General features: G+C 40.0%; 3 protein-coding genes and 2 pseudogenes across 10 annotated transcripts; 2 read left to right on the forward strand and 3 right to left on the reverse strand.

Annotated features, from left to right (window-relative positions):
• Positions 1–6,966: 6,966 nt before the first annotated feature.
• Positions 6,967–17,784, forward strand: CCNE2 (cyclin E2). Of its 3 annotated transcripts, none has more exons than XM_059672199.1 (11): positions 6,967–7,005; positions 7,104–7,200; positions 7,278–7,334; positions 8,238–8,389; positions 9,183–9,318; positions 11,143–11,289; positions 12,680–12,775; positions 14,018–14,152; positions 15,018–15,129; positions 15,638–15,795; positions 16,479–17,784. In XM_059672199.1, exons 1-11 carry the CDS (start codon positions 6,992–6,994, stop codon positions 16,590–16,592), a joined length of 1,218 nt encoding a protein of 405 aa, XP_059528182.1. In that variant the 5' UTR covers positions 6,967–6,991; the 3' UTR covers positions 16,593–17,784. The 3 variants fall into 3 exon arrangements, with proteins under 3 accessions (XP_059528182.1, XP_059528183.1, XP_059528184.1); XM_059672200.1 differs by having other exon boundaries at positions 7,107–7,200; XM_059672201.1 differs by lacking the exon at positions 11,143–11,289.
• A 124-nt stretch (positions 17,785–17,908) lies between these two features.
• INTS8 (integrator complex subunit 8) lies at positions 17,909–62,582 on the reverse strand. 3 transcript variants are annotated; one of them, XM_059672191.1, is made up of 27 exons: positions 62,282–62,581; positions 60,431–60,605; positions 57,532–57,672; positions 56,793–56,864; positions 55,361–55,412; positions 54,583–54,765; positions 52,968–53,075; positions 51,139–51,294; positions 47,646–47,746; positions 47,076–47,217; positions 41,870–41,940; positions 41,324–41,499; positions 39,994–40,127; positions 36,163–36,273; positions 33,593–33,794; positions 29,684–29,805; positions 25,347–25,531; positions 24,962–24,995; positions 24,267–24,323; positions 24,123–24,184; positions 22,549–22,667; positions 21,229–21,332; positions 20,512–20,562; positions 18,821–18,894; positions 18,678–18,742; positions 18,475–18,518; positions 17,909–18,111 (listed from the first exon to the last, which is right to left on the reverse strand). In XM_059672191.1, the coding sequence occupies exons 1-27, from the start codon at positions 62,409–62,411 to the stop codon at positions 17,995–17,997; spliced, it is 2,988 nt and encodes a 995-aa protein (XP_059528174.1). In that variant the 5' UTR covers positions 62,412–62,581; the 3' UTR covers positions 17,909–17,994. The 3 variants fall into 3 exon arrangements, with proteins under 3 accessions (XP_059528174.1, XP_059528175.1, XP_059528177.1); XM_059672192.1 differs by lacking the exons at positions 41,870–41,940; positions 47,076–47,217 and having other exon boundaries at positions 62,282–62,582; XM_059672194.1 differs by lacking the exons at positions 17,909–18,111; positions 18,475–18,518; positions 18,678–18,742; ... (1 more) ...; positions 20,512–20,562; positions 21,229–21,332 and adding an exon at positions 21,963–22,155 and having other exon boundaries at positions 62,282–62,582.
• LOC132219713 (histone-binding protein RBBP4-like) lies at positions 36,289–39,335 on the reverse strand (annotated as a pseudogene).
• A 1,397-nt stretch (positions 62,583–63,979) lies between the features above and the next one.
• LOC132219716 (small ribosomal subunit protein eS1-like) lies at positions 63,980–64,211 on the forward strand (annotated as a pseudogene).
• DPY19L4 (dpy-19 like 4) lies at positions 64,174–109,206 on the reverse strand. Of its 4 annotated transcripts, none has more exons than XM_059672197.1 (19): positions 109,055–109,206; positions 103,312–103,422; positions 99,900–100,024; positions 98,132–98,222; positions 97,484–97,605; positions 97,227–97,372; positions 90,255–90,378; positions 86,836–86,970; positions 84,544–84,675; positions 84,342–84,440; positions 83,719–83,792; positions 79,613–79,771; positions 78,774–78,893; positions 76,571–76,691; positions 74,466–74,522; positions 73,758–73,840; positions 71,994–72,126; positions 69,566–69,724; positions 64,174–68,307 (listed from the first exon to the last, which is right to left on the reverse strand). In XM_059672197.1, the coding sequence occupies exons 1-19, from the start codon at positions 109,068–109,070 to the stop codon at positions 68,143–68,145; spliced, it is 2,172 nt and encodes a 723-aa protein (XP_059528180.1). In that variant the 5' UTR covers positions 109,071–109,206; the 3' UTR covers positions 64,174–68,142. The 4 variants fall into 4 exon arrangements, with proteins under 4 accessions (XP_059528180.1, XP_059528181.1, XP_059528179.1 ...); XM_059672198.1 differs by having other exon boundaries at positions 103,312–103,410; positions 109,055–109,194; XM_059672196.1 differs by having other exon boundaries at positions 103,312–103,410; positions 109,016–109,169.
• Positions 109,207–111,923: the final 2,717 nt, after the last annotated feature.

Below are 111,923 nucleotides of genomic sequence, written 5' to 3' on the forward strand. Positions count from 1 at the left end.
TGTAACCTCGACATGAAGTGATAAAAACGGCGCTTTACTTCTGTAAAACCACGAGAAAAACATCAAAGTCCAATAGAAAGGCACCCTACAAAATCCTTGACCAGCCCCCTCAAAACTGTCACGGACATCAGAAACAAGGAAAAGCCCGAGAAACTTCCACCCAAGAGGAACCTTAAGGAGACATGGTTTCTAAGGGTGGTGGTGTTTGGGTCCTGTAGCAGTAAAAAGACGAGAGGAAAACTGAGGACGTCTGAACAAAGTAATAATGAATCACCCTTGGTCCACCTGGCAGTCAATGCAGCCCCTTAAGGTGAGATGTCAATAATGGGGGAAACTGGGAAGGGGCAGCGGCGGGTAGAGGGGTGTATGGGAGCTCTGTTCTGCATGCTCCATTTCTCTGAAACTCTAAAACTTTTCTAAAAAAAACCCCTCCCGTTTATTCATTAAAAAACCCCAACATTAACTGGGAATAATTCTACCATCCATCACGCTAACCATAGACAACGAAAAGTTTCATAATGGGATATGCCATGCGTCATTTAGTTCAGCAGCTACCGAGGTCTGACTGTGCCTGCCTCTGAACGGCTGGGCCCTGGCTATAGAAAGATGACCAAGGCCTCGCTGGAAATAGACATTTTACAAGGTCATTCTTGTCCTGGTGAGGTGAGCGTAACTGCAGAGGAGGGCACCTGGGAAGGCTTCGCAGGGGAGGTGAAAATGCAGGGAAGCAAGAAATAAGTGGGTTGGCCCTCATTTTAAAAAAACAAAGCCTGTGCCTCTCAGAATGTTCCGGGTTCCCTCCCCCTTTTCTTCTGAAAGCGAAAGCACCGTGGAGACCAATAGCTGCTTCACCATGTGTGTTGACTTTGCATGTACAGTAGGGAAGTATAGAAAATGCCCAAGTGTCTAAAATGATTACAAGTACTATATAGGAATCTCATACATTTCAAAGTGAATTTTTAAAGTGGGGTGATTGGTAAAAGAAGGAGCTAAACATGAACATATAAAAACATGAAACACTGAATGATGATGCCTAAAATAGAGACCCAGAAGGACGACTACATGAACACAACCCTGAGAAACTGCAGTTTTATCACTCACCTTCCTGTTTTATCCAGGACCCTTCAAATTACTTCTTAATTTCTATGAGTATCAATGAGGAACGGGAAGGGCAGGAGAGCCAGGAGCTAACCCTGAGCATGCTCTGTGGCAGCTATGTCTGCAAGACAGGCTCTATGGACATTATGAAATGCCAACTTTGAAACAACCCTTGAAACAAGCTGTTTTATCTCTTCTAGGGGAAACCCTCGCTCAGAGAAATCCGGTGCCTTGCAGCGGAGCAGGATTGTAACCTCAGGCAACTGACAGGTAAGCCCATGACCTGTTCAGACTCGCTTGACCCCTGGCCAGGTACATGCAAATGGCAGAAGTCACTGTGTTTTGTGGGTCTTTCTTGCTGGGGTCCAACCCCAGTAAGTCCAGGGGTCCCCAAAGGTATAGGCGGAGTTGGCAAAGAAGGAATGTGCATGTTTGTATTGATACCTTTTCTCATGTTATCCTTGCTTCTGCACGTACAGGAGAAGCCTTTAAAGATGTAAGTCAACATCTATTCCAATGCTTTTCCTACCTAGGAATACCAAGGGCACTTAAAACAGACAATGGGCCTGCCTATACCTCTAGAGCTTTTAAAAACTTATGCTCTACATTCGGCATCACACATACTACAGGAATACCCTACAATCCTCAAGGCCAAGCAATAGTAGAAAGGGCTCACCAAACTTTAAAAACACAAATTAAAAAATTACAAGAAAATGAGTTTAAATATTCCTCTCCTCATCATGTTCTACAACATACTCTATTTGTAATTAATATACTAAATGTAGATTCTGAGGGAAATTCCCCGATGTACAGACATTGGAACCCTGATCTAACTAAACCTAAAGCCCTCGTCAAATGGAGAGACTTGCTTACAGGAGCCTGGAAGGGGCCTGATGTAATTGTAACCTGGGGGAGAGGATATGCTTGTATATTTCCACAGGACGCAGACTCACCTGTGTGGATTCCAGACCGTCTAGTCCGACCTTATGTCTCAGCGCCTGCCATCTCTGCCTCATCATAGCACACCTGACCAGTGCCCGTCTGCAGCAGATGTGCAGCCCTGAGCTGGAACAATCTGTCCATTGGGAGGATCACATGTGCCTCCTTTTTGTCTGTCCATATGTCCCAGCTTTGCCCTACATCTCCTTTCCTTTTTTTTTTAATGTGACTACTTATTTGCTGGTTCTTTGGCCTTTCTCCTTCTCTCCTGAACACAGCCTTTTCTAGAAACTCCTTACCCTACTGTTCCAGGAAGGGCACCTCCCTTTTATGTCGTGACTAGGGGTGTTTGGTATATGCCCCATACGTGGAGTTGTCTTGTGCCAAGAGCCTGACATCCTGGGCTGAGAAAGCCCTGTTCCGGGACTCTCCTTTGTCCTGTATTGGCCCCTCTTACCCTTGTGTCAAGAGGGACCCTCTTCTTACAATCCACTTGCCCACAGCTGTTGCCTGAGCTCTCTGTTCATGCTGAGGTTGAAGCCTCATGGTGGCTGGTACCAAGGATCTGTCTCTCACCCAATGGCGTGAGCTGGGCCCTCCCTGGAGAAGAAACCTGGGTTCCCCAAGATATGTGATCAATGCCAGGGCCTCGCCAGCAGGCGAGGGGATCCCAAGGCAATTGCTGGGCGTGGAGGCCACAGGGGCATAGGCTACCAAGGAGACAGAACTGAACCTCACATCACCCTGCTTGGTCCTGGAGGATGGCTGGTTAGTCAAAGACGGGTAAGATTCCTCAGGGAGGAACGACCTAAGACAGGCACAGTCACAGAGGGGCTGGCAGGAGAGAACTTGGGGGTCAACAGAGGTGGGGAACAGATCCTCACCCCCCCCAACCATGCAGGGGCTTGAACACTCACCCCTTCTGAGGGAGGTCTCCTGCCCCCATGGCTGCTTCCTGCTTCCCATGCCCAGCTCAGATCCGGACCCAGATAACAGAAAGAGACTTGGCCCAGCTCAGATCAGGACCCAGGTAAAGACAGAGACTGGCTGACAGCAGCTGCCCTCTCACTGAAACAGGACTTGTTTCCCATTTCTACCTTGGATCACAGGGAAAGGGGCAGCTGAAGGAAAGGGCTGTGTCAGGATGCTGCCTTCTTCCCTTTCTTCTCCATCTTTTTTCTAAACACTCCCATGCCTTGTAGTTCTTTTGCTTTCTCTTCTTTTTCTCTCTACTACCCTCCATCTTCCATATCAGCTGACCCAGAGGGCACAGCTTACTCCTCCTCGGACACCGACACCACCATCAAGCACAGCCCTGATGGACCCTTTGATGCAGCCATTCAACTCGCTGACGCTTCGGGAAGCCCATCGCCAGTGACGCCGCCCACTAGCCAGACCAACAAAGACAATCAAACCAACAACTTGAGGACAGCTGAAATCCCTTGACTGAAGAGGCCGGCAACCTTCTACAGGAACGGGGCTCCTTGTGCGCTCCATCCACTATGTTTATAGCTATGCTTATTGTCATTGCTTGCCAGTCTTCTTCCGAGTTTTAAACAGCCCAATCTGAGAGGTGGCCACTGATTTGCATGCGCTATCATTTAAAAAATAAAAAAGGGGGAATTTGCCGGAAGCCGATCCATCCTTGCTGCTTGATACAGTCGCTGCAGGAAAGAAACATCTGCACAGCATATGTTTCAAGGGACCTGGCGTATATAGCATACTGTTCTTAATATGTTTGCTCCCCTTAGCGCTATGTGTTTTAACCAAGGTCACCTCTCCGAGAAAGGTTGTTTCCCCAGGTAGGGATTTTTCCCTGAAGTTAGGGTGGGAATAAAAGCCCTTAACTAAGTGCCAGGTGGGTAGTTAATCACTAACTACAAACAATCACGCTTAAGTTACATAATCTTTACTCCCTGGAATGGAGATAAGAAACGCCCTAACCTTTGCAATAGAAATTGACAGGATTAAAATCAACTGGTATAAATATAGATGTAACAAGACAATAAAAACCAGAACTTGGCTGGAGATCCTGAACAGAACTTGGCTGGAGATCCTGGCTAGAGATCCTGGCTAGGCTGCTGATCAAATGAACGCTGTCTCCGTGTCATTCCTTCTTCCCCGACTCTGTCTACACCTTTGGGAACCCCTGGACCTGCTGGGGTTGGACCCCAGCAGTTTCTACCTTCTCCTTTTCTAAAGGTGCGCCCTCTTCACTTCATAGTCAAGGGCATGGACCAAAGTACATCTCTAATGCCTGTTTTCAAGTAATTGACTAGTGAGCCCGGGGCCGGCCATCCAGTACTCCAAGGTTAACCCTACAAATGTGAATCGCCATCGCTGGTGTTCGGTGCACTGGGATGGTCGAATCCACGCCCCCAGGTTACTGGTTCTGCTCACGTTCGGGTGGAGACCCCCCCCCCCCTTTTCTTGGTAAAGTCAGGCTGCGAGATGTCTTTACAGGTTTACACCGCGATCGCGACCGCGCATGGAGGCACCTCCTCCCCGGGCGGGAGAGCCATCGCAAGCATTACAACCGCTAGGACGTTTCTTGGGACCGACGAGATCCTGGGTCCCTTCTGGTTCTGCCTGGGCAAGACTCTTCCTCCTTCCTCGGGGAGAAGAAGGGGGTGGAGTCCCGGCCGCCGCCTCCCGGTGCATCTCCGGAAGGGCCCGGGTCTCGGCCTCCCGCGCTCACACGCCGCCGGGGCCGGGAGACCAGCCCGACCGCCCGCCCGCGGCCAGGCGCCGCTGCCGGGGTTCAAAGGAGCCTGCGCGCGGCCCTCGCACCCGGAGCCTTTGTTCCCGCGGGCAGCCCCTTCCCCACCGATCCCGCCACAAAACCAATTCGCGAATCATCGCCGGCACGTCCTCCTCGGAGGTGTCCGGACTTAGGGCGCGCTGGGGCGGGAACATGAACAGGCAGCGAGGGGACCCCAGGTTTAGATATGGGGGCCCAGGGGAGGGAACGCATTGGACCGGCCTCCTCCCGAGATGGCTCGGAGGCGGGCCGCTGCCTCCCGCGCGGGCAGCTCGCGCGGGCTCCGCAGGGCGCGCTGGCGGCGGCAGGCGGGGCGGGGCGCCGCGGGCGGGCCCGGGACTTGCACGTGGCGGGACAGCTCTCCCCGCCGCCCCGCCCCGCCCCGGGAGAGGCACCGCGCTGGTGGGGACAGGAGAAGCCAGCGGCCCCGCTCCGGAGGGGCTTCTGCCCTGGGGAGCCCTGGAACTGGAGGCGGGGAGGAGAGGGAGGGAGGATGCGACGCGGCGCGAAAGTCCCGAGCGCGGGGACTCCAGCGTGGGAAGCCGCCGTGGGAGGGAGAGCCAGCCGGCTGCCGGGGGGGCGGGGAGACAGGGCGGATCGGTACCTCAGTCGGCGGGCTGGAGCCAAGGGCAAGGTCGGCGTCCCTGAGCTTGGTTCCCCGAGGGGCTCCCGCCAGCCCCGGGGCAGACGCGCGGCGCGGGACCCACGTGGCCGCCGCGCGCCGGGCTGTGTTTACATCTGCAGCTGCTCCACGTTGTGCGCCGTCCTCGCCTCCCATTGGCCCGCGCGCCGGCGGGGGCGGGCCGCTCGCTCCCCGCGCCTCGGAGGCAAGAGCCCGGGGCCTGAGGGCCTGGGCGGGACGGCGAGGGTGCGCGGCGGGGTGGCCCCATCTCGGCCGCTTTACGCTCCCTGGAGTCGCTGCCGCGGGTCGCACGCTGGGCTGGCCTGACACCCCAGAATCCGGGATTCGGGCGGGAGGGAACGGAACCGATTGGCGGGAGGTGCGGAAGCCGAGCGGGGAGCCGGGTCCGGGGAGGAGCTTCTGAGAGAGCCCTCCCGCCGGCGGGCCGCGCAGGCAGGTGGAGGGGGCGCGGGGGGCCGCAGGCGGGGGGTTGGGAGACGTCCCGCTGCCCCTCCGGGTGGGCCGCCGCGGACCGAGGCCGGGCGCGTGGGCTGCGGGGCGCCGCGCGGGGGCGGGGAGCGCGCGGGGTGGAGGTGTCAGTCCGAGGCGCATGCGTGCGGGGCGGGCCTATATATTGGGTTGGCGCCGGCGCCAGCTGAGAGCCCAGCGGCGGGTCCGGCGGTGAGGAGGTGCGGGGTGCGGGGGGAAGAAAGCCCCCTCCTTCGGCGGCTTCGTTCCCGGCGGGAGCCCGAGGGGGGCAAGGGGCGCGCTGAGAATGGGCGGCTGGTGGGGCTGGCTCCCCGCGTCCGGTGCCTGTCGGGGCCTCTGGCAGGGGGTCGGGGGGCGACGGGGGTGGAGGGCTCCCCTGAGTGCCCAGCCCCGGGAAACTCCCCTCGGCTACGGGCTTCTCTCCCACCCCCATTTGGGGAGCCATCCCGCGGGAGAGGATGGGTGTCTGGATCCCCTTCACGGGGAGAGAAGTCCCGAACAGCAGTTCCCGGACTTTAATTAACAACCTCTTTCTTTCACTGTCACCCCCACCTGGAGCTGGGGTCCCGGCGCCCCTCTAAGCGACGGGCAGGCCCGGGTGGGGGTAGGAGGGGAAGGGCGCGACCAGCCCGCTCCCGCCGCCCCGCCACCCCGCTCTCCAAATTGGCGCGGAACCGGCTTCTCCACAGCCTCTCGCGGCGCAGCGGGGACGGAGGGAGTGGGGGCGCTGTCTCACCCCACTCGCGGGGGAGGGGAGGGTGCAGAGAAGACCCATTTGGGGAGACCTTCCTCGCTGCGCTTTGGGGTGCTGGGGTGTGCTTTGTAAATATTTGAAGACTCCACTTGCATCCTGGCTATACAGTCGGTGGGGGAAATGCAGGTTGTGTCCCAAATTGACGCCATTGAGAGAGCGAATGTGGTGCCGGACAGTAGAGGGGGGGGGGGGGGGGGTGTCGGACCACCGCCGGGGGCTTAGCTGCAGCCCCCGGGTCGGCGTCCACTGGGCGCTCGGAGGAAGGGATGGCGATGTGTTTGACTCGTTCTCTCTCCCCTCCAGAGGTTTCCTACACCTGGAGAGAAGGATGTCAAGACGCAGGTAACATCATTTGTCTTGGAGATGTGTTTCCGTGTTAGCTGCGGTCTTTGAGACGCATGATCTACTAATTAAGCGTTCTTTTTAAAAACCCACCACAGCAGCCGTTTACAAGCTAAGCAGCAGCCCCAGCCCAACCAGACTGATTCCCCCCAAGAAGCCCAGATAATTCAGGCCAAGAGGAGAAAAACAGCCCAGGTGAGTTAAGGGGAGAGGAGAGGAGAGGAGCCTGCTTGCTGGGACCTAGTGTAACAGCCGCCTTTTCTGTTTTTCAGGATGTCAGAAAGAGGAGAGAGGAGAAGGTCGCCCAGAAACACCAGTATGAGATTAGGGTAATGCAGAACCGGGCGGGCTGGGCTTGGCTTTGCAGTAGGTTGGCCTGACACTGTTACCTGCTGCCCCTAGAGGTCAGCAGGGAGGCGCTTCTCTTAGGGGCGGTTTGTATGTGCCTGAATCCTGCTCAAGTTTGCCTTGAAGCAGCTGGTTCCTCTTTGTGAATTCCTCCTCGGAGCTGAGCTGCCCAGTGCACCGGGGCCCGCCTAATCTGCCCCATGTACTGCTCTTTGTTCCCCTGTGGCTAGAATGGAGGGTCCTCATAGCTGCTCCTTGAGGCGCAAATAGGATGCGAGGTCACTGACAACTGGCACCCAGCCCTCTGCTACCCAAGTCCTCCTGTGTGTTGTAAAGGAAACTTTAGAGACAGTGGCTCTCTTTGAAACCAGCATTGATTGGGGGAAAGGGGCCTTTAAGTTGGACTTAAGTAATTGATTCCACTTGCCTCCATTTTTAAGGTTTTGCCTGAAAGTAATCTAAGGTATCAGAGCAAGATTAACTAGGGGGGGGAGGCACGTGGGGAAGCTTTTTATAAAACAAGGTGCCCTTGCCACTATTGATAAATAACGGAGCAGTTTTATAAATCTGTAAGTTATTAGTATCTGACTACAGATGCAGTTAATCCTCCATTCTCCCAATACGTAATGTCTTGTATTTCCAGAATTGTATTTTGTTGTCTAAAACAGCCTATCAGTTACTCTTTATGAAAATTGATGAGCTATACGACTTATTTATAAAATATAAGTAGAACTGCCAACTTACTACATTGTCAACATGTTAGCTAGCAGTGGTTTGGGGAAAACTGTACACTGTTTAGAAATACTAGCTTCCATTTATGAAAGATCTCAGATAAAAGCTGGTTTCCTATTGCACAGATATTTTTTTTTTCTTTTAAATGACAGAACTGTTGGCCACCTGCATTATCTGGGGGGATCAGTCCTTGCATTATCATTGAAACACCCCACAAAGAAATAGAAACAAGTGACTTCTCCAGATTTACAAATTATAGATTTAAAAATCTTTTTATTAATCCTTCACCTTTGCCAGATTTAAGGTAAGAAAACTTTCAGTAATTTAATATCAGATTAAAATTGTTCTGATTTCATAAATTGCATTGCTTTATTTTTTGCTTTCATTATAAGATAGAAAAACTTGTAAAAAATTGCTTTCTTTACTGATACTTACGCATATATAATCTGACTAGTGCTATTTGCAAATGATAGAGGAATTTTAAACATTGATTCTATAGTTATTTTCATTTGCTTGCTGAGTACTGTAAGCCTTATCAGAATTGAATCACCTTCTTAATGGAGTTTAAAGAATTTATCTAAATTGTTAAGATGGAAACATTTTAACATGTATCATTTGATATATCAATCCCATCTATTTGTTACCAAGCTTAGTAAGGTCTATACTTTTTTCTAGTTAATGAACAGGACTAGGAAGTACAGCTTATACAAAACCTCTAGTAATTTAGAGTCACTGTAGGTGACTATTATTGGTGAACTAGTTGGAGGTGGTTGACACTTGTCTCTACTGGGATCATAAGCTTTAAATATTTGCCTTTTTAGTATTGCTCTTGAGAAAACATGGTTATCTTAAACAGGATTATTATAATAGATTTCAAAAGAATGTTTTTTTTGTTCCCATCAACTTAGATTATCATAATCCAGGTTTTTGCTGTATAATTTCAGGTTTCTACTTTTTCATGCTAAAAGGTAGATAAAACTACCTTAAGAGTGTCTCCTATCAAGTTCTAAATTGAAAGTTGAATTTTTTCCAATGTAAAACATAGCTTGTATATTATGTAAACCACACAATTATTTCTTTTTACCCTTTTTCCATAGCTGGGGATGTTCGAATGATGTTTGGCTAAACATGTTAAAGAAAGAGACCCGATATGTTCATGACAAACATTTTGAAGTTCTGCATTCTGACTTGGAACCACAAATGAGGTCAATACTTCTAGACTGGCTTTTAGAGGTATGTTCCAGCAATACAAATTTCCCTTCTCTGTATGATGGAAAGTAGATGTAAATGTGCTTTTCATGTGCCCTCATGGTGTATTATCCATTGCCAGCAGCCACCTTGTTTGGGGGTACTTACTGTAGTTGACAGTACCGAAATGGAAAATGTCTGTAAGAGTAAGATCATGTGGACACAGCCACTACATCTCACACAACCCAAACCCAACTCAGAATTCTTGATATTAGGGTATTGCTGTGTGCCGGACGCTGTTCAAGGTGTTGAGGGTATTCAAGATGAATAGAATATATAGTTGACAAGGTTTTGAATTCTGCTGTGCAGTGTTGTGCCTTTAATCTAAAGGAATAAGAGTGGTCCTGAGTCCCTACAGATGTGTGCCGGAACTGTTTAAGCCCACTCGCTACTACTGAGAAAGTGATTACTTACATTGAAGACAAACTGATTATTGCTCTGTAGCTTCCCTATTAAAGAAGATAGAAATGATATATTCTAAGGGAGAAAATTATAGCCTTTTTGGTGGATTAGCACTTGGCAGAGTAGATCTGCCAGAAGCTATTCAGAAAAGTCTTTAAGACTACAAAATGTTCGAGTCAGGTTATCTTAATTCCTTATTCTGACTAGAAAGGTAGATTGTTTTTCAATCATGTGGTTGTAAGGTGATTGGGTTTTTATTTTTTCTAAGTGTCTTGTGATCATGAAAGCAATTTAAGCACAATTATGTTGGTTTTGCTTTATTTTCTTTTCTACATTTCATTGATTTTTATCTAGTGATTGTCTATCAAATGTATTCCTGTTTTCCCTTAAATATATGATTATGTATGCAAAACTGTACAGAATATATTAAGACAAATTCAACAGTGTTAAATTCTACTTTGTCTTAGTATACAGGGTGGGGCAAAAGTAGGTTTAGAGTTGTTCATATGGAAAATAATAAACTATCGAGTAGTTGGGTAAACCTACTTTTGCCCAACCCTATATCCTTTCATTATTTGAAAGATGTTTCAGCATTTAAAAAGCTATTTATTACCTTAACCTATTTATTACCTAGTTTAAATCATAAGATCTCACTATATGTGGAAGATATTTTTTGAAATTCAGTATCCATATCTGATTTTAAGACATGAAGTAAACCAGTAATAAATTTCCTTAACACAGTTTATCAGAACCTCTATACTTCTGTTTTCTTATCTTCAAAATGGGGGTAACGGCCCCTACATCATGGAATTTTGGGAATTAAAAGCTTCTCCTCTGATAAATGTGGAAATGACAGATACTATTATTAATAATGAAATGGGGGAATTCCCATTACAGTCCTAAACAAGATATATGATAAAAGAGTTTATCACCAATGGTATTCATTGTTTTCTTCTACAATTTTAGCCAGTACAGTAAAACATGAAAAATAAATGACATAAAAACATTGAAAGGAACAACATTGTCATTTAATCTAAAGTGAGAAGAGAATCAGTTGGAACTATTAGAATAAGAATATAAACTAAGCATGAAAATTTACCTATCTGTCAGCAATAGACAATTAGGAAATTAATAGAAAAAAGTTCTCATTCATAGTAAAAATAAAATGTATCTGGGAATAAATACATTTTTTAAGTCCGTATGAAAAAAAACTATAAAATAAGAGTAAATGCAGACAACAGATTTGTTTATCCTATCACTGCATGTTATTTTTCTACCCAATCTTAACTTTGGTATCCTAAAAAGCAAAGTTGGGTTTATAAAAGTATTGTAAGGTATGCTAAGACACAACTTTCTAATTTGGAGAAATTCATGGAGTAATATTTAAACCTTGGGGTTCTTGTCTAGGTATGTGAAGTATACACACTGCATAGGGAAACATTTTACCTTGCGCAAGACTTTTTTGATAGATTTATGTTGACACAAAAGGATATAAATAAAAATATGCTCCAACTCATCGGAATTACCTCATTATTCATTGCTTCCAAACTTGAGGTAAGTTCTCAAAGTTTATTCAAAGACATTTACTGACCCAGGTTTTAAAATCAACACATCAATTCCATAAACACTACTACTTTGATATTAACTCCTTAGGGAAGATGAGTGGGTTTTTCCATATTTTCTGAACATTATGATTTAGATAAATATTATAGTTCCCTTTTAGTATTCAAGCCTATTATAAGTTTCCGGTTTAAATTCTGGAATTAGTATCTAGGTCAGATGTTCCATGGCTCATTCTGCCAATAGAATACACTGATGCTGTCCCTATATACAGAATTATGGCGCTTGGACCCAATAGAATGGTCTTTGAAAACTGATTAACCAATCAAATGAAATGCTTTTTTGGGTTAAAATAATATTTTTGTACTGATGGTGGTGCCAGGATAGAAGGCAACTCCTTTCCTGCTTGAGATTTTCCTTCACACAATCTCAATATGAATATGAGTATCATTAGTACCTTCATCTGAAATCTTTGAAGCCTGTGTTTGGAGGACTAAATCATGCATTGATTTCCATAAGTGTATTTTTTTCTTCCAAATTTGCCTTTTGAGCTTTAAGAGATATCTCCAAATTCTGCCAAATTTGGTGACTAAGTTTGTATTCAGTCGATTCTGAACTGAAATAATACTTTGTTTCAGGTATCTTTCTAGACTGAAATCTTCCTATTTAGCCTGTTCTCATCTGTGGCAGGCATCTTTTCTGCTCATTTGACCATCCTAGTTCTCTGGACTGTTAAAGCAGACCTGTTATCAGCCAACTGCACAAACCATCCTTTTGTATTAGTGTAAAGGAAATGTTTTCAGTTTCTAGAACTCACTGGTTGAGTGTCTTGTTTTATTCTGACCAATGTAATAGGCAATCTTAAAACAAGAGTGGCTTTTTGTGTTTTAACTGAAATGACTGTTTAAAATACTGATGTTTATTAACTGCAATTCAAGATCAATTCCATGAAAATAAGTCTCATTTACTATAGTTGGCTAATTTGGACCTAGATATGAAAGATCCCTTTAGATGTGCGGTTGCTTTGGCTATTGAAGAATTATTTTACTAAGATTTTCCTGTGTGAACCGGTCCTTAAAAGTGAAGCCTGGCCCTAGCCGGTGTGGCTCGGTGAATAGTGTCGGCCTATGAACTGAAGGGTCCCAGGTTCGATTCTGGTCAAGGGCACATGCCTGGGTTGCGGGCTCAATCCCCAGTGTGGGGCGTGCAGGAGGCAGCCAATTGACGATTCCCATCATCGACATTCCTCTCTCCCCCCATCTCCTTTCCTCTCTGAAATCTATTATATTATAAAATGAAGCCTGTAGGTAGTTTGTATATAATTCTTTTGTTCTTACCTCAATCTCAACTGTGCTTAACACTAATTTTAAAATCCATTTTAAAGGAAATCTATGCTCCTAAGCTCCAAGAGTTTGCTTATGTCACTGATGGTGCTTGCAGTGAAGAGGATATCTTAAGGATGGAACTCATTATATTAAAGGTAATAATTATATCTTTTATTATTCTAGTTGTAATTTAATAATAATAATTACTATTGAATCTCAAATACTACAATGTAAGTAATCAAAACTGAGGTTTTAGTATTAGGATTCAGTTCTAAGAGGCTAATGCAAAATATTGACAATGTTATGGATGAAAGAAGAATTTGCTTAACCTATTTTCTATTTTTCTGTATCTTTCAAGTTTCTATATTGAGAATATACTATTTTCTTAATTTAAGTAATTATGGATATTTTCAAAACATAGTAGTTAGCATATAATATATATAAATGAATCCCAACAAGGATTCCCAGACCTTAGTCATTTTCCTTTTCTTCCAGCAGACAGGAAATAGAATTATTTCACTGCCTTTTTTTCTATATGCAGAGAAAGGGCTATTAATAGAAAAATGGAGACGAGAAGCATAGAAGTATTTAATTAGGCCTTCAATTAGAGATTAAAGAGTGAATATAAACTACTAGAAAGTATGTTTTTAAATTTGGACATCATGGGTTTATTAATAGGATATACAAAACCTAATCAATATGACTTTCATTTACAAATTATCGTAAGTTATGTTTACAAACTAAACATTCGGGTAGCTCTGTTAGAATGGGATCTTGTTGACATGTTGATACTGTTTTAATAATAAAATTATCCAGATTCAGACTTGTAGTACAAGGAGGATGTAAAGGGAAGATGGCATTCTCTGGGCAGTTCCACAGGTGTTAAGGCCCTCTGCTTTCTCCTAATCATTTTGGACTTCTTATAAATGGTAAAGTCTCAGGGCTTCACGGAGGGAAAGATGTCATTGGAGATTACAGAAATAAGAAGAAGTCTAGAATCAATTCTTAGATGGTCTAAATGGAATTCGTTGTGGAGTCACTGAATACAATTAAAAGAGAAGTTTTAATGAAGTACAGAACGAATTTGGAAGACCGGTGACTGCAAGAAATGAGAAAAGCAGTAATGAAAAATAGGCTGAATGAACTTTGTAAATAAAGACAACTGAGAATAAAACAGTCTATGTCAATAATAGATTACAACACACAAGCAGCTTTAGATTGTGAGGTATCTATAAATATCTTTGAATAAAAATAAATGGAGCCAGAATAATAAAACTCCTAGAAAAAAAATGAGCCTAAAAACAAAGTTTCTTAAATGGCTATCTTAGAAAGTAGCTATACAATGTGGTATCTATGTACCTACATTTATTAACAGGCATTTTAATTTCATTTAACAGGCTTTAAAATGGGAACTTTGTCCTGTAACAGTCATCTCCTGGCTCAATCTCTTCCTTCAAGTTGATGCTCTTAAAGATGCTCCTAAAGTTCTTCTACCTCAGTATTCTCAGGAAAAGTTCATTCAGATAGCTCAGGTATTGACACTGTTATTGAATATATGCTAATATTAATTACAGGTTTTGTTTAGCTTTTTAGAAAATTGATTGATTTGAAAGAGAGAAACATCATTTAGTTGGGGGTCGAACAACCCTTTCACAGGGGTCGCCTAAGACCATCGGAAAACACATATAATTACATATTGTTTTTGTGATTAATCACTATGCTTTAATTATGTTCAATTTGTAAGAATGAAAATACATCCTGCCCTAACCGGTTTGGCTCAGTGGATAGAGCATCGGTCTGCGGACTGAAGGGTCCCAGGTTCGATTCCGGTCAAGGGCATGTACCTTGGTTGCAGGCACATCCCCAGTGGGGAGTGTGCATGAGGCAGCTGATCGATGTTTCTAACTCTCTATCCCTCTTCCTCTCTGTAAAAAGTCAATAAAAGATATTTAAGAAAAAGAAAATACATCCTGCATAGCAGATATTTACATTACGATTCATAACAGTAGCAAAATTACAGTTATGAAGTAGCAACGAAAATAATTTTATGGTTGGGGGTCACCACAACATGAGGAACTGTATTAAAGGGTCGCGGCATTGGAAGGTTGAGAACCACTGTTCTATATGATTATCTTTTATATTTGAATACACAGGGAACCTATTTTACATGTTAGAATTAAAATCACCTTACATTTTTTAAAAATTTAAGTTCCAACTAAATATTCCTAGACCATCATTTAAGAGATGTTCTAACAAAGTAATTAAAGGAGGGTACCATTCCTTCCTGTCTACTTCTCATAGTGGGTAAAATAGGTACTGTGTATTCAAAACGGTGTTACTGAGTTGTTATTTTTATGTCTCCTAAATACTTTGTGCTTCTGCTTTTTCCTTTGTCAGCTTTTAGATCTGTGTATTCTAGCCATTGATTCATTAGAGTTCCAGTACAGAGTACTGGCTGCCGCCGCCTTGTGCCATTTTACCTCTATTGAAGTCGTTAAGAAAGCCTCAGGTAAGTCATTATTTTACCTTCTTATCTGTTCACAACTTTTAAAGAGACTATTAATTTATGAACTCTAGCATGCTGCTAAACAGAAACTTAAAATTTTAATGGAAAAATTTTAGCAGTGTAGTGATTACCTTCCTTTCTGCTAGTTCTAATCCTCAGTGTCTATCCACAAACAAAAATAAGGTCAAATGGAATTTAAATCCATTTGAAGTTAATCATGATTATAGTTCTGCTTTAAGAGTTCTTTGGGTTTTGATCATTTTAATTTCCTATGTAGAAGGTACTGGTTAAGAAGCTCGAAGCCTTTTTCCTCCCTCAAAATAGTCACATGTAGTTTGAGAGTCATCATCTGTTCTGACTTGCTAAAACTTACTGATTTTGGCTTCTTTTTTGAAATGAGTTTTAATATAATATAGCTATCCTTCAATTTGGAAGCAGGAACAAATTCATTAGGCATATATTAGATACTTTCTGATGTAACCTTACATTTTGCTAACTTTTCTCTTCCTAGGTTTGGAATGGGAAAGCATTTCTGAATGTGTAGAGTGGATGGTGCCCTTTGCCAGTGTAGTAAAAAGTACTAGTCCAGTGAAGCTGAAGATGTTTAATAAGATTTCTATGGAAGACAGACACAACATCCAGACACACACAAATTACCTGCCTATGCTGGTATGTTTCTCGTGGGGTTTCTTGGTCTTATTACCTAGTTAAGTCACTAAAACTATGACAGTAAGGATGATACAGAATAAAGGAATAGAAAGCTCTAATGGACACAGTGATTAACTTTGAAGTCAAAGCAAGATTTGTGAAGTTTCTTAAGATCAATGCCAATAGTCTACTTTGAGTTTAAAAAAACAGTTACAGCAGTTCAAATTGCTGAACCTTAGACTGAGACCAAGTTGCAAAGACATAAAATACACCATTGTAAATAGACCCAGAGACCTAGAAGCATCCAACAGACTATCAAACCTCAGAGGGAAGGCAGGGGAGAGTGGGGGAAAAGAGATCAACCAATTAACTAGTATGTGCATAACCCATAGACACTGACAATAGGGAGTGAAGGCCTGGTGGGGGGAACAAGGGGGTCATATGTAATACTTTCAACAATAAAGCTTTTTTTAAAAGTAAAAATAAAACAATTAAAACTTAAGAAGACATGCTCATTTCCTTTATATATACCTCTCTGCATCTATTATCTATTTGTATCTGTATTTTCCATAACTGGGGAACGGAGACCATTATATTAGGCCTAAGCAGCCTCAATTTAGTATCCAGAAATCTGGTTTGACTTTATTTTACTATGTCAGTACTTTACCTTAGCTGCTAATCTCTGCATTTCTTCACATGTGCAGGAGGAAGTCAATTACGTAAACACCCTCAGGAATGGGGGACAACTGTCACCAGTTTGCAATGGAGGCATCATGACACCACCGAAGAGCACTGAAAAACCATCAGGAAAACACTAAGGAAGATAACTAAGCTGACAAATATTCACTGAGTTTTGGGTAAAATGTCATTAAAATGTACTAAAGTTTTACAGGAAAATAGTGCCAAAACTACCCTAGCCAATTCAGAAATTTCAATGCCATTCTTTGATTTAAAAAAACTATGTAAAATTGGCACTAAGAAATGTATTTCATTGTCAGCTGTTTAAAGAAACAGCAGGCCTTGTTTACAAAAAGTTAATTCCCAAGGTGACTGGCTAGAAGCCAGCCACAATTTATGCCATAAAATTTTTCTGATCCAGTGTTACTATTTTGATGGACTAGGAATTTTATCATTAAAATCTTAGACTAGATAAGTGCTACCTTAAAGAGTACATTAAGTGATACAGTACTTTGAATCTAGTTTTTAGATTCTCAAAATTCATATATCCTTGCTTAGGGCAATTTGGTTCTTGAAAATAAAATTAAGTATGTTTACAAAGGTTTAGTTTTGTGATAAGGTGACTAATTTTCTATAGCTGCTGTAGCGAGCTATTATAAAACTTGAATTTTTATAAATGGTGAACTTTAAAATGTTTTTTAACTAGTTTATTTGCCTTGCCATACATAACATTTTTAACCAGTAAGGCTAAGAACATGGTGTTTAAAACTGCGCTCTGAACAGTGGGAATACCAAAGAAATTATAAACAATGTAAATGCTGTGGCTCCTACTTGGGGCTTCGACATACAGGTTGCTTTATAGTAACTTTTGTGTACATCACAATTTGAGTGAAAAAACTTAGGTACCCTTTCAAACTATTTATATGAGAAAGTCACTTTATTATTCTAAGGCAGTGGTCGCCAATCTCTCGGACCTCACGGGCCACCTGTTGGCGACCACTGCTCTAAGGTATCCCTAAGTATTTTTTTTATTTTTTATTTAGTGTGACTAAAGCTTTATTTCCATTTGCAAAACTACTAAGGTCCTTTTTAAATTCCTACATGAGTTAAGGACAGTGTCAAAGTGATCAAGCTCAACACCTGACTTAGACTTCTATTAAGGCAGAAAAGTATTAAATGTATACCAATTCCCAGCCATCTATTTATTTAAAAAACAAGTGAACTTCATATAAGCTGGTATATAGACTAATTCTACATAAATGTTTTTGAAAAAATGAAATTTCAGCATCAAAAGTGGATTTAATTAGAAAACAAATTATAGTAGGTTGTTACTAGACATGTGAATCTCTTTGAAGAAATTACAAATTTAAGCTATTATGGCATGAAATCTGTATAGTTTGTTTTTTAATTGTTTCAGTATTTTTGTCTGGAAAGAAAACACCACTAAACGTGTATATATGTATTATATATAAACTTCATCTTTTAATACTGTTTATATTTAGCCTATTGTTTAAAAAATAAAAGTTAAAAAATTTTAACTGCTTAAAAGTAAAGTTTTGCCATTGCTTGTAGAAACTTTTTTTTCCTCCTCTGCGCTGCCAGCTGTAACACTTCTTCTGGGTTGCTTGCGTTCAATTCTGTCTGACCGATGGCTTTGATCTTCCAAAACAGAAAAGTGAGGTTATTTATTAGAGGTCTGGTAAAAAATAAAGTCTTGCTAACATATACACACATAAAACTACTTACTGGTATAGTAGAAGTTATAGCAAGGTGGGGGTTAGATGGGCAAATCATATGTGGCCTTAATGTGTGAGATAAGAAACCATTTAAAGGTCTAGAGTAGAGAGATGACATGATCTAATATTTTAATTGAAATAAACTAGATGCAAAAGCTCATGATAAAAATAGGATCTTTAAAAAAAACACTAATAACCAACTTTTGGAAGTAATAGACACACAAAATCTTTTTTTGTTGGTACAATTCTTAAGTATATTACTGAAGCAAGACACAAAATAACTTACCGCAATTTGTCTTTTATCTGTTTCTCCTCTTTTGTGATGAAGATCTAAATGAGTTAAGAATAATAAATCTAATACTATTAAAAACCATAACAGAATCTCAACTTTTTTAGGTTTGGTTTAGAAGATACACACTATTAAATACTTCTTTAATTTACAGAAATGAACTGTACTAATATCACATGTGATATTAGATGAAAGGATACAAGTCAAGTATTCCAAAATGGTAACATCCCATATGTAGTCATAGTAGGAGTCCATAGCATCATGACTGAAAAGATAGAATTCAGTTAACTTCCTCTTAAGCAGAAAAATTGCAATGTTACATATTTTTTTAAATCATGCATACCTGTTTTGTTCCTGCAGTGATTTAAAGGCTGTTTTGTAGTCAATTTCTCTGAGGAACTGACATAAAATTGCCACCTACATGAACAAATAAGGATTTGAAAATGGTTTAAGGTAACTAGTGTGAACAATAAACTCCTGGTTTTAAAGGGGAAATTTGTAATGATTCTTGTATCAAGAATGTATCATTTAAGAGGCCTTGCAGTTCACCCTGAGGGATTAGCTCATGATGGATTCCATCCAATTTCAATTGCGAAAACCTTTATACAAACAACTGTCTGCCCAGTATTTTCTTCCTCTAGTTTTTAGGGGTTTATTTGAATGAGAAACTGGTAAAAAGCCAGATAAAAAAAATTGAAGGGAATGGAAAACTGCCAAACAACATTTTCATGACATTCAAGGACATAAGAACATGCTTAAACCTTGACAGATGGCAAACACAGAGCTCATTTTGGCAAAATTTAGGCTGCCGGTCTGCTTAACCTAAAGCAGATCCACTTCAATCAAGTATGTAGGTCATGATTCTTATTTCTTTCTAAAGTATTTTTAATTTTAAAAAATATAATTCATAGAACATGAAATTCACCCTTTTAGAGTGCACAATTCAATGGTTTTTAGTATATTTACAAAGTTGAGCAACCATCACAAGTATCAAATATCCTCCCTTCCAGTCTCCTTCCCATCCTCTCTCCTGCAAAAACTCCATACCCATTGACATCACTCTCCATTCCTTGTCCCCCCCAGTCCTTGGCAACCACTACTCTATATTCTGACTGTATGGATGTGCCTCTGGCTAAACATTTCATATTGATGGGATTATACAACAGCCTTTCGTAGCTGGCTTTTTTCACTCAACATAATACTTGTAAGATTCATCCCTGTTTAGCATGTATCAATAAATCATCCTTTTTTATGACAGAATAATATGCCATTGTATAGACATCAAATTTTTATCCATCAGCTAACAAACACTGGGTTGTTTCCAACTTTCTTGCTACTATAAATAATGCTGCTGTGAACATACATGTACAAACTTTTCTGTGAACATGTTTTCTATTTTCTTGGTCTTATACAGGAAAGGAAGTGCTGGGTCATATGGTAATTATACTTTTAATTTTTTGAGGAAATGCCAAGCTTTTTCCAAAAGGTTGCCCCGTTTTATATTCCTACCAGCGTAATTTCTCCACATCTTTACAAAGATTGTTTCTGTCTTTGAATTAACGGCCACATTAGTGAGTATGAAGTGGCATCTTAATGTAGTATTTATTGATCTGCATTTTCCTAATAACTGATGTACATATCTACTCTTAAATATAAGAAAACACACTTGAGAATGTTTATTTTCCACTTAGGAGGCTTAAAGACCAATCTTCTTTCATTTTAAATAAATTCTATAAAGCAGCGGTCACCAACCGGTGGTCCGTGAGGTCCGAAAGGTTGGTGACCGCTGGTTTAAGGAGACCTCTGAGCAGTGGTCGCCAACCAGTGGTCCACCACTGGTGGTCTGTAAGGTCTGAAAAGTTGGCAACCGCTGCTATAAAGAACTAAAAAAAACTTAAATATGCCAAATTCTTAAATACCATAAACTTAAGCAATAGTAAGGAAAATAAAAGCTATTTCCCAGTCCAATGCTTTCTATTTACTATAAACTCTAATGTACAGGAAAATAAACCAATATCAAAATATTAAACTAACCTGTGTGTGGCAATTCAGCAAAGAACAACACTTTATCATTCTTTTTATTACCTATAAAAACAATTTGGATTATTTTAAGAAACTAATTAACATCAGTTATAACAAATGTACTGTTCTGATATGGGATGTGAACAGTGGGAGAGTTTGTACACAACTGAAGGTTGTACATTTTTACAGAACTCCCAACCACAGCAGAATACACATTTGTTTTTTAAAGTATACAGGGAACATTTACTAAGATATATGTGATAGCTGATACAAAGCAGGTATATTTTTCTCCATTTGCTATGAATCTAAAACTGTTCTAGCCCTAGCCAGTTTGGCTCAGTGGATAGAGGGTCGGCCTGCAGACTGAAGGGTCCCAGGTTCAATTCCAGTCAAGGGTACATGCCCGGGTTGAGGGCTCAATCCCCAGGAGGCAGCCAATCAGTGATTCTCTCTCATCATTGATGTTTCTACTCTCTCTCCCCTCCCCCTTCCTCTCTGAGATCAATAAAAGTATATTTTTATAAAATTAAAAAATAAATGAAACTGTTCTAAAAAACAATTTATTAATTTAAAAAAGTTACTGAAAACTTTTAATATTGGACAGCAATCTGATCTAAAGCAATCAATTTGGGAGTCATCACAACAAACATGGAAATGAAAACTCACCCAAAAGGGACCCAGGAAGAGCATTTAAAGGCAGACAAGAAGAAACGCCAATAAACAACCTACCTGGTCTGTATAAACATCAGGGGGTACAGCTTTATTAAAGAAATCAGAACACACAGCTCCGGCCTGAAGGTAATAGTGAAGAGCTGCCGAATACTGATTTGTCGCTGGAGTAGAAAACAGAGATCAAGAATTACCTATCACAAATTATCAGTTGGAAAAACAGACGGGCCTCTTTGGTGAAGTCAGGTGACAAAAGCAGATTCAAACCAAGATAACACTTATCCAAGAAAACACTGCAAAATATTGCCTTTTTTTAAAAACTACTTTATGCCCTAGCCAGTTTGGCTCGGTGGATAGAGCATCGGCCTGCAGACTGAAGGGTCCCAGGTTCGATTCTGGTCAAGGGCATATGCCCGGGTTGCGGGCTCAATCCCCAGTGGGGGATGTGCAAGAGGCAGCCGATCAATGATTCTCTCTCATCATTGATGTTTCTATCTCTCTCTCCCTCTTCCTTCCTCTCTGAAATCAATAAAAGTATAAATTTTTAAAAAAACTACTTTAAAGAAGCAATATAACAGTTTTTGCCTTCTAAAAGTGACTACACAAAAATCTGTTTCAGATTTCTTGTCAAACTTACTAGTATAGAACTTAGTATTTGGAGGTATTTATTTCCCAAATGTCATACTTAATTTTCTGAGGTAGTTTAGAATCAGTAAATCTTTTCTGAATAGATAATAAGATCCTGATAATAAATTCTTTGGGGGAAGGGGGGGAGTGGAGGGCGAGGCGTGAAAATAAGCATTAACAATTGTCAACTAGCCTGGCCAGTGTGGCTCAGTGGTTGAGCGTTGATCTATGAATCAGGTTTGATTCCCAGTCAGGGCACATACCTGGATTGCAGGCTCAATCCCCAGGAGGAGGCAGCCAATCAATGATTCTCTCTCATCTTTGATGTTTCTCTCTCTCTCTCTCTCTCCCTCTCCCTTCCTCTCTGAAATCAACAAAAATATGTATTTTTTTAAATCATCAACTACTGCTTCAAAAATAATATAGCGAGTGAAATAATGTAGTGAGAGTACAGATAAAATGAGACTGGCACATACATGTGGTTTCATTATACTATCCTCTCTATTCTATTTGGAATCTTCTCTTTAAAAAACTCAACTACTAAAACACTGATCATGAAATGATACCAGTCAAAAATTTTATTTGACTTATACAGTAACAAAAATATTCTTATCAAGTTGAAAAAAATCACATAAATTGGAGAATTATCACTGTATTCCCAAGAACACAAATAACTATCAATTATAATATATTATTTTCACCTCTAAAAATACTACAAAAACAAAACACAAAGCAACCATACATCTCACTTACCAAAATAAATGTCTGCCTGAATAATTAACCAGGAATGGTTGTTTGGATTGATACTGCGGGCATACCGAACCAGCTCTTTCACTGTGATTGCCACAGCTTCAAAGTCCACTGACTGGAGGCTAAAGGGAAGACAATGACCAGTAAGCTCCATTTTAAGAAACAATTTCAAATTCCATACACACATTTACTAAAAATAAAAAGACTTACCCAAAATTTAGGTGACCACAAATAGTCTAAATACTACTAGTTGTAAATTTATAAAAACTAAAAACATCTAAGTCAGAGAAAGTGTGATAAGCTAATTTTTTATAAGCAGTTGAAAACAATCTGATTTTTGTTTCCTTTTCCCCAAAATGCCAAAGAAGGTTGACTAGACCACTCTAAAAAGTTCTCTTTAAATATTTTACAATATAAAGCATATAAAAGAGTTAGGATAAACACCTAGCTCCACTTTTTAGGCACAATTTACCAGTAACAAAATTAAAGTAATCCTCACAATTCTGAGGGAGGCACTATTCGTATACCCATTTTACAGATGCAGAAACTGGCACAGAAAGCAACCTGCCCAAGGTCACATACAGGTAAGTGGAGTGGCTGAGACTCCCACCCTGAGTCTGGCCAAGGGCCTCGAGGTGAACCATTCTCTTTGTTCATTTGTAATAAACATGCACTGAAAATAAAGCATGTACTCCCTTGGGAAATAAGCCTGTCAGTGGAGGGAAGGGCCCCTAACCCATTTCTGACCCTCCCATCTCCATATGAGATATGAAGCTGTTTCCAGTCTCAAAGACGGAGATGGAAGCAAATTACTCATTCTACTGATTGCTTCCCTACCTACTGGAATCTTTCTTCTTCACAGATGCCACTAAGAGCAATAAAATAAGGCTTAGGACCTACCCTTCAGGCACAAAGTAAGAAGACTGGGGGGAAGAGGGAAGGAAAGGAACATTGGTGAGGAAACAAACATGGACTCTTCTGAGTGTGTGTGTGTGTGCGCGTGCCTGTGTGTGTATGTGAAGAGAAAAATGTAAATGGTTTCTTCTTCCAGAAAAAGAACACTTTTTCTCCCCTAAAAAAATTCCCCCATCATCTTATTGCAATTCTCAGGTGATGAAAGTAAGGGGGGAAGATTTCTTAAAGTAATTAAAGAGCTTATGAAGGCAACTAAAAAGGGATTGGAGCCTCTGATAATCACAGTGCTAGAGGAGATCTACAAAGAATTACTTAAAAAAAAAAAACATTTTCAATAGATACTTGTAAAAGAGATAAGATTCCAGAAACGTGATAGAAAGCCATCCTTTTAGCCTTGATTTTCTAAATTTTACCCACTGACAAGTAAACAGGACTACTTAGAGCTCTTCTGTTCTACCCAAGGCTGGTATACCTCAGCTCTTAAGAGTTATGCCTTATTCACAGTTTTTAGAAAGACAATTACTATTATAGAGAAATACAAAGTTAGCTATAGAATCCTAACATTGTAGCCTTTTAATCAAACTATTCAAAAGTTATATATACCAGGCAGGATGGTCCTAAATATATAAGTAATTTAATAAAATGTAAGCTATAATACTTACTTGGGGATGGAGGATGGCCAAATAGAAATGTGTTCAGCTGTAATATCATTCACAATGTCTTCCTTAAAAGAAAAGAAAAAAAGGCGATTTAAAAGGAAGTATATTTCAAACATTTTTAAAACAATGAAATTATGAAATACTGACCCGAACATTGTGAAGTTTGACAAAGAGTGATAAAATAATAGTCAAAACCAATGGTTCCTATAAGAAAGAAAACACAGAATCCTTAAATATTATATATTATGTTAATATTTCTCGCATCAAGATCAAGGATACCAAGTATTTTCTTCCAAAAGATTCTTACTCTTTGGAATTTACTATCTACTTTAGTTTAAAACACACTAAAGATCAACTTTATCTTTAATGTCATGAAAGAAATCATGGCACAAATTTACACAAAAATTAATCATATTTAGGTGTCTGGTTTATAATGCACGAATCCTCATGACTTTTGAAGCTGAGTAAATAGATCGCATTCCACGAGTGCTTTCAGCTACCTTAAACAAACTGACTTTTATTCCTTAAAATAATAAAGGATGGAATGTAGGTTATGTCCAGTAAATTAATGACATTAGCCTGATCAAACAAAAATTAAAGCTAGGCTTCACACATCTAGCCATATTATAAAGACTTCTTTGTCATTTAAGAAATACCTGTTTGTAGTCGCTAGAACATAAATTAGGTAAATGCAAAATAAACTTCTCCATTTAGATTATCCTATCCTCAACACTGAAGCACATTAACAGTTCACCTAAATAATTGTGTGAGCACTCAATATTTTTTAGTTATAGTCTATAAAAATCAGCAAGAGTAATTAGTTGACTTTTAAGAAAACATACCCGTAATTTTTTTATAAAAGAAAGCAGTTCACTCCTACAAAAAAAAAAAAAAATTTCATATATACATTGAAAATAAATTATAGGTGAAGATTTATTCCAAACTCTCCAGTTTTGCAAGTATAAGAATATATTTTACTGCCATACCAATGTAATTTCTATATTACTATCCAACTATAAGCTTTCATTGATTATATTAAATAATAGTTTCTTAAAATAAACAAGGTATTTCCAAAGGTGATCATGTCAGACAAGTCCATCAGATGTCAGCACCAACAAATTCTTACACTGTCTATCTTTATGATATATAAGGATAATGGTAGATGTTCTGGAAATAGTACAAATAGCATAAATAATAACTAAAAAAAATAAACTGATCAAAACATACCTATACATTATACCTAACGTGGATTCCCTCTGCTTTATTAAACTAACTCTGCCATCATTTCCTCGTTTGTGTTGACTGGACACACTACAGATCTGAACAACAACTTCCCAAAGGTCTTTAGCGGTCCGTCTACTTTCTTTAGGGCCTGGAAGCTCTTTGATTGTAGCTGCTAAAAGCTGTCCAAGCTATAACATAAAAACAAACAGAAAATACACAAGAGATAATCTGTAATGTCACACATGTTAGTTCTATGATTAAGGCACACACAAAAAATGGATAGCTGCCCAAGTACACCAACCAGTTATTGTATGCTGTGCCTTCTATCCAACAACTGAGAAATTTAGAGCTCATTGTCTACTGACAGATCTAGATCTGCTCGGGAAAGAAACCTCTAGTTTTAATCCTATATAATAAAAGGGTAACATGCAATTTGACCCGAACGGCGGAATGACTGGGAACAACCGGTCGCTATGACACGCACTGACCACCAGGGGGCAGATGCTCAACGCAGGAGCTGCCTGCTGATGGTCGGTGCACTTCCACAGGGGGAGCTCCGCTCAGCCACAAGCTGGGCTGACAGCTGTGAGTGCAGCGGCTGTGGTGAGAGACTCTGCCTCCTCGACAGCACTAAGGATGTTCAAATGTGGCTTAGGCCGGAGAGCGGGCCTAAGCCATCAGTCGAACATACCCCGAGGGCTCCCGGGCTGCCAGGGGGATGTCTGACTGCCAGGTTAGGCCCAATCCCCCTGGGGAGCAGGCCTAAGCCAGCAGGTGGACATCCTCCGAGGGGTCCCGGACTGCGAGAGGGCACAGAAAAGGATGAGGGACCCCCCCACCAACTGCATGAATTTCATGCACCAGGCCTCTAGTATATTATAAACCTCACTGTTCCAAACAAGTACAGTCTAATGAGAACGAACTGCGATGACACAAAGAGGTATGTGACTTATCAAGTGGGAAAAAAACAAGTTACCAAATATATATAGTATGATCCTGCTTTCAAAAAAAAAAAAAGGTTTGCAAAATGTATACACCACAATGTTAACTGTGATAAAAAGCCCATGAGTGAGATTGAAATAGAGCTGAAATTTTACACACACATTATAATCATTAAAAAATATTTCTTGAGGAAAAAATATGGAAATTGAGGTTGACAGAACAAAGAAACAAGATTCAAAGCAACTCTTCTCTAAGAAAAAGTAGCAACTGGGGATACTGCTATGTGAAGAGGCAGAATTAGGGAAGGACAGATTATGGAAAATGAATGACCTGAATTAAGAGCACACAGACCAAAGATGTAGGTAGGACCCAGAAATAATAAAAAGTGGAAGGGTTGAAGGCAAAAGGCAGAGAAAAGACAGACCCAAAATGTAGAGAAAAAAATCAGGCTTATAGCTACTTCAGCACAGGAAAGATAATTAAGAGAGGAGAATGTGTGAGTGGAGGGGGGAGAGGGCATTGAAGGGATAAATGAAAAAAATAAAGATTAAACTAGAGGAGGAAAAAAGAATGAACTTATTGCCAATTCAGGGGTGTCACTACTGGTAACAAACATGTACACTAATAACAATCCGGCACATCACATTTAGAGAAGTAAACAGACCCTAAAGAAGGGTAAGGTCCACCCTGGCTGAGTGGCTCAGTTGGTTGGGAGCGTCGCCTTGTACACCAAAAGGTTGCAGGTTCGATTCCTGGTCAGGGCACACTAGGTTTCACTTTCAATCCCTAGTCAGGGAGCATACGGGAGGCAACTAACTGATCAATGTTTCTCTCTAACATCAGAGTTAGTTTCTCTCTCTCTCTCTCTCTCTCTCTCTCTCTCTCTCTCTCTCTCTCTCTCTCTCTCATATCCCTTGGTGAGAGTTAAAAAAAAGTGTAAGGTGCTCAAATGGAAAATGGGTGGAACTACACCCTCCTTACGGCTCCCACCAGTGTATACCCATGTATACCTGTGTACTCCAGAGCTTAAAACTAGAGTTTGATTTTTTTAAATATATTTTATTGATTTCAGAGAGGGAAGGAGAGAGAAAAACATCAATAATGAGAGAGAATCATTAATTGGCTGCCTCCTGCACGACCCACACTGGGGATCGAGCCTGCAACCCAGACATGTGCCCTGACCGGGAATCAAACCATGACCTTCTGGTTCATAGGTTGACACTCAACCACTGAGCCATGCCGGCTGGGTTTGATTTTATCATTCAAAGCAATAAAAGCTGACTCACCTTTCACTAGTTTAGGATTATACCAAAAATTTATCTTTCAACTACATAATTTTTGCTTACATTATCATGGAACTATAGGGTATTAGAAAAAAATATGAGAAGGCAAATTCAAGTGCCTGAATTATCAAAAACTATACTTTTAACTATAAACCAACAAACATTTGTCCAATCTAACAATCCTATCTAATAAAAGAGAAACATGGTAATTAGCGTACGACCGCTACCCTTCCCATTGGCTGATCAGGGCGATATGCAAATTAACTGCCAGCCAAGATGGCGGCTGGCAGCCAGGGAGCTTGAAACTAACATGAGGCTTGCTGGATTCAGTGAGGGAGGAAACCAACGTTCGCCACCTGCCTTGCTGGCCTCTGGGCTTGCAGTTTGAAACATTGTTACAAATATAGAAAGCTAAACAAAACCCCAGAAACCTGCTTTCAGCGAGCTGGGAAGCAGAGCTGGAGTTATACATTGTTTCGATTGCAGAACCCAAACAAACCAGATACCTGCTTTCAGCAGCGGAGGCCTAAGAGCTCGAGCCTCAGAGCTAAAGCTGGCCCAGAATTAAAAAAGAAAAGAAAAAAAGGAGTGGTTGGGAGCTTCAGTCCCCCGCCAGCCTGAAAACAGCCCTCAGCCCCTCACCCAGACTGGCCAGGCACCCCAGTGGGGACCCCCACCCTGAAGGGTGTGTGACCAGCTGCAAACAGCCATCATCCCCTCACCCAGGCTGGCCAGGCACCCCAGTGGGGACCCCCACCATGATCCAGGACACACTTCAGGGCAAACCACCTGGCACCCACACGTGCACCAGGCCTCTATCCTATATAGTAAAAGGGTAATAAGCCTCCCAGCACCGGGATCAGCGGAGCCGCGAGGCCTCCCAGCACCGGGATCAGTGTGACAGGGGGCAGCGCCCAAACCCCCTGATCGCCCTGCGGCTCTGTGTGTGACAGGGGGTGGGGCCACAACCTCCCTATCAGCCCTGCTCTGTTTGTGACAGGGGAAGGCGCCCCAACCCCCTGATCAGCCCTGCTCTGTGCCTGATAGGGGGGAGCTACCCAACCCCCTGATCGCCCTGCGGTTCTGTGTGTGACAGGGTGTGGTGCCCCAAACCCCCCCACCCCCCCCACGGGCCCTGCTCTGTGTGTGACGGGGTAGAGCCATAACCTCCCCATCGGCCCTGCCCTGAGTGTGACAGGGTGCGGCACCCCAACCCCCTGATCCGCCCTGCTCTGTGTGTGACAGGGGGCGGTGCCCCAATTCCCCTATCGGCCCTACTCTGTGAGTGACAGGGGGGAGCACCCCCACCCCCTGATCGGCCCTGCTCTGTGCGTGACAGGGGGAGCTCCCCAACCTCCTGATAAGCCCTGCTCTGTGTGTGACAGGGGGAGCTCCCCAACCCCCTGATGGGCCCTGCTCTGTGCGTGACGGTACGGAGCCCCAACCCTCCTGATGGGCCCTGCTCTGTGTGTGACGGGGGTGCTCCCCAACACCCTGATGGGCCCTGCTCGGTGCGTGACAGGGTATGGAGCCCCAACCCCTGATTGGCCCTGCTCTGTGCGTGACAGGGTATGGAGCCCCAACCCCCTGATGGGCCCTGCTCTGTGAGTGACAGGGGGAAGTGCCCCAACCCTATTGGCCCTGCTCTGTGCGCGACAGGGGTGGCGCCGCAACCTCCCCATCGACCCTGCATTGAGTGTGACAGGGGACGGTGCCCCAACCCACCAATCAGCCCTACCCTGAGCGTGACTGAGGGTGGCATCGCAACCTCCCAATCCGCCCTGCTCTGTGCATGACAGGGACGGCGCCCCAACTCCCCAATCAGCCCTGCTCTGATCCCGACCAGGGTCTGCACCTAGGGATTGGGCCTGCCCTCTGCCACCCGGGAGCAGGCCTAAGCCAGCAGGTCGTTATCTCCCGAGGGGTCCCAGACTGCGAGAGGGCACAGGCCGGGCTGAGGGACCCCCCCCCTTTCCCCCGAGTGCACAAATTTTTGTGCACCGGGCCTCTAGTGTATTATAAAAATTGGACAAGTTCCCTAAGTAGTACAGACCTAAAAATAGGTACAATAATTCCATCCTAATAATTCTTTGATTTAGATTAAACGTGAATTACCTTTACATATGGATTATTCTGAAGCAGAAAGGCAGGAACTTGCAGTGTAAGGTATTCATTTTCCTTCCAGTTTAACATAAAAGCAACACACTCCTCAGCAATAACCTGACGAAGAGGAATATCTAAAAAGCCAAGAAAACATCTGGAATTACCATCATAACATTATAATGAGAACAAAGCAAAATTTGCTCAGATTTCAGTTAAACATATTAAAAACAACAGTTACAGATGAAAAATAGAAAAATACTAACATTTTATACTTTTCTCTAGGAAGCTTAAAGGTTTCCCAACAACAGACTGCCGTGGTCCCCAATATTAATCAAAAAAGTATGAACTTAAGAACACCTCAGATGCCCAACACTCTACTGTGGAAATTTATAATTCAAATGAGCAGAGAAAATGAACACACAAATGAAACAAGTACAAAATGGCATTGGCATAAACTTTTAGAAAACAGAAATAGCTAAACCATGTAAAACTGTAATAAATCTGAGTTAATATATCATTTTTATTATTTTTTCTGATTAAAATGTAATAAATATTCCTGAGACAATTCATTCACTTTTTCAAAAAATATTACTGCACCTCGCCAAAACTGGTTTTGCTCAGTGGATAGAGCGTCGGTCTGCGGACTGAAGGGTCCCAGGTTCGATTCCAGTCAAGGGCATGTGCCTGGGTTGAGGGCACACCCCCAGTGGGAGATGTGCAGGAGGCAGCTGATCGACGTTTCTCTTTCATCGATGTTTCTAACTCTCTCTCTCTCTCTCACTTCCTCTCTGTAAAAAAATCAATAAAAAAAAATATATATATATATTTAAAAAAAAATTACTGCACCAGAAACAACTGTTCTGAATACTTCCTTAGTATAACAGTCAGGTTTTAATGTACTGCAGGAAAAAGAAACCCCAATGAATGCTACAGGACAAGGTTAAAACTTTAAATGGAAAGAGCTATTAAACCTAAATAACTACATTCAGTCTTTCTACAAAGATTGCCGGTGGCTATTTACTTTAGATCTCATCTTATTCCAAAAAAGGCTCTGAGATGAACAAAAACAGCATAGGAACACAGCAAAATAAAAAAAACATTATTTGATTTATGTTCTGAAAGAAGGAATGAAGACAGGAGTGAAATTAGTATCCCAAATGCTGCATGTCACTGAGTGCTATAGTTTGCCAAAGGAAGCCTGTACAGCAATTGGCTCCAATGCTTCCTTTACTTAGCCACAGTCCCTCGCAGTAAGATGGCCATGGCTCTTAAAGCTGAATCAGAACCCAGAGAGTGGAGACCTGATACAGCCTGAGAGGCAGTGATTTAGAGACTAACTTCCCTTTAAGCACCTGCAATACCATTGTTCATTATCAAAAAGCATAGAGTCATATGCTGGAACAGGCAGCCAAGAAACATAATAAGGACACGTATTTCAACAGAAAGCTACCTTTTAACACAGAGGTATTTAAACGTCGGAGGATCTCTCCCCAAAGAGATATCAAAATAATTAATCTGTAGCTCTTATTTCTATACCTAAAAGGTTGGATCTGCTGTCAGTTAAGATAATTTCTTATTCCTGATAGAAAAGCCAGGTCCCCCCCGTAAAGAACTTCTTTCCCTGGTCCATAGAGGGCATGCATCTAACTAATTCAAAATTGGCCCAACAGCCCTAACCCAGTGGTCGGCAAACTCATTAGTCAACAGAGCCAAATAACAATACAACGATTGAAATTTCTTTTGAGAGCCAAATTTTTTAAACTTAAACTATATAGGTAGGTACATTGTTATTAACTTAATTAGGGTACTCCTAAGGCTTAGGAAGAGCCACACTCAAGGGGCCAAAGAGCTGCAGTTTGCCAACCATGGCCTTAAGGTATAATTAAATGCCAACTAAACGATACTTAAAAGCCTTGCCAGCCATTTCAAAGAGGAAGCGCATAGGCTTACGTTGAACTGATGGATTCAAATCACAGTTCTGTCTCTTACTGCATGACTTTGGCTAAATTCCTTAAGCTCTCAGCACCTCAGTTTCTTGACTTATAATATGGGGATAATTAAATAAGTAGCTACTTCATAGCGCTGCCATGAGGACTAAATGAGTTATGCACCTAAAGCTCTTAAAACAATTATCTGATATATAGTTAGCAATCAATGTTTGGGTTTTTCAATTTTTGTTCTTTTTTTTAAACTTTGTTTGTTTTGTTAATCCTCACCCGAGGATATTTTCCATTGATTTTTAGAGAGAGTGGAAGAGAGAGGGAAAGACAGAGAGAAACATTGATGTGAGAGAAACACATCGATTGGTTGCCTCCTGCACAAGCCCCGACCAGGGCCTGGGCCAGGGAGGATCCTGCAACCAAGGTACATGCCCTTCAATGGAATTGAACCTGGGACCTTTTGGTCTGCAGGCCGATGCTCTATCCACTAAGCCAAACCAGCTAGGGCATCAATTTTTGTTCTTAATTTTAATTTTAGAGAAAGCATGTATGAAAACTCAACCTTCTACCTTAAAACCACCCTACCCAGACATAGTAGTAGTGTCAGTCAACAGTTAGTGCCAGCATACTAGATTAATTTTTATGATACTGAAGGGCACTGATGCATTAAAGCTCAAAGATATTCTATCTTGAGTGCTAGAAAGTTGTAATTTCTGCTAGAAATCTGAATGTAATAACAATTAAGTTCATTTAAAAGACCCCAGAGAGCCAGCAGCCATTTCAGTTTTGACACATCAGCACCTTTCTTTACACTTCAATTTTATTGTTCATAACATTAAATATGTATAGTATGGCCCAGCCGACATGACTCAGTGGTTGAGCATCAACCTATGAAGCAGAAGGTCATGGTTCAATTCCCAGTCAGGGCACATGTCTGGGTTGTGTGCTTGATCCCGTGTGGGGCATGCAGGAGGCAGTCAATCAATGATTCTCTCTCATCATGGATATTTCTCTCTCTTCCCCTCCCCCTTCCTCTCTGAAATCAATAAAAAATATAAATATTTTTCAAAATATGTACTGAATGATTTAATTGCTCTAAAGACTTTATTAAAACATGTAAAATTAAACTGCTTTAACTAAGCAAGATGTATATATAACATAGGTGATAATTGATACAAGGTCCTTTTCATAAGATATTTACATTTAGAATGGGACAAAAGAGGACTGTTCCTAAAGTGACCACAGTGAGTTCCTGACTCAGTGGCAATCATTTTGAGGCCTTCCTGTGATTATGATGGTAACGGGGAAATAAACCTTCAAGATGTACCTTTAAGGACACTGATTGTTTTAACAGAGTACGTATCTTCAAATTGCAGTATAGTTTCTGTAGTGTAGTGTCCCCTCAAAATTCATGTCCACCTGAAACCTCAGAATGTGCCTGACATAGAAATAGGGTCTTTGCAGATATACTTAGCTAAGATGAGGTCATACTGAACTAGGGCAATCCCTAAATCCAATGACTGGCCCCTTATAAGAGCAAACACACACACACACACACACACACACAGCATGCCATATAAAGGAGGAGGAAAAACGAAACTAAGGGAAGAAAAAAGGTGGCAAACACTGGAGTGACATAGCTACAGGCTAAGAAGAGGCAAGGAGTCTTTCCTAGAACCTTCAGGAGGAGCATGGCCCTGCAGGCAGACACCTGGGTTCCAGGTACAGTCTCCAAACTATGAGAGAATAAATTTCTATAGTTTTAAATCATCTGGTTTGTGGTATTTTGTTATAGCAATCTTAGGAAATGACTAGATTCCTACATTTCCCTCAATGTTCTCAAGTGAAGTCCACATCTGAATTCTGTTTTTGGAGAGAAATAACTTTCTTCAGAGAGTAAAAAGTCAAGGAAACATTCTTGGACTTTCCCACAATTACTTGAGTAATGAGTTTCTGAAATGCAGCTTTGTGGAAGTCTTACCCGGAAGCCTCATTTCCAGATATCCCCGCACCCGGCTAATAAGATCGGAAGGAGGTCTCTCTCCTGATTGCCCTGTCCCAGCTTCATGTGTATAAATATCCAAAAGCAGCATCTCATTCAGCATGACTTGACGAAGTTTTGGTGAAAACTCTGTTACCAACTCCAAACAGGCAGCAAATAACTGCTTAGCATGGGAAAAGTCCTATAAAAAGAATGAACAGAATAGCCTGGATCACCTTTCCTTGCAAACCAAAAATATGTAACTTTATGAGTACAGAGCAGAGAGAAAGATTAATTTAAATGATTAACACTAACTATCTCAGGGAATGAGGCTAAATTATCTTATTCTTTATCATCTCTGTATTGGTGATTTAGTCCAATAAATATGTAATTCTTTTGAAACTTTTTAAAAGGATCCAATAATCAATCAATATAAATTACATGCCATATTACTAAATAAGTTTTACATAAATTATAAAACAAAAATAAAATTTTTTACATAAGTTATATGTGTTATATACGTTATAAGGGTGTAAAATTCCTACCAGCCTTCTCCATATACCTTACACTCTTCAACAAGATTCCACATTCTAAAATCTTTGCACACAACACTATTAATCTACATAATTGGCTAGTAAATCAAATCAGCTACAATCCAAGCCCTTTCCTACACATCTCCTAATTTTTCCAAAGAGTAGTTTTCCATCACTCTCCACAGGACCCCTTCTGGCTTCTACCCCATCATAATGAAGAAATAGTTCAATAAACAAAGATCTTCACCTTTTTATTTTTTGTCCTCACCCAAGGATGTTTTTATTGATTTGAGAAACAGCAATTGTTTGCCTCTCTGAGAGGGGATCAAACCCACAACCTGTTGGTATACGGAATGAGCCACCCAGCCAGAGCTAAACAAAGATCTTCTAATTGTCCAATCTACTGAACACTTTTCAGTTACCTTAATGAACTTTTTCTAGACATTCTCTACTATAACTCCACATGTATCTGGTCCTCATATCCATCACACCACCCTTTCTTGGACCCAATGTTGCACCCCCAAGCTCTGTATATTCTCCCTGAGTGACCTTTGATGACTCCCAAATCGGTATCTGCAGCCCAGACCATTCCCAAGCTTCAGGCTCATGCATCCAATTGCAGGCCCAAATTAAACACTGTAAAAAGGAACTCATAATCTGCCCTTCAAAAATGTTTTTCTCGCCCTGACCGGTTTGGCCCCGTGGATAGAGCGTCAGCCTGTGGACTCAAGGGTCCCAGGTTCGATTCCGGTCAAGGGCATGTACCTTGGTTGTGGGCACATCCCCAGTAGGAGGTGTGCAGGAGGCAGCTGATCGATGTTTCTCTCTCATCGATGTTTCTAACTCTCTATCCCTCTCCCTTCCTCTCTGTAAAATATCAATAAAATATATTTAAAAAAAAAATGTTTTTCTCTTTACATTCACTTGTTGGCACTTCCATCTGTTCCCTGACACCCAAAACGGAAACTTGAGCATCACTGTGATCCTTTTCTCCCTCTTGCCCTCCACAGCCAATCAGCAATCAATTCTAGATTTTACCTCTTTAAGATTTCTCTAATATGCTCTCTTTTCTCTATCCTTTCTAGCACTTATGCCACTTACTAGCTATGTGACCTTGGACAATTTAATACCTTTGAGTCTCTGATTTCTCACCTAAAAACTGAAATAACACCCTCTGCAGAATTGTTGTCTTTTTGGGTTTTTTTGTGTTTTTTTTAAGAAAAATGTAGATGAGCCCTGGCCTGTTTGGCTCAATGGATAGAGCGCCCGCCTGGGGACTGAAGGGTCCCAGGTTCTATTTAGGTCAAGGGCAGATATCCAGGTTGCAGGCTCGATCCCCAGTAGGGGGCGCGCAGGGGGCAGCTGATCAATGATTCTCTCTCATCATTGATGTTTTTTATCTCCCTCTCCCTTCCTCTCTGAAATCAATAAAAATATATTTTAAAAAGGAAGAAAGTTAATAGTTTATCAAAATTTAAAAAAACTTAAAAAAAATAAAATAAGCTATGAAAGATATTTTAAGGGTTTCTGTTTTGTTTTTATAGCTTGGAAAATAATCTTTACTAAATGAATACTAAAGGTTATAAATAATAATTTTTCAGAGTCTCCAGATATTTAAAAAGGAATAGACCAGTATCCATATGTCCAAGACCAGTTTGGTACAGTTACGAGGACACACACACAAAAAAAGAACAAACCTTTTCAAATATCCTTTTAGGCCCGGCTGATGGGGCTCAGTGGTTGAGCACCAACCCATGAACCAGGAGGTCAAGGTTTGATTCCAGGTCAGGGCACATGCCCAGTAGAGGACATGCAAGAGACAGCCAATCAATAATTTTCTCTCATCAGTGATGTTTCTCTCTCCTTTTCCCTTCCTCTCTCAGTAATCAATTATAAAATATATATTTTTTAAAAATCCTTTTAGGCCAATGGCTATCATTTTAAGATCAGGAAAATAGAAAATTCTGATTCCTGGCTTTCATGTTAAAATTAGTAAAGCATATTCTTAACCAGTAGTTAATGTACACTTTTACTCACCATAACAGTACTGCAGTGTAAACCTTTGGCCATGAGAATGTATACCAAATCCCTTGTTAAATTGTCTTTAATTCCCAGGATAACACCACTATAAACAGAAGGTACTTCCCACTAGAATAAATAAAAATATGTAAATATAAACACTTAGAGAAAGCCAAATCTAGATAAATATCTTTCAATAATCTTCAATCACCTTTAAAAAAATCATGCAAACGTCATCTTTAAAAAAAAAAATAAGTCATAATAAAATGCTATTCAAAATGAACATATTCACTATAATGAGTCAGTAATAAATCATTAAATTGACTGGAACATTCTGAAGGTTATAGAAAAAGAGTATATGTATTAACTTATGTAGTCCTCACAACAGTACTATGAAGTAGGTAGTTATCCCAATTTTACAGATGAGAAAACTGAGGCACACAGATGTTAAATAATTTGCTCAAGGTTATATAGCTAGAAAGTATGGAACCTGATTATAAACTCAGGTAGTTAGTGTCAGAACTCCCTCTCTAATATTATGTTATACTTACTCATCTATACAAATGAACACTAATAACCATGTCAATACCAATGAGGCCCAATTAATGTCCACAGCAATTTCCCATTTCACTGCACTTGCATGTTCAAGTCCCATAAAATATATAGCTGTTTTCATTTGCACTTCCATGCAGGAAAGCTGTTAAAACAGATAACCTCAGAAACAGGTATATACATTACCTGTTTGGGTTCATTTTAAAATCCAGGATTATTTTAATTTTAAAAACAAATACAAGCTATTGACTCACTCTTCTCAACTAGACAGTCTACCCATGGTATAACTGCCCGGTAAAAACATACATCTTTACAACTTGGTGGTCCCAAGTTTTTTTAAAAAACCATTTCACAGAAAGAAAAAAAGGATATAAAAAGAGCTTAAGGCCCTGACCACCGGCGTGCTCAGTTGGTTGAACATCACCCTGTGCACCAGGAGGTTGCCGGTTCTATTCCCAGTAAGGGCACATACCCAGGTTGCAGGTTCGCCCCCCCAGTTGGGGCATGTAAGCGAGGCAAAGGAACGATGTTTCCCTCTCTCTCTTTCCCGTCCCTTCCTCTCTCTCTAAAATCAATTTTAAAAAATTATTTTTTAGAAAAAGAGCTTAAAAAATACATTAACAAGTGAAAATATAAGGGGAAAGATAAACATGTAGTTCTAACTTAACTTATGAAACTAAGAGGAGACTGGTCTACATAGGAAAATGTGCACCCCAGAAAGTCAGATATGAAGATTTTAAAATAGAAATTTATATGACTTGAATCTTCCTACTTCCTGAATAAAAATAACATATTGCAGCACTTATACTTCATGGTTCATACACCTACCTCACTTGGCTCTATTCTTTACTTACTTCTATAGCCTTTACTTAAATGAGTCTGAACAACGTAGTGATATAGCATAATAAGAAAAATAAAATAAGCACACACGATATTCCCCCTTCAGTGGCTACTTTAGATATTCGTTACTGGAAAATTCCTTTAGAAAATCTAAATATACGTCGGTGGCTTCACTTAATCAAGTCCCCCAGTTAATACTTAGAAAACACCCTCAGTTTGTTGATGGTACCTACTCTAGAGGGCTAGCTGAACAAAGTCTGTCTCAAAGCCAATGCTAAATCAATTTCAGGGATGAGAGAGGGAAAAAGAGGAGTCTAAAATCACACGTAGTACAGATGTAATTTAAGACCCCTGTCCTCTGGATCCATGTTTCCTTCAGGATTTTCATCATTAGAAATGGTCTCTGCCATTTGCCACATTTGTATGCTAACTGTCCTCTGACACAGAACAGATCACCCAAGGTTCACTGGAGAAATCAGGTATCTTGGCAGTGACCACCATGAATAAACAACCCCAATGGCTCATCTTCTGCATCTTCTCCAATTTTACTTAAAACCCAGATATTCAGCCTGCAATCAGTACCACTGAAAGCCAAAATAGTCTCATTGTGAGAAAACCACTGAACCTGAAATATTTCTTCCTTACTGATTCAAAGGAATGCAACTTAAGTTTCAGATTTCTCAGATCCCAAAAGGCCAACAGTCATATCAGTTGATCCTGTAGCAAGAATGAACTTATTATAAGGACTGAAAGAAAGGGATTCACTTCAGCATTGTATCCACTGACTGGCTTGGTCTGATCTGGAAGTATTATTTGAACTAGTATCCCAGATCATAAGTTTCTGATCATCAGCGAATGACCCAAACAGAGATTCATGGTGCAGATGCCGGGAAACATCTCCTACTCCTGCTATATGCCCTATAAAGATGGGCTTCACATTCACAACTTTTCCATACTTTGGAAAAGCACTGATGTCCCATAGACAGATGGTGTAGTCACCTGAAGCACTAAGGAAGTGCCCACAGAGATTTGGGCTCCAAGAAAACCCATAGCCTTCCTTCTGATGTCCACAAAGACACATGTCTGGGCTGCATTCTCCAGAGGACCTGGTTTGGAAGGATGTTTGTATAGTCAAAAACAAGAACATCACATGCAAGGGTTCTCTTAATATAATGTGACCTATTTATTCTTTCATGGCTGACCTTGATTTCTATTTTAACTTTTCTAGTAACAGAACCCAAACTTCCAAATCCTCCTTTCTCACAGTGTCACCATTAGGGAGCTTCACACTGGCTGTAACAAGGTGGTTTTGTTCATCTGACATGTGTGTTCCAAGGACAAGCCAAATCTTTCCCTTCTGGTCTGGTTATATGTGGAAGCCACTGAGCAGTTAGGCTGGGCCACTTCAGATAGGTCATCACTAAATCATAAAGAAAAGGGATGTTCTTTTTCCATATTTTGTACTCTTTGTTGACCCCACGTTCTTCTACTGCATCATCAAAGGGTGTTTCCTTGTCAGCCATGGCACACAGGCAAGCCAGGGGAATTCTGGGGTTAAGCACTGGGGAGGGCTCATGGTGCCTGGCTAGGGGTTCTAAATGAATACCTAGACCCAAAAATGTCTATAAAGAAGTTTTAATGAACTGGTTCCTAGCTGTAGGCTTTAGACCTCATGAAGGCATTAAAAAACAAAAACACCATATTAAGCACATAGCAAATATTAGCTACAAACTACATAAATATCTTACATATATATTAGAGGCCTGATGTATAAAATTCATGCAAGAGTAGGACCTCGCAGCCCTGCCTGCCTCGCAGCCCTGCCCCCCGCCCACTGGTCGTTCCGGAAGGTCGTTCTGCTGTCTGGTCTAATTAGCATATTAGCTCTTTATTATACAGTGGGGCCTTGACTTACGAGTGTCCCGACTAACGAGTTTTTCGAGATACGAGCCGTCTCTCGGCTGATTTTTTGCTTTGAGTTGTGAGCTAAAATTCGGGTTACAAGACAGCTTCAGATACCCCACTGCTAGTTGGCGCAGCGAATGTCACAGTGAACGCCACAACATCAGCCCAGCATCACGTGTCTCACTCGTTCACTTTTTGATTTGACATACAAGTAACTTGAGTTACGAGCTCCGTCACGGAACGAATTAAACTCGTAAGTCAAGGCCCCACTGTATAGGATTTACAGATATATTTAAAGTATATGTAGATGCTATAATAAGTGGGATATAAACTTATTATTAGAGGCTACTGATTTAATAGTATCTTTTCTGACATTTTTTATTTCTCTGTCAATGGATGTTCAAAGTACAATTATTTCATGTGAAGGTTCTAAATTGTTGGCAAATAAAAGGAGTCTTCATTCTCAAAACAGTCAGGTAACAACTCTACGATTAAATTACATTAGCAAACAAGGGTAATTTTATTACCTGTTCTTAACAGAGGGTTCCTTACCTTATTGGATACTGTCCAGAATTGGCGCTCTGATGTCATACCATGTAATTCAATTAAAATCTGCCGAATCCTCCAGGGATCCACTGACAATATCAGCTGATGCTCCAACTGGCCAATGTTGACACTTGCTGAGGCTAAGAAAGAAAGAGATTCCTATTTTAATAATGATTTAATTCAAGGGTGTAAATAATCATGTAAGTATGAGTGATAATTTATTGAAATTGTGTATGTAAGTATTATATCTATGGGGTTTTTATTCTTAGTATATCTATTTCAAAAACAGCTCTCACCTTCAGAACTGATTCACCAACATAATGTAATTTATGTATTTGCTTTATCCTCAGAAAAAACCTAAAACAATTTGTATTATGTCTGCATTTAAAAATTCATTTAATAAAGATGAAAACATAAACAAAGGTAAAAATCAGTAAGTGGTTAATGAAAAGATCTATGTGGTATATATGGATAAAAACTAACTTATGTAGATAGTCTCCTACTTTTTTAACATAATATGTTAACAAAAGCACATATAAATAAAAGGTTAATTTTGAATAATAATTTTAAATAACAAATATTTAAAATGTGTGTTTTTTGAAGGGAGAGGAAGAGGAGGAAATATTGCCTTCTCAAAGAATCATGAAATGATTAAAACCCTTAATTACAACTAACCTGTGAGACAGTCCTCAATTTCCAGCATTTTATGTGTTAATGTTATTCCTTTCCTTTACAACAGTAAATCAGTTTAAATCCAGTGAGCTTCAAAGCTGCTAAAATTTTGCCTTTTTGTTAAGCCAACTGAATTCTCTACCTCACCCATACTAAGTTTTGAAGCTTATTTTTTATTATTATTATTAATTACAGGACTATATTTTCTAGTTACATTTATAAATTAAGGGCAAAAATTGAAGAAAATCACATAAATAAGGCAAAAAAGACAGTAGTATTGCCAAAGCAAAATGTTTAGCCAATAGGTAGTATCACAGTAAAATAGGCTGAAATGCATGGAAGCCTGTATTTCTTATGGTCTTAGCACATTTTACCAGTCCCCTCCCACCTCTTTTGTTGCCTCCCAAGAACACATTAGCAGCAGAGCTACCTTGGTCTATTTCCCTAGCTACAATCTCTTCTGTATCTAGACCTAATTCTCCACTAACCACAGACTCAGCAAAGTCTCAGCACTTAACTGCCTAGATAGAAATATAACAACAGAAGACAGGTAGATTTCTATTAATTACCAACATAAGGGCAAATTAAAACAATTAAGAGGGCATCCTCAAATACACTGAGGGGCAAAATGTGCCAACATTAGCTAGCAGACTGGAGAGCTCACCTGGGATGTCATAAAATGAAGTCATAGGTTTAATGCACAGGTTTACTCTAGGGGATCTCTTCCTCATCTGATCAACAAGTAGCTTTCGTTCTTCATCTTTCAACAATGTAATGAAAAGCTCATGTGAAGAAATCATGAAAACATACTGCAGATCTTCCAAACCCAGACACACATTCCTACATCAGTAAGAAATATTATAACAAAAAAGGACATGATTTAGTTTGGGAAAAACAATATTAACCAATTTTTGTTAAGAAACCATTTAACAAATCACCATTTCATAAACTGCATTAACAATATTTTGAAATAGATTTTAAAATTTCACTTTGGTCCTTATTTAAAATTGTGATATCAATGACAATATAAGAGTAACTATACAATCATAAGTTCTGTGGGGCTGCACTAATCTCAGCCATATCTGGTTCTCAAATATCAGTTACTGCCTGTTTATAAGATATGCAGTTCAAATACAAAAAGTAATAAAAGGTTCTTTTCTCACAGGACTAAGTTCAAAGTTAAGGAAAAGAAAAAAAGAAAGGTACTTACTTTAGAAAAGAAGCCATGTTTCCTTTCAAAGAATCTGAAGGTTTTTCTAAGTTTATTGATCTTGAACATACCTAGAAGTTTGAGTATTTTCATTTGAGTATGGGCTTTAAAAAATATACACTGGTATGAAAAGCTACAATTTGAAAACAACTGAATTTTCCTTTTTCAGCCATATGTCAATCATAAATTTGGTTAAAAGATGATATCAAAAAATTAAAATCCACAATGGGGAGGAGTAAAATCTAATCATTTCAATAACTGCAGATATTAAGAATAGTCTATTTAGCACGGTATAAAGTTCTCCCATAATTTATAAATTGTTACCAATTATATGTAGTGATAAACTATAAGAACCAGTAGCTACTGTCAGAAAAGCAAGAGAAGATTCATCTTAGTTGCAAAGAAGTATCAGTAATAGCTAAACTAATAGCTATAAAACTAATGCTTAAAAAAATTAACCAAGATTTAGAAAATTATAAAAATAAAGAATTACAGAAACCAGTTATAAAAATATTATCTATGAATATTCTAATATTATTCTGAGATTATTCATTAGGATTCCTCCCATATATTATTTATAAGCCAAAATAGAACATAATTAGTATAAAAGTCCCTAACCTCAAGAAACTATCTAATATTCTCTAATAAGATATAAAATGTTTGTAGCTGCACTGTTCATAACAGCAAAAAGTGGAAACAACTCTGAAGAAGTGCATCAACTGAAGAGACACAAATGTATAATGGATAGCATACCCAAATGAATGGACACACAAATGAGACATTAAATAGTATACCTATTCAATGGAATATTATTCAACCATTAAAATGTTTACAGCAGAGGTCGCCAACTGGTGGTCCGTGAGGTCTGAAAGGTTGGCGACTGCTGGATTAAAGTGCTGACACATGCTACCACATGAATGAACGATGAAAACACTAAGTGGCCTGGCCGGTGTGGCTCAGTGGTTGAGCATCAGCCTGCAGACTGAAGGATCCTGGGTTTAATTTCGGTCAAGGGCATGTACCTTGGGTGCAAGCTTGATCCCCAGGCCTGGTCAGGGCACGTGTAGGAGGCAACCAATCGATGTATCTCTCTCACATTGATGTTTCTCTATCTCTGTGTCTCTCTCCCTCCCTTCTACTATCTCGAAGAATCAATGGAAAAATATCCTCAGATGAGGATTAACAAAAAATATATATATATTAAAACTAATATTAAATTTGCTGTCATATGTAAGATCTTATGATAAGTAACACGAATGTCTTTCTATATCAGATTATTTATTCACATTTAGAGAGGCATTGTACATGTTTCATGGAACAATTTAGGGAAGATTTGTTAACTTCTGGTAAGTAATATACGTTTCGTGAATTCACCTCAATTTTTTTAAAAGCCTCATTAAAAACAAGAAGGAACATATCTAAAAATGTTATAACATTATAAACATAATAAAAACTTTAATACTAACACAAAAATTTAGATGATATAGACAAATTCTTAGAAAATAACTTCTTAAAACTATTAAGGAAGAATAGCTCTACAATCATTGATATAATGGACTGCTGGATTAGCCAAAAATCTTCTCACAAAAAAAGTCTCTAGTCCCAAATACTTCATTTCTGAAATTCTAGCAAACATCAAAAGAAGCAATGAGTTCATTTTTACACTAACTTTTCCAATCTCTACATATAAAAGTCTAAGTGACTGAATGACTGATCGACCCATCACTATGATGCGCATTGACCACCAGGGGGAAGACACTCAATGCAAGAGCTGCCCCCTGGTGATCAATGTGCTCCCATAGCCAGCCTCCCACGGTCCATCCCCCTGGCCAGCTGGCCCCAATCAGCCCCAATTGCTGGCCAGGCCAAGGGACCCCACCCATGCACAAATTCGTGCACCAGGTCTCTAGTGTATTTATAAGGTAAGCATGACAATGAAACCAAAATCAAAAGCAAGACCAAAAAAAAGCAAGTGCATCAGTCTTGCACAAAAATGTATAACAATCTTAAAATATTAGCCAACCAAATCAAGCAGTATATATTTTTTAAAAATCACGACATACACCTGTAGCAGTTATGCTAATCATGTCAATTAAGATTTTGAAAAATCATGACCTAATTGGTTGTTCCAAAGATAATTTAACAATTAATATACTTCACCACATTAATAGAAGAGAAAAATAAAATTACAAGATTGTAATAGACATAGAGAAAACATTTGATAAAATCTAAAAATCATTCATCATTTTTTAAAAAGAGCCCTTAGTGAACTAAGGATAGATGAAAACGTCCTTAATCACGTAAGGAAGAGCTACAGGAAAAACAAAATTATCTTCATTCCACATGGGGAAACAGTGCAAGCTTTTCCTCGGAACTGAGAATGAGACCGGGAAGCGCACAGGAGCCCCTTATACTGAACACTGTACTAGTCACAGGCAGCGCAGTAAGAACAATTAAAAAGAAATAAAAATGAAAAGGTTAGAAGAGGGGAAAAACAAAATGCGTTATTTACAAATGAGACTGTTCAGAAAAACTCACAGATAAATTAATAGAACTTTTAAAAAAATATATTTCCTTATTGATTTCAGAGAGGAAGGGAAAGGAGAGAGATAGAAACATCAATGATGAGAATCACTGATTGGCTGCTTCCTGCACGCCCCCTACTGGGGATGAGCCCACAACCCAGACATGTGCCCTTGGCCGGAATGGAACCCGGGACCCTTCAGTCCGCAGGCCAATGCTCTATCCACTGAGCCAAATCAGCTAGGGCTAAGAGAATTTTTTAAGAGTCTAGCAAAGTAGTTGGAAACAAAATCATTATACAACTCTAGCACTGTACCAATTCATAAACTACTTTTAAATGCATATTTGAAAAAACAAAAAAGACCTCTATGGAAAAATTAAAAAGCTCCGAAGGACATGTAAAAAATGCCTAAGCTGATCAATGATTCTCTCTTATCATTGATGTTTCTATCCCTCCCTCCCTCTCCATACCTCTCTCTTAAATCAATAAAAAACATATTTTAAAAAATTTCTTAAGCCTTTTAATAAATCAAAAGATACACTAGTTCATGGATTTGAATACTCAATATTATAAAAATTACTAATTCTTGGTTTTTAAATGTAAGCTAACTCCAAAGAAAAATCCATCAGGCTTATTTGTAAAACTTGACAATCTGAATCTACTATTTACAACAAAATGCAAAGGACAAGCATGCCAAAACAACTTTGCAAAACAACATTTGTGCTTTAGATATCAAGACATAGGAATACTGAGATATGTATAGGCAAACAGGAAAGTGGTACAGAATAGAGCCCAGAAACAGGCCATACACACGTGGGAGTTCTATAAACGCAGCATTGGGAATTGGAAGAAAAAAAATGGACCATTCAGTAAATGGCACAGGAATAAACCAACAGTCATATAAGGAGAGAAAAAAAAGATACTGGACCCCCTACTTCACATGACACCAAATATATCAATTATAGATGGATTAAAGACCCAAATGTGAAAGGAAGGGTATGCTATAAGCTTTTAGAAAATAAACTATGAGACTATCTTCATGACTATAGGATAGGAAAAGCTTTCTTAAATAAGACACAGCAATCATGAAACCTTTATAAACTTTATATTAAAATTAAGAGCTTTTAAAACAATAAAAAGAAAGTTAAAAGAGAAGTCAAACTCAAAGAAGATACCTGAAATATATAAAAATGGTAAAAGACAAAGGCTATAAAGAACCACCCAAAATGTCTGCAAAAAAAATAAAATCCAATAGAAAAATAAGGCATACCACTTGAAAAAGATACTTCAATTTTAGTATATGTGCTGCCGAAGCGAGCACTGAAAAAGATACTTCAAAAGACGAAATCTATGTGAGCAAAAAGTAAATGAAAAGCTGGTAAATTCCTTAGAGGGGAATGGAAATTTAAAACTCAGTGAGATACCATTATACAATGATCTGACAGGCAAATCAAAAAATCCCAAGATGCTGACCAATGAGAATTCTCATGCATACTGGTGGCAAAAAAACTTTGATATTATATGCCATGACTGGTTTGGCTCAGTGGATAGAGCGTCGGCCTGCGGACTGAAAGGTCCCAGGTTCGATTCCGGTCAAGGGCATGTACCTTGGTTGTGGGCACATCCCCAGTGGGGGGTGTGCAGGAGGCAGCTGATCGATGTTTATCTCTCATCAATGTTTCTAATTCTCTCTCCCTTCCTCTCTGTAAAAAATCAATAAAATATATTTTTTTAAAAATTATGTACCTCAGTTGCAGGGTGGCTATCTTGGCCCCATTCGGGGCACATGCAGGAGAGTGGGGTGCATGCAGGAGGCAATCCTTTCACACACTCGATGTTTCTCTCCCCCCGACCCCCATCCCTCCCATCCACTCTCTCTCTCAAAAAAAAAAAAATCAATGGAAAAATTATCAAGTGAGGATTAAAAGAACAACAAAAACCTGTATCTGCATTAAACAACTTGGAAAAAAAAAATCTCACAAACAAATGTTTAGTAAAAGAAAGTGAATACATTTTATATGATTTCATTTATATAAAAGCTCAAAACAGGAAAATTAAACAATATTCTTTAAGGGTGCATATAAAGGTGATACAACTATGAAGAAAAGGAAGGAAAGGATTATCATCGAAGGCAGGACAGCGATTTCCTCAAAGAGAGGCAGAGAGGATTTGGAAAGAGCATAAGAAGGACTTTTACAGTGTTGGTAATGTTGCACTTTGGAACTAAGTGGTGTTACTTATGCTTTATGTACTTCTCTCAATGTCTATTACATTAAACCAATAAAACAAAGAGGCTGAAAGATCCCGTAGAAGCACAGACTCTAGAACTGACATGAGAGGAAGTTAATGGTGTGATTTGAGAGTTTTCAGTAAACAGGTGATAGAAAAGGTGACTGACACTTTGGATGAGAATAAAAAATGACCTGAGAAGATGAAAGAGCCAAGGACAAAACTTTTGCAAAACAAAACACTAAAGGGAGAGTAAAATAGAAGCCAATGAAGGACCCAGGAAAATCCAATAATGTAGGAGAAATAGGAAAGAAGGAAGGTAATAGTGTCGTCTGTCAGTAGTATCAATTATCAGGTCAGATGAAGACAGAAAAGAGGGCACTGGATTTGGCAACTAAGACATCACTGGTCTTAAAGCAAAACTGTAAGTTAAAAGGGGAAATAATGTCTTACCTCAAGGAGAAAGTCTATTTTCTCTTTATTAGGTCTAAGAAATAGCTGGTTAAATTGAACACTAATTGCTCTACCTTCCAATATATCACGGACTGTGTTACAGGCACAGACTTTAAAACAGATTTCATCTAGAGCTTCATTTCTGTAGAATACAAAAGTAGATGCACTAATATTTTTTTAAATGAAAAAAGGTATATATTACAAAACTAAATTCACAAGAACGAGCCATTTATTCTTGAGAGATTAAGATTTTAGGATATGCAGGCACACTAGTAAATACCCACGTCAGGGGGGAAAGCATAACAGAAAAGTTTTGAGTTTATTAAGGGACAATTTAGTTACAAATTAGGTAACAGAATCGAATTCTGCTTTGTATAATCTTTTTTCCCAAGCACTTTTTAATAGAACATTTAAGTTCCTCTGACTATGTTAATTTCTATACTCTAACAAAAGTGAAAGTATTGTCACAGACTTATAGGTAATTTGGAGGTGTGTTTCAGATAAACCTGAAATGCACACTTGCTCTTTTATTCAAAAATCAAAAAGTAATTCTTTGATTTACTTACTTACCTCTGTTGAGCTTTCTGAAAGAGTTCTCTCAGTACTGACTGTCGGAACTGGACAGGTAAACTGAAGGTTAAGTTATCTTCAATGAAAACCTTTATTACCTCCTAGAACATAGACATAAAATTGCATCCATTTCAAAAATCATGGCAAAGTTTCTTTACTTTTAAAGTCTCCCATGCCCCCCCCCCAAATAAAGCCTTTCCCCAAAAAATATTAAATTTAAAAATAAATTTTAAAATAAGTCTTTCTATAGTAAAAATACACATTGAGGAAAAATCACAAAATGTTACACTTCTTTATGAATGAAAATTTGTGTAAGAGATATTTGAGCCAATTGACAACACTTGCCGGGGAATAAGATCTCAGATGCTCCCTCCCTCATGGTTTTTAAATTAAAGATCATGGACCAAAAATGAGAGGTGAGAGAAGAATCCATTAGTAAGAGGTAGTGCCGCTACATTATCAGAAGTTTTAAAAAATTCTTCTCATTCACTTTAAACACAAATTAATACAACAAACTTTTTAAAATAATAATTAAAATAATTCAGCTGGGGAAAAAACCTGCCAAAATACTATCCTAATAAATTTAAGTGGTTTACAATTAGTTAGTGAATTACAGAAAATATCCACATTATTACATACAGACTTTTTCGGCTCTTTATCAAGCAATGGAAGAGGAGAAAAAGAAGGGATGACAGTGTGAGGAGATGGGGAAGATTTTAGAAACAGTTAACGCTGTTCAACTGTTATCCCAAAAGTACTGACAAAAGTGGTTTCAAAACTATAGGGCAACCGCTGTTTCACCTCCACAGTCAAGCATGAGCAAGGGAGGGTTACACAGGACAAAATAGCCCTTCCCAAGGTGAGAAGACACATTTGTTACAGTTGTTGATCAGCACAAAACAAACACGAGATAGTTCATACAGAGAATCCTATTCAAGTAGTAGAAGGCGAAGTATGATCTCTAACTAGAGTGATAAAGTGGTCAATTTCAGTTACAACAAAATCACAATTTCCCCTTCCTAGCTACCCAATTATACTGCTTTCTGATTTACACATTTTGGCACTTTGTTATATTCACAGTAACTTGTACCTACCTATGAGTAATATTTCTAAGGTCTTAATTTGCACAGGAAGCTTCTTAAAGATTCTCTATCTTAACCATAAGTAACCATCCATAAGCCTTACTAGGGATATACAATTGAAAGACCTCCAGTCTTTAATAAATGCATCTGCATCTATAATTCATCCTCAAGAAAGTTTAATTTTCTTCCCTAGGTTAAAGCAGAACTTTTTTTTAAAAGGGCCAGAGGGAGGGGAAGAAAGTATTAGCCCCTCTTTTCTTCTATTTTCTGGGGGGAGGGAAATAATTCTGGTTGAGAAGAGTGAACTAAAAAATTGGACTAAAGCACATTTGGAGACACAAAACTAAAGGTATGCCATAGCTATTTCATTTCATGATTCCTGTTTTGAATTAAACAACATGAAGGCACTGTTCACCTTCTAGAATAAAGGCTTTCCAAAAGAAGATTTTAAAGTACAAATTCTAATTCCCAGTGCTTTTCATTACAAAACTAAATATATATACCCACAGGGGGAAGGGCAGGGGGAGGGGAGCAATAAAAAATCTCAACCGACTACTCTAAGCCCTTTGTATGAGTAAAATTAAAATACTGACCAGGCTCATTGGCAAAGTGGGTTCTGCAACGTACCATCCAAAACTACCCAAACTGCCGCTCACTTTCTCCTCCAGTCTTAGTATTTGCAGTGGCTATAGTAAGGCTAGGCTACAAGGTTATACTTTCAAATCAGACCCAAAACTTTAGTCTCCATATAGAGGGTATTTGCTAAATGAAATAAGTCAGAGAAAGACAAATACCATATGATTTCACTTATATATGGCATCTAAAAAACAAAATAAATAAACGAGCAAGACAGAAGCAAACTCATAGATACAGAGAACACTTCGGTCTGCTTTCCTCTGGTGAGACATTTTCTAGACAACAGGCATACAAATGGTAGCCAGATGGGAGGGGCTTGGGTGACAAAGGAGAAGGGATTAAAACATACAGACAGACAGTTATAAAATAGTTATGGGATGGAAAGTACAGCTTTAAGGAATCAACACTAATAAAAGAGAAAAATGGTAATTGGCGTACGAGCTACCCTTTTCATTGGCTAATCAGGGCTATATGCAAATTAACTGCCAACTAAGATTGGCAGTTAACTGCCAACAAGATGGCGGTTAATTTGCATATGTAGGCACAATGCAGGGAGGTGAAAGGGAAAGCAGGAAGAAGCCCCCTGCCACTGACAGTGATCAGAAACCCAGGGGGGAGCTAAGAGCTGGGGGGCAGGGCAAAGGCGGGGCCGCCTTTGCCCTGACCCCCAGCCATGATTGGAGAATCAGGTGCCTTTTCTGCCATGGCCAGTGATAGCAGGAAGTAGGGGTGGAGCCAGCGATGGGAGCTGGGCACGGTCGAAGCTGGCAGTCCCAGGAGCTAGGGGTCCCTTGCCTGGGCCTAAAGCGAAGCCCACGATCGCGGGGCCGCTGCAGCTGTGGGTCCCCGCTCCCCGGGCTGGACGCCTCAGCCAGAGGCGTCAGGCCTGGGCAAGGGGCCGATTCTGCGATTGGAGGGTGATGGGGGTCAACGCCTGAGGGCTCCCAGTATGTGAGAGGGGGCAGGCTGGGCTGAGGGACACTCCCCCCACACACACACCCAGTGCACGAATTTCGTGCGCCGGGCCCCTAGTACACTCAATAATATTCTAATAACTATACATGGTGTCAAGTGTGTGCATGATTTATTGGGGGAATCACTTTGTAGGTTATATAAATGTGTAATCACTGTGCTGTACAGCTGAAATGAATACAATACTGAATGTCAACTGTAATTGAAAATTTAAAAAAAACTTTAGGCTACGTAACACTAAAACAGGGGTCCTCAAAGTTTTTAAACAGGGGGCCAGTTCACTGTCCCTCAGACCGTTGGAGGGCCGGACTATACTTAAAAAAAAAACTATGAACAAATTCCTATGCATACTGCACATATCTTATTTTGAAGCAAAAAAACAAAACGGGAACAAATACAATTTTTGTATTTGCATGTGGCCTGCGGGCTGTAGTTTGAGGACCCCTGCACAAAAAGTTCTCTACCTATAATTTTAAAAGTTAAAAGTCCTGCATATAAAGTTTCTTACAGAATTCACTTAAAATGGGCAAGCTGTGTAACTTCAAGAAAGGACCGTATCAATAATAGTCAGCATCTATATAGTGCTTTGCCTCAGAGTTTATAAGCAGTAACTTCTCACTTAATTCTCACAAGAAGCCTATGAAATTGGATAATTACTACTGCTATTTTTATAGGCCAATCTCACAGTCTGATTTGCCACAAATCAGACAAATACTAAATGATAGTGCCAGGATTCAAATTCAGTTCTATCTAGCTTCCAAAATTTTTCAACTACACTAATGCAACTCCATCATAAGACTTACCTGATAATTGCCAGATCTCAAACAAATATGGACTTGACTATATGGAGTTAACTGTTGAGATGTAATATCAGAAGAAGGTACGAGAACATCACATGCTTGACAATAGCCAGCTAGCCGCTTCTCATCTATGGTACAATGAAGAGATAATGAACCTATCTGTAAAGTAAGAGGTATATATCATTATCCATCAATGTAACAGAAACAATAGTCTAACACCCACTTAGTGCATCTGAACAATACAAGAAAATGTTAAAGAAAAATTCGGGGCTGGAGGAAACATAAAAAATATACAGGTTAAAAGTTTAGAACAGGGGTCAGAAAAATGATTGCTCATGGGCCAAATCTAGCCTGCAGCCTATTTTTGTAGAACCCTTGAGCTAAGAATAATTCTTTAGGTCTTAAAGGGAAAAAAAACAACAAATGAGAATATGCAACAAATACTATGTAAGGTGCACAAAAGCTAAAATATCTACTATGTGGCTCTTTACAAAAAAGTTTGCTGACTCCTGGTTTAGAGTTTTCAGGCGAACATACAGGTAAACATTATCACTCTAAGTAGGTATGACAAGAATTTGATTAACAGAGTAAACGTTAGAAACTTAAAATATTTAAAAATACATAATACTTGGCAGAAGTTTACAGGGGAGAACAGAGAAAGCTCAATCTTCACTCAACTAGAAAGAACAGGAATGCTTCTACCAAAACAGAAAAATTGTTTTAAAGACATTTTTTTTTAATTTAAAGCTTTAAATTACTCTCCCTAAATGCCATAAAATTAGAAATTTGATGAGTACCCCAGGCAAAGTAAAATGGGGATTCCCATTAAGTCAGATTAGAATTAACATAGATCTCTGGAGAATTTAAATTTGTTTTCTCTGGTGAGGAAAGGAGACTGAAGTGGGACATTTTCTAGGCACCAGGCATACAAAAACAGTTATACACTTCAAATTTCAGTTGTCTGAACCATAAAAAGAAAAATGCAAATGATAAACACTTGAAAAAGTGTATCCTTATTAAGAACTAAGAAAACACAAAATTTTTAAAGATACTATATTTCACTCACCAAATTAGCAATTTAAAAAAGAAACATCACTGCTGATCAGAGTACTCTTAGAGAAAGGTACCTGGCAAAACAAGTTGGTTTACAGCCTATAAAAAATAGTGGGCCCAGAGTGGCTCAGTTGGTTGAGTGTCCTTCTGTGCACTAAACGGTTGTCAGTTTGATTCCCAGTGAGGGCACATACCCAGGTTTGGGTTCTTACAGAAGGCAACCAATCAGAGATTGTTTCTCTCTCTCCTTCTCCCTCTCCCGTCTCCTCTCCCTAAGCATGTCCTCGCGTGAGGATTGGGACAAATAAGTAAGTAACCACTGAAGTGGCAATTACTACCTGCAAGAATTTAACTTGAAAGCAACTAAAATCCAAAGAAAAACTTATGCTTGGAGATATAAAATTGCTGCTTTGTAATAAATAAAACCAGTAAACAACTTAAATGCCCTAACATCAGGGAAATGAAGCAAATCACAGAATAGAATACATTTTAAATGTCTATTCAAGATTTAAGCAAGACACAAAGTAGTATATACAGAATAAGCTTAACTATATAAATACATACAGAAAGAATAAAAACCAGAAGGAGTTAAAATGACAACAGGGGTTATTTCCAGGCAGTAGTGGTATAGATTTTCAACAACTGTTTTCAGTATTTTTTTGAATTTGGCAGAGTTACTACTACAATAAACACTTACCGTTTATCAAAAATATTAAAGCCAAAAAATGTACAATATTGTAAAGGAGTGAATATTATGTGCCTGGTATGACCGTATTTACCTCTGCAATTAGTTCTTTGGTTCTAAAAAATTTTTCTCTGGCATTTTCATAGACAGCTGAATTTGTAGAGCCTTGCTGGAAGTATGCTGCACCCAAATCATAACACACCTAAAATGGTAATGAACACCAATTTGCTTAGTAATTTTTCATGTACTTAAAAGTTGACAAAATCCAAAATTATTTTTATCTCAGCAAAATACAGGTACATCCATAAGAAAAAAACATTTCAACGAGAAGTGAATGACCTTCATTACAAGCAACAGAAACCAACTCTGACGAAGCAGAAAATAGATTTACCAGTAAGATTTCAGGTGGCCTACAGAATTATTGGTAAGGTCAAAGAAACAGGCTTGAAAAACAAAGGGGCAAGGGAGGCACGCAGTCAGGACAAGAACCACACTGGTCTAATGAGAGACCATTGCAGCAGCCACCTCAACACTAGACTCCACAGCTCCTATCAGCCTCAGCCACCAGTGCTAGAAACCCTGAAAGCAGGAGCTACATACGCCCGTTCTAGTACTGACCCTGCAAACTAGATTTTACTATCACTGTTGCTGCTACTCATCATCACAATGGATTCTCTATCATCCCCACTTCACGGACTTGCTAGCTCGTGATGCAGCCTAAACTAAATGTATGTGTCTGTGTGACATTCTTGCCCCCAAGCAGGTAAGGCTAGAGAAAGCTCGTTTTTTGTAATTTTCAGCTCTATTACTAGAAGCAAGCTCTGCCTCGTCCCACCAAGTCTCAGATGGTAGAGAGTTCTTCTAAAATAGAAGAGGGGAAGAGATACTGGGGAATCACTCCAAAAGTGTGAGGAGGGGGCCCCACTGGTGTGGTCAGTGGTTGAGCATCGACCAATCAACCAGGAGGTCAGGGTTCGATTTCCGGTCAGAGCACATATCCAGGTTGCGGGCTCAGTCCCCAGTGGGGGCGCAGGAGTCACCCAATCAATGTTTCTTTCTCACACTGATGTTTCTCTCCCTTCCTCTCTCTCTAAAATCAATAAAAGTATGTTAAAAATAACAATATAAGTAAATAAGGCCTACTTTTTTCTTTTTCTTTAAGTCTAACATGATTGCCCAGCCAAAGTGGCTCAGTGGTTGAACATCAACCTATGAACGAGAAGGTCACGGTTCGATCCTCGATCAGGTCAAATGCCCACGTTGCAGGCTCAATCCCCAGTAAGAGGCGTGCAGGAGTCAGCCAACTGGTGATTGTCTCCCATCGATGTTTCTCTTTCTCCCTCTCCTTTCCTCTCTCTAAAATCAATAAAAATATACATATTTTCAAAAGCCCTAGCCAGTTTGGCTCAACACATAGAGCATCAGCCAGCAGACTAAAGGGTGCCAGGTTAAATGCTGGTACCTCGGTTGCAGGCTCAATACTCAGCCTTAGTCCCTGGTTGCAGCACATGCAGGAGCCAACCAAGCAATACGTCCCTCTCACAACGATGTTTCTTTTTCTCTGCCTCTCCCCATCCCTTCCACTCTCTCTAAAAAATCAATGGAAAAATATCCTTGGGTGAGGATTAACAACAACAAAATAATACTGGAATGGTCTCATAAGATTTCCAAAAATTTGACATGCACTAATTAAATACTGAAATAAATACCTGACACTGCATCTCCTCGGTTTTGATTTTCAATCCAGCTGTAGAACTCTCGGTTTCTCCATTTACCATGCCTGGCTCCATGGCCAATAAATCTAATGTTCTCATTGTATGGACATAAAGATCCTTGTTCAACTTAAGGGCTGCCTCTAGTACCAAAATAGAATCAGAAGCTTGTTCTTTTAGCTACAAGAATTCAATAAACAAATTATTAAAATACAAAAATGGCAGCAATGGACTATATTAATCAAAATACATTTACAGGATACTTAGTAGCTTAGTGTACTAAGCTATTAAAAAAACTTTTTAACACAATAGGAATGCAATTAAATTTGTTGAAATAGTTACCTTAAAATTAAAAAAAAAATTTTTAGGTGCTAAATACAGAATTAGGGCTCATTTTTAAATTATGGCAACTCCCACATTTCTACTTTTATATTACTAGATCAATTAAAAAAAATCTGCTGTATTTTTTAACTACAAAGGTAACTTAAAAATATAATGTTTATTGTGAAATTTTTAGAGTAATAAAGATATCATATCTGCTAAAGTATTATGAAATATTTGACAACAGAATGGTAGTAAAGCACTCTATCAATTAACAATGAAAATCTGTACAAGTTACCATATTAGCAAACGGTGTTCAAACAGTGAAAACCTACATGTCACTGCACCTAGACTAGACCTTGCCAACTCTCACATACCTAAGGTTAGGAGAAGCATCTAAATATGCTCTAAATGTGTCCCAGAATGTTAAAGTATAACTGATGCCAACACTCACCACTTTCAAAATATTTTCTGTGAGCTCTTTCTCCTGTTGCATCTGATTCATACTAAAAGAGAAATAATTGCAGAGTATCAAATGTTACTCGAAGGACTGAAAATTCAAAACTTAAAAGCATCATCTTTGAAAACAAGATTATCAACACTAATAAAAGAGAAAAATGGTAATTGGCGTACGACGATACCCTTTTCATTGGCTAATCAGGGCTATATGCAAATTAACTGCCAACTAAGATTGGCAGTTAACTGCCAACAAGATGGCGGTTAATTTGCATATGTAGGCACAATGCAGGGAGGTGAAAGGGAAAGCAGGAAGAAGCCCCCTGCCACTGACAGTGATCGGAAACCCAGGGGGGAGCTAAGAGCTGGGGGGCAGGGCAAAGGCGGCCCTGGGGCCGCCTTTGCCCTGACCCCCAGCCATGATCAGAGAATCAGGTGCCTTTTCCACCCTGGCCAGTGATAGCAGGAAGTAGGTGTGGAGCCAGCGATGGGAGCTGGGCACGGTCGAAGCTGGCAGTCCCGGGAGCTAGGGGCCCCTTGCCTGGGCCTAAAGCGAAGCCCACGATCGCGGGGCCGCTGCAGCTGCGGGTCCCCGCTGCCCGGGCCAGACGCCTAGGCCAGAGGCCTCAGGCCTGCTCAAGGGGCCGATCCTGCGATTGGAGGGTGATGGGGGTCAACGCCTGAGGGCTCCCAGTATGTGAGAGGGGGCAGGCTGGGCTGAGGGACACTCCCCCCACACACACACACCCAGTGCACGAATTTCGTGCACCGGGCCCCTAGTATTTTAATAAAAATGTTTTCATGCTATTTCTTTTCATGCTTAAAAAAACAGAAATTGAATTAAAATATTCTTTTACCATTATTTTCTCATATGCTTCACATTAAAAAAAACACATACCTCAATTAAAGAATAAAACTTACTGGCAGCAAAAGCTTATTTATTTCAAGTTAGAATCTATGCTCTCTAGCTCCAAATTTTAATAAGCTGCCACCTGGGATTTAAGAATTAGGCTTAAAATTCCAGATATGATCAAACTTTTATAGTAACTTTTGTACTCTAAAATAATATTTACATATATTAAAACAGTTCCCCCCATAGAAACAAATATATCTTCATGTAAATTTAATTAAGTGAAAAAAATCATAGTATTTTGAAGGTCAGCTAATACTTATTAAGATGAAAGGCACAATTCACAAAGCACTCCCCTTCTCTTTCAGAGCTCTCTATGCTAAATCCGCAGAACACTCCATGATTCTCTAACTCCTCCAACTTCAGCTTCTGGGAAGGCCTCTTGCCCTCCAATTTTCGCTCTCTCACTTATGTAGAGGTTATTAAAGATTTGCAATTTTTTTTTTAATCTGATGAAAAAATTTCCAAGTAAGGATCATATGAAAAAAGTGCCAGGTAAGGGTTATATCTGCCAACTTACACACTTAATTGAGGAGGTCCAGGTTTTGCCTGTTTGACAGGAAAACTACTTTGAACGATTGTCCTAATTGCCCTGAAGAAAACACAGGAAAAAGAAAATTTAATACCTTATAAATGTCACTTCAATTATTTTTCAAGTATTCCTTAGAAGATTCATATTATAAATTACCGGGAGTGTGAACTGACATAAAAACTTTCTAAATCATCCACAATTTTTAAAAATCAGAATGCTTTCCATCTATGCAGTCACAAGATTTTTCCATTAAACTCACTTCCCAAGATCCTCCGGGAGAGCTATGAAGTATAAGGAACCCTTAATTGCACACACCTGGAAGCTAGAGTGAAATTAAACGGAGGCTGCCCACCACATGTCAGGTTTGTAAGAAAAGTTACCATTATGCTCTCCATCCCGGGAGCACACCTGCACCTTTCCCTTCCCCTTCTTTTCCCCCAGAGGCATGCATCTCCTGAACTTTAAGGCTTGAAACCAAGGGAGCCATGGGCAGCAGCAGCTCGACCCGGGTTTACCCCAGACCCTGTCTCCAAGGCCCCCTTTTCTGACTTCTCAGCAAGCCAAAGCAGCCCTGCCCAGTTTCATTTCTTTCCTCTAACATTTTTAAAGAGACAAAGCCATCCTGCACAGGCTCTCGCCTGTTGCTTCTTCTATCCTAAGCCCCTTCTTGTTTCACTGTCCCCAGCTTTAATAAACGTACTCTCAAAAAAAATTATTTTTTTTTTACCATCTATTGTAGAGAAGGATAGCCATGGCAGTGGTTGGAGGTAAAGTGGCCAGATCCATGTCTACATGCTTGGTCCCGGGAGGAACTTTGCTGACGCACAGCAGTTCATTCAGCAGCATGTTCAATACTGGAACAGACAAACTGAAAAGGAAGAAGCAAAAGGTACATGTCTGCATGTTGGCTGCATAAGAAGCACGAAATATACAATTGAGTATCTTCACTGAAAAGAATTACACTGTTAAAAGGACTAAATCTACAGGGCCATCTTATTAATTTGTCTCAACTTATATGAAAATATCCAATTTTAAGATTTGAAAATTTTGTTTTTTGAAAACAATTTAAACATACAAAAGTAGACAGAATAGTATAACGAGTCCCCATGCCCTATCATTCAGTTCAGCAATTATCAACTGATGGCCCATCTTGTTTCATCTCTACTCTTACCCTCTTCCCTCCTTCCCATTTATTGTGAAGCAAATTTCCAATATTAAATTATTTCTTCCCTAAGTATTTCAGAATAGTGCTCCCATAAAGTAACTCTTAACATATTTATAGTATTAATTTCACATCTAAAAATTTTTCAATTGCTTATCACCAAAGAGCCAATGGATGTTCAATTTTCCAACTATACCATAAACACCACACTTTTTGTACACATTGCTATTTGTTGCTATCCCTCTTTAGTCTATTAATAGCTAGGTTTCAGATTAAAGAATTTTTTAAATTTTAATATGTTGCCCAGCCGGCATGACTCAGTGGCTGAGCGTCGATCTATGAACCAGGAAGTCACAGTTTGATTCCTAGTCAAGGCACAGGCCGGGATTGCAGGCTCAATCCCCAGTGTGGGGAGTGCAGGAGGCAGCCAATAGATGATTCTCTCTCATCATTGATTTTTCTATCTCTCTCTCTCTCTCTCTCAAATTAATAAAAATATATTTAAAAAATTTTTTAATATGTAATGCTAGAGAATGGGTGGTGGGAAAAAATATTTAAACACTACTAATGAGAGTTAAAAATTCATACAACTCTCCTGGAATGCAATCTGGCAACTTGTGCCTTAAAAATGTTTACACTAGCTGTGGCCAATGTGGCTGCGTGGTTGGAGCGTTGGCCCTCACACCAAAGGGTCTCTGGTTCAATTCCGGTCAAAGGCACGTGCCTGGGTTGCAGGTCCAATCCCTGGCCCCAATCCAGGCAGGTATGAGAGGCAACCAATCCATGTGTCTACTTCACATCAATGTTTCTCTCTCTCTCTCTCTTCCACTCCCTCCCTCCTTCCACTCTCTCTAAAATTCAATGGAAAAAAATATCCTAGGGTGAGGATGAACAACAACAGTAACAAAAATGTTTATACTACCTAATCCACCAATTTAATAATCTAAACTATGAATGTAACTAAAAATTCAGATAAGATTTAAGGACAAAGATATTTAAGGCTTTGTGATTTATAAAAATGAAAAACTAGAAAACAAAATGACTGTCAATGAAGGAAAAGTTAATAAATTATACAATGAAATTATCTTCAAAATACACATAAAATGAGAAAACGTTCATGACATTCTGTTATATGGGGGAAAAAGAAATCAAAACAGTATATAGGGTATGATCACACTTTGTTTAAAAATAAAGCAAAAAAACAAAAAAAATATTAAAAATACTTTTCTCCGCTCCTATTATTTCCTATTTTCTGAATTTTTTCAAATTTTCTATAAGGTATTTCTATTTAAATTGTGAGAAGAGGATAAAAATAAACCATTTTCACCCTGGCCGGTGTGGCTCCGTTGGTGGTCATCCTGTACACTGAAAGGCTGCTTGTTCGATTCCAAGTCAGGGCACATGCCCGGGTTTCAGGCTCCATTCCTGGAGGGGTGTGCAGGAGGCAGCCAACGAGGTTTCTCTCTCTCTCTCTCTCCACCTCTCTTTCTAAAAATCAATACAAATATTTTTAAATCATTTTCTAAGCATAGTTTGAAAGTATTTATTTGTAAACAAATAAACACTGATCCTAATAAGAAATTTTGGGAGATAGATATTGATTTGTGACCAGTGAAATTAACTGAATTATTATTCAATAGCAAATAATTCATAATATTAGGTAACATAGCATTATTATTTTTTTTAATCTTCACCCGAGGATATGTTTATTGATTTTCAGAGAGGGGTATTGGAAGAGGAAAAGGGGAAGAGAGGAAGAACGGGAGGTGAGGAGAGGGGAGAAGGTGGGGGAGAGAAAGAGAGAGAGAGAGAGAGAGAGTGAGAGAGAGAGAGAGTGAGAGAGAGAGAGAGAGAGAGACATCAGAGAGAAGCATCGATCAGTTGCCTCTCATATGCTCCCCCGACCTAGGTATGACAGGAAGTCAAACCCACAACCTTTCCGGGTATGGGCTGATGCTCCAACCCACTGAGCCACACCAGCCAGGGTTATAGCATTAATTTTTATCCATTTCCTTCAGATATGTAAAAGTAAATTGAAACACTTAAAACTGTTTAAGTGAGAATTTTTTTAGTCACCACATCAAATCATTATCACCATTAACTGCCTTGATATTAATAAAGTTTTTATTCTAAAAGGTGATTTAAATTCATCTAACACTCAAATACTTTCTTAAAAAATACTTGCATATTTTATCAAGAATATACAGAAAAATAACTTTCATTTTAAAGGCTGACATTATAAAAGCATATATAAAAATAAACCAAGCTATCTAAATAGTACTTCAAAATAAATTTCTTCCTTTTTACTCATTTTTAAATATTTTTGGATCCCTCCATTTTATTGAGGGCCTTCGGGTGAGGGTTAAAGGCTGGGAGGACAAACACATCTGACGTCCTCGGCCTGGCCAGACTCTCCCAGCTTTGGAGCCACCAAAGAAATAAACTTCACTTGAATCTCGCATACCTTTTCTCCAATATGTCCAAGTCCCACTTCAAATGTGCAGCCACTTTCAGAGCAAGTAGCTTTAAAATGCGATTTCTCTTGTTATCCGGTGGAGGCTGAACTTGGTTTTGTTCATTAACTGAAGGTTTGGAAGCCTGTTCCAAAAACTGAACTATAAGTTGAACAGGTGCAGGATCTAGGATGGAAAAGAAAACAAACTCTTAAAATTCAGTTGTCATTAGAAGATGCAAAGGGATTTAGCGTTTTGGTTTACGGCAACAAAAGGAACCCAAGCAGCTGTGTAGTTGTAATGACGAAGGATACGATATACCTGGGAAACGGGGGAAGGTCAGGAAGAGGAGTAAAGAGGAAGGGATAAACACGAGTGTCCAGCCCTAGCCGGTTTGGCTCAGTGGACAGAGGGTCGGCCTGCAGACGGAAGGGTCCCGGGCTCAATTCCAGTCCTGGGCTCCATCCCCATTCGGGGGCGTTCAGGAGGCAGCCAATCAATGATTCTCTCATCATTAATGTTTCTCTCTCTCTCCCTCTCCCTTCCTCTCTCAAATCAATTAAATATATATATATATACATGTACATGTATATTTATTAAATTGAACTGTGTCAATTTTATATATACATATATATTTTAATATATTTTATTGATTTTTTACAGAGAGGAAGGGAGAGAGAGAGAGAGTTAGAAACATCGATGAGAGAGAAACATCGATCAGCTGCCTCCTGCACGCCCCCCACTGGGGATGTGCCCGCAACCCAGGTACATGCCCTTGACCGGAATCGAACCTGGGACCCTTCAGACCGCAGGCCGACGCTCTATCCACTGAGCCAAACCGGTTTCGGCTATTTATTTTTATTTTTATTTTTTTTTAAAGAGGAGTATTCACATGCAGAAGAAAGCGCGTGGCAGGTAAGAAGAGCAAGGCCACAGATTTCCGGCCCAGCAAATAACCAATGTCCACTGGAGGAACGGGATGAAACCACCAGCATGACCGTTTCAAAACTTAATTGGTCGCACTTGCATCAACTACCTCCCTACACCTGCCCAGCGGAGATAACACCCCTTACCTCACAGGCTGATGATGAGGAACGAGCTCAATGAGATGACCGCTGAGGCATTAAGCACAGAGCCTGACCCCCAGAAGGCCCTTCACAAACGCTTGTCAAGAGCAGCCGAGTTCAAAGGAATACAACGCAGGCGGTAACATGACCGAGGAGAGCACGCTCACTCCTCCCGCAGTAGTTTTCCAGCGGTTAAAGCCAGTCTCTTCGGCTGCCCGAACCACATCTGGATCCCCGCCTGACCAGCAAAACCCTGCCCCAGGAGGTGCCTTCCCACCCCAGGGCCGTCCCAGGGAGGCCTGGAAACCGCCTTCTTCCCCGTACAGCCCGCGGCCGGGGACGCCCATCACTGTCACCCTCAACAACAGCCACCTGCAGCCGCACGGCCTTCCCTGTCCTCCAGGACGTGCCCACTGCGAGGTGCGGCCCCGCTTTGCCATGCACAGTTAAGACTCGGCAGAAACCCTCTCGTCCAGGAACAACACAGTCAGTGAGCACCGACGGCATCGCGGGCGTCAGGATTCCCCCGGAGCCGTTTCTTTCCCCCCAAATGCCCCCACCACTGATCACACGGCCGGGGTTCTGCGGGAAGCCAGCCCCCGCCAGGCAGCCATCTCCGGGGACCACCGTGCGGTACCAGGACCGGGACACGGGGACCGAAGAGCCTGCCCCGCACCCGGACGCCTCCTGCGCAGCGAGGGGCCCGGGCTGCCCATGGCTTCGGGGGCCGGGAAGCCCGCCGGGCAGCCCGGTGGCCGCGCCCCGCTCCCCTCGGGCCGCCGGCGCCGCGCTCACCCGGGCAGGGCTTGCGGAGATGTTTCTCCAACAGCGACTCCTCCAACAAGAACTCGAACCAGCAGGTCTGCGGCGGGGTGCAGGGCCGGCTGGAGGTGGCCGCCTCCCGGTCCGCCGCCTCCGCGCTCATCCTGCCCCCGCCGCCGCTACCCCCGGGGACGCTGCCCGGCTCCAACCTGACACTCGGACGGACGTGGGCCCGGGACTGCGACCCGCGGAACCGCCGGGAACGCGGACGCGCTCAGGCCCTCCCGGCTCCCCGCACAACCTAAGATGGCGACGGCCCCGGCGGTGGCGGAGCCCCGGGCCCCGCCCCCCTGCGCCTCCGGCCAATTGCGGCTCGGGTTGGAGAGGAAGAAGGCGGGACCGGCCCACAGACCACGCCCCCTGCGGGTTACCGTGGGAGATGATTGGGGGAAGCTGGGTCCCAGCGGGCTTTTCGCGTTTTTCTGGGAGTTTCTCAGCGAGTGAAAGGAACACCCTGATTAGGGTTGCGAGGAGCCTCGACGTCCTTATGGAAGACGGTGAGCGCGTCTCAGCAAGGGGGCGGGGGTAGCAGCTGCTCTGCGAGTTTCGCGGTGCTGCCCAAGGACAAGCAGGAGGACGATGCTGGAAAGTCGGCCAAGAAAGACAAAGACCCAGAACAGATCGGGGTGGTCCCGAGGCAAAGTGCAGGACGAGCTCAGCTCCTAGTCCTGCTTGACAAAGCAGCGCGTGCCCAGCTGTTGCCTCTGAGACTGAAGATCCTGGGTTCCTGGCCAGGGCAGCCCTCAGCTCCTTGCTAAAGGGCTTATTCCACTAGTGTCACAGCACAGAGCCCAGGTAATTGACACCAGAAACACCAAAAGCCTCGATGCCCCAGGTGATGGCGAAGATGCTTGAACAACAGGTCCCATCAGCTGCACGTTTTGAAAAATTAAACTTTATTAAATTAAAAAAAAAAATAGTGAGCCAGGCAGTTTGTCTCCGGTGCTTTCAATTTCCCCATTTCCGTTTCTGAGGTTTCCTCCCACCTGGGTCATCCCGAAGGACTTGGCCCCCAGCGCCCTGGTCCCCTTCCTCTTCCTCCAGGGATGACAGCCTGCAGCGAGATGCGGACTTTGTCACTTCCCTGGTCTAGCTTTCAACATTTAGCTCCTATGTAAGCCTCTTGATGTCCCCGCTATGGGTATTGTTAACCCCATTTACAAAGCAAATATGTTCAAAAAACATATAATCATGTATGTCAGTAAGGTTTAAGAAATCAGTACAGCCGAAACCGGTTTGGCTCAGTGGATAGAGCGTCGGCCTGCGGACTGAAAGGTCTCAGGTTCGATTCCGGTCAAGGGCATGTACCTTGGTTGCTGGCGCGTCCCCAGTGGGAATTGTGTGGGAGGCAGCTGATCGATGTTTCTCTCTCATCAATGTTTCTAACTCTCTATCTCTCTCCCTTCCTCTCTGTAAAAAATCAATAAAATATATTTAAAAAAAAAAAAATCAGTACAGCCCTGGCCAGTGTTGGTTGGGCGGCGTCCTGTGCACTGAAAGGTTGCCGGTTTTCGGGCACATTCCCAGTAGGAGGTGTGCAGGAGGCAGCTGATCGATGTTTCTCTCTCATCGATGTTTCTAATTCTCTATCCCTCTCCCTTCCGCTCTGTAAAAAATAAATAAAATATATTTTTTTTAAAAAAAAAAGGTTGCCGGTTCCATTCCCAGGCCATGGTGGTCAACAAGAACAAGTGCCTTAAGAAAGGTGGCCAAAAGGGAGCCAAGAAGAAAGTGGTTGATCCATTTTCTAAGAAAGATTGGTATGATGTGAAAGCACCAGCTATGTTCAATATAAGATATACTACTATGTATTACAAAAACCCTAGTTATGAGAACTCAAGGTTTATGTATAAATAAAAAATAAACATTTTCCAAGAATTTTATTATGGAAACACAAGGGAGTGTAATTAAGCATGAAATAATTTCATTCATGATAATAGACACATTATAAAAATGTGAAGTAAACTAGTTGACACCCCAACTCTTTTAAAGGATTTATACTTACTGAAATTAATTTTTATTCTTTTGCAAAGACAACCTTAGTTACAGGATGAGCACATTTAATCTAAATATTCAATGTAATAGATATAATTCATAAGTCAACATACATAAAACCAGTTGTATTCATCTTTGTTAAACAGCTGTACAAAGCTATTAACATAAAATATGAAAGGATTCTTTCGGAAATATTTCAAGCCATAAGTCTGGAATGCATGTTTCTTTCTGATACTATTATTCCACTAATTACAATGATCCGATGTTCAGTGTATCTCCTATAGAACTGCACATAGGATTATATATACCGAGATTCAAATATTGCAAATTCTAAGAAACTTATAAACAGATTTGGTTCCAAGTTGCCTTTATATTAAATGCAGCAAATCTTTTTTATTATGAAAAACAAGTTTAATGTTTAGAAACCTTAATGGATGAAACAGTTGAATCAAATATATTCCTTTGCAATTTTGTCCTCTAATTTTATTTAAACTGTTAACTCTACACATTAAAAAACTTAAGCCACAAATAAAAGAAAAGAAAAAAAAAGTAAAAAAAAAAAAACTTAAGCCATTGTTTCAATAAGAAATTGTCAATTTCACTTGCAACTTTTTTAGAGCTGTACTTTTAATACATATTGGGATCTAAAACTATTAGCAAATAGCAAAAACTATTTTAAAAACTGGACCAATACAGAGAGAATATATTGATGCAAATCAGGAAGTAGTTATTTGCTTTACAGAAGATTCTTAAATATGCAGAATAATTCATAACATATGCCCTCTAAATATTTATGCATTTAAAATAAATGTACCAAAAAAAAAAATCAACTGACATACAACTTTTAGAAACCCCACCAATTTTATAAAGAGAGGCACTAGTTTTACCCACAAAAGGCATCAAAATGTTTTAACAGTTCAAAATAGACAGGCCAAGTAACAATTTTTCAAAAACAAAACAGTTTAATCAGATTCACTGTGTCCTTCAAGAAATTCATAATTTTTAAAGCATATTTTTCAGCCCTGACTTGTAACACACTTTGACCTCCACTTCTGCTTTTCCCTTGAATCAATCCGGACTGTGTGGAAGAGGGTCCCGACACAGAGGCACTGGCAATGTAGGTTCACATCCTGAAAAACGTGCTGACTACACACAAGTAATAAAGACAAAAGTTCCAAAGTGCAACGCATACCCCTGAGGTGGAAAAACCCAGCAGTCGAACAAAAAGCACCAAGATACAGATGCCAAAGGCAGAATAAACAGAAACCAGCGGAGTCAACGTCACAGACCCTATCAAGTAAGTTTTATTTGTTGGATTGTTTTGCATTTGCAAGCTAAATAAATGAATTTAGCAAGCTAGGAATCTCATCTCTGCCCTTAACAAAAATTTGCTTATTAGTGAAAATAGAATAGTGAGGTTGTGCTTAATAATAAGGAAAAAGTTACCAAATTTTTCTTATGGAAAAAAAAGAAATGGATAATATTTTTTCAAAAATATGAAGTAAACTTTGAAATAAAGACGTTAAGGCACTTATTTCAATGTTTTTAAGGGCAAAGTATGTTTTATATTTCTTGAAGAAATTCCTTCCACACAAATACAACAAACTTTGCTCCTCACATAATAGTGTTGTTTTTTTAATCCTCACCTGAGGATATTTTTCCATAGATTTTTAGAGAGAGTGGAAGAGAAAGGGAAAGACAGACAGAAACGTCAATGTGACAGAAACACATTGATTGGTTGCCTGCTGCACATGCTCGACCAGGTCCACGGCCAGGGAGGAGCCTGCAACCCAAGTACGTGCCCTTGACCAGCAAGGGCACATAATAGATCTTTATTGTCAAACCTAACAACTGTAAGTTACCCAAACAGGATTACTTACAGAATGCTTAATCACTTATTACTCTACAAATACGTAAGGAAATTAATTAAATGCACTCAGTTTTCCAGTACTATTGTTTTAACTACAGTTAAAATAGAAACAAATAAGCTTACTTCTCATATCCAGTATTATTATTTCTATATTGAAGATCACATTTTCCTTTTTAACTGATGCTGAATGAAAAATTTATTATTTCAAAAATTCAATTAAAAGTTTCTCCAAATCTGTTTTATTTAAGAAATAAGTTGACAGAAGCAAAAGCAACTTACTAATATACCACAAACAAAAATAAAACAAAAACACACAACAAACTAATTCTGCATATTTGATTATAATGTAAATCAATAAAAATTCAATTAAATATTTCATGCTGCATAGAAAATAGGCTGTTCTATTTCCCTTTCAAAATATGCAAACTGACTTTTAAATCACAATGTTTTACATGTTTTACGTACATAGGTTAACTATGGAAATATTTTCATAAGGCTTGAAGCTAAATATTAGTGACTCACTATTAAGATGTACAGAGAACCTGAAATACCCTGCCTACAGCTATCTTAATAGAATTGTTAAAAATTACATAAAAGTTTGAGAACTAATAAAATTAATGCACCAGATATGACACAGCCATCAAACAATCCTTAAGTTCCAAAAGAGCAAAGCACCCCAGAGCTAGTCTAAGAATGAATGTGCCTGTGTACTTTTAAAATATATTACAGAAAATAAAGATAATGGAAAGGTGCTCCCTTTTAATGTAGAGTAGTGAAACTGATTTTTACAGCACTTTGAAAACCTGGTCACTAAACAGATATACAAGATAAAAATAAACATGCATTCCCCCCCATCCTAGCCAAGTAAGTCATTTTAGATTTTCTTTTTATAAATGATTAAAATATGAAAATATTTAACTTAGAGGAACTAAGTGCTGTGAATTTTATAATTGTCATTTGGTTCTTAATGTTGAAGACTGCCTCACAGTTTCACAAATAATAGCACTTTTATTTTATAATATGCCTACCTGTAAACAGAGGTATATTTAACAGTATCTGCACATATCTCCCAGAAACTGTAGCTCATTTTAGTGTACATATTTTTATTCTGATAACAATTTTTTACCTAATATTTGAGTACAAAACATGTGAATAGGTTATAAATCCCATATTTGTATTTTTTAAAAACCTGATCAACATTTGTCTGTTTTAAAAAATATGTAGGTACAGAGAGTTACTATTTATGATGATTAAATTCATATCAAGTTTATGAGCATAAGTGACAAAAGCTAACCACTTAAAAGTCATAAAGTAATAAAATGCAGTATCATGCACTATGTAAATTACTAAGAAAGTGCTCACTTATATAAGCAGCAGATGAGAACAGTATCATGGAAAATCTGGATATACCTTTATATATATCCTTAAAAATCACTTTCCTTTATGCCATTTCCACTTTAATTTAAATGCCACATATTTTCAGCTAACATTTACGTTAGCTATTTATTGTAATATTTCAGTCCTATTATAAAGCATAAAAGACCTTTAGAAACTGCCTTGAATGTAAGAATAATTCTTCTTCTATAATTATATCATATTAAGTATATATTAAATGTTATGTTTGAGAAATATCCTAAGACCTTGAATATATTCAAATTCAAGATCAATGTTATGATAAAATAAAGATTTCTGAGGAAATTTTCATAACAGTTTGGAAGGTGAACTCTTGAAAGACCATGTAACAGTAAGAAGAATCCCTGGCTGGAACACTGCAGAGTGGTAAGCTATAACATTCACCAAAGGCCAGTGACGCTCCATCTTCTATTCCCCAGAGAGCTCTGGGTCCAGTTAATGGCAGGAGAGGAAAAGCAGCAGCACTTCCAATGTCCAGATTCTGATTTCCAAAAAGACCCCCATTGGTAGAAGAAAATCAACATTTTACTTCAGATGGAATAAGTCTCTACTATTTTCAAGACTGAAAGGATATCACAGTGTTGATTTTATATACAAAGTAAGACCTGTTCCAATACACTCTAGTGAAATAATTCACATATGGAGAATAGTTAATTTTGACCTCATGACAAAATCGCCCATATTTTGAGTAGGTTAACTTGTCACCCTCTTCACAAACCACCTATCAAGAGATATGAAACATAATATTAAAAGCTTATTAAGGTTATAGTATAAATAAAAGCAATGTACAAATGATTATATTCATATGGAAATATATTATGCTAAACATGAACTCACATTAGTCAGTGAACATCTCATATTGTTCAGGGAATAGAAGCCTCTTCATTAAAAGAATAACCACATACACTAAACTTCTGAGCATCCCATTGAGATTGAGAAACCAGTATAAAGTGTTTCTAATTTTTAAAATATTTAATTCTAAAATGTAGAAGGCTATATCTCCATAGTCCATTAAGAACCTTATCGCCGAAACTGGTTTGGCTCAGTGGATAGAGCGTCGGCTTGCGGACTAAAAGGTCCCAGGTTCGATTCCGGTCAAGGGCATGTACCTGGGTTGTGGGCACATCCCCAGTAGGAGATGTGCAGGAGGCAGCTGATCGATGTTTCTCTCTCATCGATGTTTCTAACTATCTCTCTCCCTTCCTTTCTGTAAAAAATCAATAAAATATATTTAAAAAAAAAAAAAAGAACCTTATCATGGCTGAGAAATGAACATCATGGTGGGGCAAAAGTAGGTTTACAGTTGTTCATGTAGAAAATAATACGCTAATAGAGCATACAAGAACACACTCTGTTTCCACATACTCACAACTGTAAACCTACTTTTGCTTAACCCTGTATTTTTAAAATTTTGATTTGAGAGAGAAACATCAATGTGAGAGAGAAACATCAATCAGCTACCACTCATATGCACCCAACTGGGGATTGGGCTGCAATCTGGGTATGTGCCCTGACCGAATATCGAACCCACCATGTTTTGGTGCACAGGGCAACACTAACCCACTGAGCCACAATGGCCAGGGATATATTCTTAATGTATATTCAAACATTTCTCCTGGCGTAGAACTGACTTACAATTATCTAGTAAAACAAGTAAATTTTTATGACTTATCCAGTGCACACCTTTACATTCCCACCTTAATGATGTTCACTAAGATAGCTTAGCTAGCTTGAAGGATTTTCTATAATAAAACACTAAATGTTATTCTAATGCCAACAAAAAATGTCAGAGAGCCAACTTTAAGAGTAAAATGATAGATTAGCTTTAAGTCCATGCCTGGCATTATATGCAAGTAACCTGGTCTTGGAGCATAAAGGTAGCCAAAAGCAGAATAAAAAGGCTCCAGATAGCAGATTACATACATGTTTAAATAAAGTCATTTTTCTCAAAAAGAATTCATTTCCAAATGGTTACTTACATGGCCATTTGCAATGTCTAATAAATCTTTAACCCTACAGCCTCTCATGGTTCCCACCTCATTGCAGATAGCATCCTCTACAATTAGGTAATTAGCTTTGTAAGATGTCAGTATTTTATAAATATCCTCAGCAGATCGCTTTGAATAGATTTGATAGATCTGAAAGAATATCATTAAAACAGTTATGTTAAAGGACATTTAAAACTTTTGTTAAGCAAAACTATACATTAAGCATCCACTATTCTCTTTCTTTCTCTATTATATTCTTAGGATTGAGTACTATCTGTGGAAAAGATATTCACTGAAACTTGATTCCTGCCTTCAGGAAGTTCATAAAAGTACTAGAGGCCCAATGCACGGATTCTTGCACCGGTGGGATCCCTCAGCTTGGCCCGTGGGGATCAGGCTGAAACTGGAAGTCTGACATCCCCCAAGGGTACGAGAGGACACTCTGCAAAGTTGCTGTCACTTGGTAGCTCCTATGTTGAGCGTATGGCCTCCTGCTGGTCATTGCATGTCATAGCTACCAATGGGTCTGCTGGTTGGCCAGTCGGCTAGTCACTTAGGCTTTTATATATATAGATTCCTATGCAATTAGGCATTTGTATATCTTCTTTGGAGGAATGTACATTCAAATCTTTTTTATATTCTTAAATTTTTATTTACTTTCTGATTTTAGAAAGAGAGAAAGGGAGGAGGGGGACAAGAGAAGGAAAGAGAGAGAGAGAGAAACATTGATTTGTTGTTCCACTTATTTATGCACTCACTGGTTGATTCTTGTATGTGCCCTGGCCAGGATCAAAACCACAACCTTGGTATATAAGGATGATGCTCTAACCAACTGAGCTACCCAACCAGGGCTACATTCAAGTCCTTTGCCCATGTCCCCCCAGCTTTATGGAAATATAATTGACATATAACATCATGTGCATTTAAAATATACAATGCACTGATTTAATATATTTAAATATGGCAGAATGATTACCACCATAATGTTAGCCTCCATTATGTCACATAATTACCATTTCTTTTTTTGTGGTAAGAATATTTAAGATCTACTCCCTTAGCAACTTTCAAGTATAAAATACAGCATTAATAACCATAATCAGCATTTCGTACATTAGATCCCAGAACTTACTCATCCTATAACTGGAAGTTTGCATCCTTTGACCAACATCTCCCAATTTCCTACCCTCTAGACCAGTGGCTCTCAACCTGTGGGTGGCGACCCCTTTGGGGGTCGAACAACCCTTTCACAGGGGTTGCCTAAGACCATCGGAAAACACATATATAATTACATATTGTTTTTGTGATTAATCACAATGCTTTAATTATGTTCAATTTGTAACAATGAAATTGGGGGTCACCACAACATAAGGAACTGTATTAAAGGGTTGCAGCATTAGGAAAGTTGAGAACCACTGCTCTAGACCCTGGTAAGCACTCTATGTTTTTATGAATTCTGCTTTTAAAAATTCAATATATAAGTAATATCATACAATATTGTCTTTCTCTATCTGACTTATTTCCCTTAACATAGTGCACTCAAGATTCATCCCTGTTGTTGCAAATGGCCTTTGCCCATTTTTAAATTAATTTGTCTTTTTATCATTGAGTTTTGATAGCTCCTTTAATCTTTTATATTACCATGTATCAGAGTATTTTATACTCATTCTATACATAAAATAAAGTCCGCAAGGTTAAAAATAACTTGACCATTGTCACAAAATATTGAATGAGCCAAGGATGCCTAAAATTTAAGTTTTGATTTCGTGGCATTTTTCATTTTGATTTTTCTCTTTAAATTTTTTTTTTTAATTGATTTTAGAGAGAGAGGAAGGGATAGACAGTTAGATAGGTAGGTAGATAGATAGATAGATAGATAGATAGATAGATAGATAGATGACATCGATTTGTTGTTCCACTTATTTAGGCATTCATTGATTGATTCTTGTATGGGCCCTGACTGGGGATCTGCCCTAATAATTAGGTCATGTCTCCAGACATTGCCAAATGTCCCCTAGGGGCATATTGTCCCAGGTTTGAGAATCACTGGCATAGGAGAGCATACAAAAATCAGTCACATGTCATGAATTCTAGATATGTGTCTAATTCAAATGATATGGTCTCTGAACATTAAGTAACTAGATACCATTCTAATGTTATACTGAGTATAATAGCCCACAATGAAACATAAACCATAGTGTCATAGATTTTTACCTTAGAAATACAAAGTGTATCAAGACATTAATTGACTTCTTTCCTTCAATAATGATATTATGTAGCTTTTTAAAAATTAAAGCTAATTAACCCTTTTAAAATTATTTGGATTTTCCCAGCTAATCAGGAACATATGCATCATTACAAAACTATGCTAAAATAGAGTGATGTTAAAAAAGATCCAAATATAGAATCTAAAATGCCTTACATTTTCATTTCTCTTGAGAAGATCATCATCATTGTAAAGAGGCAAGCTTGTCACCATCCAACCAGTGCATAATTTAATTGCACCCATTAATTGTGGACTCCCTGCAAACACAGCTGCAACTGGAGCTTGCCTTCTGCAAAGAACCATAGAGATTTAGACACTGGAAAGGTAAATATACTATTTAGATCACTCATTTATATAAACTCTGAAATACCAAGCAACTTACAATATATTTTATACTTATGTTTCAATGTCAGCCTTCACTTCATTTTATTTATGGATCCATTCAAAAATAAACTGAGCACCTACTATGTATTAGGAATGATTCTGAGTGCAGAAGATATAGAAATTGTTTTAAGGAGGGGGGTGGAGATAAGATCTTTGCTTGAAGACAATCTATATACATAAAAGCCAAGTGACCAGAACAACCAGAACGACCGATCACTATGACGCACACTGCGACCAGACAACCGGCCCAATCTGGGGCAGCCCCTCTCGCCAGCTGGCCCCGATGAGATCAGGGGCGGGGCCAGCCAGACAACCTCCCACGGCCCCTCACCTCCCCTGCAGGCCCGGCCCAATCGGCCCCCATGGGGGTGGGTCAGCTGGACCCCACCTGTGCATGAATTCATGCACCGGACCTCTAGTAAACATATAAATCAGGTGGCACATGGACAAGTCAATTCCATGCTCTCAGCTGATACTACCCAAACCTAGACATGTGAGAGAGGCCATACCAGACTATCCAATCCCAGCTGAGCTGGCCTGGACCAGAAGAATCCTCCCCACTCCTAACCCTCAAAATGGGGCAAAATAATAAGTTTATTGTTTGTAAGCCACTAAATATTGTGGTAGTCTACTATGCCATAAAACTAACCGACACAAACTAATTTTATTTTCAGAAATTACTAAAGGTCTAATTCTAGAGAGCTTGATTCTTACTGTTAGACTGTCTCCTCATGTGTTTTGTAATTTTACAGCTAATCTTCATGAAATTTTATTTGTGGAACCCTCTTGGTTGAGGATATGTCAGGTATTCCAGACCAACCCAGAGCCACTTTTTATGTTGATTTCTTGATTTGGGGTTTCCTAGATTAGTCAAGTATAATTTTAAAGTACAAACCCTTGTTAATTCAGATCCATTGCTACAAATTCAGAGAGATTTTTTTTTGACTAAGAGCTGAGGTAAAAAAGGTCATGCTTTCTTAATCATTTTTCTCTACCACTGGATGGATCTTTTGCTAGTCTATCCTTTCACTGGTAGTGTTACCCTTTGAGACCCCTTAGTTATATATGTGTATATTGGGGGAGGGGGAAAGTTGTCTCAGTTATAATTCTCGGCTTCTATAGGCCGAAAATCATATCTCTTGTATTGGGTGGGCATTAAAATTGAATTAAAAAATCTTGGTAAACTTAATTACCAAGACTAGCAATCCACCATTTGTCCAACTCCAACCTCGGGCGAAAGAAACACCCTTTTGACTATCCAAATAAAAGGTATTTGTTCCTTTTTATTCATATTTCTAGGTGTTTGATGGCAGAGAGTCTCAAATCTCAGACTTATCAATGCTATATTTTCAAAGGAGATGAGTTCATTTAGAAAATTAGAATTGTAAATCCAATAAAAAATTAAATATCCCTAAAAATACAATGTAAAATTTTATGAGAATTTGAAAAAACATTATTATTTACCCTGAATCCATAAGATAGCACACAATGATTAATTAATAGTTTAACAACAGTATTGGGCAGTTCAGTTCTTACTTTATCCAGGTCATAAGTTCCACTGTATCTGGGTCATAGAATTCTTGTAGTTCAGTTAATTCTGTCATTAATCTTGGAAAAAACTAAAATGCAAAAACAAAACCCACCCAAAGAATAAGTATCTAGAAAGTCTAAAACTTTTCCAGAGTATTTGAAAAGAGACTTTTTTACAAACAATTTTAGAATACTGTTCTGACAGTGACCTGCTCAGTCTTCTCAACCCAAATCAACTATTTTATGGTTAATTTACTGTCTAGACTCAATAAATAATTTTATAATTACCAAGCAATTACCAGTTGTGTCTTTTATGCACACACATCATAAATAATTTAAATTAATTAATTTGGAGTCAAATAGTTCACATGTTTATTGGCGATTAGTTTCATGCTATATTATAATTTATATTATTTTATAAATATTTACATTTTGGAGCTGCCAAAATACTTTTTAATATAAACACTGTTTATTCAGCAATTTCCTTTACCAATTATAAATTGAATTAATGACAGTATTAGACAACAGAAAATTGCATCAGATGGTATTCTAAAAATATTTTAGCTTTTCTATCCTGTTCTTAATGATAAAAAAAATTAAGTATTACTAAGAATACCAGACTTTATTTTGTTAGAACAGTATTTCAATATAAATATCCTACACACATATCTACCTTATAGATAAAGTTTTAATACAAAAATCTGATTTTCTTACCTCCTTCCATAAGCTGAGACCTATTATAGTGGGCACAGCCATACTCAGAATAAGAGCCTAAAACATGAAAGCAAAAGGGTTATGAGTAAATACATTTCAGATTGTACTTTAAAGTACTAGACACTGACTCTATGACCAAGCACATATCAATAGTTACACAAATTTAAGTCGGCATGAAACCTAGCTCATGAAGTGAGATGGCTGAAGACCAATGATAAATTTAAGACATATTAAACTGGAGGTAAAGTGAAACATACATATTTACAATATAATTTTAAGGCAGAACATAAAAACAGTAACACACATATATTTCAAATAACAGATCAATATTTGACAATTTTGACAGGAATTTAAGTTATGAAGAGTACACAAAGGTTCCTGAACAGCTACCTAAAACACTAACAACAGTAACAAAAACACAATGAAATAACACAGGCAAAATAGCTAACATACATCAATATACTAGCATGCTAAAATAAAAATGTATAAATTCCTTGGGGAAAAAACTGGCAAAATACAACATGACTAATATTAAAGGTAATTACTCATCATCTTTCTTCCCAAGTCTTTCTCCTTATTGTCCCGTGTTCATTGGTGACCCCATGATCCACAGTCATATAAACCAGAAACATAGAAAACAATGATTTCTCCCTTTTCCTCATTCTCCCACACTTAACAGGCACCAAGTCTTATTAATCTTCTAACTATTCTTTTCACTCCAGTATAGCAGAGTATGAATTGAATGGGCTTTGCAATAAGAAAAACCTAGCTGTGACTCCTGATGTCCAGCCGTATAAGCTATGTGATCTCAGGAAAATTATTTGACCGGTGTAGGCTTTAGTTTTTTTTGTCTATAAAATACTGATAATAAAACTTAGCCAATAGGTGTTTGTAGGGGTTGAGTAGCAAGTGAAATGCTTTGAAAAATACCTGACACATGTTGAGCACTCAATGAATTAAAGCTTTTGTTACTTTCATCTACCATGGCCTGTACCTGAGTGACAGCATCTTTCCTGGCTCCAGTCTGTCGCTGTAAGTCTATCATTCACGGAACTGTAAGGGTGAGCTGAGAGAAAACTGTAAGTCTGTCTCTCACACCCCTGCCTGCAATCTCCCTGCCTTCCTACTGCCTCTAGGGTAAGACCAAGTGCCACAGCAGGACACCGAGAGGCCTCTGAGACCTTATCCTCTTCAACTTCTCCAGTCTCATTTCTTGACCCGCCCTACCTCGCCTCACATTTTATGTGCTAACAAAACTAAATGTATCATGCTTTTTCTTTTCCTCTGTTTTTATACTTTTGATTACATCATTCTTTGCCTATCTGTGTTTATTCCTTCTACCACAAATACCCTTTCTTTCCCCTTCATTTGACTAATAACTTAGCATCTTTCAAATGTCATACTAGAAAGTCTTAAAAACTGAATTAAGTATCCCTTCTCTGTGTTCCAATAGCATCAATAATTTTTTAAATATGTTTTTATTGATTTTTAGATAGAGAGGAAGGGAAAAGGAGAAAGAGATAGAAAAATCAATGAGAGAGACACATCAATCAGCTACCTTCTGCATGCCCCTACTGGGGATTGAGCCAGCAACCCAGGTATGTGCTCCTGACTGGGAATCGAACCCGGGATCTCTTGGTCCATGGGATGACACTCAACCCACCGAGTTATACCAGCCAGGCGCATCAATATTTTTTATTAGCTACTTTTATGATCAGGAGACCATAATCTACATGATGAAATTAATCATGTTTTATTTATCTGTGTACTCCAAGCACATTGCACACAGCAGGCAGTATAAGTGCTCCATTCACACTGAAAACATACCAGAGATCTCAATCAAACCAAGATATAAAAATTAATTCTTGATAGCCTCTCACATTACTGATTCACTTTCTTTACCTTTCATGTTTTAAGTTGTCTGAATTAAAATGCATTTCTTTTACACTTAGAAATTATTAAAAAATGTTTTTCACAGGATCTCTTTTTCTACCCATAAGTTATAATGTGACTTATCCATGCTATTTCAATGGTATTCAATGTGGTTTCCATTTACATTAACTAGAAGAGAAACAAGTACTTAACCTAAAATAACAATGACTCACCAACAACACTGGGTGTACAGTTCGTAATCGAAGCCACTTGAAAAGTGTCGTCCAAAGTTCAGGAGAACAAACACCAAATGCTGCTAACATGCATACATAAGGAGTCCAGAGGTATTTCAAGCTGGAAAAGACAAAAGGAGTCACATATGAGATATCCTATGAACATCAATACTACAATCTGGTTTATAACTCCAGGAGATATCATGCACACTGAGTTATATTATAGACTATCCCCTCAAACACAAACTCTCTGCTCTAGAGATTAGACCATTATGCAAATCCACGGATTTCTCTGTATCCAACCCTTGCTCACTATTTTATTGCAAGAGCCTATAAATTAACATCTCTACCTTTAGGCTCTCCTCCAGCTCAACCAAATGCCAAATGAATCTTCTTCAAACATAACTATAAAACACTTTCTGTTCAAAATTCTAATGGCTCCCCAGTGCCTACTGAAATAAGTGAAAACTCATCTAAATAGTTTTCAGGACCCTCTAAAATATGGCCTTGACTTGCCTTTCCAGTTTTTTCTCCTACTACATCTCTAAATATGATTAGTGTTCCAGACAGTTTGAGGAACAATCTCAATGTTGCCATCCCATAATGCATAAGTTTTTCCCTCCCGGTACAAATGTAGCCCTCTGCCTTAGACTCTGATTCCCATTACAGCCAGACTCCTTGACGTCCACGCTCATCTTTCTTTCCCCACCTTCTACTCTATCTGATCACATCTTCCTTTAAAAAGTCCTCCTTTGGCTCTGAGTTGCAGCTCTTCCTCTGGTCCCTCCACCACAGTCCCTACTACTACTCATGCAGTTCCCAATTCCTAAATAGTTTAGTTTTAGCCCCTTTCCTCCATCTCCATTGCTTCTCTCCTCTAAATTCTATTGTGACATCTTCTTAATGGCTTATATTCTTCTAATCTTGTTTTGCTCAGATCTTTCTCAATTTTTGCTGCCAGAGAGATCTTACTAAAAAGCAATCTGATCCTGTCAAATTTTGGCATTAAACCACCTAATCTGGTCCCTATTTATTTTTCTAGACATTATCTCTTGCTACTTCCCTCTTATAGTTCCCACAAAATACTTCTTCCCAAATTACATATACACAAGGAAAGTGACCGCCAGGCCAATCTCTATGTCTCTCTCAATACTGTCACCCCAGCCCTGACCAGTTTGGCTCAGTGGCTAGAGCGTCGACCTGTGGACTGAAGAGTCCCAGGTTCGATTCCAGTCAAGGGCATGTACCTCGGTTGTGGGCACATCCCAGTAGGGGGTGTGCAGGAGGCAGCTGATCGATGTTTCTAACTCTTTTGTTTTTTTAATTTTTTTATTATTATTATTATTAGTTAAGGTATTACAAATGTGTCCTCACCCCCCCCATTAACCCCCAACCTCCCCCCCACACACAAACTCATGCTCCCATCCCCCTGTTGTCCATGTCCATTGGTTTGGCTTATATACATGTATACAAGTCCTTCGGTTGATCTCTTCCCCTGATGTTTCTAACTCTTTATCCCTCTCCCTTCTGCTCTGTGAAAAATCAATAAAATATATTTTAAAAAGAATACTGTCACCCCATTTAGGAAATGTTCCTTAAACTGCACTCTCCTACCCACCTCCGCAACTACTAGTAAATGCCTTTAAACTCCATTTAGGTTAAAAAAGTTTATAGACTTTGAGTTTATTATATAAAGTTTCACACATGTATTCTTGAAAGTATCCACCAATTACCATTAGAAAGGACACTTCTTAAGAAAATAGGTCAGCCCTGGATGGTATGGCACAGTTGATTGGGCGTCATCCATGTACTGAAAGTTTGCCGGTTTTATTCCTGGTCAGGGCACATGCCCAGATTGCAGGCTTGATCCCAGGTAAGGGGCATGCAGGAGGCAGCCAAACAATGTTTTGCTTTCACATCAATGTTTCTCCTCTCTCTCTCTCTTCTTCTCTTTCTCTCTCCCACTTCCTCTCTCTCTAAAAACTCAATAAAAATATATTTTAAAAACTTTAAAAATATATCATCAATTGGCTGCCTCCTGCATGCCTCCTCCTGGGGATCAAGCCAGCAACCAGGGCATGTGCCCTGACCAGGAATAAAACCAAGACCTCCTGGTTCACAGGTTGATGCTCAACCACTGAGTCATATCGGCCAGGCAATGAAAAAATATATTTTTTAAATAGGTCAAATAAAGTACACTTACCCTTCTATAATCATTGCAAGAGAACCAAAAAAAATAGTGTGAATCACATGATAAATTATTTCTGGCCTTTCTCCAATTCGTCCATCTTCAAGAGTAACAGTTTCTTTCAGGGACTCACCACTACAGAAAGGAAATATGTTGTTTACTAAAATAAATATTTGAAAAATAAAAGATCTTAAATTTCCTCATAAAAAGAAATATCAGTAGTTCTGATCATTTGAAAGTATATTCTGCTAGTCCAATACTAACTTTCCTATCTCCAAGTCTTTGAAAATGGCTTTTAGAACCTAAATGTAACTACTCAGTGAAGACTAAAAATGAAAGGTCAGAAATATAATTTAAAAAGTGTTTTAGGATCCTTTCCAAGATCAATTATCACTCACTAGTAATTGCTAAACCAATATATTTAAATCATAATTTAAACAACTAAGCTCTCAAAATCAAGATGCCACACACAATCCCTTTTCAAACGTGATAAACATTTAAAAAAATAATCAAACTTTATACTTAAAATCACTTATACTACTAGCTTCATTGAGGTTAAATAGAAAAAATTATTCTTATGTTAAGTAAAAATCTGAGTAAATTATCAAGTTTGTGAAAGCTTACCTGATTACTTAAATATTACTCCTAAACTAAATCTGGATATTACATGTTTAGATTTATAAACTTAAATTTTATCTGGTTAACTTATATTTTTTACATACTGATGAAGAGGGAATGAAATTAGAAGCTCTAAAACAAATACACAAATATTGGAGGAATATTAAAAGTAAGTATTTTATATACTGTATTTCCATAATATATTAGAAATGTGATTGATTCTCATTGGTACTTACTTAATTCTCCTAAAAATAACTTGCATCATAGAAAGAAAACAAATAATTAACACTAAAATATAGAAAGGTAGTAAAGAAGACTGTGTCAATCGCAAAAAAAATTCTTGAGATGGTGCCTGTAGGGATTCTTGACATAGGAGCCAATTCATTGTGAAATTCCTATAGAAGATAAAAATCATATTAAAATAACATGTGTTTTAAACTACTGACCATAAGAGTATTTTTTTTATCTCAGTAGAAACTTAGATAAAACAAAACATATTTCTTAAATCCATTCACTTATAACAGCCAGACCCCACCCTTTACAAGTGAAGACAATAGCATTTATAACATCTCCTCAACAAACTGCTCCAGTAAATGTAAAACTGTGGCTTTCTGTTACCAAGGAATGCTACCATCTCTAGAGTCCAATACAGTTTTAAGGGAGTTCCACTTTCTATTTGTATCTGGAAGACAATAAAAAATTCAGCTGTCCAACCTCTACATCTGCACTATCCACTATGTTAACTACTAGGTATATGCGGCTATTAGCTCTTGAAATGTGGCCAATATATACCCTGGATTTCAAAGATAAAAAAAGCATTTAAAAATACAAGATATGTTGCCCTGACCGGTTTGGCTCAGTGGATAGAGCGTCGGCCTGCGGATTGAAGGGTCCCGGGTTCGATTCCAGCCAAGGGCATGTACCTCGGTTGCGGGCACATCCTCAGTGGGGGGTGTGCAGGAGGCAGCTGATCGATGTTTCTCTCCCATCGATGTTTCTAACTCTCTATCCCTCTCCCTTCCTCGCTGTAAAAAAAAATCAATAAAATATATTTTAAAAATAAATAAATAAAATAAAAATACAAGATATGTTAATTTTTAATTGTTTATACATTAAAATAATATTTTTGATCTGTTGGATTAAATAAAATACATTACTAAAATTAAATTTACTTTCTTCTCTTTACTTTTTTAATATGGCTACTAGAAAATTATTTATGTGGCTCACATTATTATTAGATAGCCCTGATTTTAACAAATGTAACTCAACTGGTACGTCTTTTTTTTAAAAAAATATTTTATTGCCAAAACTGGTTTGGCTCAGTGGATAGAGCGTAGGCCTGCGGACTGAAGGGTCCCAGGTTTGATTCTGGTCAAGGGCATGTACCTTGGTTGCGGGCACATCCTAGGTAGGAGATGTGCAGGAGGCGGCTGATCGATGTTTCTCTCTCATCGATGTTTCTAACTCTCTATCTCTCTCTCTTCCTCTCTGTAAAAAATCAATAAAATATATTAAAAAAATATTTTATTGATTTTTACAGAGAGGAAGAGAGAGCGATAGGTATATGTAAACCTTTTGAGCTATGAGAAACAGGATAACCTTTTTTTTACCCTAAGCTAAATATGAGCAACAAGACGCCCAATTATATGTAGTTTTATCTGCATTCCCATTCCCAATCCATCAAGTTGTGTGTGTTTTTTTTTAAATTCCATTTTATCCTTAATCTCTAGCCCTGGGGAAGGAGTTAAGAGATGGAGTGATGTTCAGAAGTGCTCATAGACTCATGGAGAATGCCTGCTTCAAAAAGCACTGGATTTAGAATAATAGGTTAATGTTTCACAATGTGTTAAACAGTAATACAGCTGTATCAAAGAAGCTGCCATCAAAATATCTTGCACTTACAATAAATGCACATTTTTAAAATCTGCCTATTAAAGTTATTAATTCTATAATGGCCCAATTCAAATCCCAATTTAATGAGTATTCTTTCCATACCCCCAGTCTCAGCCTTTCCTTCTCAATATTCCCACAGCACTTTACTTATCCCTCAATTATAGTCCTTAATGCAATCTGCCATATGTTAGATTGCAGTCATTTTTTTTAACCCCCAGAGTACCTGGCCTAGTTCCTGCATATCCAATAAATATTTATTAACATTTCATTAGTGGTTCCTGAAAGTCTGTGTCAACAGAAATGTTCCCTAAAATACTGGTGAACTCCAAATCCTAATAGCCAATTCGCACACTTCACCCTGTCACACACAGAGCCGCAGTGCGATCAGGGGGTTTGGGCGCTGCCCCCTGTCACGCTGTTCCCGGTACCAGGAGGCCTCTCAGCTCTGCTGATTCCGGTGCTGGGAGGCCTCGCGGCCCCGCTGATCCCGGTGCTAGGAGGCATATTACCCTTTTTCTATATAGGATAGAGGCCTGGTGCATGTGTGGGGCTGGCTGGTTTGCCCTGAAGGGTGTCCTGGATCAGGTTGGGGGTCCCCACTGGGGTGCCTTGCCAGCCTGGGTGAGGGGATGATGGCTGTTTGCAGCTGGTCACACACCCTTCAGGGTGGGGGTCCCCACTGGGGTACCTGGCCAGTCTGGGTGAGGGGCTGAGGGCTGTTTTCAGGCCGACTGAAGCTCCCTTTTTTTCTTTTTTTTTTTTTTATTCTGGGCCAGCTTTAGCTCTGGCTCCAGCTCTGAAGCCTCTGCTGCTGAAATAAGGTATCTGGTTTGTTTCGGTTCTATAATCGAAACTCTGTATCAACTCCAGCTCTGAGATCCCGGGCTCGCTGAAAGCAGGTTCCCTGGGTTTTGTTTAGCTTCTATATTTGTTACAATGTTTCTTAAACTGCAAGCTCAGAGGCCGGCAAGGCAGGCAGGGAATGTTGGAGTCCTCCGTCACTGAAGCAAGCAAGCCTCATGTTAGTTTCAAGCTGCCTGGCTGCCAGCCGCCATCTTGGCTGGCAGTTAATTTGCATATCTCGCTGATTAGCCAATGGGAAGGGTAGCGGTCGTACGCCAATTACCATGTTTCTCTTTTATTAGATAGGATGGCCTTCTAAAGGATCATTTTATCTTAGACATACGTATATGGCTTACATTTCAGAAGACTTCTCCCTTGTTTAAACCATGCCAAATATTTTGTTAACTGTGATATATCACAACATGAAATTACATGCACAGTGTCTAAAATCCCATGTAATTGCAGCAAATGATAATAGGGTTCTGAGGTATAGTATATGAATTAAAGAAATGTGCAGGTAAAATATATTTCCTGTTATGCAAATAGACTCTGTTAGTATGTAAAATCATGTATTTCATTTTAGGCTTTAAAAAATGTATTTAACAAACAAACAAACAAAAAAGGCGAAACGCTATACTTGAATTTTAAAAAACGTCAGCTTCTTAAGCTGTCCTCTTAGTGCAGCAGGCAGTGTGTCAGTCTCATAAAAAGTCAGCTTCTTCTCCAATCACCATTGTAACCCCAAGATGAGATTCTTTGCTATGAAATAAATACCTTACTGCCTAACCCCTTTTTCGTGCCCATATCCTTTTAAAAAATATATCTTTTTTTATTGATTTCAGAGAGGAAGGGAGAGGGGGAGAGAGATAGAAATATCAATGATAAGAGAAAATGATTGATTGGCTGCCTCCTGCATACCCCACACTGGAGACTGACCCGCAACCCAGCATGCGTGCTAACTGGTTCATAGGTGGATGCTCAACCACTGAGCCATGCTGGCTGGGCCCCATGCCCTTTTTCATGTAAGCATTTTGCCAATGTAGTGGTTAAAATTACTGTGGTTCTTTATTCATTTTAAATCTCTCATTTATTCTGACCTTAGATTACACCATTATTCCTTATCAAGGGAGAAAGTAACCTCTAAATACTTTGATGCCACTGAGGTTTAAGTATGTCTAATTTCAAGAAGACCTAAATGAGAATTTTCTTAATGAGAGAAAACATTAATGTCAGATTTTTTCTAGACATAATATCCCAAATTACTTATTTTCTAAGTGGTATTTAGTTAGGTGTATACTTCCTCCTTTGATTATTTTTGTTCTTTATCTTCTAAGTCAGCGGTTCTCAACCTGTGGGTCGCGACCCCTTTGGGGGTCGAACGACCCTTTCACAGGGGTCGCCTAAGACCATCGGAAAACACATATATAATTACATATTGTTTTTGTAATTAATCACTATGCTTTAATTATGTTCAATTTGTAACAATGAAATTGGGAGTCACCACAACATGAGGAACTGTATTAAAGGGTCGCGGCATTAGGAAGGTTGAGAACCACTGTTCTAAGTGGTAATAGAATTAGGTAAACTTAAATAATCTAAAACTTACTTAGTCATATTTAGTCCAAGTTTCACTTCAAGGAATTTCAGCATGTGCCCATTTTCTTTGTGTGGGACAAACATCTGGAGGAGAAAAACACAAGTTACCACAAAAACAATTTGCTATACTTACAGCAATATGCTATTGTCCAATACGACAAACAGAAAACACAGCAAGACTACAAAACAAAAATATGAATGAAATAATACATGGTGTAACTGTGAAGCAAGGAGATCTATACGCATAAGTCCATCACATTACTTTACACTCAAGCCTAAAACTATAATGGGGTAGTAAGATTTCATCCTTATCCCACCTGGCTTAAGTAACCTACTTACTCTTCCAAATACTTCTGACTCATCTCAGTTGATTCCATGTATTACTTAATGTTAACTGCCTAACAATGACTCTTTAAATTAAATGGAAAATAAAGCAGATGTATTTTTAAAGTATATCCAAAAAAGAACCATAATCCTATTTTCTAACTTAATATGCTAGGCATGATCATTGGTCAACTCAAAATTTTACTGTACAAACTATTATCTTGCTATCTCATTACCCTCATTAAAATTTAGTCCACTTTATTTCATTATTTCATTTTTTCTGCTACATAAAGACACGGAGGTACTTACCTTTATTATAATATTCAATGTCACTGTCAGAGTACACACCAAATAAAAATTAATAAATTTCATTATTTTAGCTACGAAAGTTCTTTTCTTCACATTTAGCTGTGGGGGGAGGAAGGGAATAAAATGAAAAAAGAAGTGAGGCATAAAAAATTAACAATTTAAAAATTCACCATAAGAATGATAAAAAGGCAATTCTAATTACCTGAAGGCACTTAACAAGCATTAAGGTTACTACTAAACTTAATAAAGGAGACACCAATAAAGCTGAATTCTCAAACTGCAGTAAATATCCCAGAAACAGAGAAAATATATAGATTTTATAAACTTCATGAACCTGTAGGGACAAAAATAAAATGAATAAGAATAAAATGAATTTTATTGTACATATTTTTATTAGTTTTGTTTAGATTTTACTATAATTACAAGAAAATTGCTCTATTATCATTTAGGACAATATTGTACAAATGTTCAATCCGTTTTTTAATGTTATGCTATGTAATTAATTTATCACATCCTTCTTAGAAAGAATTCTTGCAAACAAAGCTAAAGTTTTAAAACGAAGGACATCTAAGTCTGCTGGGAGAAGCTTCTGTAGTCCCAGGCTCTGGCTTAATTTCACTTGGCTTACCTTGTTGTTAAAATGTGTCTGTGCAACATCAAACTGCATAAACCTTTAGCAGCAGTTCCTGAAATCTACCCAATGAAAATATACTGCCATAGCATGTAGGAACAGAGAAAAGTATTTTTGCATTTGGTCTATTTAACAAAGAGCATAAGAAAGTTAAATTCAGTGTCTTAATAGAAGATCTCCCAGGAAAGTTATGTCTTAGTAGATTTATTTTTTAAAATTCAATAGTATAATAATTTAACCTATCCAAAAGTTAATTCATTTTATTATTATTTTAATCCTCATATGAGGATATTTTTTTCCATTGATTTTTAGAGACAGGAAAGGAAAGAGGGAAAGACAGGGAAATATCCAAGTGAGAGAAGCTGATCGATTGGTTGCCTCCTGCACACACCCTGACCAGGGCCCAGGCCTGGGAGGAGCTTGCAACCAAGGTACATGCCCTGGTCTGGAATTGAACCCAGGATCCTTCAGTCCACAGGCCGACACTCTATCCACTGAGCCAAACCAGCTAGGGTGTAAAGTTAATTCATTTTAGAAAGGGAAAATTAAGACAAAGCATAGGGCCCAGCCGTGGCTCAGTGGCTGAGAGTCGAACTATGAACAAAGAGATCATGGTTTGATTCCTGGTCAGGGCACATGCCCAGGTTGCAGGCTCAATCCCCAGTGTGGGGCATGTAGGAGGCAGCCAATCAATGACTCACTCTCATCATTGATGTTTCTACCTCTCTCTCCCTCTCCCTTCCTCTCTGAAATATATATATACATATATATATATATATATATATATATATATATATATATATATATATGACAAAGCATAGGTGTTTAGGGTGGGGATGGGAAATAAAAAGGCAGAGTGTTAAAAGTAAAGAAATAAAAAACAAAAAACAAAAAAACAGCAAGAAAAAAAATCCCTGCCCTAGCCAGTTTGGCTCAATGGATAGAGCACTGGCCTGAGGACTGAAGGGTCCCGGGTTCGATTCTGATCAAGGGCACATACCTTGGGTGTAAGCTCAATCCCCAGCCCTGGTCAGGGCACGTGCAGGAGGCAACCAATTGATGTGTTTTTCTCACATCGATATTTCTCTTTGTTTTTCCCTTTCTTTTCCACTCTCTCGAAAAATCAATGGAAAAATATCCTTGGTGAGGATTAAAAAAAAAAAAAAAAAAAAAAGAATGCTTATAGCAGCACATGAACTGAAAAAAAACCCTGAAATTTCCATCAACAATAGAATATATAAACAAATATAAATAAATAAAATATAGCTCAGTACATCACCATGGATGAATCTCAAAGGCAAATCAGATAAAAGTACACAATGAATTACAGCTTATTTTTTTAGGAACACACAGCTAGCTGGTAAAAACCATAAAGAAAAAGAGGAAAGAATTAACAAGATTCAGGACAGATAGCCTCTGTTGGGGAGGGAACTGGATATGATTGGGGAAGAGTTAGAAAGAGGCTTCTAGGCTATTCAAATACTCGACTTCCAGGCCTGGGTGATCAAATACCCATATTATATTCTAATACTGTATATATACCAGACATACACTCTTTTGTACATGTCCTATATTTCACTTTTCTTTCTTTTTAAATAAACAAAAACAGAAGAAGGAGAAATGGCTAGAAATGGAGAGGAAGCACAGGGTGACTTTGTTTAAGCAGATCGTGTTTAAAGGGATTTCAAAGTGCATCTAAAAGGATAGAGGAGATGAATTTAGCAATCTTTGGAGAAGTATAAAATCAGAGACTATTAAAACATTTTAAAATAAAGCTTAAAAGTTAGATGGTTTTAGATACAACACTATAAAAACATTTATTTCTCTGATTTTAAAGTCACAATTTCAAAATGCCATTAATACCTTATCACTTTGCTCCAGTGAAAAATTATCTAGCAAAAACAGAGATATTGCTTGAAGAAACAAGAGGTAGTGGCTGTACTCCCACATCATCATAAACATGTAAGTTGAAGCACTCATCAATAAGTAGCAAAACCTCTAGGGAAAACAAAAGAAAGAAACTAAATATCAATAGCATTATTACTATAAATATCTATGAGGTTGTTACCTCAAAGTGGCAGCTCTGCTATTGGTTCAACGTTAAGCTAATTCTTGAAATTTTGTTTCCAAACAACATAATTATTAGTAAATCCTTACATAAACAGTAAGATCTTAAAGCACTCTAGAGAGAAATCAATGACACCCTTCAAAGTTCAGCATCACACTGAGAATTTCAGAAGACAAAGGGAAAAATAAAATAAAATTCAGTACAATTTTCTTTCATCACCAAAGAGGTAAAGTAATATAAGAAAACTGTGGCCTTTACTAGATCTGGCTCTGGTGGGCTTTTCTTACTGCGGAAGTAACTCTTTTCACCCTAGAAAATATTTTCACTTCCATCCTGCTTCATATTTTCCTTCATTAGTATTTTGGTGTCTCACTCGGCCTATTGCACAGCTCGTAGAAAAAGCACACTGCTATTTAAATTTCTTCTCAGAAAAGTGTACTGTCAACCACAGAAAACTCTTAGGTGTTTTCCTCGGCGGAAGAACTAAACACAAGGATCTCATTGCCCTTGCGTGAAATGTGCCTGACTAAAATCAGTTCTGTCCTTCCAGTGTCATCTCCCAAATGAGCCTTAGTGAGCAACCAAGTCTGTGAGAAATTTACTGTCCCTTCGCATATTTCTCACAACAGTCTGACCTCCAGGGATCTACTCTTTCATTCCCGGTTCTTCTGCAGCAATGGTGTCACATGGCTGTGTTCCCGTAAGAACAGTGAAGGAGAAGGTCAAGTCAGGAAACCTAAACCATCCAGATCCAGCCGACTACACTCAGTGAGATATCCCACAGCCAGAATACCTCAGGCCATCAGCAGACATAAGAATTTTTCAGCATCCGGAAGAAGATTAAGACCAGAAGACAAAATGTACTAGCAAGAGATGAAAAATTTCCACCAGTTGTTCCAAGAATACCAACTGCAAGGCCCGAAGGACTCAGGGTTGTAGAACACATGGGCTTCTGATCTTCTATCACAACAGCTATAAGCGAAGGTGTTCTGAAATCTAATGTGGAACCACCAGAGCTGCAATAACCAGGCCTGAAACCACCATTCCCAGAGAACCCAGTTAGAGAAACCACGAAGGCTCAGATCTAGACCCAGCCGACCTGCTGGCCATTTGGAGACTGCTTTGGGGGAGCTGGAGAAGAGCGACCCTGTACTGAAACCCCTGCTAATTTTATTCTCAAACTACTTAAGAACATGTAGTGAAAATCAGACAGAAATACGTATCAAACACAACCCGGACAATTAACTACGTTATTCCTTTCTCTGAACATTTTCAAAACTCTCTGCATTCTTCTATACTACTCCTAACCCTGCCCACTTCCTTTTCAACTATGCCTTTATTATGAACCTTTTTATATGTAACGTAAGTGACACACTAAATGCATTTCAGTAATCAACCATAGGCATCTCTGGGTGGCTTCAGGTAACTGTACAAACTATCTGAGATTAGATAGCCTGATGCAACGGGACCATGAGATCTAGCCTCCAGAGCGAGAAATACGCTACTGCCAGCAATGAAAAGGAACAAGCTACTGACATGCAACGTCTTGGTAGGATATTAAGAGCATTAGTCTGAGGGAAAAAGACAATCTTGAAGGATACCATATAATTCCATTTAAAAAGAGGGACATCTGTAATATTCTCAACAATAAAGGGTTTTTTTACATAATAATTAAAAATAAAATAATAATAAAACAATAAATTGAAGAAATGTTCTTCCCTACAAGGCTGCACAATCTATCTGGAGAATACTGAATGACAGACTCCCTGACTATTAAAGAAAATATTCTTGCCCTAGCCAGTTTTGCTCAGTGGATAGAGCGTCAGCCTGCGGACTGAAGGGTCCTGGGTTCAATTCCAGTCAAGGGCATATGCCTGGATGGCAGGTCGATCCCCAGTAGGGGATGTGCAGAAGGCAGCCAATCAATGATTCTCTCTCATTGATGTTTCTATTTCTCTCTCCCTTTCCCTTCCTTTATGAAATCAATAAAAATATATATTTTTTAAAAATTGCTGGAAAAGGTTGGGGGGGGGAAGGACCTATGTAATACTTTCAACAATAAAGATTTAAACATAAATTAATTAAATAAATAACATAAAAAAGGAAAGAAAATATTCTTGCTGAGAGAGCTATTTATATAAACACAGCAAAACCAAATGTACAAATCTGAAATGTGTTAATGCTATTCTATATAATAAAGAGCTAATATGCTAATTAGGCTGAATGGCAGGACGACCTTCTGGACGACCTTCTAGGGCTGCAGCTGTGGCTGAGGCCCTTGTACAAATTTTGTGCATCAGGCCTCTAGTTTTACATAAAAAAGAAAATACTATAGCTATAAAAAATGAAATTAAAAGTTTCCTATGCTCAGAGCATTTGTCATCACTGAAAGTAGAAGAGAACACAGTACATTTTTCTGAGATTTCAAAAAGAAACCTTATTTCTTTTTGAAATCTTAGAAAGAGTGTATCTTATTTCCCAGCCAATCAGGTTCAATAGAGGCCTTTCCTTGTTCCTTATGATTTTTTTTTCCAGGTAGGAATTTTAACCCAAGATAGGCAGATTGTCAAAAGATTGCTACATTTCAGTTTATGCACTTAAAATCTTTATTCTGAGTGAGTCTGTAAGCTTCATCTGACTACCAAAAGGATTTATGGCAACAACAAAAGAAAAAAATCTAAACTATCTGAGACAGTCTCCTGAAACTCACTAACCTACCTACACCTCATCACAGAAAACAAAGGTAAACAGAAAGATATGCAGTGCTACCATAATAGTTAATGTTGCTGTCATTTGTAGACACTTTTTATATTTCATTAATATTTCTTTAACTTGTGATGACTAAAGGCCATCAGTGCTACAGAAGTGAGTGAAATGGTAAAATAACAATGAGATTTTCAAAATAAGATATTATTCATATATTTGTCAAGTAACTGTACTAAAACAATATATCTTCTTTCTCCTAAAAATAATTTATTGTCAATTAGAATGCAAAATAACAGTGTTATTTATGTTAGGACTACCTAACTATATCATTACGTAGTAACTAAGCTTCATTGAATTTAACTCATTATTAGCTTTAAAAGTATGTACCAGATTTGTAATATGTCAGAATTGTGAGAAATCAATTTGTATCTTACCCCCCCAAAACTATTTGTATGATTAATGAAAATAAATCCCAACTTATGACCAAAACAACAAAATTCTATCTTACCTCTCCGTAAGTATTTAAGTTGCTTTTTAAATAGCCGGTAAGTGCAGCAATTTGGCATGCAAAATATGGTAGTGCCCAGTTTTCTCTTAAAGGAATGGAGTATTCAATTCTTGTTGTATCCATCCTAAAATAAACCACAGATAAAGAGCAAAAGAGCAAGACATTATATTTGTGTAACACTATACTTATCAAAACACTTTCCCACACATCTCATTGTTCTCCATAACAATCCTGTGACGTAGACATAGACAGAGCCAACCACTCCATCAGCCCAGAATTGGGGAGCTCAATCCAGCAGTCCCTGTTCCAAAGGTTCTAGCACTGTCCAACTCACAAATTAGTGCAGTAAAATCTTTAAAACTCTGCTCCAGAAACACTTTCTGGGGAGGAGATGAAGGGATCCTTCTCCTCTAGTCACAATAGCACTAACTGAGTAGACTCTCTGCCAATTATTCTCTATCCCTGCACAAGCCTCCTCACTGCTACCTTCCTGAACACCTGTGTTCCTCACTCTCTTCCCCTCCCCATGCTTGCAGTGAGGACCAGAAGGCTAACAGTGGGATGTGACAAAATCAAATGAAACCCACTTGTTCTCCCCAGTGACTGAGTCTAGCAGATAGCAGCACAAAACAGCAGTTCAAAATATTTGTTAGGTCAAGTGGGATTCATAGACCTGCAGACACATTCACAGAGATCAGCATGCTTTGAGTTCAAGTTTGTGTCTAAAGAAACTCCAAAAGTGCAATTCCAAAAGCCAAGGCGAGAAATGTATACACAGGGAGTCACTAATTTTCTCATGCCAGGAGAGCCTGGTGCTCCATTTGACAAAATGTATGCCAAACCTGCACGCATACAGGCAGACAGAGTGATGAGGGCCTATCTGCAGTGGCTAAGGCGAGAGCCTGGCTGAGACTGAGAGTTTTTGCCCTCAGGACGATATACCCAGCAAGTGGCGGACGTGCTCTGTGAGGAGACAGTTCATGAGCAGGAGTTGCTCAGGACCTGGACAGTAAGGAGAGCTGGGCAGACACTGTTCCCACAGCTATGGGCAGCGTTTTATAGCAAGATGTACACAGTTCTTCACCTTTATTTTATAAACTTTTATAAAGAGAGAAGAGAATGCATCTTTACTTGAAAAGTTCATTATCAAGAATTTGGGGGCGGAGTGGGGGGGAGAATGAACTGTCAAAGGGTGATTTGAAATTTTCTGCAATATTAAGCTGGTGCTTAATAAGTAATAATAAAGAAATTTCAAACATTTTGTCAGGAAACAAATAAACAAATACCCTGTGAAGTCACTTTCCACAGTGTACCAGTTAGTCTATGTGATGAATAGTACAGGGGTGGGTATAAGTAGTGAGTATGTGAAAGTTTATTCTTGTATTATTATTTATTCTTATATTATACTAGAGGCCCGGTACAAAAATTAATGCATGTGGTGGAGGGAGAGCGGGGGCGGGGGGGGGGGCATTTCTCAGCCTGGCCTACACCCTCTCACAATCCAGGACCCCTCAGAGGATGTCCGACTGCCAGTTTAGGCCCCGATCCCACAGGGATCCCGCAGGGATTGGGGCCTAAACTGGCAATGAGACATCCCTCTCACAATCTGGGACCACTGGCTCCTAACCGCTCACCCTCCTGCCTGCCTGACTGATTGCCCCTAACCGCTCGCCTGCCTGCCTCATTGCCCCTAACCACTCTGCCTGCCTGCCTTATGGCCCCTAACTACTCGCCTCCCTGACTGATCGCCCCTAACCACTCTGCCTGCCTGCCTGCCTGATCACCCTTAACCGCCTCTGCCACAGCCCCCACCGCTGCGACTTTGTCCGGAATGACTTCCGGAAGGTCGTTCAGCTGTTTGGTATAATTAGCATATTATGCTTTTATTATTATATTTTTCCATACATACAGCTTTTGCCCACCCCTGTATATGGCAGAGTGATGGCATATCATTCTGAGATTAGGTTATAAAACGTATCTGGCTTCCACTATGGCACACTCAGTGCACACTCGTTGGATCATTTACTCTAAGGAAGCCAGCCAAGTTGTGACTAGCCCTGTGGAGGGCAATGTGATGAGAAACGAAGACCTTGTAGGCCAGCAAGGAAGTGAGGCTTCTTAAAAACAGCCACAGGAGTGAACCTGGAAGTAAATGGTCCAGGCCAGTCAAGCTGTCAGATAACTGCAGCCCCAACCAACTCCTGACTGCAACCTCATCAGAGGCCCAGAACCAGAACCACCCAGCTAAGCCACTCCAGATTCCCGACCCTCAGAAACTGTATAAGAATAGCCCTGGCTGGTTTGGCTCAGTGGATAGAGCATCAGCCTAAGGTCCTCGGTTTGACTCCGATGAAGGGCACATGCCTGGGTTTAGGGCTCAATCCCCAAGAGGGGTGTGCAGGAGGCAGCCAATCAATGATTCTCTCTCATCATTGATGTTCTCTCCCACTCTCCCTCTCCCTTCCTCTCTGAAATAGGTAAAAATATATATTTTAAAAAAAAGAGCTCTGACCAGTTTGGCTCAGTGGATGGAGCGTCGACCTGCGGACTGAGGGGTCCCAGGTTCGATTCCGGTCAGGGGCATGTACCTTGGTTGCCGGCACATCCCCAGTGGGGGGTGTGCAGGGGGCAGCCGATCGATGTTTCTCTCTCATGGATGTTTCTGACTCTCTATCCCTCTCCCTTCCTCTCTGTAAAAAATCAATAAAATATATTAAAAAAAGAAATTGTGTAAGATAATGTTTATTGTTTTAAACTGTTAAGTTTTGGGATGATTTGTTAATACAGCAATAACTAATAAATTTCATAATCAAGAATTTTTTTTAGGAGGTCTATATTAAAAATAATGCTTAATCAACACTAATAAAAGAGAAAAATGGTAATTGGCGTACGACGATACCCTTTTCATTGGCTAATCAGGGCTATATGCAAATTAACTGCCAACTAAGATTGGCAGTTAACTGTCAACAAGATGGTGGTTAATTTGCATATGTAGGCACAATGCAGAGAGGCGAAAGGGAAAGCAGGAAGAAGCCCCCTGCCACTGACAGTGATCGGAAACCCAGGGGGGAGCTAAGAGCTGGGGGGCAGGGCAAAGGCAGCCCTGGGGCCGCCTTTGCCCTGCCCCCCAGCCATGATCGGAGAATCAGGTGCCTTTTCCGCCCTGGCCAGTGGTAGCAGGAAGTAGGGGTGGAGCTAGCAATGGGAGCTGGGCACGGTTGAAGCTGGCAGTCCCAGGAGCTAGGGGCCCCTTGCCTGGGCCTAAAGCGAAGCCCACGATCGCGGGGCCGCTGCAGCTGTGGGTCCCCGCTGCCCCGGCCGGACGCCAAGGCCAGAAGCGTCAGGCCTGGGCAAGGAGCTGATCCTGCGATTGGAGGGTGATGGGGGTCAATGCCTGAGGGCTCCCAGTATGTGAGAGGGGGCAGGCTGGGCTGAGGGACACTCCCCCCCCACACACACACATACCCAGTGCATGAATTTCATGCACCGGGCCCCTAGTTTGTAATAAAAACCATTTCACTCTGAAAAGCAAGACTTTCTAGACTTAGTCTATGAGTACTGAAATGTCTTTCTGTGAGTTGGCTATTACATTTCTAAAAATGAATCCTAACAGAATTTTAGAAAAGTACATGGCGACTTAAAATATTCTCGCCCAGCCAGCATGGCTCAGTGGTTGAGCATCAACCCATGAAGCAAGAGGTCGCAAGTTCAATTCATGGTCAGGGCACATGCCCAGGTTGTGGGCTCCATCCCCAGGGGGAGTACATGCAGGAAGCAGCCAATCTATGTTCTCTCTCACTGATGTTTCTCCTTCCCTCTCTCTATCCTTGTCCCTTCCTCTCGCTCTAAAATACATAAAAAACATCAAGAAACTTATATAGCCGAAACCGGTTTGGCTCAGTGGATGGAGCGTCGGCCTGTGGACTGAAGGGTCCCGGGTTCGATTCCAGTCGGGGGCATGTACCTGGGTTGCGGGCATATCCCCGGTGGGGGATGTGCAGGAGGCAGCTGATCGATGTTTCTCTCTCATCGATGTTTCTAGCTCTCTATCTCTCTCCCTTCCTCTCTGTAAAAAATCAATAAAATATATTTAAAAAAAAAAGAAAAAAGAAACTTATATATTCTCTAACAGGTACTTTCTGACATAACAAGAAATCACTTTATCCCCCTAGCAACCACACCAAATTCTCTAGTACTATTCTTTTTTGCTTTCCTAGTACTTTTCTATACTAAAAGCAACCAGAGCTATCCTTAAAGAAATAGCTAATTCCAAATCTTTCACAGGGGATATACAAGGTCAGCCTGCTTGTTTAGTCAAAAAGCAAGAAAGCTTGCAAAGATTAATGAAGATGTGTCAAAAGAACTCAGAAGTCAGCCTGAAAAGACTCCTACTGACCAAAGTTGTGACAATTTGAGCAACTAAAAGAACAATCATGGTAATGTATTTAGTCCTATTGAGCCAATGGAAATTCCTAAGTAGAGAAAGATATTTAAAAAGGGAATACTGCCTTAGCCAGTTTTGTTCTGTGGTTAGAGCATTAGCCCTCGGACTGAAGGGTCTTGGGTTTGATTCTGATCAAGAGCATGTCTTTCAGTTGCAGGCTCCATCCCCGGCCCGATCAGGAGCCTGCGGGAGGCAACCAATCAATGTGTCTCTCTCACATGGATGTTTTTCTCTGACTCTCCCCCTCCCTTCCACTCTCTCTAAAAATCATTGGAAAACATCCTCAGGTGAGAATTAACCAAAAAAAGAGAGAGAGGGAGAACAGCAGAAAAAGTTTCTTATCACAATTGGAGACAGCTACAAACACACGCAGAAATTGGTCAAGTGAAGTTAACCATTTGTCTGACTTTCAAATAGTAAATGAATTTAAAGACAGCCAAGACCCTGGCTAATAAAGAAAAACTCTACCTTTGGAGAATGAAGAAAATGCCCTAGCTGGTTTGGCTCAGTGGATAGAGCGTCGGCTTGCAGAACAAAGGGTCCCGGGTTCGATTCGGGTCAAGGGCACGTATCTTGGTTGGAGGCTCCTCCCCGGCCTAGGCCCTGGTCGGGGCTCGTACAGGAGGCAACCAATCGATGTGTTTCTCTCACATCAATGTTTCTTTCTCCTTCCCTCTCTCTTCCAATCTCCTTAAAAAATCAATGGGCCCTAACCGGTTTGGCTCAGTGGATAGAGCATCGGCCTGCGGACTCAAGGGTCCCAGGTTCGATTCCAGTCAAGGGCATATACTTTGGTTGCGGGCACATCCCCAGGGGGCGTGCAGGAGGCAGCTGATCAATGTTTCTCTCTCATCGATGTTTCTAACTCTCTATCCCTCTCCCTTCCTCTCTGTAAAAAAATCAATAAAAATATTTTTTTTAAAAATCAATGGAAAGATATCCTCGGGTGAGAATTAACAAAACAACAAATAAAAAGAATAATGACGAATGTAGCTAATGAAAATAGAAAAATAATTTTACTAGAGGCCCAGTGCATGAAAATTCATGAACTGGGGGGGTCCCTCAGCCCAGCCTGCCCCCTCTCACAGTCTGGGAGCCCTCAGGGGATGTCCTACTGACGGCTTAGGCCCCTTCCCCACAGGGAGCAGGCTTAAGCCGCAGTCTGGCCTCCCTCTGCGGGAGGCGGCCAGGCCAATCAGGGGAAGGCGCCACGCCCATCACCCTGCCTCTGCTGCTGCCTCTGGCCTCCCTCTGCAGGAGACAACCGGGCTCATCAGGGGAAGGCTGCCACTGCCAGCTGCTGCGGCTGCCAGCCCTCCTCGCCCTCACAGCCACTGCAGCTTTATACGGAAGGACGTCCAGAAGACATCCAGTCTATCCAGTCTAACTAGCATATTACCCTTTTATTAGTATAGATAACCAGAATGAAATCACTAATTTTGGAAAGATTACTAACTGGAGCTACAACCCTTAAGTAAATGGTTAATGGTGAAAAGGAAATTCATTTGGTACCCCAAAACAATGCACAGATTATTTTTTAGTCTTAAGAGGAAAACAATAGAGAGATCAGACTGTCATCCCCTAAACTAGCAGTCAATCTCAGTTTCACTCAACCAACGAATGCATAAATAAGTAGAACAAATCAGTGTTTCTCTCTCTTTCTAAAACCAGTAAGAAAATAAAATAAAAAGCAAAGCACACTGCCATCGATTAATATTGAATAGTTATCTGTGGTAGTTAACTTAATGGTGATGTATCTGATGCCTCTTCCTTCTTTTCATGAAGCTTACATCATCAATTTTAAATAGAAGAAGTATATCTATATATGCCAATGTCATTATATCTGAAAAAAGAGATACAAGGTGCATATAATATTTTCCAATTGCTGCATGACAAATGACCACAAATGTAGTGGCTTAAAACATATCTCGAAACCAAAAGGTCGCTGGTTCGATTCCAGGTCAGGGCACAGGCACAGGTTTTGGGCCCAATAGCCGGTAGGGGTCATGCAAGAGGCAGCCCATCAATGTTCCATTCTCATATCGATGTTTCTATCTCTCTCTCCCTCTCCCTTCCTCTATCTCTAAAAGTCTATAAAAAAAAAATCTTTAAAGAAACAAAACAACACAGCACAGATTTATTAGTTCACAAATCCAGCACTTAGCTAGATTCTCTGCTCAGAGACACCCGAAGCTAAAATCAAAGCATCAGCTAGGGCTGCAGTTCTCATCCATATTTGTAGTCCTTTTATGAGCTCAATAGTTATTAGGAAAAGTCATTTCCTCCTCACTTCAATTCAGCAACAGAACAGCAAACCCTTCTCATGCTTCAAACTATCTCTCACTAGTTGGAAAAAGTTCTGCACTTTTAGGGGCTCATCCATTAGGTCAGGCCAACTGGGTAACCTTCCTACTTAAGGTCAACAGTGCCATATAAAATATGAGAGTCAGGGGGAGAGTCAGCATTTTTAGAACTGACTACCACAGACACAGAAAGTTGTAAAACTTAATTAAAAACACCTTTCTTACCTGTTAATAATGAACCATGCAACAGTAAGCATTCCTGCTAGCCAGGTTCCACTCATAAGCCAACTTGTAACAAATAAAGCAGTAACATATATTCCTTGCAATCCAAAAACAATACCAATATAGAAATATACTGGCTCAATAATCTCCTAATTGAAAAAAATAGAGAGATAAGGAGATAACAGAATTACATCAAGTAATTTTGAGGATTCATAAGTATGTGAGATAATAGCTATTATAATAAAAAGAAAAACACATACGTTGCTACCAGTTGCTTGATATAAAACACTGGCTATAAGTTCTGGATATAGAGACATTTGTTGCACTGCATTTATAGTCTTCAGAGATACAGTTTTGTTATTATGTGTCAGTTCATAAACACCTAAAGACAGAAACATTTTTCTCTAGGTTATTTATTCTGCTTTTATGATAATTAAACATGTCATTCAGAAGTCACTGAATATTTTAAGTTAATATCAAGAAAAATCCCAAAATAATACTGTGTCTCATTTTTCCAATTATTTTATTAAGTATAAGGAAGAACAATATCTATATTCTGAGACAAATCTCTACAATCAAAGGCTACGATACAGAAGAACAATGTTTTATTTTATATTTATTTATTTAAATTCACCTGAGGACATGCTTAGAGAGAAGAAGAGGGAAGAGAGAGAGGGGGAGAGAGAGAGAGAGAGATATGAGAGATAACACCAAGTGGTTGCCTTCTGTCCGTGCCCTGACTTGGGACCAAACCCAACACCTGGGTATGTGCCCTGACCAGGAACTGAACCGGCAACCCTTTGGTCAGGACGATGATGCTCAACCAACTGAGCCATTTTGGCTGGGAAAAAATGTTTTATTTTAAAATAAAAATATTATTATTAAAAATATAAATGTACTTATCATACCTCTTTCAAATGAAGGTGCCTTTAACATATCTTTATAATAAGAGTAATAAATGGCACTGTCACCCTGGAATGTGATTTCTCGTTCAAGCTCCTAAAAGAAAATATAATGATTATTTAAATACCAGTGTCCTAAATTTCAACTGCTATCTTCCATCACTCTCATCTTCTAAACCAGTGGTTCTCAACCTTCCTAACGCCGCGACCCTTAATACAGTTCCTCATGTTGTGGTGACCCCCAACCATAAAATTATTTTCGTTGCTACTTCATCACTGTAATTTTGCTACTGTTATGAATCGTAATGTAAATATCTGATATGCAGGATGTATTTTCATTGTTACAAATTGAACATAATTAAAGCATAGTGATTAATCACAAAAACAATATGTAATTATATATGTGTTTTCCGATGGTCTTAGGCGACCCCTGTGAAAGGGTCGTTTGACCCCCAAAGGGGTTGCAACCCACAGGTTTAGAACCGCTGTTCTAAACTAATACTACTTATTTATCCATTTATTCAAAGATATGTTTGAATTTTCCTTTAAGTAGGTCAAAGTTTTGGGGTTTTATAAAAATGTTTTTATTGATTTCAGAGTGAGGAAGGGAGAGAGGGAGTGGGATAGAAACATCAATGATGAGAATCACTGATTGGCTCCCCCTACAGGGGATCTAGCTGGCAACTTGGGCCTGTGCCCTGACCAGGAATTGAATCGTGACCTCTTGGTTCATGGGTCGACACTCAACCATTGACCCACACTGGCCAGGCTAAAAATATATTTTGATCCTGAAATTTTCAGATTGTTTCTGAAAACTAAAAAGCTGAGTAAACTCCTCATCATTTCACTGCCACCAAAAGTCCCTGATAAATTAATTGCATGAAGGAAAGCATCCTCATATTTCTATTCTATGGCCTTAAAATATATTACACTAAAATTTTCAGGGTTGATACTATGAGTGTTCTCAAAACAGCTTTTACACCGTTTTGTTTCTAATGGCTATACATAAGAAAACACTTGCCCTAGCCCAGTGGTCGGCAAACCGTGGCTCGCGAGCCACATGCGGCTCTTTGTCCCCTTGAGTGTGGCTCTTCCACAAAATACCACACACGGGCGCGCGTGTACAGTGCGAATGAAACTTCCTGGCCCATGCGCAGAAGGCAGTTTTCGGCCTGGGTGAGTCTATTTTGAAGAAGTAGCCTTAGAAGAAGTGGGGGGTGTCGGTCGGGCGATGGGAGACGGGGCGCAGGCGGGCCGCAGGATACGCAGCGTGGGGAGGTGCCAAATATCAACAGCACTTAAACTATATAGGTAGGTTAATAACAATGTACCTACCTATATAGTTTAAGTTTAAAAAATTTGGCTCTCAAAAGAAATTTCAATCGTTGTACTGTTGATATTTGGCTCTGTTGACTAATGAGCTTGCCGACCACAGCCCTAACCGGTTTGGCTCACTGGATCGAGTGTGGGCCTGGGGACTAAAGGATCCCAGGTTCGATTCCAGTCAAGGGCATGTACCTTGGTTGCAGGCACATCCCCAGTAGGCGGTGTGCAGGAGGCAGCTGATCGATGCTTCTCTCTCATCAATGTTTCTAACTCTCTATCCCTCTCCCTTCCTCTCTGTAAAAAATCAATAAAATATATATTTTTTTAAAAAATAAGAAAACACTTGTCATACTTATCACACTATTTGGGCTCTCTGGAAAAGCAAATTAGTTAAATTAATATTAAGTACTAAAAAAACTCTCATATGCTTGAAAGTCTTTCTTCTTACCTGCCTGTTGGAAAACCAGAATTTCCGCTCATGGTACGCTGACAAATAGAGAGCATACATCATACCGCTAGTAACTGCTGCAAGACAGCCAATAAAAATCTTTGCAAAGCGCTGAAATAATACATCTGAAAAAACATATTAAAAGTAGTTAGATGTAGATGATATCTATATTTATGAACTTCAATTAAAAAAGAAAAAGTAATCAAAAGTTATGATATGATGTGGATATGATGTGATGAAAATGGCATTCTAACTCTATGGTCTTTCTTCCCAAAACCCATTGCCCCAGTGTACTTCTGAGAAAAACAGCAGACAAATTCCAACAGAGGGGCATCCTATAATATACCTGAACACTATTCCTCTAACCTGCCAAGGTCCTCAAAAACAAAGCCTGCACAACAGTCACAGCTAAGAGGAGGAGTCTGAGGAGACATGACAACTGAATGTAATATATCCTAGATGGTGTCCTCGAACAGAGAGAGGACATTAGGCAAAAACCAAAAAAATCTGAGTAACATATGGACTTTAGTTTAAAATAATGGGTCAATACTGGTTCATTAATTATAACCAACATACCTTACTAATACCATCTATACTAATAAAAGAGGGAAATGGTAATTGGCGTACGACGATACCCTTTTCATTGGCTAATCAGGGCTATATGCAAATTAACTGCCAACTATGATTGGCAGTTAACTGCCAACTAAGATTGGCAGTTAACTGCCAACAAGATGGCGGTTAATTTGCATATGTAGGCACAATGCAGGGAGGAGAAAGGGAAAGCAGGAAGAAGCCCCCTGCCACTGACAGTGATCGGAAACCCAGGGGGGAGCTAAGAGCTGGGGGGCAGGGCCCCAGCCATGATCGGAGAATCAGGCGCCTTTGCCACCCTGGCCAGTGATAGCAGGAAGTAGGGGTGGAGCCAGCGATGGGAGCTGGGCACGGTTGAAGCTGGCAGTCCCGGGAGCTAGGGGTCCCTTGCCTGGGCCTAAAGCGAAGCCCACGATCGCGGGGCCGCTGCAGCTGTGGGTCCCCGCTGCCCAGGTGGGACGCCTCAGCCAGAGGCTTCCTGCAGGGGCAGGGGCGGAGCCCGCGCGATTGCGGCACCACCACCCCCCCCCCCCCCCCCGCTGCCACTGCAGGTCCCCACTGCCCGGGCCGGACGCCTAGGCCAGAGGCGTCAGGCCTGGGCAAGGGGCCAATCCTGCGATTGGAGGGTGATGGGGGTCAACGCCTGAGGGCTCCCAGTATGTGAGAGGGGGCAGGCTGGGCTGAGGGACACTCCCCCCCCCCACACACACACACACAGTGCACGAATTTCGTGCACCGGGCCCCTAGTATACAATAAAAAGCTAACATGCTAATTAGACCAAACAGCCAAATGACCTTCTGGACGTCCTTCCAGATGAAGTTGCAGCAACAGGGGCCAAGGAAGAGGCAATTAGGGGCGATCAGGCAGGCAGGCGAGCAGTTAGGGGCATTGTGCAGGCAGACAGAGTGGTTAGGGGCAACCAGGCAAAGGGGTTAAGGGGGGATTAGGGAGGCAGGCGAGTGGTTAGGGGCAATGAGGCAGGCAGGTAGAGTGGTTAGGGGCTATCAGGCAGGCAGGCAGGCCAGCAGTTAGGAGCCAGAGGTCACAGATTGCGAGAGGGTGCAGGCCAGGCTGAGGGAACCCCCCCCCCCCACCCCCATGCATGAATTTCATGAAACAGGTCTCTAGTTAAATAATAATAATAAGGAAAACTCTGTGTGTGTGTGTGTGTGTGTGTGTGTGTGTGTGTGTGGAGGGGGGGTGATGATAACTTGGGAATTCTGTACTATCTGCTCGTTTCTTCTATAAATTGAACATATTTTTTAAAAATCTATTCATTTTAAAAAGGAATAAGTAGAATGTACTACAATACCAAATATCTAAAGAAAAAATAGGTTCAATCAGAATTACTACTAATATTTTTTCTTATCCAGGAATCTTTTTCTTTATTGAGGAACAGTTTACTATAAACTACAGCTACTTAAAATGTACAATTTGTCCAGCCAGCATGGCTGGGTGGTTGAGCATCAACCTATGAACCAGGAGGTCATGGTTCAATTCCTGGTCAGGGAACATGCCCAGGTTGCAGGCTCGATCCCTGGTGTGGGGCAAGTAGGAGGCAGCCGATCAATGATTCTCATCTTTGATGTTTCTATCTTTCTCTCACTCTTTTTTCCTCTTTGAAATCAATAAAAATATAAAATAAATAAAATAGCCCTAGCTGGTTTGGCTCAGTGGATAAAGTGATGTCCTGTGGACCAAAGGGTCCTGGGTTCGATTCGGGTGAAGGGCAAGTGTCTCGGTTGCAGGCTCCTTCTGGCCCAGGGCCCTGGTCAGGGCTCGTGCAGGAGACAATCAATCGATGTGTTTCTATGACATCGATCTTTCTCTGTCTTTCCCTCTCTCTAAAAATCAATGAAAAAAAATAAATATATATACAAAAATAAAATAAAATGTACAATTCAATGACTTTTGATGATTATGTATTTAAAACTTCATATACAACTGTTATGTATATGTAACAATTTCTTGATGAACTAACAAAAAACATATTTACATATTTGGATTTTCTACACACAGGATGATTTAGTCCTGCTATAGCTATTAAGATTAAATATAAGCATGGGTCTAAAGGCCCAAAGACTGGTGTTCTGCTACTGAATGACTGGAAGTTTATAAAAATCAACTTGTTGATTTATTTGTTTAGATAAACTAAAATCTTAGCTATTTTCAATATATTATTTCATCAATGTTAGTTTGCACAGCATATCAGACATTAAAGCCTACTTAGGTATCACTAAATTAATATGAATTATAATCACAATGCTTGAAGAACCCTACCCAGTAAATCAAATAGTATCTGTATGATAAAATTATTTTAAAATTACTGCTTCCAATAGCATGTGTAAAGCATCTGGCCTGGCAGATAGTAAGAGCTCAGTAAAAGCACAATAAGAAAACTTATTTATGGCAGCAGTTCGGCAAAAGTTCTTCAAAGATTCTAAACATGGATCTTTTCCTGTGTGTGTGTGTGTGTGTGTGTGTGAGTGTGTGTGTTTCATTAAGTCTTACACAATAGCAAGCTAATCCTAATTATCAAATGCTATTAGAAAAATATTCAACCAAATCTTGTTGGGGAGTGTCTACTCCCCAACTTACACTGTTTCTACTTTAAATTTCCTGACTTTAGAATGGTATTAAAGTGTGTTATAAATGAGTGAGATTTAGAGGTGGTTCTACAGTAAAACCTAATGGAAGTTGTCTGGTACCACCACATCTTAAACACAAAATATGTATCTACATTTAAAGTATTAATATAAAATAGACTACCTAGCATAACTGTATTTTTGTGGGAGCACAAAAACTCCAAATCTAACTTACGTTTTGGAGCTCTTTCAGGAACTGGAGTGTCATCGATTTTCTCTTCTTTGGCAGATTCTTTATTTTCTGAAGATTTTGGCTTTTTTCTTTGGCGCAGTTCTATAGATGGTCCTTAAAATATTTGAAAAGTTATTGCAATGTGTATCAAATCATTCTGTCTGTATCCCAAATGAATAACTTTTATTATACTAAGGTAAAAGTCACACCAAGACCTATTAGTACCAAAGATAACTTTTGTCATAATTATTTTAGCACTCATCACAAAACTGTCTTTCCTACAAACAAAAAAAGACAATATCGGTTCCACCTTCAGCATGTGCTTTCAGTCTTATTGATAAACTAATGAGCTCTTCCCCAGAGATGAAGGTATTTTCACAATATCCCAAAATAAGTAAATTTTTTTCATGATTGGGAAACAAACTGGTATGTAAAAAATTAGCTTATTATTCTAGCTACCTATTAGTTACATGCATAATTCATGGATTAATGATTTTTAATAAAAATATAATAAAATACATTGACCATAAAAATACACCTCATTATTTATTTATTTAATTTTATTATGTATTTTTATTGACTTCAGAGAGGAAGGAAGAGGGAGAGACAGACAGAAACATCAATGAGAGAGAATCATTGATCGGCTGCCTCCTGCATGCCTCACCCTGGGAATTGAGTCTACAACCCAGGCATGTGCCCTGACCAGGAATCGAACCGTGACCTCCTGGTTCATAAGTCGATGCTCAACCACTGAGCCATGCCGACCAGGCACCTCATTTTTTACTTTTTATTGATTGATTTCTAGAGCGAGAAATGTGGAATTGTTGTTCCACTTACGTATTCATTGGTTGCTTTCTCGTATGTACCCTGAATGGGAAACAAACCCACAACCTTGGCGCATCAGGACAATGCTCTAACCAAGAGCCACTGGGCCAGGGTTATGCTTCATTTTTTAAATAATCCTGAAAGTTCTGCAGAATTTCACAATGCTGTGGTATCATTATCCTTCAATAGTCTTATAGACTTAGGTATCAGAAAATAGGCTGAACCTATAAATATCCCTGTATTTGGGAAATCTCAGAAAATTCCCCAATATTAGATTATCTACCTTTTATATATCTAATCCAAAAAAAAGGCATAATGCAGAAAAAGTTCTTTCAAACAAGTAAACTAAATCCCAAATTAAAAAGAAATTTACTATATTCAATGTAAATACTTTTCCTCATTAGAACTAATTAACTTATGGGGTAAGCTTTGCCCTTATGAAGTTAGAGTGTCCTGTCAAGTTTATAAGGGGAATGAGGACACATTTGTAATTCCTTAACTAATAAAGAATTTAAAGATTTAAAAAATAAAAAATAAATAAAAATTTTTTAAAAAGTATTTGTCTCCTCCTTATAGAGATTTTTCTTTTCTTTTTGTGATGACTTTAGGCCATGAAATATAAGCCTAAACAGAGGAGTCAAAAAAGGAGAAATGAATCAGCTACTGTTGCTGATAAGATGGATTATTCTCTAACTTTACTGTAGAAAATGAATAAAGTAAATGTATTTTACTTTTTTTAAAGAACACACACACACACATAAATGGATATATATTTCAGAAAGAAAGGGAGGAGAGATAGCAACATCAATAATGAGAGAGAATCATCGATAGGCTGCCTCCTGCATGCTCGACAGAAGGGAGCTCCCAATCTGGGCCTATGCCCTAACCAGGAATCGAACTGTGACCTCCCTGGTTCATGGGTCAACATTCAACCACTGAGCCACATCGGACAGGCTAAAATAAGTGTATTTTAAAATAGCGTCAGAGTAAATTCATGTTTGCCAAAATATCTTTAAATACTGTCATAGTGAGGAAAAAAACTGTATGTTTTGTGGATTCAGTTTGACTAGCCTAATTTTTAACCATTTCTATACTATTTTTTGTGTTACCACATTAGTGAAGCCAATGAATACATAAGAAAATGACATTATTAGGAAAGCCATACTGTGAATTTTGAGATTCCGTGCATACAAATCTGGGTCAACTAATAAATATATTCCTTCTTCATGACGCCCTTTTAATTTTCCCCTTATATGAGTTAGAGCAAAAGTTAGAAGTGGTCAACTAGAATAAAGTTTTATGTAAAGCCAATAAAGTCTTCAGATGCAAGTTACTGTTTTAAATTTTATTTTAAAAGCATACAAAGAAAAAACACACAAAAAGTTTATTTAGTAGCTATACATGCATATTAAACACATTAATAGTTTTAGATTTTTAAAAAAAATTTAATTGGATACTCTCTGAAATCAAATTAACAAATATATTGAGGCTGTTAACAAATGTGTGTGGCCAGTGGGTGTGTGTGACCAAGGTAGGTGTTTGAATTTGACAGTGTCTAAAAGCACACATTTAAGATAAAGATAAATTGGGAAGGGAGTGTTCACATAAAGTGTTCTTTACAAAAAGCTACAATTTTCCTTTAAAAAAAAAAACTTTATAAAATAAATCACTTTACTAGGGTCTTTAATAAAGTGTTCTCTGTGCACATAAATGGATTTTTATTTATGAAAGTACAATTTATACAAAAATTTTGCAGTTTCCAAAATAATTTATGAAGCATACAAATCTTAACAGTCATCTCTCAAGAATCTATATTAGTAATGATAGATCATACAAATCAATATACTAAAAGGATCTATAATGCTTTATTTTCTTAATTCTAAAATGCTATTCATTTAAATATATTATTTAATAAGTTTTTCAAGGGGGAAAACCATGAGCATATTAAATATATGCACTGATTTTAGAACATGACAATTACAGTGGCATTAAATTGTGGGAACAAAAAGTACAACTTGGGAAATACAGTATTCATTTTAGCCAATCTCTTCAACCTTGTTCTTTTTTATTTATTTAATTTTTTAAAATATATTTTATTGACTTGTTACAGAGAGGAAGGTAGAGGGATAGAGAGTTAGAAACATCGATGAGAGAGAAACATCGATCAGCTGCCTCCTGCACACCCCCTACTGGGGATGTGCCCGCAACCAAGGTACATGCCCTTGACTGGAATCGAACCTGGGACCCTTCAATCCGCAGGTCGACGCTCTATCCACTGAGCCAAACCGGTCAGGGCTAATGTCACCTTATATGATGCCTAATATTAAAGACTTTTAGTACCCAGTGTTAATTTTTTAAATTTATCTTTATTGTTGAAAGTATTAACATATTCTCCCCCTATTCCTCCTGTTGACCCCTTCCCTCCCACCCTTCTCCCCAGCATTAACTCAGCGATTTTCAACCCTTTTCACCTCATGCCATACATAAACTAATTACTAAAATTCTGTGGCACACACACAAAAATATATTTTTGGCTGATCTGACCAAAAAAATAGGTATAATTTTGATTCATTCACACCAGACGGCTATTGTTGTGGTGGCTGTTGTCATTCTTTTTCCTTGACAATCTAAGGCAAAAGAGGTCAGTGCCGCTGACTGAAAAAGTCAGTTATTGCATGTCTTAAAAATTCTTGCAGCACACCGGGTGAAAACTGCTGCTTTCACTTGAGCATGAAAGTGCTCAAGGAAACTTATAAGCTAGCTCAGCAACGTACCCCCACACATTTGCAATGAGTCAGAAAAGGAAAAGAAAATATCAAGAAATGTTTTAAAAATATACTGCAGCCAAAGATAAAAAATCCAAGGCAACAAATGAAATTAGATTCTTCCTCACCAACCACAAATAGTGTTGTTTTTGAAGCTGTTTTTAGGTAGCGTGTCTTACATTTAGATCCGTTTTAACACTCTGGGAACTCAAGGAAGAGAAGGCAGAGAGGAAGCCGGTGTGAGCATAGGGACCAGACAGCAAGTCACAGGCCAGCGGACACGTCTCACAATTTACGTTTTTTTTTTGTTTGTTTGTTTGTTTTTTTAATATATTTTATTGATTTTTTACAGAGAGGAAGGGAGAGAGAGAGTTAGAAACATCGATGAGAGAGAAACATCAATCAGCTGCCTCCTGCACACTCCACACTGGGGATGTGCCCGCAACCCAGGTACATGCCCTTGACCGGAATCGAACCTGGGACCTTTCAGTCCACAGGCCGACGCTCTATCCACTGAGCCAAACCGGTTTCGGCCAATTTACGTTTTAAAAATCGCTTTCCTGCCCTGCCTGGTTTGGCTCAGTGGACAGAGCATTGGCCTGCAGACTGAAGGGCCCAGGTTTGATTCTGGTCAAAGGCACATGCCCGGGGTTGCAGGCTCCATCCCCAGTAGCCGGCAAGCAGCAGGCAAGGGATCAACGATTCTCTCTCATCATTTAAGTTTCTATCTCTCCCTCTCCCTTCCTCTCTGAAATCAATTTAAAAAAAAATACTTAAAAAAAAATCGCTTTCCACTGAATTCTTGAAACGCTCTCCTTGCACCTCTTGGGTCAATAAGATTTAACTCTAAATAGATCACAATACAAACTCCAGTCAATAGGATAAGAATAAATTAAAGTGATGTTTTGCAGCAAAATAAAAACCGCTCAGTCCTGGGACATCATGAAGTCCTGTTCCTGAAGCTAATATGGCATCGTGAAGTTATTGTGGCACGCATGTTTCCTATCATAGCAATCACTCGCCAAGTGCCTCCCAGTTCCCCATTTTTCTCATACCTGTCCTTTCCCTTTTAAAAAAAAAATATTTTATTGATTTTTTAGAGAGGAAGGGAAAAGGATAGAGAGTTAGGAACATCGATGAGAGAGAAGCATCGATTAGCTGCCTCCTGCACACCCCCTACTGGGTACATGCCCTTGACCGGAATCGAACCTGGGACCTTTCAGTCCGCAGGCCGACGCTCTATCCACTGAGCCAAACCGGCCAGGGCTCATACCTGTCCTTTCCTAGGACTCGATACTGCGGCGAGAATGAACTCCCTGGCATGCACCCTGCGGGGGCACGGGGCGCTGCCTCCGCTCACCCACTCCCACCTCCACGGCTCTCCTGGCCTCCCAATCCCCAACGACTTCTAGTCCTTCCACGTTTGCCATCTCCTCCTGCCCTGCGGGTGAACGTCTTCAGTTTCTGCTGGTTCATCTCCTCCCAAACCCCCGTCTCTTTTGGGGGCCCTGGGCGGAGGCCCCCCTCCCACTCCCCCGCCTCTCACCTGCGCACGCAGCACGGAGCGCACCTGGTTCAAGAACTACCGCTTTCAAACAGCCACTGGGTGCCTACCTACCCCTTTTTGCATTTTTTATACAGGGCATGGCTGTGCTATTTCTTTTTAACGCCATTGTCTTTTTTAAAAAATATATCTTTTTATTGATTTCAGAGAGGGGGAGAGAAAGAAACATCAATGATGAGCATCACTGACCGGCTGCCCCCTGCACGCCCCCCACTGGGGATGGAGCCCGCAACCCGGGCATGTGCCCGGGAATCGAACCGGGACCCCCTGGTTCATAGGTCCCCGCTCCTAAGCTTCTAAAACAAACCATTGAAAGGTATTATTTTCTAAGACCCGAGGATTATCCGCTCACAGCCCGCGCTCTCGGCCACTCCCCCCCCCCCCCCCCCACAACTTCTGCTGTTCCTACTCGATTCCCAACTTTCAGCGCCACCTCGGCGTCCCACCTCGGCCCACAGAACTTGGGCCCATGCACTCCGCTCCCTCGGGAACCTCCCACGGCGCCCGCAGCCCCGGCCTCGTCCCGCGCGCCCCGGGCCCTCTTCCCCGCGACCTGGGCAGCCAGTCGGAGCGCTGCACCCCGGGCCGTCACCTTCTTCCTCCGCCATCGTCCCCGCGGAGGCCGGGAACGCCTGCGGCTCCCGCGCGGCGGGGAGTCTCCGCCCTGCGCACGTCGCCGAGCCCCTCCGTCGCGCGAGGCCCGCGCCGCCGCGCCCCCACTTCCGGGCCCGTCCCCCTCCGGCGCCTTCGCCAAACGCGTCCCCCGGGCGCCCGGGAACCAGAGTGTCGGGAGCGGAGAGCGGCGGGCGCGTTAGGCGGGTGCGCCGGCAGGAAGGCGGCTGGAAGCCGGGGCGCCGCCCCCTCCGGGGGGCTCGGGCTGGTGGCCCCGCGGCAGCTCTTCCCCGTCGCCTTCCCGACCGAGAAAGCGGAAGGTGGAGCTGCTTTCCGGGACTTTTGAGGTTCCACTCAGGGAGTTAGAGGGTGCCGTCGGGTGCACCTTCCAGATCCGGCCGGTCCCGTCCCCGCCCCATTTTGCAGAAGGGAAATAGGTCCCGCCCGTGCGGGGTGGGGGTCGGGGGTCGGGGGGAGCTGGGCAGAGCGAGCCCTGGGCCCGACCTCGGAGCCTGTCTGCAGGCTCGGGTTTTCCGGGCGCACAGGACACCCACCACGGGTGAGAGCTTGGGTGTAGTAGGCCGGGGCAAGAAAGAAGCTTGTCCTTGGAGGACCGTGTGTTTAACCACCCAAACTTGTTAACCAAGTAAATCTGCATTTCATGATATTATTTTTTAATATGTATTTTTGATTTCAGAGAAGGGAGAGAGAGAAACATCAATGATGAGAGAGAATGATTCATCAGTTGCCTCCTGCACGCCCCCTACTGGGGACCTAGGCGGCAACCCAGGCATGTGCCCTGACCGGGAATGGAGCTGTGGTTCATAGGTCAATGCTCAATCACTGAGCCACTGGCGAGGCTCATGATATTATTTTTAAAAACAATAATCCTATCCTCTATGCAGAAGACAGGATGCACTTGGAAGGTATTCCACAACAATGGAACATACTTTTAACTCGTCAACCTGTGTATGTCTTCAATTTTGTTGGCTATACTAGAGGCCGGTCCCTCAGCGTCCAACGTACCCCTAGGGATGTAGTAGTGTGCCAGTCTGCAGGTGGCCTGGGAGGAGCCTCTGCGCTCCTCCTGCCCTGCTCATCCAGGTCAGCTGAGGGCGCTCCCACCTTGGGAGGCACTGACCACCAGGGGGCAGCTCCTGCATTGAGTGTCTGCCCCCTGGTGGTCAGTGCTCGTCATAGGGACCAGTCCACCATTCGGTGGTTTGGTGGCTTAGGCTTTTATATATATAGATTGACATTCTTAAACAAATACCAGGACCTTTCCTCTAACAGTACTTCTAAATAAATTTAGAAACTGACCAAGTGCCCATTTTAGAGCAAGAACAAAAAAGGATTAGAATTCACTGAAATCTGGGGTAATTATGGATGCCCCATTCTTAGCAGGCAGCAAGAGTCTCCTAATAGCACCTTTGTCAAGTGAGGATGTTTGGGGAGCAGCAGTCAGTTTTCAATACTGTGCAAAAACAGTTCCAGGAACTCTTTTTGCTTTTGGTTGCCTCTACAGATGTCTTGCTGACAAGCAACATTGGACACGAGTTAGAAATACCATGGCAGCCAAAACCGGTTTGGCTCAGTGGATAGAGCATCGGCCTGCGGACTGAAAGGTCCCAGGTTCGATTCCGGTCAAGGGCATGTACCTGGGTTGCGGGCACATCCCCAGTGGGAGATATGCAGGAGGCAGCTGACCGATGTTTCTCTCTCATCGATGTTTCTAACTATCTCTCTCCCTTCCTCTCTGTAAAAAATCAATAAAATATATTTTTAAAGAAAAAGAAATACCATAGCAGGTACTGGTGGGCCAGAAGAGACCTGGGTCAAAGCAGAGAAAACACAATGTATGGACCTTGAAAACTGCAAGATATGGCAGAAGATACCAGTGTCCTGATGACTAGAGGAGCTTCTGCAAAAGCTCCACTTCATGGGAGAATGATACAGTCACCAATGAGGACCACTGTTTTGCAAGTTGAGGGTCTTGAGGTGATGTCCATTCCTTCTGTTGTTCCTTCACCATCACCAGGATGACTGATGGACTTAATTATAAATTTGCCTGCTCTATACAGTAGTGGATAAAGAGAAGAAATAGCTTCTTACAGAAATATGAAAGATATTATTCAATCTTTAGGCAAAAAACGTAAAAAAAAAAAAACCCCACACAACATATAAAATCTTCCTGTTTCTCTAGTGTTAGGGCTTAAAAAAAAACTTGATTCTTCTTTTATGAGAATACTGCTTTTTAAGGAGACTTCATAGTCTGTTACGGTCACCACAGATTTCTACTCCTTCCTGAGGAAAAAATGGTCAATGTTTCTGTTTCCTTTTAGTAAATTCATTTTTTTAAAAAATATATATTTTTTCATTGATTTCAGAGAGGAAAGTAGAGGGAGAGAAACATCACTGATGAGAGAATCATTGATCGGCTGCCTCCTGCACACCCCCCACCCGGGACAGAGCCCGCAACCTGGGCATGTGCCCTTGACGGGAATCGAACCTGGGACCCTTCACTCCACAGGCTGACGCTCTCCCCACTGAGCCAAACCAGCTAGGGTGTAAATTCATTTCTTGATTATTACACATTATCTTTCCCCACTTAACACCTTAGAAACTTGATTGTTGAATGCATTTTTGATTTAGCAAAAAAAAGTCCAATGAGGCTTTGCGTGGGATGTGTTAAGTGTCAGAAACGGCAGTGTATCTTTAATTTTGAGAGGGAAATTGCATTAATGTAGAGAGATGCAAACATTCCAGGAAGAACAAGTGTAGGAGACTAAAATAGGGTGTGCACAGAGTTCAGGACAGTAGATACTACTTGATTTTGAGTTTTGTGACTG

Source organism: Myotis daubentonii, chromosome 17 (assembly GCF_963259705.1).
Source record: "Myotis daubentonii chromosome 17, mMyoDau2.1, whole genome shotgun sequence".
Classification (NCBI taxonomy): domain Eukaryota; kingdom Metazoa; phylum Chordata; class Mammalia; order Chiroptera; family Vespertilionidae; genus Myotis; species Myotis daubentonii.

What these genes read in the sequence shown, in the direction of transcription:
- CCNE2 (XM_059672199.1), top strand. An exon ending in AGAGGAGAAAAACAGCCCAG is followed by an intron (nt 7,201 to 7,277) that starts GTGAGTTAAGGG and finishes TCTGTTTTTCAG; the next exon opens with GATGTCAGAAAGAGGAGAGA. An exon ending in AGTCGTTAAGAAAGCCTCAG is followed by an intron (nt 15,130 to 15,637) that starts GTAAGTCATTAT and finishes TTCTCTTCCTAG; the next exon opens with GTTTGGAATGGGAAAGCATT.
- INTS8 (XM_059672191.1), bottom strand. Translation starts at nt 62,411, where the DNA reads ATGAGCGCGGAGGCGGCGGACCGGGAGGCGGCCACCTCCAGCCGGCCC. An exon ending in TCTGGACAGTATCCAATAAG is followed by an intron (nt 36,274 to 39,993) that starts GTAAGGAACCCT and finishes TATTTATTCTAG; the next exon opens with TGGGAAGTACCTTCTGTTTA. An exon ending in ACGTTAGGTATAATGTATAG is followed by an intron (nt 24,996 to 25,346) that starts GTATGTTTTGAT and finishes TTTTTTTTGTAG; the next exon opens with GAGTGAACTGCTTTCTTTTA.
- DPY19L4 (XM_059672195.1), bottom strand. Translation starts at nt 109,070, where the DNA reads ATGGCGGAGGAAGAAGGTGACGGCCCGGGGTGCAGCGCTCCGACTGGC. An exon ending in CGCTCCGACTGGCTGCCCAG is followed by an intron (nt 103,423 to 109,015) that starts GTCGCGGGGAAG and finishes AAATATTTTAAG; the next exon opens with GACCATCTATAGAACTGCGC. An exon ending in TCCTGAAAGAGCTCCAAAAC is followed by an intron (nt 100,025 to 103,311) that starts GTAAGTTAGATT and finishes ATGTTTTTTCAG; the next exon opens with ATGTATTATTTCAGCGCTTT.